This window comes from Peromyscus maniculatus, chromosome 23 (genome assembly GCF_049852395.1).
Source record: "Peromyscus maniculatus bairdii isolate BWxNUB_F1_BW_parent chromosome 23, HU_Pman_BW_mat_3.1, whole genome shotgun sequence".
Taxonomy (NCBI): Eukaryota; Metazoa; Chordata; class Mammalia; order Rodentia; family Cricetidae; genus Peromyscus; species Peromyscus maniculatus.
The window spans coordinates 29,072,398-29,213,235 of record NC_134874.1 but is presented as its reverse complement, the minus strand read 5'-3'; the positions used below and the strand labels follow the sequence as shown (position 1 = coordinate 29,213,235).

General features: G+C 51.2%; 4 protein-coding genes and 1 long non-coding RNA gene across 12 annotated transcripts in view; 3 read left to right on the top strand and 2 right to left on the bottom strand.

Moving 5' to 3' along the window:
- Positions 1-574, top strand: part of Pop7 (POP7 ribonuclease P/MRP subunit) — a 1,088-nt gene extending 514 nt beyond the window's left edge. The window contains exon 2 of the mRNA XM_006971237.4: positions 1-574. This exon is cut by the window's left edge and continues 81 nt beyond it. Coding sequence (XP_006971299.1) covers positions 1-352 — 352 coding nt within the window. The 3' untranslated portion in view covers positions 353-574.
- Positions 575-17,305: 16,731 nt separating this feature from the next.
- Epo (erythropoietin) lies at positions 17,306-21,794 on the top strand. The gene is made up of 5 exons (XM_006971238.4): positions 17,306-18,193; positions 18,756-18,898; positions 19,391-19,477; positions 19,704-19,883; positions 20,852-21,794. Exons 1-5 carry the CDS (start codon positions 18,181-18,183, stop codon positions 21,005-21,007), a joined length of 579 nt encoding a protein of 192 aa, XP_006971300.1. The 5' UTR covers positions 17,306-18,180; the 3' UTR covers positions 21,008-21,794.
- A 4,310-nt stretch (positions 21,795-26,104) lies between these two features.
- LOC121825472 (uncharacterized) lies at positions 26,105-28,776 on the bottom strand. Its single transcript, XR_006067773.2, has 3 exons — positions 28,647-28,776; positions 28,242-28,366; positions 26,105-26,219 (listed from the first exon to the last, which is right to left on the bottom strand). It is a non-coding gene; the product is annotated as an uncharacterized LOC121825472 (long non-coding RNA).
- Positions 28,777-29,345: 569 nt separating this feature from the next.
- On the top strand, positions 29,346-133,041 carry Zan (zonadhesin). 8 transcript variants are annotated; one of them, XM_076560851.1, is made up of 95 exons: positions 29,346-29,556; positions 30,825-30,877; positions 32,090-32,236; positions 32,467-32,738; positions 33,088-33,175; positions 35,125-35,277; positions 37,571-37,735; positions 38,627-38,718; positions 39,284-39,362; positions 39,469-39,615; positions 40,375-40,646; positions 41,240-41,324; positions 41,949-43,172; positions 43,839-44,023; positions 47,299-47,440; positions 47,733-47,849; positions 48,896-49,020; positions 49,253-49,398; positions 51,041-51,184; positions 52,045-52,149; positions 52,262-52,431; positions 53,870-54,072; positions 55,249-55,390; positions 59,913-60,157; positions 60,454-60,634; positions 61,321-61,432; positions 62,679-62,773; positions 64,397-64,573; positions 66,487-66,692; positions 67,388-67,529; positions 68,483-68,733; positions 68,825-68,989; positions 69,593-69,717; positions 70,890-71,188; positions 77,413-77,630; positions 77,950-78,091; positions 78,459-78,676; positions 79,158-79,296; positions 80,017-80,234; positions 81,395-81,536; positions 81,914-82,131; positions 84,182-84,326; positions 84,693-84,910; positions 85,721-85,862; positions 86,260-86,477; positions 87,543-87,684; positions 88,417-88,634; positions 89,850-89,991; positions 90,495-90,712; positions 91,673-91,814; positions 92,418-92,635; positions 93,858-93,999; positions 94,593-94,810; positions 95,705-95,846; positions 96,352-96,569; positions 97,339-97,480; positions 97,861-98,078; positions 98,523-98,664; positions 99,027-99,244; positions 100,199-100,340; positions 100,732-100,949; positions 102,101-102,242; positions 102,632-102,849; positions 103,636-103,777; positions 104,173-104,390; positions 104,733-104,874; positions 105,246-105,463; positions 106,651-106,792; positions 107,355-107,572; positions 108,467-108,608; positions 108,955-109,172; positions 110,317-110,458; positions 110,866-111,083; positions 112,374-112,515; positions 112,906-113,123; positions 113,539-113,680; positions 114,188-114,402; positions 115,675-115,816; positions 116,159-116,376; positions 117,124-117,265; positions 117,534-117,751; positions 118,673-118,814; positions 118,908-119,125; positions 121,915-122,056; positions 122,202-122,446; positions 123,300-123,429; positions 124,100-124,268; positions 124,754-124,924; positions 126,103-126,242; positions 127,770-127,969; positions 128,061-128,199; positions 129,257-129,397; positions 132,611-132,721; positions 132,824-132,862; positions 132,946-133,041. In XM_076560851.1, the coding sequence occupies exons 1-95, from the start codon at positions 29,480-29,482 to the stop codon at positions 132,981-132,983; spliced, it is 16,851 nt and encodes a 5,616-aa protein (XP_076416966.1). In that variant the 5' UTR covers positions 29,346-29,479; the 3' UTR covers positions 132,984-133,041. The 8 variants fall into 8 exon arrangements, with proteins under 8 accessions (XP_076416966.1, XP_076416959.1, XP_076416961.1 ...); XM_076560844.1 differs by having other exon boundaries at positions 132,611-132,725; positions 132,820-132,862; XM_076560846.1 differs by lacking the exons at positions 89,850-89,991; positions 90,495-90,712 and having other exon boundaries at positions 132,611-132,725; positions 132,820-132,862.
- Positions 133,042-137,344: 4,303 nt separating this feature from the next.
- Ephb4 (EPH receptor B4) overlaps positions 137,345-140,838 on the bottom strand; it is a 25,899-nt gene continuing 22,405 nt past the window's right edge. Inside the window, exons 15-17 of the mRNA XM_006971240.4 lie at positions 139,689-139,882; positions 139,346-139,501; positions 137,345-138,355 (exon numbers count right to left, since the gene is read on the bottom strand). Of these exons, the coding sequence (XP_006971302.1) occupies positions 138,226-138,355; positions 139,346-139,501; positions 139,689-139,882 (480 nt within the window). The 3' untranslated portion in view covers positions 137,345-138,225. The remainder of the gene's footprint in view (positions 138,356-139,345; positions 139,502-139,688; positions 139,883-140,838) is intronic.

Below are 140,838 nucleotides of genomic sequence, written 5' to 3'. Positions count from 1 at the left end.
ACGCCTGCCCCACCGCCTGCCCCGGAGGCCCAATGACATTTATGTCAACATGAAGACTGATTTTAAGGCCCAGCTAGCCCGCTGTCAAAAGCTGCTGGACGGAGGCAGTAGGGGGCAGAGCGCATGCACCGAGATCTACATTCATGGCTTGGGCCTGGCCATTAACCGCGCCATCAACATCGCCCTGCAGCTGCAGGCGGGCAGCTTTGGCTCCCTACAGGTGGCCGCCAATACCTCCACCGTGGAGCTGGTGGACGAGTTGGAACCAGAGACTGACTCCCGAGAGCCACTGACCAGGATCCGGAACAATTCGGCCATCCACATCCGGGTCTTCAGGGTCACGCCCAAGTAATGGAAGTGAAGCTGGCTTTCATCCACCAACTCGTTTGTGCACACACATCCAGGCTCCATGTGGCGGAGGTTTCTACTGATTCATATGGCTCTTGTTTTGGCATGGACCTCTTGTCAGAGCCTTGTAAGGAAATACATGTTACCTCAGCCTAGAGAACTGTAAATGGAGAGCCCAAGAAGGGAATCCTTGTCCTGTACAATAAAAGTATCCAGTTGTGTTGGTGCCAGGTGTCCCATGGCCTCTGCTTCCTTGTATAATGCTGTGTGTACTTGAATAGGAACGGTCAGAAACTTTACAAGTCCCTAGGCCAGGAAAAGAGCCCACATTGTACTACAGAGTTGTTGAGTGAATCACGGAGGCTCAATAGTTAGGGTGTGCTCTTGGGAAGACTAGAGAGTAGACGCTCATCTATTGAGCTAACTGCAGCTGGGGTGTATCAGGCTCCTCTCTCACGGTTCCCAGGCGTGGGAATAGAGAGGGTTTTAAGGTGAAGGAAGTGAGCTGTGGATGTAACTCAATGGGGGGACTGTACTAGTGTTACCTACAATCATAAATCCTTGAGTTTGGATACCCAGGACCCATTTCACACTGGGCACTGTAGCACTCAAATCGACTTCCCACGCTTCTGCAGTGAGATGGGCGTCACATGGGATCCTGGGCAGCTCGTGGTCTGGCCAACAAGAAGAAACCCTGTCTCAGTGAAGGTGAGGGTTGATGCCTGAAGCCCTTTGTAGCACATGTACCCATACTCACATAGAATAAGGGCATGCAAAAATTTAAAAAAAAAAAAAAAAAGATGAAGACTAGCTTTCTAAAATTAGCGTCCTTGAACTGACAGTTTTGTTTGCTGGAAGCCAAACCTAGATCCTTGGTGTTCTAAGTAAGTGTCCTGATGCAGAGCCACAGCCCAGCTCTTCAATGGTGGATTCTAGGTAACTCCTCTACTCAAGCTAGGCCCCAGCTCTTGAACACCTTTAATTCCAGTTCCTGCAGAGCCCACTTGTTTCTGGTGCATCTTTAGGCTAGAGTCAGATCAGTCAGGTTCAGCTATTTCGTGGGCAAAGGAGATCTCTCCTAAGTAATTTATTATTGGTTGTGATGGTTAATCTCCATTGCCCGTCAGCTGCAATCTAAATCCACCCGGAGACACACCCCTGGCCATATCTGTGAGGACCTTTCCTAGAGGTTTAGCTGAGGTGGGCAGATCTGCTCTGAATGTGGATGGCCCAACCTAAAGGGAGAGATTGGAGGGCCCTAATGAGATGGCTCGGGGTTAAAGGCAAGCCTGACAACCTGAATTCAGTTCCCAGAGCCCACGGGATGGGAGAGGACCAGCTCCTGAGACTGTTGGCTTGAGGGTCTACACAGTGGATCGCAGCTTTGTTTCCAAAAAAGTCAACTAGCCCAACTAGTGGGACCGCACACGCATATAATCTCAACACTTCTGAGACCGAAGCAGGAGGCTTCTGAGTTTGAGACCAACCCCCGACTACATAGCAAATTCAAGGTCAGCACAAGTGACAGAGTGAGACACTGTCTCAAAAAGCAAACAAAAACTCAGAAAAGGAAACCAGCTGGCTAAGAGAGTCAGATGAAAAGTTTTTCCAGGCATCCATCTGACAGATTAATGCCTAGAATTACAAAGATCTCCCAAATCACCCGAAGACAAATCGTGTTATCAATTAATGGGCTCATATACAGAGTAGAAAGTACTCCCAGGTGGGACTGGAGGAATGGGCTCAGTGGTTAAAAGCATCATTTGCTTTTCCAGAGGACTCTTGCTCAATCCCCAGAACCCACCTAGTTACTCCAGATCCAGGGGCTTCAGCACCATCTTCGGCCTCCCTGGACGGCATACTCATGATGCACAGACACACTTGCAGGCAAACCACAGAAAAATATAAATAATTTTAATCTGGGTACCGGGGGCGCACGCCTTTAATCCCAGCTGGGCTTCAAACAAGACAAAGTGCATTATGAAAGTGGGAAAGAGTCCCACGTGGAGGCCTGAGATTTGCTCAGCATCAGTTTCCTTGTTTATGGAAAAACGAAGATCATAGTCGGGCAGCGGTGGCGCACGTCTTCAGTCTCAGCACTCAGGAGGCAGAGCAAGTGGATCTCTGAGCTCGAGGCCAGCCTGGTCTACAGAGCCAGGGCAACACAGAGAAACCCTGTCTAGAAACACACACACACACACACACACACACACACACGATAATTATATATTATTAATAAATATATAATAACATCACATGTTTATTATGTTGTTAATAAGTATATAATTATATATAATTACTATATAATTTTATATAAAATAAATACACTCAAAGGAATAAATAGTTTGGCCAATGACTATTTGAAAAAAGCATTCAACACCCTTAGCTATCAGGAAATGGTAAACGAGATTCCATCTCACCCCAGTCAGGATGGCTGTCAAGACAAAACTCAAACACCACCAAGGATGTGGGGCAGAGGGGAATCCTCACGCGCTGTTGGCGGGAGGGTAAACTGGTGCGGCCACTAGAGGAATCGGTAAGGAGGTTTCTCAAAAAACTAAAAGTAGAACTCCCACTGCTATGTGCCCCCGCGATACCAGTCCTTGGCATCTACCCACCCAAAGGGCTCTATGTCAGCACGCACCAGAGATTCCTGCCCACCCATGTCTGTTGCTGCACGGAACACAGCACCAGCCGAGATGCCCAGCCACAATGAAAGGATCAAGAAGCTGAGGTCCAGGGCAGGTGAGGTGGAAAAGGGTCTTACCTCCCAGCCTGACAACCTGGTCTCTAGGGCCCACGTGGTAGGAGGACAGAACTGACCCGTACATTGGTCCTCTTTGCACAGAGGGTGTGAACCCACACCTGGACACACACAAAGAACAGTTTAAACATGTAATAACAAATCTCACGAGGAGGGAGAATATTATTCATATACATAATGGGATTTTACTCAGCTGTAAAGAAAAATGAAGTGATGACCTTTGCAGGAATACGGAGAGAGCAAGAGATCGTTAAGTGGGAAAAGCAAGATTCGCGGGGAAAATAGCATGGGCTTTCCCTCATACACAGAGTGCAGATTTATTTATCTATTATTGGTGTGTGTGTGTGTGTGTGTGTGTGTGTGTGTGTGTGTATGTTGCATGTATGTGTGTGTTTGTACGTGTGTGTGTGTGTGTGTGTGTGTGTGTACCAGAGGTCGACGCTGTGTGTGTGTGTGTGTGTGTGTGTGTGTGTGTGGACCGGAGGTCGAAGCTGTGTGTCTTCCATGATCACTTGTCATCTTATTTTTGAGACAGGGTCTCTCACAGAAACTGTAGCTTCTCATTTCTGGGGAGCTGGCCGTCAAGCTGCAGGGACGCCCCTGTCTCTGCTCCCTCACTCCTGGGGGTGGCATGCGGCCATTTGCAGCTTTTCAAACAGGTGGCAGGGAGCTAGGGAGGTCAAAAGACAGTGAAGGTGGTGGGAGTTTGAGTGTCATTGACTCCCATGAGCCCATAGGGAGCAGCACTATTAGGAGGTGTGGCCTTGCTGGAGGAAGTGCGTCACTGTGGGGGTGGGCTTGAGGGCTCATATATACCCAAGCCCCACCCAGCGCCTTAGTTCACTTCCTGTTGCCTGCCTATCAAGATGTGGGCTGCACCCTGCCAGCCTGCACGCCGCCACACTTCCTGCCATGATGCTAATGGACTGAACCTCTGAGCTGTAAGCCTCCACCTCAGTTAAATGTTTTCCTTTGTAAGACTTGCCGAGGTCAGCTGGGCGGTGGTGGCGCACGCCTTTAATCCCAGCACTCGGGAAGCAGAGGCAGGCGGATCTCTGTGAGTTCGAGGCCAGCCTGGTCTCCAGGAAAGGCGCAAAGCTACACAGAGAAACCCTGTCTCAACAAACCAAAAAAAAAAAAAAAAAAAAAAAAAAAAAGACTTGCCGAGGTCATTGTGTCTCTTCACAGCAATAGAAACCTTAAGACAAATGTATACATACATATATATGTGTATGAGGTGAATCTATCTATATACACACATGCACATGTATGTATATATATACACATATACACACATGTATATATACATATACATATATACATACATATATATCTGAAGTAAAGCTATTTGGTGAGAAGGAAGGGAGTCAGCAAGGAGAGAGGGAGGGAGGGCGACGGGGGAGGGCAAAGAAGAAAAAAGCACACTGTATATATATATGCATGGAGACACCGTGACGGGCTGGGGATGCAGCACAGTGCTGGAGTTCTGGTCAACCACATTCAAAGCCCTGAGTCTATCCCGGCTTCTCATAAATGGAACATGGAATCACAAACCTGTAATCGCAACACTTGGAACATGGAAGCAGAAGATCAGGAGCTAAAGACCATTCCGGGTTCCACGGTGAGTTTAAGGCCGGGCTGGGACACATGAGAATATATAGAAAATGTCACGGTGAAACCCATTTATTTGTATGCTAACAAAAAAAAGTGTTTTAAAAAGTGGAGCATGGCTGTGGGGAGGGAATGGGAGGAGAGGGGGGAGGGGAAACTGTGGTTGGTATGCAAAATAAATTAAAAAATGTAATACAAAAAGTAGCTGAGCATGGCCGGGCGGTGGTGGCGCACGCCTTTGATCCCAGCACTCGGGAGGCAGGGGCAGGAGGATCTCTGTGAGTTCAAGGCCAGCCTGGTCTACAGAGAGAGATCCAGGACAGCCAGGGCAACACAGAGAAACCCTGTCTTCAAACACCAAAGACATAAAAACCAAACTAAAGCGAACAAAAAAGTGGAGCATGGGGCATGAATCTCATGCCTGTAATTCCCGACTCAACACAGAAAGTGGAGAGGGCTGAAGGGCTGGCCGGGAGTTAGCAGTGAGTACTGTGATTGCAGAGGACTCAAGTACAGTTCTCAGCACTCAAGCTGAGCGGCTCACAGCTGCAGTGCCAGCTCCAGGGGATCTTATGCCCTCTCAGACCGTCATAGGAACTTGCACTCACCGGCACACAGGCATACATGTATTAAAACTAAAATGAATCTCCAAATAGAAATAAACCTTCCAGCTAAGGTCATCCGGAGTCTTCATCCCAGCACTCAGGATGCAGAAGCAGGCAGATCTCTGTGAGCTGGAGGCCAGCTTGGTCTACACAGTGTTCCAGACTAGCCATGACTACATAGAGGCTCTGTCTGCACACATATCCAAGTGCTGCTTTCTTAGCATTATCCTCTAAGCAACACAGCATATCTACTATTTACATAAAATTCTGTATTTTAGATGATCTAGAGACGAGGGAGTGGCCACAGCTTCCAGGAGCTCCCTGTATGGGCTCATTTGCTTACATACGTATGGATTTATGGGGAGGGGGCTGGCACACGTGTGTGCAGTGTGCATGCAATTTGATGTGTGCAGCACAAGTGTATGTCGTTGTGGAGGCCTGAGGTTGACTTTGGGCATCCTCCTTACTTGCTCTCCACTTTATCTATTAAGGCTTTGTCTCTTGACGGACCCAGAGCTTGGTAATTCCAGCTTGTGAAGACAGCCAGCTTGCCCCAGACATCCCTGGGTCTGCCTCCTGAGTGTTGGGATTGCAAGTGGACAACCACGCCTGCGTGGCGTATGTGAGTTCTGAGGCTCTAAACTCTGGTCCCCATGCTCACATAGGAAGTGATGTATCTTCTGCGCCATCTTCTCAGCCTGTCTGTTTGTTTGAGTTAAGGTCTTGTTATGTAGTCCTGGCTGGCCTGGAACTCACTATGTAGTTCCGACTAACCCCAGGCTTGGGGGAGATAATCACACATCTGTGGGCAATCCTCACACCTCTGCCTCCCGAGTGCTAGGGTTATGGGTTTATACCACCACACCTAGATTTACTGATTTATTTATTTTGTTTTTTCTGAGACAGGGTTTCTCTGTGTAGTTTTGGTGCCTGTCCTGGACCTCACTCTGTAGACCAGGCTGGCCTCGAACTCACAGAGATCCTCCTGGCTCTGCCTCCTGAGTGCTGGGATTAAAGGCGTGCACCACCACTGCCAAGCCTATTGATTGATTGATTGATTGATTGATTTTTAATTGAGTCTTGCTGCGTAGTTCAGGCTGGCTTCACATCAAGATCCTCCCGCCTTGGCCGCTTGAGTACTGGGACTACAGGGACATACCACACTTGTACAGTTTTATATCAGCAACTTGAGTGCCTGCATTTGGTATTCTCAGGGGGTAGGGTCCCCATATCCATTCCCCTCAGACACCAAGGACAGGTAGAAATACATGACTCAGGTTGGCCTGAAACTCATTAAGCAGTCCAGGCTATACAGTATATCTTTTACTATTGTTTGAGATCACAAGAGTTTAATAGTCCCTAAGAGTCAGGAACTGAATTTTACTCCAATTATCGTGGGGAGTAACTTGGTGTGGCTCTCGGGTCCTAGTGGTCCAAAACCCTTTCCCATGGCTTCTCCATATGACATAGCTCAGAATGGACAAGATGTAAGAAGTGTAAGAAGTAAAAGCTGCCATGATGTGTGATTGAGGGAATGGAAAGGTTCAGTTCTTTGTGGGGGCCAACATTTGACTCAGGTACTGAAGGATGAATAAGAGTTTGGTGGGCAGACGAAAGGAAAGAGGACCACATGTGCAGAGGTATCACGGGAGGGATTTATGACAGGCAGGGTACATTGTGGGCCAGGAGGGACACAGAGTGGCTGTGGAGACTAGGGAGACAAGGCTGACAACAAACTGTGGCACCCGTCTCCATCAACCTTGTTTTTGTTGTTCAGGGTGGCGTCTGTGTCTGTACCTATTCACGGATGTGAAGGCGCACATGAACATGCGTTTCTGTGTGTGTGAAGGCCGGAGGGTGGTATTCGACAGGACACCATCCATCTACTGTAGCTGGAAGGTTTCTCCAGTTCCGCCCTGCCCTGCAGTCCCGCAGCCGCTTATAAAATAATCATTCAGAGGCTTAATATTATTTACAAACTGTATGGCCTATGGCAGGCCTCTAATAGTTTAACTCAACTCGTAACTGTTAATCTATGTATCGCCACTTGGTCCGTGGCTTTACCTGCGTCCCATTACTTGTTGCTCCTAGGATGGCTGTCTGGTGTCTCTCCCACTCTGCCTTTCTCTTTCCTGTCTCTCTCCTTGGATTTCCCGCCTGCCTCTAAGCTGCCTTGCCATAGGCCAAAGCAGCTTATTTATTAACCAATGGGAACAACATATATTCACAGACTACAGAAAGACCATCCTCCAGCAATCTACCTTTCTTTCTTTTCTCCTTCCCTCCCTCTCCCTCCGTACCTCCCTCCCTCCCCTCTCTCCCTCCCCCCATCTCTCTTTCTTTCCTCCTCTGTCTTTCTGAGACAAGGTCTCACTAGCCCTGCTTAGCTTGAACTCTCTGTATGATCAGGCTGGCCTTGAACTCACAGAGCTGCTGTCTCTCCCTCCCAAGTGCTGGCTTGTAACAACACTCCTGGCCACTTTGCTTTTTTGAGACAGGGTCTCTTCAATTTACCTGGAACTCACTTGCCTATGTTGGCTGGCCAGCAAGCCCAGGGGGTCCCCTGTTTGAGACTCCTCAGCACTGGGATTACACACACACACACACACACACACACACACACACCGCTATGCCCAGCTTTTTTTATATGGGTACTGGCGGTAGCCCTCAGTTCCCCATACTTGGGCAGCAAGCACTTTACTGACCGAGCCATAGTCTCAGAGCTGTCCTGGATCTCGCTCTGTAGCCCAGGCTGGCCTCGAACTCACAGAGATCCGCCTGGCTCTGCCTCCCGAGTGCTGGGATTAAAGGCGTGCACCACCACCACTCCCCGGCTTCTTTAGTTCTTCTTTTCAGACAGACTTTCAGTATGTAATACAGGCTGGCTTGAAACTCATCATGCTGTCCAGGCTATCACGGAACACATGACAGTCCTCCTGCCTCAGCTTTCCAAATGCTGGAACTGCAAGCATGCACAATCACACTTGGCTTTATTATTCTTTTTTTTTCAAAAAGATTTTTTTTGGGGGGGCAGGGGTTTGACACAGGGTTTTTCTGTGTTACTCTGGCTGTTTTGAAACTGGCTCTGTAGACCAGGCTGGTCTTGAACTCAGAGATCTATCTGCTTGCCTCTGCCTCCTGAGTGCTGGGATTAAAGGCGTGCACTGCCACACTGGCTGATATTATTTTATTTTTAATTATGTGTACGTCTGTGTGGGGGTATATGAACATGAACTCAGGTGCCCTCAGAGGCCAGATGTGTTCTATCCCCCAGGGAACTGGAGTTATAGGTGGTTGTGAGCCACCTGGAGTGGATGATGCCAGCTAAACTTGGGTTTCCCTGCAAGAGCAGAGAAACCTAACTGCTGGGCCATCTTGCCATCTCTTTGTTGTTTGGAGACAAGGTTTCTCTGTTCGTTGTCCAGGATGGCTGGCCTCGATCCCCTTGCCTTCTCTTAAGTGCTAAGATCACAGGTGTGTGCCACCATGCTTGACTAGCCCTCCGTCAACCTCATCTTCAGGCCTCCCTTGCCTTGGAAGCTCCTGGGAGCCGATGGAGCCGGCAGGAGGCTGGACTGCCGATGTGTCTCCCTGCACGTCTGTGTTCTTGACTCTGCTCTCCTGGCCGGAGCCCAGGCGAGCTGGCGGCAGGCAGCCCTTTCGCATCCTTCATACGTTCGCTTGGTTTGTCTTGGCAACTCTCTCTCACACACACAGCCTCTGTTTGTTGTTTCTACTCCGTGTTTCCTCACCAAGTCGGGGCTGCCCTGGGTCACTGTCCGCGGACGTCGCCCTCCGTGATGCTACCGAAGGAAGAGCAGCCCCTGGGAGACTGACTGTTTCAGAGTTTGGCTGGAGGTGGGAGTGGAGTGGGTGACCATAGCAGGTAGAGCTCCGAGCAAGGTGTCTGCCTCTGTCGGGGTCTGTGTGGCGTATGAGGCTGGGAAGCCAGAAACTGGTGTCCTCTGCCTTCAGAGGAGCCACCTCTGCTTCTGTTTCCCACAGAGCAGCTCCCATCAGGAGAGGCCAGGAGGAGAAAGTGTATCCCAACACAGTGCCCCTTCTCCTCCTCCTATTGAACGCTCACAGAGCCCACAGTGGACACGGAATAGAGACATATCCCCAAGCCAGCCATTAGGGCTCATGCTGACAATCCCAGCTACTCAGAAGGCTGAGGCAGAAGGATTACTAGTTCAAGGCCAGCCTGGGCTATGTAATAAATTACAGGACAGCTTGAACAATTTAGAGACCCTGTCTCAAAAATTTGAAAAAAAAAATGTTGTGGCAGAGAGATAAACATGTGTTTTTCAACTAATTTATTTCTAAATGTGTCGTGTCTGTTTGAGTCTGTTCTCTCTCTTCATCATGTGGGTCCCGGGGACTAGGGGACCAAACCCAGGTTGCCAGGCTTGGCTGAAAACATGTCTACCCACCGGTCCAACGTGCCAGCCACTAGTCACCTGTTCATCACCTATAGTGTTTGTATTGACCATCTGCTTGCTGTCGGTAAGTGCATTAGGTACCGGATCTGCCAAAAGGAGTTATAACCTTGATCCTGTGACATCTAATAGGACGGAAAAGAAATTCAATTCCTGTCCTCCCCTACCCTGAAGACAGGGCCTCATGTAGCCCAGGCTAGTCCAGATGTTGCTATGTAGCTGAGGCTAACCTCTTGATCCTCTTGCCTCCACATCCTGAATGCTAGGATTGCAGGCAATCACGATCACTATGCCTGGCTTTTCACGATCACTATGCCTGGCTTTTTTTTTTTTTCTTTGTGTGTGTGTAGGGGGCAGGGGGGTATGTGCACATATGGATGGAGGGGCAGGGGGTATGTGCACATATGGATGTAGGGGCAGGGGGGTATGTGCACATATGGATGGAGGAGAGAGGTCAGCCTCGGGGTCATTCCTCAGGAACTGTCCCCGTGTGTTTTGAGAGTCTGTCGCTGCGACCCGAGTGAGGCTAGCTGGATAGTGAGCTGCCTGTATCTAGCTTCCTAATCCGGGAGCTGCAAGAACATGCTGCTGCACGTGGGTTTTTATACGCCGGGGCTCCACCTCAGGTCCTCAGACTTGTGCGGCAAGCGCTTTACCAAGGGAGCCGTCTCCCCAGCCCGTCTTTTCTTTTTGAGATAAGGTGTAGTCCAGGCTGGCCTGGAACTCACGATTCTCTCGCTTCAACCTCCCGAGTAGGTAGAATTACAGATGTGTGCCATGACCCCGGGGCTGTCAACGGACAGAAATCCCTTTTCCAGCATTCTTATTTCCTTCCGGTTCCCCCAAGGCCAAGAGTCTCCCCTCACAACACCCTCCCGGCCCCTCCCCGCCCCGCCGATTCACTTTCCAGCACAGAAGGTCTCCTAGGCCATTGGCTGGACTCCCAAGCCCAGAAGCTACGGCTTGGAAGCCGGTCAGGGGAGGCTCAGAGCACCCCCCTTCCCTCAGCCCAACTCCAGGCAGCTGGGGGCTCCGTGCGGCCTGGGGTTTGCAACAGCTCAGGGGGGTTGTAAATTTTCTTTTCTTCTTGGATGCATATGGTAGAGCTTTCCAGCCCCACGATGAATCTGATCGCTGCTGTTTCTTTAGAGCCCAGCTCTAAAAGTAATAGCCGCTCCTGAAGACGGAGATCTCAAGAGACGAGGGTGGCTAAGTGTAGTGAACTATCTCTAGGTCTCCCACCATCTCTGTCCAAGGAGCCTGGCATGGAGGGACCCTAGAAAACAACCCACAACCAAGTGGTGAGTGTCGACAGGACACTAGGTAACAGCTAGATCACTCCTGGAGCTGTGCAGGACTCCACATGCACGTATACAGCGGCCCTGATACGGCAAACACTGGCACATGCGCAGAAGTGATGACGACTTCCTGCTTGGGTGCCGGTGTGGGGGGCGGGGGAGGCTGTGTGGAGGAGACCGCTTGGGTTTGGGGTCTGAAGAAAAGAGGGAGACAGCGGAGGGCAAGCCAGGTGGAAGCGGTAAGGTTCCACAGGTTGTCTAACCAAGCTCCTGTGATGGACGGTCACAGTGTGGGGCTGGTAAGACGGCTCAGCCGGGAAGGCGTGTGCTGCTAAGGCTGATGATGGGAGTTCAATCCCCGGGTCCTACAGAGTGGAAGGAGCGATCCAACTCTTGCAAGTTGTCCTCTGACCTCCACATATATGCTGTGGCACAAGTGAGCACGCCCATGTGCGTGCACACACGCACACACAATAAATACATTTCATAAGAAGGAGAGTGTGACTGCTTACAGAGGATCTTCCTTCTGAGACCATGGGAAATCACTGCAGATTCCTGCTCAAGGGATCTGGGGATGTGACTCAGCTGGCAGAGAGAGTGCTTGCCTAGCATACACAAAGCCTTGGGTTCGATCTTTGGCATCCCATAAACGGGGCATAATGGTGCATGATTATAATGCTAGCAAGCACTTAAGAGGTGAAGGCAGGAGGAACCTCAAAATCAACCTTGGCTACATGAGTTCAAGGCTAGCCTGGGATATATGAGACTTTGTCACAAAGAACAGCAACAACATATATATATATATGCAAGTTGGGGGCTCACCGGAAGGCAGGACAATGGACCTTGGTTGGGGGAGCTACATAGAATTTTGTTTTGCCTTCTTTTATCTCTTTCTCTTTTTGAGAGAGGGTCTCATGTTGCCCAGACTAGCCTTCTGTCTACTGCATATCAGAAGATGGCCTTGAACTCTTGACCCTTCTGTGTACCACCGTACCCCAGCTGCTTTGTTGATGTTTTGAGACGGATCTTGCTGTGAAGCCCTGGCTGGCCTGGTACATGCTTTGTAACCCAGGCTGCCTTGAACTCACTGTGAGGTAGCCCTCGATCTCCAAGTCCCCAGGGGCCAGGCCACACAATCCTGGCCCCAGCAATGTAGACGCTGGTGGCCTGGCCCCTCTCCTAGGGCTCTCTGTAAAGTTACTGAGAGAGAAGGAACAGGTCCTACGGCCCAAAGGCTCCTCCTTCTGAGACTCGGGCCATGTCAGGCCATGTTGTCTCCCCTGCCCCCGTCTGCTCCTGGCCCTCTCTCCTCCGGATAGGTCAGAGCAGTGACGCAGCCGTCAGGGGCCCTGGAAAGAGCAGCCTGCTGGGAGGGGTGCGGTGGTCGGGACAAGCTCGCACGCGGACGTGTGTGGACGTGTGTTCCTGTGCATGTCCCACAGCTGGGCCACACTTGGAGAGCAGAGCTGGGTTCTGAGTGCTGAGCCTGGATGGCAGGTTCAGGAAGAAACTCTGAGAAGGCCCAAGGGGACAGGGAGACAAGGACCAGGTTGACGTGACTTCCAGTCAGCTCTCTGGAGACGCCCCGTCTTCGTCTTTCCACACCTTGTTTTGATCACGTCCTCCTCAGATCCTGTGGCTGCCTCCTTCCCCCAGCATGTCGCATTGACAGCTTGGCAACCTTGGCTGTTTATCGACAACCCCAGCTTCCCGGTGCACCTTCTCAGTCGTTCTTCTCTGTGTGTGTTCGTGTGCGTGTGCGTGAGCATGCGTGTGTGTGTGTGTGTGTGTGTGTGTGTGTGTGTGTGTGTGTGTGTATGCACGAGCGTGCACGTGCATGCTGGTGCACGCGTGGAGGCCAGAGGTTGACTTTGGGATGTCTCGCTCAGCTGCTTCTCCACTTCATTTTTGTTACATGAATTAACTAACTGGGTGTGCGTCTGTGTGTACAATCTCCACATGGCACACATCTGGAGGTCAGAGGTCAGCCCGCTGCAGCCGTTGATTCTCTACTTCTCCCATGTGGGCCTCAGGGATCAAATGCAGGTCATCAGACTTGGTGGCAAGTACTTCTTCTGCCCACGGAACCGCCATCTCCCTGGCCCTCCACCTCAGTTTTTGAGACCGGGGCTCAGTGAACCTGGGGCTTAATGATTTAGTGAGACTAGCTGTCCAGTGAGCTCCAGGGATCCTCCTGTCTCCACCCTCTCCAGCACTTGGATTCCAATCACATGCCACCATGCCCAGCTTTCAATGTGGGTGCTGGGGAATCTAAGTCATCATGAAGCAAACAATTACTGACTAAGTCATTTCCTCAGCTCCATCGCCTTATTCTTATGTATGCATATTATATAATATATTAAAGAATATTTATTAGAGATTATTTGTTTTGACTTTATATGTATGGATACTTGACCTGTGTGTCTGCACACCATGTGTGTGCAGTACCTGCGGAGTCCAGAAGAGGGCATCAGATTCCTTGGATCTGGAGTTACACATAGTTACTAGTTGCCATGGGGTTCCTAGCAACTGGACCTGGGTCCTCTGCAACAGCAGCAAGTGCTCTTAAGTGCTAGTCAGCCTCCAGCCTCCCGTACTTAGTTCTTCGTGCCATCTAAGGTCTCTGTCCATGGTCAGTCCCTCCTCACTAGAATGTCACCAGGGCAGGCATTCTTGACTGTGTCATTCATGATGCAGTCCTCAGGTCCCTTCCTAGTCAGCGTGTGTGTGTGTGTGTGTGTGTGAATATATATATTCCACAAACATTTCTTTTGTCTTTACATTTTAAAATTAGATGTGTGTGTTTTGTTTCATGTTTTCCTATGTTTTGTCTGCACATGTGGATGTGTGCCATACATGTGCCTGGTGCCACAGAGATCAAAAGAGGGCATCAGATCCCTTGGAATTGGGGTTATGGACGGTTGTGAACTGCCATCTGAATGTTGGGAGCAGAACCTGGGTCCTCTGCAAGAGTAACAGGTGCTCTTAACCCCTGAGCCATCTCTTCAATCCCTCTTTTATTATTTTATTTTAATTATTTGAATAATTTTGTTTTGTTTTTTGAGACAGGGTTTCTCTGTGTAGCCCTGGTTGTCCTGGATCTCTCTCTGTAGCCCAGGCTGGCCTCGAACTCACAGAGATCCGCCTGCCTTGCCTCCCAAGTGCTGGGATTAAAAGCGTGTGCTACCACCACTGCCCAGCTCCCTCTTTTATCTTTTGAGATAGAGTCTCAATATGTAGCCCAGGCTGGCCTCAGGAGGGTACCATCATCCCAATGTGGACATTTCCTGAAAGAATGAATGAAGTTTCCCACTCTTGAAAAAAAAATCCAAGTTATTCAGAATAGCTTTCAATACTGATCTACAACCTGAGTCCTTCCTAAGAGCATTCTGGCCTGATCTCATCCCAGCCTCCCTCCCAATACACCTGAGTCCCCTCCCACATCCCTCAGGTCACTGTCCATCCAAACTGCTCAGCCCTCAAGTCTGAGCTCATGGGGATTTCTGCCATCCAATCTGCCTTAACTTCTCCGGTTGGCTATGAGCCTGTTCACCCTCTCCTGAGCTCTTCCACCTCAGAGCCGCACACTCCAGTTCTGATATATTGCCTGCCACATAGAGACTTTGTCTTGCTCTTTACAGTCTCCAGATAGGCAGGACTTTGGTGTTAATGTATCTTTTTTATCCTGCAGAGTAAATAAGGGTCTTGCACAAGGCAGACATTAATTCTGGGGACGACTTATCTGTAGAGCAATTACCTAGAATCCCCCAGTGAGGGGGCTGGGGCATGACTCAGTGATAGAGCATCTGCCTAGAATCCCCCAGTGAGGGGCTGGGGTGTGGCTCAGTGGTGGAGCCCCTGCCTAGAATCCCCCAGTGAGGGGCTGGGGTGTAGCTCAGTGGTAGAGCCCCTGCCTAGAATCCCCCAGTGAGGGGCTGGGGTGTGGCTCAGTGGTAGAGCCCCTGCCTAGAATCCCCCAGTGAGGGGCTGGGGTGTGGCTCAGTGGTACAGCACCTGCCTAGAATCCCCTAGTGAGGGGCTGGGGGTGTGGCTCAGTGGTAGACTACTGTTGATGATCCTATCCAATGGCATGGAATTGGAATGTCAGGTTCTAAGTTATAATTTGGCAATTCAGTTCAGACTAATTTTTGGAAATTGGCAAGTGCCTTATGCCCTTTTAAACTTTGGAAAGTTAAGTGTTTACGATGGTAAGTATAATTTGTCTTTTAGGTTAAATCAAAGTCACGCCTTTGTAGCATGTGTACTATTACCATATATATTATTGAAAGGGCCTATACAATGGCACCCTAATAATTATAGTATCACTTGTGAATGTTGTACTCTCCATGTCTGTATTAATGCTAGTATGTTATTGGATGTCACTTCTGTAAGTTTATATATTCTCAGAGCAAGGCCAGCAATCGGGATCCCAGTGAAGTTGTCGAGGCCATGGCAAGACTCTCCTGTGCTGATTCCAGTCCAGAAACTCTCTGAGAGAATATTAAGAAGAGCACATCTTTCTGATTGGACTGATTACTGCTGTAGTTATGGGAGTCATTGCATTGACGGTTATTGCTGCAACAGCTGGAGTGTCCCTTCATAAAGAGATTCAAACCGCAGAACTTTGGGCTCAGCAGAATAGGATAGATAGTGAGATAATTAATGAGGTAGCTGACTTGAGGCAAGCTGTGTTACTTTTGGGAGATCAGTTAGACACTTTATTTTTTTTTTTTATTTTTATTTTTTTTTGGTTTTTCGAGACAGGGTTTCTCTGTGTTGCTTTGCGCCTTTGCTGGAACTCACTCTGTAGCCCAGGCTGGCCTTGAACTCCCAGAGATCCGCCTGCCTCTGCCTCCCGAGTGCTGGGATTAAAGGCGTGCGCCACCACCGCCCGGCCAGTTAGACACTTTAAAGGAACAAAGTAAGTTAAAATGTGATTGGAATGTTACAACTTACTGTACTACACCTTTGAAGTTCAATGAAAGCAAGTATGATTGGGAAAAAGTTAAAATGCATGTAAGTCACCCCAGTGCTTCTCAAATGATTCATGATTTACAACAAGAGATTAAGGAAACCTTTTCAGTGATTACCTGAAGTGTTTGGAACAGATGTTATGGAAAGCCTTGCAGATACCATAGCTTCATTTAATCCTCTGAATCACTTTGATAAGTTTCTTATTCTAGCAATTGTTATACTTGTTTTTTGTTATAATAATTTTACTGGCTTTCAAAAGTGTTCTGACTTATGTATGTGAGGCGGTGGGACAGCATGAGAGAGAAAAGGCTGTCTTCACTGTGTGGCTGCATAAGCTTCAACAGAGTTAAATTAGCTTAGCTTAAACACAGGGGGAAACATCAGAACTTAGCAGAAACACTGTCTGGAGTAGATATTAGGACCAACAGCTGCTTTTTAGAAGTACTTTGACCTTGAAGAATCCTTGTGGAAAACAGTGATTGTTTCCTGTGATCTGTAGAATTGTTTTGCCGAAGGGGCTTTGCAGCCAGCCAGCCCGTGACTTCGGTCACAAGACACCTCAGGCACACCTGAGGCATTGTACTATTGTGTGTCGCACCGGACACATAATACAGGCCTGGGGTCATGGCAGCATGTGATGCTCTCCTTCAGGAAGGCATGTAAATTAGACTAGGGACCTTGGGATGAGGAAATACTTTATGTAGCTTTTTAATAAATATGCCTTTGTATGGCCGTTTGGAGTTCAGTCCATCAGAAGAGGCTGGACCTTCCTCCTGCCACATAGGCCTTAAAATTTCATCTTGGGAGTGCCTTCTTTCTTCAACCAACCTGTGCTACATGGTGCACCCCGACAGGTATTAATGTGTCTTTTTTTATCCTGCAAAGTGAATAAGGACACGTGCACAAAGCAGACATTCGTTCTGGGGTCCTGACTTATCCATAGAGCAAACCTAGAAGGTCCCAGTCAGGGGATAGAGGTAGAGCACCTGCTTGGATGCCCCCAGTGAGGGGCTGGGGGTGTTGCTCAGCAGTAGAGTGCTTGCCTAGAATCCCCCAGTGAGGGGCTGGGGTGTGGCTCAGTGGTAGAGCTCCTGCCTAGAATCCCCCAATGAGGGGCTGGGGTGTGGCTCAGTGGTGGAGCCCCTGCCTAGAATCCCCCAGTGAGGGGCTGGGGTGTGGCTCAGCAGTAGAGTGCTTGCCTAGAATCCCCCAGTGAGGGCGGTGGAGCTCAGTTATAGAGCGTTTGCCTAACATACGGAAAGCCCAGGGTTCCAGCCTCAGTCCTGCAAAAACAAAAGCAGAAAACAAATATCAGCGTGTCCACGTGTCCTCAGTAATGTGCCACAGGCTTTCTGTTCTGAAAGTTACCTTTCTGGGTTTTTAGGGTCCTAGAAAATGAGGAATGGGAGGGGAGGAACCCACACTCCATTCTGGCTTGCATCTGATAACTCAACAGAGACAACTTTGGCTTTTAGAGCAAGTCCTGAGACTGGAAGGAGAAACCTGGGTTGCTTCCAGATTCCAGCCCCAGGTGTTTCTGATCTAAGTCCCTGTCCCGAGATAAGGACGCCCCCCAGAGGAGGGGATCTGCTGCTCAGCAATTCATAGATCCCGCTCCTCACCTCAGTCTAGGCTTCCCGCACATCTCATAGACGTGCACCCCACTGGGTTCCCCTCCTGGAAGTCGGAATCTGTCCACTCCTCCCCAAGGAAGAGCCCCCCTCCCCCCCGACAGCGTGCGTGCCTGGAACAGCCCGCTCCACCCCAGCAAGCTCCAGACCCAGGCGTCCTGCCCCTTGCTCTGACCCCAGGTGGCCCCCACCTCCGGCGACCCCTCACGCACACACAGCCTCACCCCCACCCCCACCCGCGCACGCACACATGCTGATAACATCCCCGACCCCCGGCCGGAGCCACAGTGTCCCCGGACCAAGCCTGGCCGGTGGCTGCGTCTCGCTGTGTTCCCGAACAGACCCTTGGCCAGGGCCACCGCGTCCCCGCTCTGCCCGCGCTCCCTGAACCACCTTCTTCCAGGCTAGTGGGGTATCCTGGTCCCACAGATCTTCCAAGGATGAAGACTAGCAGCGTGGACACTGGCCCAGCCCCGGGTCGCTAAGGGGCCCCGGCAGCCAGGCGCGGAGATGGGGGTGCCCGGTGAGTACTCACAGGCTAGGGACCTGTGACCTCCGGGGCTCCTGTTTGAGCAAGGATTTACATCTGAAGCTATTGGCCAGGAAGTGGCCGTGTTCAAGGACCTGCGACTCGCCAAGGATCAAAGAAGGGAGAGGGGGGTGGGGCAGCCTCCTCCACGTGCACGCAGGGGTTTGGGGAGCCCCCCTCCGTGAATGACAAAAAAGGGGGGAGATCCAGAACAGGGACAAAGTTTAGGATTTTAGGGAGTTGAGGCGCCGCTCGGTGGGTGAGAAGCTGCTGTGAGAATTACCTGCGTCCAGGAGTCCCGGCTTCTCAGGATCTGCCAGCCTGTGGCGCGCACCCACAGTGAAGTTTGGCCGAGGAGTGGATGCCGGTCGCTGGGGGGGTGGGGTGTGCGGCGCCGAGGCATAGAATGAAGGCCACTCAGGCAGCGCCTAAGCAGTTGCAAGGTCGGGGTCAGCAGAGACTGGAAGGGCAGAGGAGCCTCGCTCAGCAAAGCAGCCTCTGTGGTCCCGCCGCCCCCTCCCCTCCCTGGCTCACACCCAGCCTGCCTTTCTTCCAGAACGTCCCACCCTGCTCCTTTTACTGTCTGTGCTTCTGCTTCCTCTGGGCCTCCCGGTCCTCGGTGCGCCCCCACGCCTCATCTGCGACAGTCGAGTCCTGGAGAGGTACATCTTGGAGGCCAAGGAGGCAGAGAATGTCACGGTAAGCTCCCCAGCCCCACAAAGGAAAGAAACCGGGTTCTAGGGGATCTAGGAATTCCTAGCACTGCCTTTAGGGTCAAGATGAGATGTTTAGCCCTAAACTTCTCCCACCCTCCCCCTCCCCCAGAAGAATGGTAAAGCTGGACAGGGATGTGGCTCAGTTTGGTAGAGTGCCTCCTCAGCGTGCAAAAAAAGCCCTGGGTTCGATTCCCCAGTACTGCACGAACCGTTTGTGGCGGCACAGACCTACATTCCTAGTACCTGGGAGGTAGAGTAGAAAGATCAGAAATTCAAGGTGATCCTCTGCTACATAAGCCGAGGCCAGCCTCGAACTTGAAACTCTGACAGGAAACTGTCTAAAATAAGAAGGGATGGTAAAGCTGGTGGCCCCCAAACCATGCCCAGTGACGTTCAAAGACAGAGTATCTGGTGGCTTTTTGTGGACCGATACCCTCGGAGATCTCGTTGACAAGGTGCCGTGCCTTTTATTTAGATGGGCTGTGCAGAAGGTCCCAGACTGAGTGAGAATATTACAGTCCCAGATACCAAAGTCAACTTCTATGCTTGGAAAAGAATGGAGGTGAGTTCTATCCCCCCCCCCTTCCTAGAGGTGGGTGGGACTCATTCTTGATGGTGTGGGAGAAAGAATAAGAAGGACAGTGGCTGATGGGATATGCTAGCTCATTCATCTGTTCATTCAACCAACCTCACTATGTGCCTTTCGGCCCTTCCACCTAGCCGCTGGGGTGTCCGATACCCAGGGAATGACTCCGGCTGGTTCTTTCTAAGTCTTTTGCCTCCTCTAGGTGGAAGAACAGGCTGCAGAAGTTTGGCAAGGCCTGTCCCTGCTCTCAGAAGCCATCCTTCGGGGCCAGGCCCTGCTAGCCAATTCCTCCCAACCACCAGAGACGCTTCAGCTGCATATAGACAAAGCCGTCAGTGGTCTGCGCAGCCTCACCTCCCTGCTCCGGGTGCTGGGGGCCCAGGTGAGTGGGAGTGGGTGGGCCCTTTCTCCAGGATGGGCCAAGAATCGTTAAGGAATAGTGAGGGCTGAGCCTGCAAGACAGCTCAGGGGTAGAGGTGCCCGCTGCCAAGCCTGAGGACCTGAGTTCAAAACCCCTAGAAGCCACGTGGTGAGATATGGGAACTGATACCCTCAAGCGGGTCTCTCACCTCCACCCACATGCTCTGGTGCACATGCATACACCAATGAATTCACGTAATTTAAAACAAACACTACTGAGAGCTCAGGCTGGGAGATGGGCTTGTGTGTGTGTGTGTGTGTGTGTGTGTGTGTGTGTGTGTGATGCTTGCTGCACAAATGTGAGGAATGGAGTTCCATCTCCAGCACTTCTGTTTGAAAACAAACCAAACAAAAGCAAGACAAACCAAAATCGAAGTGAGAGGGAACATACATGTAGCCCCAGAGCTGGGAGACTGGAGCGTCGGGATTCCTGGGACTCACTGGCCAGCCAGTCCAGCTCAGCTGGTGAGCTCCAGGTTCCGTGAGAGATGCTGTCTCAAAAACCGAGGTGGACAGGCCGGAGTGGTGGCTCAGTGATTAAGAGCACTTGCTGCCCTTGCAGAATCCACTCCCAGCACCCATGTCAGGGTCTCTCAGCTGCCTTGAAGTCCAGCTCTAGGGGGTCTGAGGCTGGATTCTGGATTCCCTGGGCACCTGCACACACTCACATCCACAGATCCAAATAAAAATAATGTGGAGAATGACCGAAGAAGACACACCTCTTGCCTCTACGTTCACACACATTGTACACGTGCAATGTACACACACACACACACACACACACGCACGCACGCACGCACGCACACGCACGCACGCACGCACATAAATACTACTGAGGACTCTCTTCATCCCCCCCCCCCATTCTGTCCCTGGTTACATTCTCATCTGCCGCCCTCAGCACCGCGGTGACATCCCATTTTCTCTTGACAGAAGGAATCAATATCACCTCCAGACGCCACCCCACCTGCTCCACTCCGAACCCTCACGGTGGATACTTTCTGCAAACTCTTCCGGGTCTACTCCAACTTCCTCCGGGGGAAACTGAAGCTGTACACAGGGGAGGCCTGCAGGAGAGGGGACAGGTGACCCGCCACTGCCGCCACCGTGGTCTATCCACCAAGCCGCTCACCATCACTGCCTGTCACGCCAACCCTCCACCACTCCCGACCCTCATCAAAGGGCTTGCTTGTCTGACGGACACTCCAGCACCAGCAGTGATATCCTGGGGCCCAGAAGAACTTTCCAGAACTGTGTTCTGAAATCTAAACATGTCACTGGGCCAGCCTGAGGCCCCAGGGCAGGAGACACTCGGAGAACCATCTTGGATTTGTTTTGTTTTTGTTGAGACGGGAAGGTCTCACATAGCCCAGGCTGGCCTGGAACTCGCTATGGAGCTAAGGATGACTTTGGACTCCTGATCTTCCTGCTTCCATTTCCTGAGTGCTGAGATTGCAGGTGTGCACCCCCCCCCCAGTTTATGGGGTGCTGGAGGTGGAAGCTGGGGCTTCTGCATGCTAGGCAAGCACTCTACCAATTGAACTATATTCTCAGCACCCAGAAACCAGCTTATAACTCAGGGACAGAGATATCTAAACTCAATTAGTGTCCTGCCGGAACTGTGATCCCCCACAGGACAAGCTTTGGAGTTCAGTCTTTGTGGCACCTGTGAAGAATACAGGGACTGGAGAATTTAGGGGGCAAGGCATGAATTCTCCAGATTTCATGGGATTTTCCCTGACACCATGTCCCACTGGACAGTAGAGGGGGCGGAACCATGAAGAAAGAATGGCAACTGACTCTTAGCTTTCATGGGAGGGAAGGGGTTTGAAGTTTTGTGTCCTTAAAATACCACCGGCAGCAGCCGAAATCACCAGTATGACTCCTGGCTTGTCTATATTTCATGGGTGCCCCCCACCCCCGCCACCCCCGCCATTTTCCCGGCTCTACCTCCTCCCAACCTGGTAGCAAAGCATCAGATCTGGGAAACCAGAGGTGGAGGGGGTTGGGCCCTACGTGCTGCCTCGCATGGCCTGTCTGACCTCTTGACCCCACTGGGCTTGAGGCCACAATGCCTGCCCACGCTGGTCAATAAGCAGGCTCCATTCAAGGCTGTCTTAGTGGGCAGCTGCCAACCCGCTTTACAATACTAAAGGGGCCGGGGCTACCACTGAGGAAACAGGAGCCCGTACCCAGGGGCTCCCCTTCAGGCGTTGGTAGCAGCGGCCAACGCCGGTTAATGGATCAACATGTCCCTAGCACTTGTCACTTACCTCAGGATAGAAACCACCTGTGTCTTTCTGGGAGGTGACACTCGGGGGTTTCTCCCTGTAACTTGGAGGTCAATAGGTACCACGGCCGGGGGACAAGGGTGACTCCAGATTCTTCCTAGGATTCCTTAGTACTTCAGGTGGACAAGCATGCTCAGGAGAGACCCACACAACCAGTCAGAGATGACACACACTGTCCCAGGACCCCAACCCTGGCTGTTATCCTATGTGGCTGCCATTCATTCTGTTCCCAAATCAAGACCTTTAGAATAGAGTCTGAAAGCTCAGTATTCAAAAGGGAGTGTTTTTGCAGTCCATGGCAGGAAAAACTACGTGCACATTGAAGGAGTTGGGGGCTGGAGAGAATTTACTAGTGTGTGTGTGTGTGTGTGTGTGTGTGTGTGTGTGTGTGTGTGTGTGTGTGTGTGTTCCAGTGCTCTTGTGTCTGTAATGCAGGTGGGAGGAGTCGGCAAGAGGAAAGAATTTTGAGGGAGGCGAAGTTAGCTCCTGGACTACAGTGCCCTCTGCAGGCGCAGTTGGGAACTGTTGGAGCCTTCCAGGCACTCGCCTGCCTGTCTCCGCACCAGACATCCCACTGAGGCCTGGCTCCCTTGCTAGGAATGGGCAAGGGTGAAATCTGTTTTGTAGGCTGTTGGGAGTTGGAATTAATAGACTAGGGGGCGGGCTGTGTTTCTGCTTGTCTGTTTGGTTTTTGAGACCAAACAGGGGCTAAATTGCCCAGGCAGTCCTGGAACTTAGGCTTTTCCTGCCTCAGTTTCCCAAGTGCTGGGAGTGCATGCCTGGACTACTACATATGGCTTAGTTTTGTTATTTTTTTCTTTAAAAGGTTTATTTTTTATTTTTATTTATTTATTTTATTTATTTATTATTTATTTAGTGTGTGTGTGTGTGTGTGTGTGTGTGTGTGTGTGTGTGTGTAGGCCAAAAGAGGGTGTCAGATCCTCTAGAACTAGACTTAGAGCAGTTGTGAGCCACCCAGTGTAGGTCCTGGGAACTGAACTCTGGTCCTCTGGAAGAGCAGCAAGCACTTTTAACCACTGTGTTGACTGTCTAGCCATATTAGTCTTGCTTTTTTTTTTTTTTTTTCTGAGACAGGGTCTCACTCTGTAGACCAGGCTGGCCTGGAACTCACAGAGCTCTGCCTGTCTCTGCCTGGTGAGTGCTGTGTTAAAGGAGTATGCCACCATGCCCAACTTTAGTCTTGCTTGTTTTTTTTTTTAACTTTCTTTTTATTTATTCTTTGTATCTTTTACATCATGCCTCCTGATCCCACTCATCTCCCTCCTCCCACCCCAGAATAAAACAAAATAAAATATAAGAGAAAAAAGGGGAGGGGAGAGGGAGGAAGGGGAAAATCTCATCATGGAAGCTGCAGTGTGACACAGTGAGTCACGCAGTGAACCCCTTTATCGATATGTTTTTACACGCAGGCGTTCATCGCAAAGAATCGTTGGTCTGGTTTGATACCCTGGTCTCTGCTACACCATGGATGCTGGACCCTCGCTGGGACTCTTCCTGGACATCCTGTTGTTGCCCTGTGCATGAAGATCCTGCAGCCCTGGGTCCACAGGGCTGACCTGTCCCCCCCCCCCCCCCCGTGCTCCAGCAGATCACAGACGGGGTGGTGTTGGGGTGGGTCAGCACATAACCCTGGTTCTGGGCCTGGGCAGTTGCAGGGTTGGTCAGCCGGCCAGCGCTCCCCTGTCCTCACCACCAGGGGGAGCTCTCCAGCATTGTCCTGGCTGGTTCATCCATCACAGGGACCAGCAAGGGGCGGGGCCAGTTCTGCTTTCACAGCCTCAGGGCCGCCTCTCCCACACCCACACCTTCAGGGCCAGCTCCACTGTGTTGTCCTGGTGAGGTGCAGGGGCCCCTCTCCTGAGGGCTGCAGCTGGTGAGGGGGAGGGGCAGCCCTCCTGCTCTTAGGACCTCAGGGCCAGCTCTTCCTCCTGCCTCAGGCGGTGATGGGGGAGGGGGAGTCTCTTTCCTGCCCATGCCATCACATGGCAGATGAGCAAGGAGGACAGCTTGTCCATCCTCACACCACCTGGGCTGGCTCACCCACACCTCCGCCAGCAGGGTCAGCTCTGCTGTGCTGGCCAGGTGAGGGGAGGTGTAGGGTCGGTCCACTTCCCCAAGTGCTGCAGCTGGTAAGGTCAGCTCCCTCACCCACCACGGGTGGCAGGGTCAAGGGAGGGGGAGCCCATCTTGATTGAGGGGGGTATGGCCAGCCATTCCACTCCCACAGCCTCAGGGCTATCTCACCCACGCCTCTGCCTACGGGGCCTACTATGCCGCCTAGGCAGGAGCAGGGCCTGACTTGCTGAGTGCTGCGGCTGGTAAGGAGGAGGGTCTGTCACAGGCAGTAAGAGGTGAGGGGTAAGGGGGGCATCTCTCCCACACCCGCAGTCACATGACACATGAGTAGTTGGGATAGCTCCCTCATGCTCAGAACCTCCAGGCTGGCTCACCCACACCTGCCAACAGGGTGGGCTCTACTGTATCGCCCAGGTGGGGTGCAGGGCCTGCTCTCCCGAGTGTGGCAGCTGGTGGGGGTCAGGAGCAGCTTTCCCGCCCTTATGACCTCAGGTAGCCTTGCTTTTAAGGTCAAGGAGAAGCACTAACAAACAGTGGGCACCTGACCGCGAGTTTGACACGTGTCAACCCAGCGTCTTGTCCACCCTCTGTCATTGATGTAACCAAACACCTGGCAAAGTCAACTCAGAGGAGAAGGGGTTTGTTTCCACGCGCGATCCAGGGGACGGGATCCATTACGGTGAGAAGGCACAGCAGCGGGAACACGGGGTGGCTGGGCACATGGCTTCCCCAGTCAGGCAGCAGAGATGGATGCTGCAGCTTAGCTGGCTCTCTCCCCTGGACTCCAGCCCAGGGAATGATGGGCACATTCACCTCAACACACCTGACCTCGGCAATCCCTCCCAGATGTGCCCACAGGCTGGCCTCTCCCCTGGTTCTAGACTCTATTAAATTGATAATGGCACCACGTCATCTTAGCGTGGTTAGCTTTTAAGGCTCAGGTGTCTAAATCGTGACGTAAGCGGCTTTCTTTGCTCCCTGTGATTGGGGCCTCTGGCCCTATTCTTCAGCCATGTCATTGTGGGTGGTGTAAGCCTGTAATTCCAGCACTCAGGTGTCTGAGGCAGAGGACCAGGAATTCCAGCCCAGCCTGGGCTATGTAGTAAGAGCCATCCTGTTTTTATTTTTAGTAGTAGTTGAACATTGTTATGGCCAATCTTTTGTTGTTGTTGTTTCCAAGACAGGGTTTCTCTGTGTATCCCTGGCTGTCCTGGAACTCACTCTGTAGACCAGGCTGGCCTTGAACTCAGAGATCCACCTGCCTCTGCCTCCCCAGTGCTGGGATTAAAGGTGTGCGCCACCACTGCCCGGCTTGAGTGACACCTTCTGACGGCAGCCCAGGAAAAGGACACGGAAGAAGAAAACTACCTTTTGCTTGCCCTCACCATCATTGACAAATCTCTATCACCGTTGCTGTGACGCTCCTCATCAGTGTTAGAACCGATGGCTTTGGGATTCCAATGTGGACCAAAAACCAGGCCTTCAGTGCCAGATTAGGACCGCTGAGACAGCCATCCTCGTGGACTGAATGACAACTAGGTCTCCTTAGTGTGAGACTGAAGGAGGGTTAGACAGAAAAGACCAATTATTAGGTACCGATTCATTGATTTATTTGCCTACCTGGAACAGAAGGACCCGGATAAACAGCTAATACAATGGGGTCGCTGCCCTTCACAACCCAACCTGCTGACTGCATGGGTGCTTCTGTGAAACCTCACTTGCCTGCCCCACCTTGCAGCTTTAGAGTATGAAGTGAGACTGTAAACTGGGCTGTTGTCAGAGTCCTTCAGGAGCTCCGCTGGCTTTGGTCCACTGTGACATCTCCTCTCCTCCACTCTCCCTGGTGCCGGAGCGCGCACTCCAGAAGGATTACCGCAACAAGACAGCCAGTGCTGGGCTACCTGGACCTCCTCCTGGAAGCCAGTCAATAAATCCCCTTTACATATTTATATGCATATATATGTAAATGGGGGGTTATTTATTTTATTTATGTATATATACATGTGTGTGCGTATGCATATGTGTAATTATGTATATGTATGTATGTATGTATATGTATGTGTATGTGTGTATGTGTATGTATGTGTATGTGTGTATGTGTATGTATATATGTATGTATGTGTATATGTATTGTGTATATATATGTATGTATGTGTGTATGTGTGTATGCATGTGTGTATATATGTATATGTATGTATATATGTGTGTATGTGTATGTATGTGTGTATGTATATGTATGTGTGTATGTGTGTATGTATGTATATGTGTGTATGTATATATGTATATGTATGTGTGTATGTGTGTATGTATGTATGTATGTATGTATATATGTGTGTATGTGTATGTATGTGTGTATGTGTGTATTTATTCTATCAGTTCTTTTCCTTTTGAAAACGCTGACTGAAACAAGCATGGGCCCTAGGGCTCCCTCTGAGACAGCAACAAGACGCTTTTCTGGAACAGATCAGCTGGCAAAATGCAGCCTTGTCAGGACTAGAACCCAAGCTTGAACCTCCAGATCCATGTGAAAAGATGGATGTGGTGGTGCGTGCCTGTAACCCCAGTGATTCCAAGACGGGAAGTAGAGACTGGTGGGTCCTGGAGCTCACTGGCCGGCTAGCCCAGCCTACAGCAGGGCTCCAGACCAACGAGAGACCCTGTTTCAAAAAAAGGTGCAAGATTCCTGAGGAATGGCACCTGAGGTTGTCCTCTGACCTACACACAGACACAGACACAGACACAGAGACACAGGGGTGGGGGGGCGAAAAGAAACACAAAGCAAAACCAAACGATAATAAAAACCATTTTTCATTTTGAGACAAGGTCTTGTTCAGTTGCCTAAGTTGGCCTGAACCTGAGATCAATCCTGCCTCAGCCACCCGAGTGACTGGGAAGCCAGGCCTGTGTTATCAGGCCTAGCAAGGTTTTTTGGTTTTGTTTTGTTTTTGAGTACAGGCAGATGTGGACATGCGTCTGTAATCTCAGGATCCAGGGCTGAAGCAGGAAGACCTTCCAGGCCTGCCCGGGCTACATAGTGGGATCTTTCTTTTAATAAAACAAAACCACATGGCTGTGGTGGCACACGCCCGTGACCCCAGAATCCGGGAGGTTCTTGAAGGAGGATTGCTTCAAATGTGAAGCCACCAAAGGCCAAAGTTGCAAGTTCCTATCTTGAAAACCAGAACAGAAACAAGAGCTGGAAGGAGTTCGGCAGGAAGGGGCTTGCAGCCAAGCCAGACAGCCCGAGTTCAACCCCCGGGACCGACATGGCGGAAGGAGAGAACCAGCTCCTGCAGTTGTCGTCCGAACTCCACAGATGCCATGGTGTATGTGTGTGTGTGTGTGTGTGTGTGTGTGTGTGTGTGTGTGTGTGTATGAGAGAGAGAGAGAGAGAGAGAGAGTGCGCACTGACACACACAGGTGAATGTCATCTTCAAAAATCATGTATGCACACTTGAAACTTTGTCGTCGTGTTTCCACCAACACAGATTATTGTCACCGTGATTACAACTGTCCATCAACATCCCGTCCAGCTACGTCAATCATTTAACTGTTTGTCAGTATGACACATACGGATTTTCCTCCTTCTTTTTGGTTCTTTGACACAGGAGTTCTCTGTATAACAGCCCTGACTGTCCTGGAACTCACTCTGTAGCCCAGGCTGGCCTTGAACTCACAGAGATCCACCTGCCTCCCGAGTGCTGGGATTAAAGACGTGAGCCACCACTGCCTGGTGACAAAATAATAAAGTAAAATTTAAAAGTGTGGTGTGTGTGTGCACGCGCATGCGCGTGTGCTGGCATTGAACCTCTGGTCCTCACCCACACTAGCTGTACACTCTTGACTACTAAACTACCCACCCAGTCTTTTTTTTTCTTTTTCGACAGGGTCTCACTAAACTGCCCAGCATGCCTTTGACCTTGCAATCCTCTTACCTCAGTCTGCCGAGTCGCTGGGATCACAGCACTTGAGAGTCTGAGACAGGAGAATTGCCACTAGTTTGAGAGTTGGTCAGGGCTAGACGGTGAGTTCCACTCTGGGCTACAGAGTGAGACCCTGTCTGAAAAACAAAACAAAAGGCTGGGGATGTAGCGCATCGGTGTGGAGATTGCCTGGGGCTTGATTCCCAACACCACATAAACTGGCATGGTGGTACTCCAGCCTCAACTTCATAATGGCCAATGTGGGCTATGAGACTCTGTCTCAGCAAAAAACGAAATTGGGGTTGACAAGATGGCTCAACTTGCTGCCAAGCCTAACAATTAGAGTTTGATTCTCAGAACCTACACAGTGAAAGGACAGAGCCAATGCCTGCAAGTTGTGTGTACACACACACACACCCTTTCAAGCATTTCCTGGCAACTCTCATTTCTTCCTCTATGAGTATGTCCTTCAGTTCTCTGTCCCTGATTGTTGCCAGCCGTTCACGTGGCCGTCAACAGCGTCTGCCACCATCTCCAGTTGTAGAATGTTACGTTTGAATAATTTTTCCATTGGAATTCTTCAGCTAGTGTTCTGCTGCGTTTAGAATCTATGGTTGTTACCAAGGAGACCGAGGCCATGAGGATCCCTGGTCCTTAGTATGTGACCTGTTCCTTACTATCCTTTTAGATAGTTTTAAGTTCCCGACTTTCTTCTCAGCCCTGATAGTCTAAATTTCACAAAGTAGTTTCTGTGGGTCTCTGAGTTCACCGTACTAGGTACCTTTTAGTCTAGAGATTTGAGTGCTTCAGTTCTGGGATGGTTTTCCTGTGCTTTCTTAGCTGGCCTACCACAGTTATAATCCCAGATTTGGAGGTGGGAGGATCAGGAGTTCAAGGCTAGCCTTGTCTACATCATGAATCTGAGGCCAGCAAGGGCTCTGTGAGACACACTCTCTCTCTCTCCCTTCCCTTTGTTATTTCTGTTTGAACTACTTTTGTTTGATGTTAGACATCCTAGACTGGTTTCCATCCCCCTTTTCTTGTTTTCTCTCTATTTCTGTCTATAAATCTTCTATTGGGCTTCTAACTTCAACTCTGATACCTTTAAATTCCCAGGGACTTCTTGAATTCTGTGATTTTTTTTTTTAAATGGCCTCCTCAGAAGGGAGGAGGGCCGGGTGTTTATATAGTGGCCTGGGACACTCACCGTAATCCTCCTCTCTACCTGAGGGCCACCTCCGAGGTCCCCCATGGCTCCTCCAGTTTGGATTCTGATGCTGCTGGTGGGGGCTGCCTGGGGCCAGGACCAAGTAACTGCCTCTGTATGGTAAGCTGGACTGGGCACCGCAGTGACGATGGGACAGGGGTTTTCTGGGCTGCATCTGGGGATCCCAGAGGGAGCAGCAAGGTTTATAACAAAGACGCCTAGCTGAGCATGGTAGTGTATGCCTGCTATCCCAGCAGAGGTGGGCAGATCAGGAGTTCGAGGCCAGACTCGACTACATGAAGCCCTGTCTCAAAATAACAAACCAAAAAAGGAAAGGGCTGGGGATGGAGTTGGTGGAGGGCTTGCTTGACAAACACAGAGCCCTGGGTTCAAGCCCCAGCACCACAGGAACTTGGTGTGGTGACTCAGGATGTAATACTAGCACTTGGAAGGTAGAGATGGGGAGATCGGGAGTTCAAGGTCACACTTAATTATACATCAAGTTCTAGGCAAGCCTGGGCTACATGGGACCCTGCCTCAAAAATGAAAAGACAGAAGACAGGGGAGAAAGGTCAGGGCAGTGGGACTGGGGAGAAGACAGCCTACTGACCAGGATGGGGAGAGCCTCACATCTCCACCACTGAAATTGAGGTGACAATCCAGGCTGACAGGGAAAGACAAAGAATTTACACTCTCCAAAACCCCAGGGTGGGCCGAACTGATAGGCCAGAGTTCAAGTACAAGGCGGCAAGAAAATGAAAGGTAGCTTAGGTTCCTTGAACGTGGGTGCAGGGCTATGGACAAGGAGCAGTTGAATTGTGGGGAATTATGACCCAAGTTGCAGATTGAAGAGGAAGGGCTTCTTTTGGGGGTTTGTACAGTGGGGAGGCGGGCTGGATGTGGTGGCGTAAACCTGTAATCCTAGCACAAGAGATGAGGGAGGCAGGAGGATTGCAAGCTTGAGGATAGCCTGGGCTACTATCGAAAGATCTTTGCTCTAAAAGAAAAAAAAAAAGCTGGGTGTGGTGGTCAACTCCTGTAATTTCAGTACTCAGGAGGTAGAGGCAGGAGAATCATGACCTTAAGGTCATCCTCAGTTCCACAGGGAGTTTGAGGCTAGCCTGGGTTACATAAGACTCTGTGTTGAAGAAAGAAAGAAAGAAAGAAAGAAAGAAAGAAAGAAAGAAAGAAAGAAAGAAAGAAAGAAAGAAAGAAAGAAAGAAAGAAAAAAGGAGGGAGGGAAGGAGGGAGGAAGGGAGGGAGGGAGGGGGAGGGAGGGGGAGGGAAGGAGGATCAAAATATAATCATAGTAAAAAAAATCATAGTCATATGATAATTTTAGTAATGACAAAAATAATGTGTTTTGCTTTCTCCAAACCAATCCCAAGGAGACAGAACTCTCTGGACCCAAAAGCGATGGTGCACACTTCGAGGGAGAGTTGTGAGTTAGAACCAGGGCTGCGCATGCCTCCTTTCCCCCCCTCACGATCCATGCTCGAACTGTGAACTCCAGGCCCTAGCACGGGGATGGTTATGGGGTGCCACACGGGATAAACGTGCTAAGGGCAGCTCCTGAACAGCCAAGGGCCGACAGAAGAGTGGGAAACACTGTCAGGCTCCATCTGAGAGACGCCCGTTCAGATTCAATAGACAAGCCCTAGATACGGTGGCACAGGCCTGTCGCCCCAGCCCTGGGGAGGCCAAAGCAGGAGGATCCTAAGTTCAAACCCAGCCTGGGCTGCACAGTAACAAGCCCTGGTCTCAAAATAACAAAATAATTGGCTAGGTATTATAATACACACCTGTAATCCCAGCTCTCAGGAGGCTGAGGCAGGAGGACCTGGAGTTCAAAGCCACCTTGGGCTACATGGGAACATGAGACCTATCTTAAGGGGGAGGAGATGCTGGGAGGTAACTCAGCAGGTAAAGTTCAATCCCCAGTATCTACGTAAAAAACTGGATTGGGCTGGGCGGTGGTGGCACACGCCTTTAATCCCAGCACTCGGAAGGCAGAGCCAGGCAGATCTCTGTGAGTTCGAGGCCAGCCTGGTCTACAGAGTGAGTTCCAGGAAAGGTCCAAAGCTACACAGAGAAACCCTGTCTCAAAACAAACAAACAAACAAACAACTGGGCTGGCAGCACACCCTCTAGTCCCAGCACAAGAGGGACAGAGACTGGAGGATCTCTAGGGTTCCCTGGCCAGGCAGAGTAGTTGAACTGGTGAGCTCTGGGTCACAAGAGACCCTCTCTCAAAGCATAAAGGTGTATTGAAGAGGACACCTGATGCTAACCTCTAGTCTCTACATGCATGTGCAACATTCACGTGGACTCAAACACACACACACACACACACACACCAAAATAATAATAAAAGCCACAATAAAACACATGCCAAGCCAAGGCCTGTCTGACTGAATCCATCCAGACTCCAGTTTGTGCTCCTGGATTCCATCATCCACTCACTCACCTCCCCAGCTCTACATTTCTCCCCAGGAATTCTGTCTCCTTCATCTCTGCTCCGGATCTGAACTCTTAGCGGTGGCCTTCTCTAAGCTTAGTGACCCTGCTGACCCCATCTCTCGGTGGGGCTCTGTGACCTGACCCCGGCCCCTCTGCCCTTTCTGAGGCCTCACTGAGGCTCTTTTCTTCACAGCCATTGTCTCGAAGTGTGACTTTGAAGATAATTCCAGACCTTTCTGTGACTGGTCTCAAATGTCTGCAGATGATGGGGACTGGGTTCGAACTACTGGGCCCTCCAGCACGGGTACTTCTGGCCCCCCAGGGGGCTACCCCAATGGAGGTAATGCGTCCCAGGGGAAGCCTAAAGTTTGGAGGACAGTGGAGAAGAGATAAAAGCTGGGAGGGGACTGCTGGAAGCTGAGCCGAGCAGGGGTGGGAGGGGGGTGGGGTGGGGGGGTGGGGGGGGGTGGGGTGGGGGGGTGGGGGGGGTGGGGGTGGGGTGGAGGGGTCAGCCCCTGGGGACAGCAAGGTCTCAGCCCCCCACCCCACCCCCGTTCTATCTCCCTGCAGAGGGCTACTACCTGCACATGGATGCCAACAACTTCCCTCGGGGCGGGGTGGCTCGTTTGCGCAGCCCTGACATATGGGAGCAAGGTCCACTCTGCATCCGTTTCGCCTACCACATGTTTGGGCTGTCATGGGGTGCCCAGCTCAGACTGCTACTGCTCAGGGGCCGGAAGCACCCCCGGCCCAACGTGCTCTGGAAACACTTGAACACCCAGAGTCCCTCTTGGATGCCCACCGCTGTCACTGTGCCAGCAGACCGTGATATACCAAGCTGGGTGAGGTCGAGAGCAGATCTGGTAGAGAGGGGTGGGGGGTGGGGTGGGGTGGGGAGGGAGGGGCTCAGGAAGGTAGGCTGTGGCAAAGGGGGGACCTGGAGGGCAGTGATGCAGTCTTCTTGCAGCAAGCCTGAGTTCAGGTGACCCGAGTTCAATCTCCGGGACCCACTCCCCAAACATCCTCTGACTCGCACATTTCCGCCATGTGCTGTCAATATGAGTGGAATTTTTAAAAAGAGACCTGGATCCCCAGCCATCTGAATTCAGGGTGGAAATCCAGCAGCCACAGAGAAGGGAAGCCAATCACGTGACCCACAGGGTCAGGGTCTCTTTGTTCCTAATTCCACAGCTGATGTTTGAGGGCATGAGGGGAAATACCGCCTACCTGGACATCTCTCTGGATGGCCTCTCAATCCGGCGGGGTACCTGCAACCGGAGTGAGTTCCTGTCCCTCTCAGGCGCCTCTCTCCCTCTCCTTACCCCTGTCGAACTCTCCAAAGTAGGGGTGAGACAGCTCAGCAACCAGGATCCTGTGTTCTCGTGATTTGAGGTTCCTGGTTTCCAGTAGCTCCTAAAACAGTCACTCTGTAAGACTTCCCCGCCCCGAGGGAAGTTGTTGGCATCCATGTGCAGGTAGTAGCCCTCTGCAGGGAGATAGAACGGGGGCAGGGGGGGGTGAGACCTTGCTGTCCCCAGGGGCTGACCCCTCCACCCCCTGCTCGGCTCAGCTCTTTCAACATGGAGTGGCAGGGGACATCTGGTCTAGAGTGACTGACCAGGACCCATGGCCACAGGCTGGGCCTATCTTAGCACTGGACACTCTGTGTGTCAGGAAACCCTTGGTGGGATGGGAGATGTGTCTCAGTCGGTAGAGCGTGTGCCTAGCACACACAAAACCTTGAGTTCCATCCTCAGCACTGCCTACAACAGCTGTAGTGACACACGCCTTTAATCCCAGCATTCTGGAGGTAGAGGCAGGAGTATCCCAGGTTCGCGGTTATCCTGGACTACACAGCAAATATGAGACCAGCCTGGGCTGCATGCCATGCTGTCTCTAAAACAAAAGAAGTCTTTGGTCCCACCATAATCTGAACGTAAAGTCATTGAAGGTGTTAAACTACTTACAACTCTGATACATGCAGAACGGTCCTTTCAGGCTGACGGGAAAGGAAAGGAAAAATCCAGAAGCTTACGAAGGGAACTTCTCACTGAACGTGGGGCCTGGGATAGATGCTCCACAAACATAATTTAATTTACGACCTTATACAGAGATGATTCCCAGTTTAGACAGAAGCCTGAGACTGGGCAGCTTATGTAATCTGCACCAAGAGCAGAATTCACAGGCAGTAAAACAGAGGTTGTCCTCAAAGCTGGCTAAGGCTCACTATAGCCTTGAGAGTGACCCCAGAGTTCTGACCCCAAGTTCCTCCTGTGGCAGAAAGCTCATACCCTTCCTTTTGATATTGGGGTTTAACCAGGGCTTTGTATGTGTTGGGCAAATACTCTACCACTGAGCCGTGCCCCCAGCTTCTCCCTGGAGAATTCTGGACCTCACTGGCAGGTTTTAGGAGGCTGATTGATTGCTGAGCCCTGGCCTGAGCCCTGTGGCAGGCAGAGGACTTAGATGAGTGCCCTATGGCGACACCGCACTCTGACCATTTCTTCTCTTTTTAAAAATGGGCTTCTTCTAAAATACATATAATAATTTCTTATCTCATGTTCATTGGTGTTCTACCCGGAAGTATGTCTGTGTGAGGGTGTCAGAAGCCCTGGAACTGGAATTACAGACAGACGTGAGCTGCCATGTGGTTGCTGGGAACTGAACCCAGGTCGTCTGGAAGAGCAGCCAGTGCTCTCAACCCCTGAGCCACCTCTCCAGCCTCCACTATTAGCCTTTAGATGGGGGAATTCTAGGCAGGTGTTCTACTGCTAAGACCCACTTTCTCATGGAGGGATTCTAGGCAGGTGCTCTACCACTGAGCCACACCCCCAGCCCCTCACTGGAGGATTCTAGGCAGGGGCTCTACCACTGAGCCATACCCCAGCCCCTCACTGGGGGGTTCTAGGCAGGGGCTCTACCACTGAGCCACACCCCAGCCCCTCACTGGGGGATTCTAGGCAGGGGCTCTACCACTGAGCCACACCCCAGCCCCTCACTGGGGGATTCTAGGCAGGTGCTCTACCACTGAGCCACACCCCAGCCCCTCACTGGGGGATTCTAGGCAGGTGCTCTACCACTGAGCCACACCCCCAGCCCCTCACTGGGGGATTCTAGGCAGGTGCTCTACCACTGAGCCACACTCCAGCCCCTCACTGGGGGATTCTAGGCAGGGGCTCTACCACTGAGCCACACTCCAGCACCATTTCTTCTTTTCTCCCCTCTCAGTCTGCATGTCCCAGATGTGCACCTTTGATACTCTAAATGATCTCTGCGGATGGAGCTGGGTCCCAACTGCCACCGGGGCTAAGTGGACCCAGAAGAAGGGATCATCGGGGGAGTTTGGTGTGGGGCCTGATGATGACTTCTCCAGCCCTGGTAGTGAGTATTGAAGCTATCCTTCGAATCTCTGGGATCTTGTCAGCTCTATGTCCCTCTACCATAGCATCCCTAGGGCAGGCCAGGTAAAGCCCAGCACGCCCCTCCCCCAAAAGCTTCTTTCAGCTTAGGGATCATGGCAAGAAGTGTGATTTCGAGCTGGAGAGATGGCTCAGTGGTTAAGAGCTCTGGCTGCTCTTGTAGAGGACCCATGTGGCAACAACTGTCTACAACTCCAATTCCAGGGTATCCCACACCCTTACACAGACACACATGCAGGCAAAACATCAATGCACATAAAAATAAATAAATCATTTAAATAAACAATTTTAAAAAAGTAGAATGATTTCACATATTCTCCAGCTCCCCACTCCCCCACCCCACACTGCCAGTGCAGCCAGCTCATTCCCTCCTTCCCTGGCATCTTCCATCCTTCATTCATCCAGTTATTCATCTGGTATCTACTGAGTAGCTCCCCTGTACACTGTCCCAGTAACTTGAGAATCAATGTACAAAACCAGCAAGGAGCCAGGAATGATGGTATACGCCTGCAACCCCAGCCCTGGGGAGGCAGAAGCAAGAGGAGGTGAGGTTCAGAAACTGCCTAGTCTACACAGAGTTCAAGGGCAACCTGGGCTAGACCCTGTCTCAGAAACCCACGAACAATAAGGGCTGCGGATGTTGGTCAGTGGCCATGTACTTGCCTAGTACGCCCAAGGCCCTGGATTCCATTCTCAGCACCATGGAAGGAAGGGAGAGGTAGGGAAGGAGAGAGGGAGCCTTCGTAACACACGCCTGTAATCCAAGTACCTGGGAGACAAAGGCAGGAAGATTGTGAGTTCGGGTCAGCCCGGCTTAGTCAGCATGACTGACTTAACGCCACTTAGATTTCCTGCTACGAAGCCGCTGTCTGGAACAGCAAGGGCTGATGGGGACCCCTGAGGAAGATTTGCAGTTGTTTAAGCCAAAATGTTCCTTCCTAGTGATTTCATTCACGGTGATCCCTTCCCCCTCCCCCGTTCCCGTACTCTGCCTGGGCTTTCTCCGGTTTCTGCCCTCTACAGGGTGCCCCTCTCCTCTTTATCTCCACCTGGTCCCTGCATCTGCCAAGTTTTAGAGGTCAGACTTCAAGTGATGTTTGATTTCCATTTCCAGTGCATACTTGTTTTTTTTTTTTCTTTATTTTTATTTTTTATTTTGGTTTTTCGAGACAGGGTTTCTCTGTGTAGCCCTGGCTGTCCTGGAACTCACGCTGTAGACCGGGCTGGCCTTGAACTCACAGAGATCTGCCTGCCTCAGCCTCGGAGTGCTGGGGTTAATGGTGTGCGCTACCCTCCTGTTCCGGGAGGTTTGCCTTCTAGAAAGTTCTTCAACCTCTCCTTCCCTCTATTTGAAAGCCCCAGTAAATGCCCTGGGCATCTCCTCTCTTTACCTTTTAGCCTTTAACATTACATCCCAAATCAGTCTTGTTAGTAGCTGTTGGTTGGGTTTTTAATCTTTCCTGTTTTGTTTCGAGCAAGGACTCCAAGCTCAAGCTTTGAGCTCCAATCTCCTGTCTCAGGTTCCCAAGATGCTGGCTGAAACTACAGGCACCAGGCCTTCGGGCCCTTGTTTCTTCTTGCTTTCTCCTTCGCCATTTATTTACTTCCTTCCCTTCTTCCTTCTCCTGTTTTCCCGACACCTGCTTGTTTTCTGGGCTTCCTGGCCTCCCTCAGCCAAGGTTTGCAGGAGCCAATGGGTGTGGGACAGGAGTACGCATGCCTGCGCGGACCTCCGCCTCCCATCAGGGCCCTCTCCCCTCCCTCTTGGTTACTAGTTGCGTCACTAAGCGAACCTCACGCTGATTGGCTGTCTGGCTATGATTTTTTTTTTTTCTTTTTGGTTTTTTTTTCGAGACAGGGTTTCTTTGTGTAGCTTTGGTGCCTGTCCTGGAACTCACTCTGTAAACCAGGCTGGCCTCTAACTCACAGAGATCGCCTGCCTCTGCCTCCCAAGTGCTGGGATTAAAGGCGTGCGCCACCACCGCCCGGCCTGTCTGGCTATGATTAAGGGACCCAAGAGACAAGACTGTGGTGGCTGTTTCTGAGAGGATGCCTGCATTTATTATAGCGACACCGGCTCTTTACCCAGTCCCAGCACTCTGCCAGAGGTGGCTGGGTGTAACTCCCTCCGCACAGCCACATTCTAGGCGGCTGTCGGAACTCCCCATGGCCAGGTTCCCATCCTCCCAGGTTCCTATGCCTTGGTTACTGACTCCCCTCCATCCCAGCCTCTTCACTGGCCCTTTCTTTCGCAGGTGGCTACTACATGCTCCTGGACTCCGCGAACGCTAGGCCAGGACAGAAAGCCGTGCTTCTGAGTCCCCTGAGCCATTCCAGTGGCTGTCTGACCCTGTCTTTCAGCTACATCATGCGCGGCCGGTCGCCTGGCGAGGGCCTTTTCGTCTATGCTACATTCTTGGGTTAGAGGAGATCATTGACCAGGGCACATCTGGGAGGGCTGCACTGATGGAGAAATAAGGAGGAGTATCTCCTTAGGATGCATTTGTGAGACTGTTCTGTGTTTTAGAAATGGGAAGGGCGCTGGATTCTAGAAAAGTAAAGTACAGCCATGGCGGGCCGTGGCTATAATAGTAGCACTTGAGGGGTATGGGGCGGAAGATTCAAAGTTCAAGGCCAGTCTCTGCTACAAAGTGTGTTTGAAGTCAGCCTATACTGCAGGAGACTGTCTAAAATAAACAAACACACCAGCCAGGTGAATAGCTCAGTTATTAAAGCGTTTGTCACACAAGTTTGAGGACCTGACGACCATCCCCCAACACCCATGTAAACATAGTAATGCTTGTAACCCCAGCCCTGGGGAGGCAGAAAAGGATCCCTGGGGGCTCCCTGGTCAGCTAGTTTAGGCTAACTAATAAGCCCCAGGTCTGAGATACTCTGCTTCAAAAACCAAAATGAATAGCTCCTGAGGAAGGATGCCTGAAGGGAACAGATGTGCACGCACATCTGCATATGCACATCTGCATATAAACCTGCACACACGTACACTTATAGGTACGCACATGCATTCATGTGCTCTTGTGCACATAGACACCCACAAAGCAGGAGCAAAGAGTGAGAGTGCATACATGCGCATATGTGTGCACACACACAAAGCGGGAGAGAATGCACGCATGTGCACGTGTACACACACACACACACACACGCACACGCACACGCACACACACAAAGCAGGAGGTGGGGTAGGGATTGTTTGCATCTGTAGGAATATTGTCCTAGCATTCTCTGTACAGCTTGTCCTTCACTCCAAGTCCCCACAAACTTCCTTCCCTTCTGGTTTTCCTCCACTGTAGGCAACATCCGGAAACACACTCTCTTCTCAGGACACCCCGGACCCAACTGGCAGTCTGTGTCTGTCAATTATACAGGACAGGGACAGATACAGGTACAGAGGAGCAAGGTCCTCATTAGGAGTCCCTATGTATGGTAGGTTCTCTCTGCGTTGGGATGAGCTGAGGTTCTGGGCAGCAGGAGCAGGAGCTGGGTCTTCGAGTGGAATGCCAGATGAGAGGTGTCTTAGTTTCTTTCCTGTCAAGGTGACCAAACACCCTAACAAAAGCAACTTAAGGGAGAAAGAATTTATCCTGGGTGACAGGACAAGGGTACAGTCCACCACAGTGAGGAATTCATGGCACCAGGAGCTTGAAGCAACTGGTCACTCCCATCCCAGTCAGGAAGCAGAGAATGATGAGCACATACACGCTGCTGGTCAGCTCCCTTACACCGTCAACACAGCCCAGGGAATGACGCCGCCCATGGTGGGTGGGTTCGCCCACCTCAGTTAACATAAAACAATCCCCCAGTAGGCATGTCCAGAGGCCTACCTCTCGGGTGACTTTAGATTCTGTCAAGTTGATGATTAATAGCAGCCTTCAGAAGAGGACTGGAAGATTGGGGGCGGAGGGTTGACTGGCCTGGTCACTCCAGGCCTGCTCTCCGTTTCTTTTCAGTTCATGGTGGTGGGTATGTTTGGAGAGATACCAGAGCCAGCAATAGCTGTGGATGCGATCAGCATTGCTCCCTGTGGGGGTGAGAACACAGCCTTGGGAACCTCTGCTGAGAGAGGGGTTGGCGTCATGGGGCGGGGCTGGGGCACAGGCTGAGTGTCTCAAACTTCCCTCTTGGAATCTTCTAGAGAGTTTTCCTCAGTGCAGCTTTGAAGACAGAACTCATCCTTTCTGTGACTGGAACCATGTGCTTGGAGATCCTGGACACTGGAGCTGGGGAAGCAAAAGCGTACCCACCCCCATCTCAGGGCCCCCCAGAGAGTTCCCATTTGGAGGTGAGAAGACTTCTCCATGGTTATGAGTCATTGCATCAGCATCCAGCTAGGGACTTGGTGAGGATGAGGAGGGTGTAGGGAGCCACCTCCTGCAGGTGTTTATGGAGAACTCAGATCCGGAAAGTGGACTCTGCCGAGGCTGCTCAAGACAGTGGGATCATTGCAACCCAGCAGGAAACCCAGGCTTCCCCACATGGGCACAGCTTCGTTGTCGCGGTTGCCAAGAATCCTCCAGAGAGGGGCTGGCGTGTGTCTGTGTGTGGCTCAACAACAGAGCACTTGCTGAGCATGTGAAAGTCCCTAGGTTCTATTCCTAGCTTTCGGGGTGGGATGGGGAAGAGCAATTGAGGCTTTGCTCTACATTGAGCCCAAGACTTCAAAAACCCACAGTCGTATTTCTAGCCAAGACATTTGCGGCTGATGCCAATAGACTCTGGGCTGTAGAATGGGTTTCCCGTGTCTTCTGGCCTCCTTCAGTTAAGACTCCTAAGTGAGCAGAGTGCCCTTGCTGTGATGCAAACCTGTGAATGGGGAGGCTAAGGCAGGGACGTTGTAAGTTCTAGGGCAGCCTGAGCTGTATAACAAGACCCTGCCTCAGAAACTAAAGAAAAGAGCAAAGAGGAACACTACAGTGCATGTCGGGTTGTGTGCTCACCTGGGAAGCTCGACATGGCCACAGCACGTAGCTAGACTTGTCATGTCGGCAGGTGTCCGTGTGGGGAGGGGCTCACCTTTCTGGTTCCCACTTCCTTCATCCAGGGGATCATTATATTTACTTCGATTCCGTCAAGTTATCCCAGGCAGGACAGTCTGCCAAGTTGGTGAGTCCACCCTTCTGTGCCCCTGGGGACGTCTGTGTGGAGTTTGCTTACCACATGTACGGCCTTGGAGAAGGGACCACACTCAAGCTCCTGCTGGGGAGTCCTGCGGGCAGTTCGCCCGTTTCCCTGTGGAGCCGTGTTGGATCTCAGAGCACGAGCTGGGTGAACAGCTCTGTCACCATCCCGAAGGGGCATCAGCAGCCCATGCAGGTGAGACATGGAGAGTGGGCCCTGTATGTATGGGGGGGGGGCACGTAATAAGGGGTCCAGGGTCCAGGGTGGGTGATAAACTGAGGTAGAAAGGTGATATGTTAGTTTTTCTTGGGTGCTGTGACAAAATGCCTTACAGGAGCAACTTAGGCAAGGAGAGATTTGACTTAGGGTTTTGGGGTGGGGTAGAGGCCATCATGGCGGGGAAGGCATGGTGGCTGGGCTCATCCTGCATGAGCTTGCTGGGTGGCTCATAAAGACCACAAAGCAGGGAACTGTACCAAAAGTAAGGCCAGGCTACAACCATCAGATGCCCATCTCCTAACGGCCTATGTCTAAAAGTTCCTACCACCTCCAAACAGCGCCACCAGATGAGGACCAAGTATTCTAACACACAGGCCCATTTGGGGCATTTCAGATTCAGGTCGTAAGAGGAGGAAAGAGCACAGAGAGGAGGCAGACCTAAGGTTCAATGGGGTGGGGGTGTGCTGGATGATCGAGGCTCTAACGAAGGGATGCTCAGGCAGAGGACACGCACGTGCAGCAGACTTTTATTGTCCTGTTCTTCCTTCTTTGTCCCCCGTGGCCTGCAGTTGTTTCTCGAGGCCACTCGGGGTACCAGCACCGCCTTTGTCGTAGCTGTGAATTTTATCTTCATCACTCATGGACCATGTCGGGGTAAGATGAAACTCGAGGGCCCAGCCTCTCCCACCCTCAGTACCGGGAATTAGAACCCCGTGCCTCATAGCTGCTGGGCAAGCACTCGTGTGCTCTGTCACACCCCAGCCCTTCCCTAGAGGATTCTAGGCAAGTGCCCTCCTACTGCACTGTAGCCCTCGCCCCTCTTGGGGATCCTAGGAAAGTTCCCTGCTACTGAACGCTATTCCCGGGCTTGTTGTATTTTCACAGTAAGACAGGCTTTCCAAGGTAGCCCATGCGGCCTCAAACTTGTGATCCTTTTGCCTCAATGTCACTGGTGACTATGATGACAGATGGGCACACTATACCCCGCTATGACTGTGTCTTTGATGGCATGAGTTTGTGTGGCAGGATCCAGAACCTTCCTTCTCTAGTGGTACTGCAGGCAGGCCCTATCTCCTATTCAGTTTTGTGATTCCTGTACCTGGCACTAACGTGTTTTGGGAGTTCTGTCTCTTGAATAAGTGAGTGAAGGTTAGGGGATTGGGAACAGAAACAGGGGTGACAAAGTGGCCCCCATGAACCCACCCACTCCTATTTAGGTGAGTGAAAGGGAGGTGGTCTAATTTTGACTAATTAACAGGATTTTGTTTTTCTTTGTAGTATCGCAGCAGACAGAGATTCTACCTACTGGTCCTTCTGAAAACATTGTCTTTATAGTCCCTACAGAAGCAACCCCTATTTCCGTAGAAATATCTTCCACTCACACTGAAGAGACCACCACCCCTACAGAAGTGGCCACTGTAACTGTGGAGGTGACCAGTGTCCTTCAGGAGAGCATACCCACAGAAGTGACCAGCGTCTCTCCTGAAGGGACCAGTGTCCTTCAGGGGAGCATACCCACAGAAGTGACCGCTGTCCCCACAGAAGTGACCAGTGTCTCCCCTGAAGGGACCAGTGTCCTTCAGGGGAGCATACCCACAGAAGTGACCGCTGTCCCCACAGAAGTGACCAGCGTCTCTCCTGAAGGGACCAGTATCCTTCAGGAGAGCATACCCACAGAAGTGACCAGCGTCTCTCCTGAAGGGACCAGTGTCCTTCAGGAGAGCATACCCACAGAAGTGACCAGTGTCTCTCCTGAAGGGACCAGTGTCCTTCAGGAGAGCATACCCACAGAAGTGACCAGCGTCTCTCCTGAAGGGACCAGTGTCCTTCAGGAGAGCATACCCACAGAAGTGACCAGTGTCTCTCCTGAAGGGACCAGTGTCCTTCAGGAGAGCATACCCACAGAAGTGACCGCTGTCCCCACAGAAGTGACTGCTATCCCCACCATCCCTACAGAAGTGACCACTGTCTCTCCTGAAGGGTCCATCATCTCTACAGAAGTGACCACTGCCACCACAGAAGTGACCACTGCCACCACAGGAGTGACCACTGCCACCACAGGAGTGACCACCCTCTCTCCTGAAGGGACCATTATTCCTACAGAAGTGACCACTGTCTCTACTGAGGAGACCACCACCTCTACAGAAGTGACCACTGTCTCTCCTGAAGAGACTACCATCCCTACAGAAGTGACCACTGTTTCTCCTGAAGAGACTACCATCCCTACAGAAGTGACCACTGTCTCTCCTGAAGAGACTACCATCCCTACAGAAGTGACCACTGTCTCTCCTGAAGAGACCACCACCTCTACAGAAGTGACCACTGTCTCTCCTGAGGAGTCTACCACCCCTCCTGTAGGGATTACTATCTCCTCTGAAGAGACCACTGTTCTTACAGAGCAATCTACTGTCCTCATGCAAATGCCCACAACCTGTAGACCACCCTGTCCAAGCCCTTCACAGGTTCCAGGTGTCTTGACGACCAGCATGGCCACAGCTACAGGTATATCTGCCACAGGGATAAGGTGGACAGAGCATCGGCTGGAGCTCTCAGAGGAAGACAGTGAGGAGATTAGGGAAGGATGTTCCGGGAGTGAAAGGCCACAAACTGAGTCATATCCTCAGGCTCCTTTCCTCTTTTTTTCCTTCTTCTGACCTCATTCTATTTCTCTCCCTTCTCCTTTCCTTCCTGTCTTCCCACATAGCTGAGGCTAGCCTCAAATTGATGATCTTCTTGCCTTGGTCTCCAGAGTAATAGGATTACAGGCATGTACCACCACACCTAACATTGACCTGAATATTTCATACAAATGGAACCACGGAATGGGTTTATGAGCACAATGTCTTCAATAATGCAGTATTATTATAACATTGGTCAGAACTTTTTTTCGTTTTTGAGACAAGGTCCTGTTATGTAGCTCAGGCTGGCCTCGAATCCTTGGAAGTCTTCCTACCTCAGCTTCCCACGGAAGCCACCATGCCCAGCTATTTCATTCTTCTTCCTCTTTTTTTTTATGACAGAATAAATGCAGGCTTATTTAGAAAAGAACTTGAGCTCAGGGTAGGAGAGAGACAGGGAGGCTTTGGGGGCAGGATGGGGCAGGGTGGGGAGGGGTGGGGCGGGGAGCAGCTGTGTAATGAAGCCTGATGAGGCTGTGTTTTCCTTCAGAGAGCTGCCCTGCAAATGCCCACTTTGAATTGTGTGCATGCCCTGCATCCTGTGAGAGCCCCAAGCCCAACTGCCAGTCTCCCTGCAGCCCTGGCTGTGTCTGCAATCCTGGGTTTTTGTTTAGTAACAATCAATGCATCAACGAGTCAGCCTGCAATTGCTTCTACAACAACAAGTACTATCAGGTATGCCTCCCGGGTGCCCAGCTTTCCAAAGGGGAACTGATGCCAGAACACCCGGGCCCTGGTGCCCCCGATCTCTGTGAGAGAGGAGCTTAGAGAGCCCCAGGGTGTAGGCTCAAAGGACTGGATACACAATGGTAGAGCCATTCATTCAGCACTGGATTGGGTTTCAGTGCTGAGGATGGAGCCAAGGACCCCTTGCCTTCTAGGGAAGTGCTCTACTAAGGACCCACACTCGCACCTCTTCACTGGGGCATTTTGAACAGGTGCTCTACCACTGAGCAATGCCCTCAGCCCCTCACTGAGGACTGTAGGGTAGTTCTCTACCACTGAGCTGCATCCCCAGCCTAGGACTGACTGCATTTTCAGAGCTCAGTCACCAGGTATGGATGGTGACTGGCATACTAGACAGATCTAGAGTCAGGTAGCAGAGCTGGAACATGGATGCGGTATTCATTTTCTGCATGATCTTGAGAAAGTTCATCTTGTTAAATCTGTTTCTGTGGCTATAAGAATATGCATAATAAGACCTACCTTTTTATTTAGTTGGTTTTTTCATTTTTTAAATTTTAATAAATTTATTGATTTATTTTACATCCCAGTTGCAGTTTCCCCATGCTCCCCCTGCCCCCCCAGCCCCCCAGCAATCCACCGCCCCTCCATTTCTGTTTAGGAAAGGGCAGATCTCCCATGAGTATCAACACAACATGGCATATAAAGTTGCAGTAAGACTAAGCACCTCCCCATGTATTAAGGCTGGGCAAGGTGACCCGGTATGGGGAGTAGGGTCCCAAAAGTCAGTAAAAGAGTCAGAGACATCTCCTGTTCCCACTGTTAGGATTCCCACAAAAGGGCCAAGCTACACAACTGTCACATTTTTTGCTTTTTTTTTTTTTTTCTCGAGTCAGAGTTTCTCTGTGTAGTTTTTGGTGCCTGTCCTAGATCTTGCTTGTAGACCAGGCTGGCCTCAAACTCACAGAGATCCGCCTGGCTCTGGCTCTGCCTCCCGAGTGCTGGGATTAAAGGTGTGTGCCACCACTGCCTGGCTTATTTAGTTACTTTTGAGATATAGTCTCATAAGTCCCAGGTGGACCTTCAACTCCTCATGTCGCTGAGGATGACCTTGTACATTTGATTCTTCTGCCTCCACCTTCCAAGTGCTGGGCTACGGGTGTCCAGTTATGTAGCACTGAGGACTGAACTGAGGATTTTGTGCCCTCAGACAAGCCCCCTAGTCACCTAAGCCACACCCAGCCCTCCTCCTCCTCCTCCATGTTTCACTTCCAGCAAGAAGAGGGAAGGTTATGGAATATTGTTGTTGCTGTTCTGAGCGGACTCTTACTGGCTAATCTAGGCTAGCCTGGAGCCCACTTTGTAGCCCAGGCTGATCACAAACTTGAGTCAATTCTCCTGCCTCAGTCTTCCAAGCATTGGGATTACAGGTGTGCACTACCACTCTGGGCTTAAGATTTTCTCTCCTTACCTCATAGTGCATAAAGTTAGATGTGCCAGCACACACCTGTAATCTTAACACTGGAGATAGAGACAGGGGGACCAGGAGTTCAAGATCATCCTCTGCTGGTTAAGGGAATTCAAGGCTAGCCTGGGCTACATGAGATATGGTTTGAAAAATAAAAAACTAAACAGATTTTCTTTTTTTGTAAAGATGCGTTTTGGTTTCATTGTTGTTGCTCTGATAAAAGACCAGATAAAAAACAAACTTTGGGTGGGGAGGATTTATTTTAGCTCACAATTCCAAGTCACGGTCCATCATTGAGAGGAAATCAAGGTAGCAAAGGCAAAAGATAGCTGGTTTTACTTTTATTCTATCTACAGTCGAGGGCAGAGGAGCGATGCGCGCACACCTAGTGCTCAGCTGGCTTTATAGAGAGATCTCATACAGTCCAGGGCCTCAAACCAGAGAACGGTGCTGGGCACTTTCAGGCTGGGTCTTCCCACGTCAATTAAGGCAATAAGACAATTCCCCGGAATGTCTACAGACCAACTTAATTTAGACAACACCTCTAGGAGACTCTCTTCCTGGGTGACTGTAGATTGTATCAAGTTGCCAATTAAAACTGGATCCTTCTTAATAATTACTTAATTATTACTTAATAAATGCTCATTGCTGTTATGAGCAATTCATGATAAACACATGCAATCTGTTAATCAAAAATGCTGCTGGGCGTGGTGGTACATGCCTTTAATACCAGCATTTGGGAGGCAGAGACCAGCCTGGTCTACAAAGGGAGTTCCAGGACAGCCAGGGCTACATAGAGAAACAGTGTCTCACCTTAAAAAAAAAAAAAAAAAAAAAAAAAAAAAGCAAATAAATAATAAATAAATAAAAATAAAAAATGCTAAAGTGGGCTGGATGTGGTGGCACATGTCTTTCATCTCAGCACTGGTAGAGGCAGAGGCAGGCTGGGTCTCTGTAAGTTCAAGGCCAACCCGGTCTACAAGGTGACACCCTGTCTCATGAAAACAACAATAAAACCAGAACCACAACCAAACAAAAAGTGCTTTAAGCAAACGATATGTGGTGACACAAACTGTAACTCCAGCACTTGGGAGGCTGAGGCGGGAGTTACCTGAATTCCATGTCGTGAGACCCTGCTTCAGAAACAGGACAAAGCTCAAGGCTGCTGAAATGGCCCAGCAGGTAAAGGCACTCACCTCTGAGCCTTGAGCCTGAGTTCCAGCCCCAGGACCCATACAGCGGAAGGAGATGACAGATTCCCAAAGAAAGCTGTTCTCGGATCTCCAGACTTGTGCCATGGCCCATGAACACACACACACACACACACACACACACACACACACACACACACACACACACACACTCAAGAACTGTGGCTTTGTTGTGGGGGTCCCTGGACCCAAGTCCCTGTTCAGGGCATCGAGGCAAGCTTCCACCTCTTAAAAGGTTCCTATGAGGAGGAGAGAGGAGTAACAATTTTTTAGATAGAAAGATAGCAGAGAGGAGACAGACAGAAACACAGGATAGCTTTGGGAGGACCTGGATCAAAATCCACTGGCCCCTTCTGTCTCTTCAAAGGGGCTTTTTATAACAATGCCAAGGGGTGGGGCAAAAGTCCTTCCCTTGCTAGATCAAAGCACACAGCACAGCCAAGTGCAGACCCTTCCCAACACCTGGTAACCACGCCCATGGTCAAATCATCCCCTTATGCAGCCCTGCTGGGTAAAGCAAGCTCGGATCTCACTTGGAAACCTCTGAGGGTCTCCACACCTTGTGACTCTCGATCTGTTGCCCTTAGCCTGGGGAAGAATGGTTCAGTCCCAACTGCACAGAGCGGTGCCGCTGCATGCCCGGCAGCCGGATGGAGTGCCAGATCTCCCAGTGTGGGACACACACTGTCTGCCAGCTGCAGAACGGCCAGTATGAATGCCAGCCCTATGGTAAGCGCTGGCCCTCATGCTGTCATGGTGAGAAGGGGGGTGGGACACTTGGGAGTGCATTTGCTATTCCCATCACCACATCTGCATGTGTTCTGTTCTGGTCCCAGAAAGCCACCCCTCCTGTCTTTCTAAATCATTACTCTGTCAGAGTGGGTGAGAGCTTGTATCCTCCACATCTCCCTCGAGCAGTGGAGCTGGGAATATCTCTGGGTAGGAGAGGCTGGGGTGTGGGATTCAGTCAAGTCGGACACTGGAAACAGCTTCCTACATCTCCGTTCCCCTTCTCTGGCAGGTAGTGCTACCTGCCTGGTCTATGGGGACCTTCATTTTGTCACCTTTGATGAGAAGAACATTGACTTCACAGGGACATGTACCTATATCTTGACCCAAATCTGCGAGAACACCACAGGTAGGGGACTGGAGCCAGAGCTGGGGATGGGGGGTGGGGGAGGTGGGCAGGGGCTGAGATTATAGAGTAAGTGTCAGGCTCGGGGACACAGGAGGTGGTCGAACACTGGACCAAAGCCCTCTGTTAAGCGGCAGCTGGGATGTGCAGGGCACACAGAGACAAGGCTTTCGGGGGGGCCCCCTCCTGGGGAAGTGCAGCGAAGCTATCATCGTCCTGCTACTGTGGGAGGTTCCCTGGGCAGAGTGAGTTACTGGTAAAGGGACTCTTGCTGGAGGATGTGCCTCAGTCAGTAGAGTGCTTGCTTAGTGGGTATGAAGCACTGGTTTCCACCCCCAGGGCCTCAGCAGTGTGGAGTGCAAGCCTGTCCTCTCAACACTGGGCAGGTGGATCTCCAGGAGTTCAAGGTCATCTCAGCTACAGAGTTTGAGACCAGCCTGGGCTACATGAAACAGGGTGACAGGGACTCATGAATGAACAAGATTGCCTGAAGATGTCCCAGTCCATGGCGGGGAGACAGGCAACCATAACAGCAGACAGTCATGCCATGTCCCTTTCTCTTTGGGTTCTGAGACCCTTACCAAGTCTCAGGGCCATATCCCTGAACCTTCTGTCTGCCCCATAGTGCCAGGGTGGGCACCGCCACCAACAGGGTCTCAGAAAGCAGAGGATGGGGTGGTACATGTTTTTAATCCCAGCATTCTGGAGGCTGAAGCAGGAAGAGTGTCAGTTTCAGCTTGGGATACATAGTAAGACTCTGTCTGAAAACCAGTGGGGGCTGGGGGCGCGGCTCAGTTGGTTGGGTGCTTGTTCAGCATGCACAGAGCCCTAACTGGGTTTCACCCCTGGCACCACATAAACTGGATACGGTGGTACATGTCTATAATGCCAGCACCGGGGAGGCAAGAGTGGTACTCTCAGGAGTTCAAGGTCATTCTTAGCTAGCCTAAGCTATAATGAGACCCTGTCTGAAAACAAGCAACCAGCCAAACAAACAAACAAACAAACAAACAAATGTTTGTGATCTGGCCCTTCCTCTCTCCATCTAGAACCATCCTTTAAGATAACTGCAAGCACTGAGGAACGAGGAGTAGAAGGTGTATCCTCCCTAGACAAAGTCTTCATCACCCTGCCAGAGACTACCATTACCATGATCAGGGACAGATACACACTGGTGAGTCCTATCCTCCACTCACCCCCACCAGGCTACAGTCGCCCCACCTGTCCCCAAACCCTGCTAAGGATGGGCTTCAACAAATAACGATGGTGACGCTTCGAACAGCCCGGGGGAGAGAGAGAAGCTGAAGGGAAGCTGTGGGCGTGGTGCCGTTAGCCTTGGGTGTGACGTTAGGGTCTCAGGGTCCTCCCGGACCCCGATCACTCTCTCTGCCTCCTCTATCTGCCAGATTGCGGGACAGAGAGTCACCCTCCCAGTGATACCTTCAAATGGCATCTTTGTGGGTCTAAGCGGGCGATTCGTGGAGCTGAGGACGACATTTGGTTTGCGTGTGAGATGGGATGGTGACAAGCAGCTCTTTGTGACTGTGCCCAGGTAAGGGGAGGCAGCCTAGTCAGGAAGCTGACATTTCTCTCCCAGAGTGCTCCACCCCCAGCCCACCTCCTACCACTGCAGTCCCTCAGGGTTAATCGTTTATATAGGTCCTCAAAGCTGGGAAGCAGCTAACCCAGGCTCAGAAGGGAGACAGTAGGAAGTGGGGTCAGGACAGTGAGGTAACAGCAGGAGGCGCACACAGGCCTTGGGACTGTGCGGCACAGAGTCGCTCCCTCGGGGACTTCGGGGAGCTGTCAGAAGAGCTGATGCTGGACGCGTTCTTCAAGGAAGAGTGGCTCCCCAGATGAATGGAGAAGGACAAGTCAGGCTTTGTGGAAAAGTGACACAGGGACACGGGAGGTGGCTGATCTGGTAAAGAGCTAAGTTCCACCCCTGGAAAAACACACACACACACACACACACACACACACACACAAATCTAGGTACAGTAGTGTGCTTATGATACCAGTGCTAGGGAAGCAGGGGTAAAGGATTCTTGGGGCCTGCTGGCCGTCTACTCTAACTGAATGGGTCAGCTCCAGGGTCAATGAGAGACCCTTGCTCAAAAATGAAGGTGGAGGAGGCTGAGGAGGTAGTTCAGTGGGCAAGGGTTCTTCTTGCACAAGCACAGGACCTGAGCTTGAATCTTAAAAGCTGGACTTGGCTGTGTGTGCATCTGGAACTCCAGTGTTGTATGGGCCAGAGACCGGAGGATCCCTGGAATTTGATGCCTGCCAGCCTAGTTCCAGATTCAGCGAGAGACCCCGTCCCAAAGACATAAAGTGGAGAGTGATCAAGCAGGACATCCAACTTCCTTCTCTGGCCTCTGAGTGCACATGACAGTATTTAAAACACACTCACCAGGGCTGGAGAGATGGCTCAGTGGTTAAGGGATTAAGAGAACGTTCTTAAGCAGACCAGAGGACCCAGGTTAAATTCTGAGCATCTCCACAGCAGCTCACAACTGCCTGTAATTCTATCCCCAAGGGACACGATGCCCTCTTTTGACTTCTGTGGACACTGCATGTATGTAGTGCACCGATATACATGCAGGCAAAACACCCATATGCATAAAATAAAAACACATGCTGGGTGGTAGTGACACACTTCTTTAATTTGGGAGGCAGAGACAAGCAGATCTCTGAGCTCAAGGCCAGCCTGGTCTACAGAGTGAGTTCCAGGACACAAAGAAACCCTGTCTCAAAAAACCAAAAATCAACCAACCGAAAAAACAAAAAACAAATGAAAAAACACTAAAACACATATTCACACATACACACTAAAAAGAAAAAATAAGGGGGACAACACCTGAGGAAGATACCCATTGTTGACCTCTGCCCCCCCCACATGCATGCCTGTGCATATCCACATGCATGTGAGTGTATGCACACACTGAGAGAGATAGAGAGGGGGTGGGGAGAAACACATTCTTGTTTAAACCCATGAGAAGGTAGAGGGCAGCAGAGGATGTTGAGCAGCCAGGTCAGAGGAGACCCTGTACAGATGCTCAGGCTGGGGCCTGTCACAGAATCTGTTAAGAGTGGATAGTCTCAACCCCCTCCTGTCTCTTACCATCAGGGCACACAGCTCACCGTCCCCTTGCTGTGGTCTCTGATGACTTACCCCTCTCCCGGACCCGCAGTACCTACTCAGGCAAACTCTGTGGTTTCTGTGGGAACTATGACGGGGACAGCAGCAATGATTACCGGAAGCCGGATGGCACAATGACACAGGATGAGGATGAGCTGGGGAAGAGCTGGCAGGTAGAAGAGGAAGAGGACAAGAAGTGAGTGGGGCTCTCCCCTGGGGGCCAGGGGTGGTCCTCCGTTTTCAACCCTCTGACCGTGCCCATATTAAGGTCTACCAGAGCTGGGCTTAGCTGTTTGTGCCTGTCATTCCAGAAGAGGCCCAAATGTCTGGGGCTGCAGACATAGCAAGATCCAGTTTCTAAAATCCAAGAGCTGGGGAATATAGCCCAGTGGTGGAGCCCCTGCCTAGAATCCCCCAGTGAGGGGCTGGGGTGTGACTCAGTGGTAGAGCCCCTGCCTAGAGTCCCCCAGTGAGGGGCTGGGGTGTGGCTCAGTGGTAGAGCCCCTGCCTAGAATCCCCCAGTGAGGGGCTGGGGTGTGGCTCAGTGGTAGAGCCCCTGCCTAGAATCCCCCAGTGAGGGGCTGGGGTGTGGCTCAGTGGTAGAGCCCCTGCCTAGAATCCCCCAGTGAGGGGCTGGGGTGTGGCTCAGTGGTAGAGCCCCTGCCTAGAATCCCCCAGTGAGGGGCTGGGGTGTGGCTCAGTGGTAGAGCACCTGCCTAGAACCCCCAGTGAGGGGCTGGGGTGTGGCTCTTTAGTGGAGCACCTGTCTAGTATGCACCAGATGCTGGGTTTGATCCTCAGCAATGTAAAAACTGAAGCAAAAGTAATGGGGTTAGGGTCGGGGGAGTTTGGTAGTACTTGCCTGTGATCTTTACGTTTCCAGGACTATAGGAATGTCAAGGCCAAGCCTGGGCTAACATAGTGAGATTGTCTCAAAAGAACAAATTAAGCTGACTAGCATTGCCCTTTTCTCATTCTCTACCTGAAGACTCCAGCTGTTCCACCTCATTTGGGCTCTTCCAGTCTTGCTGACTGCTTGGGTTGGGTCTCTTCCAGGTGTCAGAACAAGAAGAGCCCCCCATCTTGTGATCCAGCCTTGGGGAGAACTATGTCGGGGTCCAACTTATGTGGCCAGCTTGTCGACCCAAAAGGAACCTTTGAGTATGGAGGAAGGCGGATGGGCTGTCTGGGGTTGCTAGGCACTATGGTTTCTCTGAGGTGGAGCATGGAGGCTCTGCCCTCTCCTGCCCTCTGAGTTAGCTTCTCTCCACAGGTCATGCCTGCTCTACATGAAGGCCTCATCCTTCTTGGATAACTGTGTAACAGACATGTGTAGCTTCCAGGGGCTCCAGCAGATGCTCTGTGCTCATATGTCAGCCATGACTGCCACCTGCCAAGAAGCCGGCTATGCTGTGAAGTCCTGGAGGGGACCCGAGTTCTGCCGTGAGTTAGGACCCAAAGCACTGAGGGATGATCTGGTACAGCTTCCTCTAGATACAGACATGGTACAACCTGTTGATTCCCTACTCCAGTTACATATGAGGACAGGGTAGTGAGGAAAGATGTCTGGGAAAAATCAGTAAGCTGGCCAGACAGCAGTCCTGTAATCTCAGCTACTTTGGAGGCCGAGACAGAAGGATCTAAGTTCAACACCAAGCTGGGCAACTTAGGAGGCTTGTTTCAAAACAAAAAGACAAAAAGAGGGCTAGGTGCATGGCTCAGCAGTAGAGCATATGCCTAGAATCCATTGACAGGGAGCTGGGGTTATGGGTTAGTGGTAGGGTGCTTGCCTAGAACCTGTCAGTGAGAAGTTAGGGGTGTGGCTCGGATGCAGAACACTTTCCTAATGTGCCTAAGACCCTGGATTGAATCCTCAGCGGGGGTGGCGGGTGGGGGTGGGCAGGAGAAGGAAGAAGATGAGAAGAGAAGAAATAGGAGAGGAGGAAAGGACGAGGAAGAGGAGAGGAGGGAGAGGCAGAGGAGAAGGATGAAGAGACGGCAGATCAATAACCATCCATAGTCACTTGGTTCTGTAGGGAAGAAGACAGTGTACTTTTGTGCACACCCCCCCCCCCCCCGGTTCTCATTACATTCAGTGCAGACTGAATGGGTGAGGCTGTACTGGAGCTCTGGCATGGACACCCCAGTCCTCTGGAGAAGCTGCATTAACAGATGCCCATCACCAGGACCAGGCTGTTCATGGCTTGCTGGGTACCACACTTGCTTATTGAGAATGTTGACATATCAGAGTGCCTGTATCCTCTAATTTGTAGCTCATCTGCCTTCCATGGAGGGCCTTGGTAGCACCCACGCAACAAGCTTGGTTTAGGCAGGGGCTTTTGTTTGGTTTGCTTTGGTTTGCTCTTGGAGCCAGGGTCTCATGTAGCCCAGGCTAGTCGTAAGCTCACCATAGAGCTTAAGATGGCACTGAATTCTTGATCCTCCTGCCTCCACCTCCTAGTGCTGGGACTGCAGGCATGCACCATCACAACCAGTTTATGTGGCATGGAAGCCAGGGCTTCATGCATGCATACAGGCACTCTACCAAGTGAGCTACATCCTCAGAATGCAGGCAACTCTTAGCTTCTAGCCGCAAGCCCTACCGGTCAGCTGAGCTCCTGGGCTCATCTTCTCCAAGCCATATTTCTCAATATTGGTCACAGCATCTCTAGCTGGGACCTTCTTAGCATGTTCCTTCCTTCTGTACCTGGTCTCGTCTATCTCCTTTTGAAATTACTTTCTGAGACAGGTTCTCACTCTGCGGCCCAGGCTGCCTGGAATTCTTAATCCTGCTGCCACAGCCTCCTGCCTCCTGGATTTACAGATCTGCACTACCATGTCCAATTTGCCCATTTTCTTACCTAAGCTTTTCCCTCCACAGCCTTGGACTGCCCTCAAAATAGCAGGTACTCCCTGTGTGCCAAACCATGCCCAGAAACCTGCCATCCCGGATCTGCTCTCCAGCCCTGCCCAGAACAGTGTGTGGAAGCCTGCGAGTGTGACCCTGGCTTCGTCCTCAGTGGTTTTGAGTGTGTCCCTCGATCGCAGTGTGGGTGCACCAATGTTGAGGGACGCTACTTCAAGGTGAGCAGCTGGCGTGAATCCCTCAGCCCTAGAGACAAAAGGACTTGCTCTGACTTTCTGAAGCCCTGTGTTGACGTGGGGGAGTGGAGGGGGACAGGCAAGAAAGAGGAAGCCAGAGAAAGCAAGGGTAGCTAAGGCTGGCATACTGGATTCATGCTCTGATAGCTCCCTCTTCCTCTTCCTCTCTCCTGGCTCGACTAATTTCTTTCCTTTCCTCCCTCTTTTCCTTTTTTTGATATTGCTGAAGATAGAACCCAGGGCCTTGTGCATGTTTAGCTTAACAACTGAGCCACACCCCAGTCCCTCACTGGGGGATTCTAGGCAGGTGCTCTAACACTGAGCCACACCCCAGCCCCTCACTGGGGGATTCTAGGCAGGTGCTCTACCACTGAGCCACACCTCAGCCCCTCACTGGGGGATTCTAGGCAGGTGCGCTACCACTGAGCCACACCCCAGCCCCTCACTGGGGGATTCTAGGAAGCAAGGTGTCTACCACTACCCCAAGTCCCTAACTAGGGGGTCTAAGCAAGTCTCTACCACTGAGCCATGACTCAAGCTCTCACTGGGGGATTCAAGGCAGGAGCTCTACAACCAAGTTGTACTAGTTCATGCACCAGAGCTCTAGCTTTTTACTTGTTCTTTTTTTTTTTTCCCCCTCGACAGGATTTCTCTGTGTAGCTTTGGTGCCTGTCCTGGATCTTGCTCTGTAGCCCAGGCTGACCTCGAACTCACAGGATCCGCCTACCTCTGCCTCCCAAGTGCTGGGATTAAAGGCGTGCGCCACAGCCACCCGGCTGCCATGCCAAGGCCAGAGGAGAATCTGCAGGAGTTGGCTCTCTCCTTTTAGTATGTGGGTCACTGGATCGAACTCAACTCCTCAGACTTGGCACTAGGTGTCCCCACCTACTGAGCCACCTTGCTGGCCTTCTTCTTTTTTTTTTAACATCTCATTGATTTGTATGTGTGGTATGTGTATAGTGTGGAGGCCAGGGGGGGATGCCAGGCATCCTGCTCTACCACTTTCTGCTCTGTTCCCCTGGGACAGCGTATCCCACTGCACTTGGTATACTACTGCGCCTGTTCGATACCAGCCTCCTGTACCTAAGCCCAGAGCTTCAGGAAGACCAGACAGCCGACAGGGAAGCCATCTCTTACTGCTTTCCCTCTGTACCCCAGATACAGGAGCAGTGGTTTAATCCGGACTGCAAAGAGATCTGCATTTGCGAAGGCAACAACAGTATCCGCTGCTGGCCTTGGAAGTGTAAGGCCCAGGAAGCCTGTAGCCATAAGGAAGGCATATTAGGCTGTCATGCCCAAGGTGAGCAGTCAAGTCAGCATGGAAGGTGAGCAGGGGCTTCCTTTGAGAGGATGGCGATGGTTCATACTGATTGTCAACTCGACAGGTTCTAGAAACGGGTCTTTGGTGGTGTCTGTTAGCAAGTTTCTAGATTCAGTTAACGGAAGCGAGGAGACCCACACTAGATGTAAGCCTCATCATTCATGGGCTGGTGTCCTGGACTACATAAGAAAGAGAAATCAAGTTGAGTGCCAGCATCCATCTCTCTCTGCCCCCCACTGAGGATGCCATGGGAGCTGTCTCACACCCCCTTCACCATGCTTTCCCACCATGATGGTCTTCCCTGCACACTGTAGGCCAGAACACACCATTCTTAGCTCAAGTTGCTTTTGTAAAGATTTGGTAATAGAGTAATATAGAGTCATACAGTAATAGAAAGTAACAAGGAAAGTAAAATAGAGTAATGTAGAGAGCGTCACCAAAAGCAGCTTTCCCCAAAAACGGCTCAGCTAGAGATTGTGTGTTGGTCATCTTACTGAGATTGGAACAAACATGAGAAAGACCCATTTATTTTGGTTTGTTTGAGACAGGGTTTCTCCGTGTAGTTTTGGTGCCTGTCCTGGATCTCACTCTGTAGACCAGGCTGGCCTCGAACTCACAGAGATCCGCCTGCCTCTGTCTCCCCAGTGCTGGGATTAAAGGCGTGCGCCACCACCGCCCGGCCTGAAAGACCACGTTATAAAGAGGTTATAAAGCAGGTTATAAAGCTGCTGGGGTTTTGCCTGCCTGGAATCCCAGCATTTGGGAGGTGGAGGCAAGAGGCTCGGGAGTTTGAGGTCATCCTCGGCTACATGAGCCTGTGTCAGTATTTTTTTTTTTTTTTTGATTTTTCGAGACAGGGTTTCTCTGTGTAGTTTTGCGCCTTTCCTGGGACTCACTTGGTAGCCCAGGCTGACCTCGAACTTACAGAGATCCTCCTGCCTCTGCCTCCCAGAGTGCTGGGATTAAAGGCGTGCACCACCACTGCCCGGCCTGTGTCAGTATTTAATCTTAAATTTTGTGTCTGTGTGTGTGTGTGTGTGTGTGTGTGTGTGTGAGACTGGGTGCACGTGTGAGTGTAAGGATCTGAAGAAGCCAGAGGGCGCCGCATACCCTGGATTACAGTTACAGATGGAAGCTACCGGAACTCCACATCGTAGGTGCTGGGAACTGAATTCTGGCTGCGAAAGCAGCGAGTCCTCTTAACTTACCCTGCACCGCAGAGACTCTTTAAAAAACGCAGTAATGGACGGAAGGGAGGGAGGGAGGGAGGGAGGAAAGAGAAAAAGAAAGAAAGAAAGGAAGGAAGGAAGGAAGGAAGGAAGGAAGGAAAGAAAGAAAAGGAAGGAATGAAGAAAGAAAGAGAGAAAGAGGAAGAGGAAGAAGGAGAGGAAGAAAGAGAGGAAGGAGAGGAAGAAGGAGAGGAAGGCGACCGAAGGCTTCCAGGTAAGAAGTAAATCTGCGAATCCGGGAGCTTGACAGACCACGCTGTTCTGGGCTGTGAGGAGCCAAGAGCGCAACAGGAAATTCCTTCAGGAAGAATAGGAAGAGCAGCTGCCCAGCGAGGGACTCTGGGTCTGAGAGGAGCCGTGTGAGGAACGCGGCAGGAACTTCCGGGAGGAGCGGTGTGAGGAACGCGGCAGGTACTTCCGGGAGGAGCCGCTTACTTCCGTGAGGAGCCTGTGTGAGGAACGCGGCAGGAACTTCTGGAAGGAGCGGTGTGAGGAACGCGGCAGGTACTTCCGGGAGAAGCAGCTTACTTCTGGGAGGAGCAGTGTGAGGAACGCGGCAGGTACTTCCGGGAGGAGCCGCTTACTTCCGGAAGGAGCGGCTGTGAGGAACGCGGCAGGTACTTCCGGAAGGAGCGGCTGTGAGGAACGCGGCAGGTACTTCCGGGAGGAGCCGCTTACTTCCGTGAGGAGCCGCAGCCGCACCGTGATGGGCACTTCCGGGCATCAGTTTCCGTGTGGAGCGCAGCGCTGGGGAAGATTCCTCTGAGCTCCGAGAACGCTCGGGCGGGAGGGAGAAGAGCGGAGAGGGGGTTCCGAGAAGCCGGGCCTCTGCAGGACCTGGCACTCCGCTGAAGATGCAGAGGTTCGAGCCCTCCGAGGACGCGAGCGGAGGTCTCCCCGCGTTTCCAGAAGGACAGTTCCCGAGGAACACTGGGTGTCAAGCGATAGCGTTCGAGCCTCTGCTTGGGGGAAAACTTCCGAGCTTAGAATGTGTTTCCTGCCATAGCCTTAAGCGACACGCGACCCATTGCCTTCTATTACCGCGTACGTTCTTGGTGAGGTTGTTGCGAGGTGTCTTTATTTTGTGTTGTTTTTCCAGACAGGGTTTCCCTGTGCAGCCCTGACTGGCCTGGATCTCACTCTGTAGCCCAGGCTGGCCTCGAAGTCAGAGATCCCCCTGCCTCTGCCTCCTGAGTGCTAGGATTAAAGGCGTGCACCACCGCCGCCCAGTTACGTGTCTTTATTCTTTGGAGCAGATATGGTGTACATTTTCAGAAATAAGCCAGTTTGCTGGGCGGTGGTGGCGCACACCTTGAATCCCAGCACTTGGGAGGCAGAGGCAGGCGGATTTCTGTGAGTTCGAGGCCAGCCTGGTCTACAGAGTTCCAGGACAGCCAGGGCTGTTACACAGAGAAACCCTGTCTCGAAAAACCAAAAATAAAAAGAGCAATCACCAACAACAAAATATTTAAAACCAAAAACCAGCCACAACAAACAAAAATAAGAAATAATCCATTTAATTTGTTTAAGGACTTTCGTTAGAGGAGTTTTTATTGATTTCGTGCCTTCAGAAATAAGAGGAATGTGGCAATTTGCCGTCAAAAGAATTGGGCCTCTTTTTTTAGTGGTTGATCATTCTGTGGAGAGTTCATCTTTTTTAAGGTCAAGTTGACATTTTCTTTGGCCTAAATGTCACTGATCTTTACCACCAAAGAGTTTCTTGGTTTCTGAGTTTGTGGCTGCATGATTACTACGTGTCCTATCATTTCATCCCTCAAATAACACAGGGGAGTCAATCTGCAGAACAATTTCCACCTGACACCAAGCCATAACTGGGAGCAATCGCTGCTAAGAGCAAAATTTACCTGGAAAATTCTAACTTGGCATTGTATTTTTAGACTTGACTTAAAATCTCATGAAGCAAAAGCAAGGCATTTCTCGAACATAAGTGTTCTAGTTTGTTTTCTGTGCTGTCTGTGGTAAACATCAGGGCCAAAAGCAGCTTAGGGAGGAATAGGGTGATTCCAGCATTCAGGTTAGTAGTTCTTCATTGAGGGAAGCCAAGTCACGGACCCGGAAACGGGAACTGAAATGGAAGAGTATGGAGAAACAGTGCTCCCGCTTGCTTCCAATGTCAGATTCAGCTGTCTTTCTTAAACAGCCTAGGACCACCTGCCGAGGGCTTGTACCACTCACGGTGGACTGGGCCTTCCTACATCAGCTAGGAATCATGAAAATGCCCCCCCAGATATGCCCACAGGCCAGTCTGGTGGAGGCAGGTTAGCAATTGAGGTCCCCTCCTTCTAGGTGTGTCAGATTGGTATCTGAAGCTAATGATGGCAATAAGAACCCCAAATTTAAGGCTGTCTTGTGATTTGTAATGCTCAGTTCCATTCTCCCAAATTTCTGTGGATTTGAAAATATTACTACTTGTTCATTTGGGCTTAGATAGAAGCTACTCAGGGTCCTATAAACATAGGTCTTTTTTCCCCTAGGGCCAATAAGCCAAACAATGATGGGAGGTGAGGGGAATAGTTGAGAGCAGAGGGCCAAATATCTTGAGGTCTGTTGACTAGAGTGTTAGCCCACAATCCTTTGAGGCCGTATACTTCTTTGAAGCTATTTGTGTAGTAATTGGTCTGTGTGAAAAATCAATAAATGTCTTATTATTTAATAAAAGGAGGGAGGAGGAAGAAGAGGGAGAGAAGAAAGGAGGAAGAAGGAGAAGAGGACAAGGAGGAGGGTTTCTTTGGTCTCCCAGTTTGGGAGGTTTCACTCTGTGATCATTTGATTTTGTTGATTTGGGTCCCATGATTCAGCAGTACATCTTGTTGGGAAACATGACAGAACAAAAATTGCTTACATCATGGCTGGGACATGAGGGAAAGAACCAGAAAGAAGCTAGGATCCCACAATCCCCTTTCAACAACATCCACCCACTGACCTCAAACCTGCTGCACCTAAAGTTTTCACCACTTCCCAACAATATTGAGCTGGAGAATCAAGATTTGGCACATGAGTCTTTGGGATTCCACATCTAAACTTTCAAAGTAGGGTCAGCATCTTCAAGGGCTCAGAAAGTGAAATTGAGGACGACAGTCTCCATTCTTGACCTTCCTGGGCCAAGCCAACAAGTCTTCCCAGAGGAGACTGAAGTCTAAGGATGTGTCATGGGCCCCACCTCAAAACAGCCTCCCCAGGATGGCAGCCTTGACTTAAGGCTTCTGGGGTGTGGGGCAATGAGACACCAAAGCCTGTCCTTTCCTCCCCAGGTGAAGCCATCTGCATTGCCTCCGGTGACCCCCACTACCTGACATTTGATGGAGCTTTGCATCATTTTATGGGCACCTGCACTTACGTACTGACCCGGCCTTGCTGGTCCAATTCTCTAGACAACTTTGTTGTGAGTGCCACAAATGAGATCCGTGAGGGCAACTTGGAAGTCTCCAGTATCAAAGCTGTCCATGTGCAGGTCTTTGACCTCAAAATCTCCCTGTTCAAAGGTCGAAGGGTCATGGTATGTGTCTTCTGTTGCCTCCTAGACCCCACACCACCCCCAAACCTCTTTCTCCTTCCCTTTTCTCTCAGTTAAATTGCTATTTTTGAAGTAGGGTCTCATGTGTCCACACTGGCCCAGAACTTGCTTATGTAACTGAGGATAACTTTGAACTACCAACCCCATCCTCTGCTTCCACCTCCAAGAGCTGAGCTCCAAGACACCTCTATTCTGTTGTCTGTTTTTTTAACCATGCCCCATTTGGTCTTTGTCCCAAGTTTCTGACGCTCTCTACTATATCCTGCCCATTTCTGCAGCTGAACAACCAACGGGTGGCACTACCTGTGTGGCCTTTAAAAGGACGGGTGGCCATTAGGCTGAGCGGCATCTTTGTCCTGCTCTACACGAACTTTGGGCTTCAAGTTCGATATGATGGAAAACACCTGGTGGAGGTGACAGTGCCTTCCTCGTACACTGGCTCACTCTGTGGGATGTGTGGTAAGACCCGTGGGGACATCTGCCCCCCCCCCATGTCTCCATTGGGTGTCCTCAGGACTTGTCAACCAATGAATGAGCTGAGGGCACCGGACCCAAAAGCAGGTACCTGGGAAAGCCAGAGGGAAAGAGAAAAGGGTTTCCAGATGTGATGGTACATGCCTGTAACACTGGTATTCAGGAGGTAGAGGCAGGAGGACCAGGAGTTCAAGGTCATCCTCTGCTAGGTAGTGAGTTCAAGGGCAGCCTGGGCTTCATAAAAACCTGATTCAAAACAAAGATGAAAGGTGGAATGAGAGTGGAGCTGAATTGGCGGAGCTCTTGCCCTGAACACAGGAAGTCTCGGGTTTCCTCCCAGCGCTATAAACTGGGTGGCAGTGGATACCTGTAATGCCAGGACTCAGGAGATGAAAATAAGAGGATGAAGAGTTCAAGGCCATCCTTAGCTACATAGTTAGTTCAAGGGTAGACCGGTATACATAAGACCTTGTCATTAAAAAAACAAAACAGCAACAACAAAACAGAAAAACAAAAGACAACAGGGTTAGCTTTGATGTGGCATTAGGCAATGTGTCTTCTATTGGGAAGGCAGTGGCCTCTGAGCTCTGGGTGACCATTAAAACTGCTGCTTCGTGAGTTCAAGGGCAACACTGCAGCGTACGCCACCCTATGACGGCTCTCCTCCTTAGGGAACTACAACAATAACAGTTTGGATGACAATCTGCGTCCAGACGGGAAGCCTGCAGGCAACTCACTTCTGCTGGGAACTGCTTGGAAAATACTTGAAGCCTCTGATCCTGGGTGAGCTGGGTATATAGGGGTCTGGGACTAGGTGAGTTGAGCCTGGTTGAGCTATGCTTGGGGGAGGTAGGTCTGGTGAGGGCTGAGTCTTAGGGAGCTAGGCCTAGAGGAAATGGGCATAGGGAGATGGACATGGGGATCAGAACATGGGGGAACTGGGCATCTGATGAGCTGGGCCTAGGGAAACTGGTCCCTGTGGGAAGTGTGCCAGTGGGTGTCCCTTGTGTGTATGGGCCTCCTCTGTGCTGCACACCCTACTACCAGGAATCCAGTCAATTCGGCTCTTCATCCTCTCTGAGCTTCGAGTGCTGGGGAGGGAACTCAGGGCTTTACCCATGTTAGATACACATTTAACCAGTGGCTAGAGTCACATCCCTGACCTGAGGCTGTAAACTTGAAAGGTTGTCCCAACAGGGCTGGGGGTATATCCCAGTGGGTAAAGTACTCTGCTAGCATTCATGAAGCTCTGGGTTCCATCCCCCAAACCACATAAATCAAGCATGATGGTACATAGCTGTAATTCCAACAGATGAGAGGTAGAGGCAGGGGGATCAGTATTTCAGAGTCATCTGGGCCATATGATGAATTCAAAGCTAGTTTGGGCTACATGAGACCCTGTCTCAAAAAAGGGGTTGGGAGGGTGGCTTAGCATTTAAGAGTGTTCGCTGTTTTGCAGAGGACCCAGATTTGGTTCCCAGCACCCACATGGTGGCTCACAACTACCTAGAACTACAGCCGAAGGGGATCTGATGCCCTCTTCTGGCCTCTCTAGGCACCTGCACTCATGTGCATATATTCACACACAGACATACACACACATAATTAAACAATAAGCTAAACATTAAAGAATAAATAATAAAATGTAAACAAGCCAGGCTTGGTGGCTCATGCCTTTAATCCCAGCATTTGGGAGGCAGAAGCAGGGGGATTTCTGTGAGTTGGAGGCCAGTCTTGACTACATGGTGAGTTCCAGAATAGCCAGGACTATGTAGAGACCCTGTCTCAAGAACCGTAAACAGTTAAATGAAATTGTTCTAACTCCTCAGGCCTGTGTCAGCTGACTCTTCTTCTTCTTGCCTTTGACACAGCCTTTGGGGAAGTCCTGCTGGCCTCTAGCCTTCTGCCTTCCCACTTGAGGGTGCCATTATATTGCCTTCCCATTCCCCCTCTGTGGCTTAGCTTCGGCTTGGAGGATCCTTCCTCAAACCTCACCTTTCTAACCTTTCTTCTCCTCCTCCGTATTCAGCTGCTTTGTAGCCGGGGGCAAGTCTTCCAGCTGTGAGGAGAACAACATGGACGAGAGCTGGAGTAAAAAGTGCTCCATCTTGATGAACCCTCTTGGTGAGCGGCACCTCCTCCCAGGGCCCTTTGTCCTCTCCCTGGGCAAGAGATAGCACGGGTCATGATGGCAGGAAGAGCCAGAGCAGAAGCAGATAGAAAGGCAGGAGGTCAGCAGGAGTACAGAATGGCTGGTGGTTACCTTCTGAGGAACCGTGACTGACACACCCGCTTAGCCATAGGTTCCCAGTGCGTCTGGTTTTGTCATTGCTGGGTTTTTGTTGTTTGTTTGTGTTTATTTTGAAGCAAGGTCCCATGTATCGCAGGCTAGCCTTGAACCCACTGTGTAGCCAAGGATGGCATTGAAGTTCTGATCCTCCTGCCTCTTGAATGCTTGGGGTTACAGACGTTCACCACCATATCCAATCCATGTGGTGCTGGAGATGAACCCAGGGCATGCCAGGCAAGCACAGCTGAGCTGCACTCCCAGTTCCTGTCTGTCTTTTTGAGATCAGATCTCAGTTTTAGACCAGCGTGGGCTCAGTCTCTCTATGTAGCTCAAGCTGCCCTCAAAATCATGGTGATCCTCCTGCCTCATTCTCCCAAGTGCTGGGGATACAGGCCTGTGATTCCATGCCTGAGTCCACCCAGGCTTCGGTGCAAGTGGACATAAACTAGCTGTACAAGGGCCGAGGAGATAGCTCAGTTGGGAAGTGCGTGTCTGGACAGCACAGGACCCGAGTTTGATCCCTAGCACCCAAGTGACAAACCTGGATGTGGGGCTGGGAAGACGGCTCAGAGAGTAGAGGCACTCACCATCAACCCCAAGACCTGGTTCAGTCCTGGAACCCACGGGACCAGCTCCAGAGTTGTGCTCTGCCCTCCACATGTGTACTATGGCATGATTATACCCCTGCCTCACAAAATGATAACAATAAATGAAAAAACAACAGCCCACCCAGGCATGTTGATACACATGTGTAATCCCAGTGCTGAGAGAACAGAGACAGGTGACTCCTTAACTGACTTGGTGTGTTCCAGCTGGGTCAATGAGAGACCATGTCTCAAAAAGCAAGATGGAGGACTAGAAAGATGGCTTGGAGGACACGGGTGCCTGCCATCAGACTTGATCTCTAGAGTCCACACGGTGGGAGGAGAACGGACTGCTGCGCACGCGCGCACACACACACACACACACACACACACACACACACACACACACACTAAGTGTATATGAGGTGGGGCAAGTGAGATGGCTCAGCAGGTAAAAGTTCTTGCTCTGACTTGAGTTTAATCCCCAGAATTCATGTAAATTCGGAAGGAAAGAAACTCTACAGAGTTGTTTTCTGACCTCCACATGCCATAGCACATATGCCCATACATGCATATTGTACACACACAGTAATAATAATGATAACAAATAAAAATTAAAACCCAAGGTGAATGATTCCTGAGGAATGACACCTGAGGTTGTCCTCTGGTCTGTGCATACACCTGCACCTGCATGCCCCTGCACATGCATGCCCCTGCACCTGCATGCCCCTGCACACGCATACACTTGCACATGCATGCACCTGCACACACACAGATACACATATATCCCCTAAATTATCTGTACAGAAGCGGCAAGGCCCAGCTTGCCCACTGGGCTCACGCTCCTCTCCTCCACCTTATCTTCTCCTCCAGGGCCTTTCTCCAATTGCCACGAGGCGGTGCCCCCGCAGGCCAGCTTCTCCAGTTGTGTGTATGGCCAGTGTGGGACCAAAGGGGACATCCTGGCACTGTGCCGCTCTCTGCAGGCCTACGCATCCCTGTGTGCCCAAGCTGGCCAGGTGATTACCTGGCGCAACAGCACCTTCTGCCGTGAGTGACCCCCTCCCCCAGCTCCTACAGCCCTTGGTGAATGCCGAGAACCCTGTCCTTTCCCGTCCCAAAGCTGTGTTCCTCAGCCTGCATCCACACCCACAGGAAGTTCTCTTCCCTTCCCAGTCTGCCTCTCCAGCTTGGCTCTGTCTCACAGCACCCAGAGCCTTCTTCCCTCCCCCTCTCTCTCCCCCTCCCTCTCCCTCTTTCCTGTTTTTTTTTTTTTTTTTTTTTTTGAGGCAGCATCTCAGGATCTCATGTAACCCAGGCTGACCTCCAACTTGCTGTGTAGGTGTGGAGAGCTGGGATTACAGGTGTATGCCACCAAGCCTGACTCTGATTTTTATATCATCAAAAATTTGGCCCTGTGTCTAGTTATTGCCCCCTTCTCCCAAGTTTTTTGTTTGTTTGTTTGTTTGTTTTTGTTTTTTGAAACAGGGTTTTTCTGCTGGCCTCGAACTCACAGAGATCTGCCTGGCTCTGCCTCCCAAGTGCTGGGATTAAAGGTGTATGCCCCCGCTGCCTGGCTCCCTTCTCCCAGGTTTTAACAAAACCCTTTTTTAATTAATTAACTAATTAACTAATTAATTAATTAATTAATTAATCTTGAGACAGGGTCTCACTATGTAACCCTGGCTGCCTGGAACTGGCTGTGTAGATCAGGTGCAGAGATCTACCTGCCTCTGCCTCCTGAGTGCTGGAATTAAAGGCCAGCACCATCCTCCTAGCCAGAAAGCAGTCTTTATTGTCTTAAATTTATTTTGTTTTCTGTTTGGATTTGTTGGTTTTTACTGTGTGTATATTGTGTGTGGTGTGCATGTGGGTATGCTCCCCCTTTCTTTCATGTGTATGCAAACCATGGTGTGCATGTGGAGGGCAGAGAACAACGTGCATGAGTTGGTTCCTGGGGATCAAACGCAGGTCAACAGGTTGTCAGCGAGTACATTTACCCTCTGATCTGTTACCGGCCCCTAGGTATTCATTTTTACATGTGTGGGCACACATGTATGCAGATATGTATGCCTGTGTGGGATGTGTGTGTGAAGAGCAGAGGCTGACCTCAGATGTCTCCCTTGATCTTTCCCCACTTGACTTGCGGAGGCAGGGTCTATCAATAAACCTGGAGCTTTTTTTCCATGGGCTAGTCTAGTTAGGCAGCTTGTCTCAGCCTCCTGAACTGTGGGGTTACAGGCAGACAACTTGTCCCCCCAGCTCTTAGGAGCTGCTGGGACCCCAGCTCTCGTCCTCAGTTACTGGCAAACACTCCACCTGTTGAGCCCTCTTCCCAGTCGTTTGTGCTGGTTTTGAGACAGCCTTGTTAAGTGGCTCCAACTGGCCTCGAACTCTCTTGTGCCGTCTAGCATGTTCTCAAACAACCTCTTGCCTTCTGGGATTTGAGACCTACAGTGTTCCTTTTCTCTCTTTGTAGTGCTATAAAGATCAAGATCTGTCCTGCCATGCCCAGGTCATGCTTCCTTTGGAAGCCTAGATAATAGTTCATTATAGAGCCGTGAGAGCCATGCGTGGCAGTTCATGCCTGTAACCCCAGCAATCAAGAGGCTGAATATGGACGGTTATCAGTTTGAGGCCGGCTTGAGCCTCAAAGTCCTATACTGGTTGGCCAGTTAATTGATCAATAAAATAGGGCATGGTGATACATGCTTGTAATTCTAGAGCTGGGGAGATGGAGGCAAGAGGATCAGGATTTCAAGGTCATTCTTGACTACATAGCAAGTTTAAGGCTAGCCTGGGCTACATGAGACCCTGCCTCAGAAGAAGAAAAGGCTCTAACACCTCTCACACGGATAGACCAGGGTTCCTCACTCATCAGTGAACCTTCCCAGTAACTGTCCCTCCAAAGTCAGGAGCGAGCAGTGCCATTCTGCCTTTCTTAACATTGGTGTTCTTCTCAGCTCTGAGGTGCCCACCCATGAGCAGCTACAACCCATGTGCCAACCCCTGCCCAGCCACCTGCCTCACCCTAAGCACCGCAAGAGACTGTCCAGACCTGCCCTGTGTCGAGGGCTGTGAATGCCAGAAAGGCCACATCCTGAGTGGAACCACCTGTGTGCCTCTCAGACAGTGTGGCTGCAGCGACCAGGACGGCTCCTACCACCTGGTGAGAGGCCCTATGGCAGGGGATGCTCTCCCTTTCTGGCCTCATGTGGGCATGGGGAGGTGAGAGAAAGCTGGAGGCCTCAGAGTGCAAGAAAAGGCGGGGCAGGACAGAGCTGGGGGTGAGGACGAAGGCTAGATACTGAGAAGCTGAGAAAAATAGAGATCGAGACCCAGGTATGGGGGTGCACACCTGTGATCTCAGCACTTGGAAGAGACCCAGGTGTGGGGTGCACACCTGTGATCTCAGCACTTGGAAGAGACCCAGGTGTGGGGTGCACACCTGTGATCTCAGCACTTGGAAGAGACCCAGGTGTGGGGTGCACACCTGTGATCTCAATACTTGGAAGAGACCCAGGTGTGGGGTGCACACCTGTGATCTCAATACTTGGAAGGCTGAGGCAGAAGGGTCTGAGCTCAAGGGCAGCTTGGGCTTCATAGATCCTGTCTCAAAGAAAAGATAGATGGACAGATAGAAGGAAAACAGAAGTGTGGGAGGAAGGAGGAGAAGGGAGAAAAAGAAGGAAGGGGGAGGGGAGGAAAGAGAAGGGAGAAGGGAAGGAGGGAGGGAAGGAAGGGAGAAAGATGGGGGAAGGGAAGGGACCAAATGCAGTTACCCTTCTGGGTTGGGGAGGGCTCCACCCATCTCCAGTTTCCAAGTTTCCTATTGGCTCTGCTGATGATGGCCATGCCCCACAGTTGGGGGAGAGCTGGTACACAGAGAAGACCTGCACCACCCTCTGCACATGCTCCGTCCACAGCAATGTCACCTGCAGCAGCACGGCCTGTGAGGCCAACCAAGTGTGCTTGCGCCAGGATGGGCTGCTGCGCTGTGCTGCAGGTGAGCTGGGCTCTGCTGCAAGTCACTAGGAGCAGCTTTCCTCACCCCTGATGTTCTGGAGTCCGACATAGCCTGGCTGTACCTGAAGGACTTGTGGCAGAACTCAAACTGCCATCCCCTCACCCCCACCCTAGGCTGGCCTTGAACTCCTGATCTTCCTGTGTCTACTTACCAAGTATTGGGATTACAGGCATGTACCACCATACCTAGCTTTTTCTTTAAAAAAAAAAAATACATTTATTTATTTTGTGTGGGGAAGTGGGCATGCACCTTGTGCCTATGGAGGACAGCTTATGTCAATCAGTTCTCCCACCATTGGGGGTTCTGGGACTCAAACCCAGGTTTTCAGGCTTACCTGCAAGTGTCCTTACCTTCTAGTCATCTCACTGGCCCCACACCGGCTCTCCCATGGTGTCTTAGGGTTTCCGTTGCTGTGGAGAGACACCATGACTAGGACAAGTCTTATAAAGGAAAGCATTTAATTGGTCTGGCTTACAGTTCAGAGATTTAGTCCATTAGCTTCATAGTGGGTGGCATGCAGGCAGACATGGCGCTGGAGAAGGAGCTGAGAGTTCTACATCTTGATCTGCATACAACAGGAAATGTCTGTCACACTGAACGTAGCTTGAGCAAAGGAGACCTCAAAGCCCACCCCCACAGTGATACACTTCCTCCAACAAGGCCATACCTCCTAATGGTGCCACTCCCTATGAGATTATGGGGGGGCCACTCACATTCAAACTATCACACATGACATATGATGAGCCCCTAACTGTGTGAGTCACACCCTTCCTACCTACCCTCATGCCTTATGTCAGCAGATCCTCAGATTTGATTCTTTTCTTAAATGTGGTCCTCCTCTCTCTTGGTTCTCTCTGGCCTGGACCAGGCAGAGAAGGGTGGCCTGTCCCAGGGATCTTGGAATGATCCTTCAGCCACCTCTTTCTTCACAGAGATGGCAGAGTGTCACATCTCAGAGGATTCTCAGATTGTGAGCTTTGATGGCCATAGCCATCCTATCCAAGACACATGTACTTACATCATGGTCAAAGTGTGCCACCCCAACATGAACCTGCCTTTCTTCACGATCAGTGCCAAGACTAGCAGGGACACCCACAGTAAAATCAAGACTTTCAGTGTCTATCAGCTGTACATTGACATCTTCAACTTCCGAGTCATTCTGCAGAGAGACCATTTAGTCCTGGTGAGCTGGGGACAGTGGCTGGGAAGGAGGAAGGAACCCGGAAGGAGAGGCCTCTGGTTTCATCCATTCACGGTTCTGTCTTCCTCTTCAGATCAATAACACGCCAGTCACCCTTCCTGCCACGACCCAGATCCCAGGAGTCAGCATCACGACTGAAGACGTCTATACCATTGTCACAATTAAGGACGAAGTTCAAGTCAAATTTGAGAGCAACAGTTTCTTAGATATCAAAATTCCTGCATCCTCTAATGAAAAGGTGAGAAGGAAAACACTTGGCTGTGTTGGTGGAGAGGTGATCTTTTGGGGGATAGAGTGGCACCCCATTCTACCACACCAAATAGGTCATTCCCCAGCATAGAGGAAGAAGGCGTCCCTTTTCATGTAGGGATGGCAAGTATGCATTAATGAAAAAGGCCCTGAGCTCCTGGCGTGTTGGCACTCGAGAGGCTAAGGAAGGAGGGTAGCACGTTCCATGCTACCCAGAGAGACCGTGTGTCAAAAATTAGAAGGCACAGGTTTTGCTTCTTTTGGAAGAGAGCCTATCCAGGAAGCCCTGGGTTCCATCCCTGCAGGGCATAACCTGTATGTGGTGGTACAAAGGAGTTGGAGGCAGAAAGAGCAATAATTTAAGGTCATCCTCAGCTGCTGATCAAGTTTGAGGCCAGCCTAGGCTACAGAAGACTCTGTTTCCAAAGAATAAAAATTAAAACAATGAAAAGGCAGTGAGGGCCATAGCTCAGTGGTAGAATACCTGCCCAAAGCCCTGGCTTTCATCCCCAGCACCGAAAAAGAAGAAAGAAAATATGTACCCCTCTCTGCCCCCTTAGCACTGAAAACCCACTCCCCTCTGCCTTCCCAGGTCTGCGGGGTATGCGGGAATTTCAATAGCGAAGAAGAGGATGAACTCATGACATCCAGTGATGAACTAGCTTATGAGGAGGCGGAGTTCATGGAGAGCTGGAAAGATAAGGACATCGACCCCAAGTAATGGTCCTCTAAGTCTGGCCGCCTGTTCTGCTTGCCTGCCTGCCTCTCCTTTTCCTCTTTCCTTCTCTCCTTTCTTCCATTCCCCTCTCCCTCCCTTTTCCCTTCCACTCTTTCGAGACAGGGTCTCATTGTGTAGCCCTGGCTGGCCTGGGACTTAATAGATTGACCAGCTTAGCCTTGAACTCACCAATGAGTTCATTGCATTGCCTCCTGAGTGCTGGAATTGCGAGCATGTACCACCGCACTCAGCTTCTTTCTTATGTTTTTGCAGTACAGGGGGCCTCAGACATGCTAGGCAAGGGCCCTACCCTGGAACTATATTCCAACCTTCATTTTATTTATTGTTATTGTGTATATATGGTGTGTGTGTGTGTGTGTGTGTGTGTGTGTGTGTGTGTGTGTGTGTCTTTAAGGCAGAATCTTACGTATTCCACGACAGTCTCAAACTCACCTGTAGTTCAAGATGACCTTGAACAACTAACTTTTTTTGTTTGTTTGCTTTGAGTCAGGGTTTGTTTTTGTAGCCCTGGCTGTCCTGGAATTCAATCTGTAGACCAGGATGTCTTGGGACTCACAAAGATCTGCCTGCCTCTGCCTCCCAAGTGCTGGGATCAGAGGCGGGCACCACCACAGCCCAGCAACTTTTTTTTTCCAGATTTATCTATTGTATTTCATGTGTATGAGTATTTTGCATGTATGTGTTTATATGCACCATATGCGTTCCTGGTGCCCATTGTGATCAGAAGAGGGCATTGGATCCCCTGAAACTGGAGTTATGTATGCTTGTAAACTTTCCTGTGGGTGCTAGGAACTTCTGCAAGAGCAACAAATTCTTAAGCACTGAGTCATCTCTCCAGCCTCCTTGAGCAACTTAAAACATTGTCTTTTAATTTTATGCGTTGTGTTTGTGTGTGTGCACACGCACCATGTTGCATGTGTGGAGGTCACAGGACAATGTGCATGGGTCCATTCTTTCCCTTCCCATTATGTAGGTTCCAGGGATCAAACTCGGGCTCTGAGGCTTGGTGGCAAGTGCTTCACCTGCTGAACTGCCCCACCAGCCTCACCTTTGAACTTCTGATCCTCCCACCTTCCCGTTCCAAGCCCCGGGATCACAGGTATGTACCGCCACGCCCAGCTCTTCTGAGCCCTTGCTCTTCCCATTCTAGTTGCCAGAACATGGAAGAGCAGAGCCTCCAAGTGGAGCAGCAGGAGATCATGAATGGAAAGTGCAAGGTCATTGACTTCGAGAAAGCCCTGGCATACTGCCAGGCTGCCCTCCAGAGTTCTGCCTGGGCCCAGTGTGCCGCCCGGGTACCCCTCAAGCCCTTCCTTCTGGGATGTATGAAAAACTTCTGTGAGTTCAAAGAGCTCTTCCGTGCCCTCTGTGAGGCTCTGCAGTCCTTCGAGGACGCCTGCCAGAACCACGGGCTCAAGCCGCCCATCTGGAGGAACAGCAGCTTCTGCGGTGAGTCTCCCCATAGTCAGCCCACGCTGCCCCCAACCCCGCTTCTCCCCATGTATCTCTCTGTAGCTTAGGCTGGCCTCAAACTCAGGTCCTCCTGCCTCTGCCTCCCGAACACAGGGTAATAGGTGTGTTCCACTATAACTTAAAAGTGTGTGTGTGTGTGTGTGTGTGTGTGTGTGTGTGTGTGTGTTTAGTGGCATATGCATGTGCACATGGAGACTAGAAGTCACCCTTAGGTGGTGTTCATTATAGCCATCTACCTTATTCTGTGTGTGTGTTGAGGGTGATATATGTGTATTGGATGTGTAAACATGTCTATGAAGGCCAGATTTTGACATCACGCATCTTTCTTGGTTGTTCTCTACCTTTTTAATTTTTTTTAAAGACAGAATCTTCCTATGTAGCCCTGGTTCCCAGAACTTCCTATGTAGGCCAGGCTGTCCTTGAACTCACAGAGATATGCCTGCCTCTGACTCTGCCTTCAGAGTACTGAGACTAAAGAATTCACTACCACACCTGGCTGTGCCTTATTTTTAGAAAAAAAATTATTTGTGTGTGTGTGTGTGTGTGTGTATGTGTATGCATGTATGTGCCAGTACCTTAGGTGGGTTAAGAGCCACCTGATGGGGCTGCTGAGAAGAATCTGGAAGAGCAGTAAGTGCTCTCACCCACCCACCATCTCTCTAGCCTCCCTACCTTATGTTTTGAAATAAGGTCTCTCACCTAACCTGGAGCTCAGTTACAGGCTAGAATGGCTGGCCAGCAGATCTGCCTGTCTCTGCCTCCAGCACTGAAATTATAGGTGCATGCCACCATGCCTGAGTTTTTATATGAGTGCTGGAGAAGAAACAGGGTCCTTAGGCTTGGATGGCAAACACTTTACCAACTGTGCTGTCTCTTAAGCTCCACTCTGTTTTCTGAGACAGGGTCTCTCAGTAGGATCTCTGCTACCAAGGCTAGGCTGGTTGGCGAGCCCCAGTGGTCCTCTGTCTCTGTCTCCCTGGCACTGGAGTTACAAGCACTCTCCACCATGCCTGGCTTTTCACATGGGCTCTGGGGATTGGGTTTGGGTCTTCATGCTTGTGGGAAAGTGCTTATAGACTGATAAATCTCCAGCCAGTCCAGCTAATACAAGAATTTTATAAATTAAGTTGTACTATTGGGGTGAAACCTAGGGCTTTTCTCATGATAGATAAGCAATCGATCACTGAGCTGCATCTCTAACTGCTCTCTGGTTTTCATCTCTCCTGCCAATGCTGTTCTTCCAAAGGGGAAGGCATCACTGTCCTGCCTGGTTGCTGCCTTGGCAGTTAAGGTTAAATTCTGTGCTATGACTTTAAGACCCTGAAGACTGTCTTGGCTCTGTTACCTCTGTCATCTCCATGTAGCTCACACCAAAAAAAAAAAAACCTTCATTTCCCCACACAATGTACATCTTCATATCAACCCTGGAAAGTTCTTTGCCCCTCCAGGTCAGAGTGGGTGCCTTCTTTTTATATATTGAGGAGGATGAGACAGGGTCTCTTATAGCACAGTTTAGTCCTGAACTTGCTACGTCCCAAGGATGACTTGGAACTCGTAATCCTCCTGCCTCCACCAGCAGAGTACTGGGACTACAGATGTGCACCACCATGCCTGGTTTATGATGAGCTAGGATAGAACCCAGGGCTTCACGGTCTGCCAACTGATCCACATCCCTAGACGTCTGGAGACTTCCATAGTTCTTTTCTGGTTTTTGTAGATGGATTTTTCTTTGGGCCCCCAGCTCACAATAAATGACTCAGAGACTAATTACTAATTACAGTAGCTCAGCTTATAGCTTAGCCTTGTCTCAGTAACTTATAACTTAAATTAACCCATTATATTAATCTCCATTTTTGCCTCATGGCTTTTTACCTCTCTTCCATCTTGCACCTCTTGTTTCCTCTCGGTGTCCTCCGGTGTCCTCCCACACCTAGATTCATCTCCTCCTCTTTTCTCTCTGTCTGCCAAGCCATTGGTCATTCAGCCCTTTATTAAACCAATCAGAAAGTGCCTTGGCAAAGACACCTCTTCACAGTGTACAAAAAAGATTATTCTACAACAATTTTTGCTTTTTTTTTCACTATAAGTTTTGCTTTTTGAGATTTCAGAACTTGAACTATGAAGAATTTTGAACATTTGGCTTTTTTGAGACAGGGTCTCACTGTGTAGCCCTGGCTGTCCTGGAACTCACTCTGTAGACCAGGCTGGCCTCGAACTCACAGAGATCCTCCTGGCTCTGCCTCCCCGGCACTAGGGTTAAAGATGTACACCACTATGCCTGGCATTCTTTTGTCTCTTTAAAACATGAATCTATAATTCCATCATTTTCCCATGTCCCTTTTCTCCCTTACATCCTTTCCATGTCCCGTGCCCCTGTTCCCTCAAATTTTGTGGCTTCTTTTTCTTTGTCATTGTTACAATAAAAATATAAATGCAACTTACTTAGTCCACTTAGTGCTACACACACATAAACACATACACACAGGCACGCACGCGCGCGCGTGAATTAATGGCTGACCAATTGGTATTGGATAATCAGTTAGGGGCTCATCTCTGGGGAAGACTGTTTTCCCCGCTCTCAGCACTCCTAAATTGCCTGGAGTCTTGGTCTCGGGCTGGGGCCCCGTGAGACCCCCCTTCTGTGTTAGTGTGTCTATTGGTGCTGTGTGTGCTTGTGCAGGGCTCGTTTAGGCAGCTGTTTTGTTGGAGCATCATGAGTGAAGCGTTCCTGTTCCCAGCAGATTCCTGGTCCTCTGGCTCTACAGTCCTTTGGCTCCCCCTCTTCTTCAGTGTCCCTGAGCCTTAGCTGCAGGAGTTGTGATGCAGACGGTCTCCATCTATTACAGGAGACGTTTCTTTGGTGAGGGGTGAGAGCTATGTATATCTGTGGATATAAGGATACTTATTTAGAGTGCAGTTTACAATTATTCTTCTAGTAAAGCGGTAGATTCTTTTCTGCGGGCCTGAAGTCCACACAGACAGCTCTTGGCTGTTACTGAGGTAGAAGTGCCACTGTTGCCCCCCTAGGGTCAGTGTTGTGATTCACGTTGTTTCCTTCCTTTGAAACTGTAACAGCACCTGTTGGGACAATGAAAGCTTGTCCTGGAGAGGAGGCTGTGGGACAGGATCCAGCTCAGCTCCTCAGGATCCTGGAGGACTGTATTCAGAGTGCATGGGTCTTCAACCAAAGGATTTACCTTTACCTTTGGAGGGCAACCAAGGACAGCAGCCTAGTTTTTGGGGAGTCTTTTGGATATCTCTGACCAACAACTTCAAAGGGATTTCTCACACCTGACACTGGGGTTTTGGTTAGTCTATTGCTCCTGTGGGGAGCATTGTCAGCTCAAGGGACACATTTCATTTAAACTATACATTTATACACATACACCTATATTACTATATGTAATTTTAGATAAATGAAAATAATATGACTCCTATGGCTCTTCCACACATCCTTAGTGTCGTGTCAGTTATTATTATTAATTCTTTGAGAATTTTATACACTATATTGTTATCATATTTGCCCCCTACCCCAACTCACGCAGGTCTACCTACCCACTCAACTTTATGACTTTTTTTTTAACACAATTGCGTCATTTTGTGCTCTTTATTTACTTTGGGTGTATAGGCATCCACTGGAGTGCAGTCCACCTTCCAGGAGCCACATCTGTAAAGAAAGCAGACGCTGTCTCCAGCAGATCATGGCTGCCAGTAGCTCTTCAGCTAGGGGTGGGGGTCACGCCATTTCCTTTCCCCATGCCGAGATTTTGTGGGGCTTGAACTTGTGCATGCTGAACAGCCACTGTGGTTTCATGTGTGCAAATACCCTGTTGTGTCTGGAGAGCACTGATTCCTTACAGTCGTCCACCCGGCCTGGCCGCAGACTCCCTAGGCAGCTCGCCAAGCACGGCCTTGCACTTCTGTTCCTCCTGCACCGCCAAGCCTGACTCAGCTGTGTCACTAAACAAACCAACACTAAGGCTGGAGAGATGACTTAGGAGGAGAGAATACTGTTAGAATCTTTACAGTTGTGTAACCCTCGGTGTAAATCAATAACCTGTCAATTCTTTCTTTCTTTTTTTTTTTTTTTTTGTGGTTTTTCAAGACAGGGTTTCTCTGCGTAGCTTTGCGCCTTTTATGCAAGTACTAACTGTTCTTGGTAGCCCAGGCTGGCCTCGAACTCACAGAGATCCACCTGGCTCTGCCTCCCGAGTGCTGGGATTAAAGACGTGTGCCACCACCGCCCGGCTTAAGAACCTGTCAATTCTTAAAACATGGGACTGGAAAGCTGACTCAGCAGTTCAATGCTCTTGTAGAGGACTCAAGTTCAGTCTCCAACATCTACATCAGGTGGCTCATAAACCCCTGTAACTCCATCTCCAGGGGATCCAATACCTTCTTCTGGCCTCTGTGAGCACCCTTACACACATTACACAGACACACACATACCACAAACACACATGCATACATGCAAATGGATGCCCACACACATACACCGATATCTTTTTTGTTTTGTTTTGCTTTGGTTCCAAGACAGGGTTTCTCTGTGTAACTTTGGCGCCTTTCCTGGATCTCGCTCTATAAACCAGACTGGCCTAGAACTCACAGAGATCTGCCTGGCTCTGCCTCCCAAGTGCTGGGATTAAAGTCATGTGCCACCACCACCCGGCCACAGATATCTGTAGCTAGAGTTTTCCTGCCTTGCCCACAGTCAGGGCAAATCTTTGTCACCCACCAGTCCCACAGCCGCTCAGACCCAACCAAGTAAACACAGAGACTTATATTGCATACAAACTGTATGGCCATGGCAGGTTTCTTACTAACTGTTCTTATAGCTTAAATTAATCCATTTTCATAAATCTATACCTTGCCATGTGGCTCATAGCTTACCGGCCTCTTCACATGCTGCTTGTCCTGGCGGTGGCTGGCAGTGACTCCTTCTGCCTTCCTGTTCTTTCTTTTCTCCTCACTATTAGTCCCGCCTATACTTCCTGCCTAGCCACGGGCCAATCAGTGTTTTATTTATTGACCAATCAGAGCAACACATTTGCCATACAGAACATCCCACAGCAGATATCTTAAAATGCAAAGCAAAGGATGATTAAAACTTTTTAGTATTATTAATTGTCCATATCAACAGCGTCCGTCTGATTGGATTCAAGAACCCCAAGGGTAGCAACATCTGAGAATGCTTAAGTCCCTTTCATAAAATAGCACAGAGTCTGCATAGAACCTGTGTACACCATCCAGTATACTTTCAACCCTCTCTACATGGCTCATGATATACGATATAATGTGCATGCTAAGTCAGCCAGGCCAGGAGTATAGCTCAGGGGTGGACTGATTGCCTGGAGTCTCTCAGTGAGGGGCTGGGGAAAGAGCAAGGTGATTAACCGAGGGATGACTAATGGGAACAGCACATTGCTGCCTCTCCCTACCCATGAACACAGTGTTACTACGTTTGCTCACTCTCTGTCTTGCTTTGTTTATTACGTCATTTATTCAGTGTGTGTGTGTGTGTGGTGTGTATGCACATGCACGGGCATGTGTGCATGCATGTAACAACACACATGGAGGTCAGAGGACAACTTTTGGGAGTTAATTCTCTATTTCACTGTGTGGATCCCAGAAATCCAACTCAGATCCTCAGGCTGGGTGGCACACATCTTTATTGTCTGGGAAATCTCTTCAGCCCCATCTCTCTCTGTTTTTAAACTCTCTTATGTAGTCAAGGATAGCCCTGATTCTGGATCCTCCTGCCTCTGTCCTCCAAGTGCCGATAGAACAGCTATGAGGCACAACGCATAGCTGTTTCCTTAAGGACCATTTAAAGTTCCTTGACAGTTCCTCTCCCTGCCCTGTGGCCCCGTCATACCTGGTACTCAACTCCGTGTCCTCAGCTAGTAAGTGCAGGAGGACTGAGGAGGACAAAGGTCACTTTGTTATTGCTGACTGACCTGGGTAAGTTCCCACATTGGTTTAACAGAACCCCATTTATTTACTTATTTATTTATTTATTTATTTATTTATTTATTTATTTATTCAGAGCTAAGCACACAGGCTATACTCAGTCAATGTTGAATGAATAAAGGGGGGGGCGAGTTATGTTGATGATTTAACCCACCCTGGTTTCTGCAGCCTTTGCGTCCTCGGGCCCTTCTGGCCCTCTTAACTGATGCTAATCTCCCTCTGTGCCACAGCTCTGGAATGCCCAGCTCACAGTCACTACACAAACTGCCTTCCCTCTTGTCCACCTTCCTGCTTGGACCCGGACAGCCGCTGTGAGGGCTCTGGCCATAAAGTCCCTGCCACTTGCAGGGAGGGCTGCATTTGTCAACCGGGCTACGTGCTGAACAATGACAAGTGTGTGCTCAAAACTCACTGTGGCTGCAAGGATGCCCAGGGTGTCTTCGTCCCGGTAAGTGGCATGGAGAGTGGGATGGGGCCACTTTCTCCTTGCCGTCCCGTCTCTCTGTGAAGGGCCCTGGAGCAGGAAAGTTGGTCCGGTCTGGTGCAGGCTACGCAAGTGCTCTGCCTCTGACCTGTGTCCCCAGCACTTGATGGGGACTGCACACAGGGGCTCTTCACTCAGCCTCAGATGCAATTGTTTTTTTCTGTTTTTACACCCGTGGTTTATTGACTTAGTGGACTGAAAGGACACGCCCCTCAACAGGGGGGCTGTTTCCCCAGAAGCAGTCCTCCCCGTCACTGTGTCTCTCTGCCCCTGGCTTCTGCAGGAAGGCAAGAACTGGATCTCCAGCAGCTGTACCCAGAACTGTGTCTGCATTGGAGGGGCCATCGAGTGCCAGAATTTCCAGTGTCCCTTGGGGGCTCAGTGCCAGGACAACGAGGACGGCAGCAGTAACTGTGTCAAAATCAGTAAGGGAGCCGCGGGGAAGGCGGGGAGGGTGTGCACGTGACTGGAGGGTCTCCTGGCCTAGGGGGCGGAGGACAGGACATGTCGCGGTGGAGAGGGATTCTGGGGATGCACGGCTGGGCTGTTCCTTTTCAGTTTAGATCTCTCCATGGTGAGTCTCCCACATGAGCTTGGGAGATCCATCTTCTTCTTCCCTGGGGGCTTGGCACACAGACCACACTCAGTAAATGGTTGCTAAGTGAATAATAACAAAAGAATGAAAATGCGCTCGGCTCTGTTCGTCCCAGCCCAGTCTGGTTTCTGTCGTTTCTGCTTCCTTGGGCCCCTCTGTTCCTCTCCAGTAACCCAACTCTCCTCCTCCTCCCCCAGCTCTGCAGTGCCCGGCCCACAGCCTCTACACCAACTGCCTTCCCCCCTGTCCGCCTTCCTGCTCCGACCCTGATGGCCACTGCAAGGGCAGCAGCCCCAACCTCCCCTCCGCCTGCAAAGAAGGCTGCCTCTGCCTCCCTGGCTTTGTGCTTGAAAAGGACAAGTGTGTACCCAGAATCCAGTGTGGCTGCAAAGACACCCAGGGTGCCTTCATCCCAGTGAGTGGGTGTGGAGAGTGGGCTTGGGGCCCCTTTCCTCTTCCCTCTGCTTCTTTCTCACTGCTTGGAATGTTCTGTCTGTATGGCTGGCCCTGTAATGTGTAGACCTGTGTCCTCAGGGCCTGGTATACAGTAGGCAAATGTTCCAGCATCCTACTCCTGGATTCTAGGCAAGCCTTCTGACTCTGAGCCATGCAGCACCCCCTGCTTGATGGGATTCTAGGCAAGCAATGTACTGCTCAGCCACACCCTAGACTTTCACTGGGGAAGTCTACTCAGGCTTTCTGTCTCTGGACAGAAACCTGCAGCCCCAAATGCCATTTTTAAATCAGATATTTTCTACTGGCACTTGGTTGATTGAATAGATATGGAGCTTGAATATAAGGAGAGCACAAATAAACCCTTCAGGCATGAGGCTAAACCTGGCTCTCTAGAGCATCCTCTCAGTCTCCACTTCTTTCTCATCTCCTGGCTTCTGCAGGCAGGCAAGACTTGGATGTCCACAGGCTGTACCCAGAGCTGTACCTGTATGAGAGGGGCCATCAGGTGCCGGGATTTCCAGTGTCCCTCGGGGACTCACTGCAAGGACGAGGACGGCAGCAGTGACTGTGTCAAAATCAGTAAGGGGGCACAGGGAAGGTGGGGAGGGTGCGCTCAAGGAAGGAGAAGACAGAGGGGGCGAGGAGGGTCTCGGTCCTCTGGGCATTAAAGCTCAGGGCTAAGAGCCCCCGTAGTCAGAAAAGATTCTGAGGACCTATGTTGGACTAGATCCTTTCTCAGGTTAGTTTCTAAATGGTCACTGTTATTTATAAGTGGCACTGTTTACCATGAGAGAAAAGCCACAAGGCATAACAAAACCCACTATAAGAGTTTATTAAGGGAGAGGAATAGAAGGGGTGTGCATAGGCCTATGGAATGACTGTGCAGGAAGAGAGGGGGGGAATAGGTGGAACCTGCTTTTGTAGGTCTCCCCACACACATGTGATTATGGGCTTGCTCTCTATGCCATGCATGCGCACAGGTTACGTGACCACAGTGCATGCAGATTGTGTGATCACACAGCGCACGGATTACGTAGGACGTAAGGCCCTAGGATGACTAAGCATCTTGCTTGGCTACTGGACAGCACATGTGTGGTCATGTAGCCGGGGGAGGGTCTAAGAATTCTAACCGTCACTTCCTTCCATTCTTCATACTTGCTTCTCTCAGCCTTGGCAAACAATCTGCAGTCAGTAAGTGTTTGCTGAAAGCACAATTGGGGGGAAGCCCCAAGCTCACGTGGTTTATGTATCTGTGGCCCCTCTATTCTCTCTACTCACTCCTTCTCCTCAACCCCACAGCTTTCCAGTGCCCGGCCCACAGCCAGTACACCAACTGCCTTCCCCCCTGCCCACCTTCCTGCTCGGACCCAGATGCCCACTGTGAGGGTGCCGTCACCACAGCCCCCTCTACCTGCAGGAAGGGCTGCATCTGTCAACCGGGCTATGTGTTGGATAAAGACAAGTGTGTGCTCAGAATTGAGTGTGGCTGCCAAGACACCCAGGGTGTCTTCATCCCGGTGAGTTGGTGTTGAAGGTAGGATTTGGGGTGCCAGGAGATGGCTCAGTGGGTAAATAACTTGCTGTGTAAGTGTGAGGACCTGGGTTCAAATGACCACAACCCATATGAGATGGGTGTAAATAGCCCATGTGGGTAACCCTAGTGCTTCTACTGTGAGAACAGAGACAAGACAGGAGAAGCCCCAGGTTCTTGTGTTAGTCTTGTGTGGATAGCAACTGAACAGTAACAGGAAAGAGCCTGCAGAGAGAGAGAGAGAGAGACAGAGAGAGAGAGAGAGAGAGAGAGAGAGAGAGAGAGAGAGAGAGAGAGACCGAGACCCTGTCTCAATACGAGCAGAAAGCAAGAACTAACAATAGAAATGTCTCTGACGTCTGTAGGTAAACACTTCCCAGGACCACACACAAACACACAGAAAAAAGTTTTGTTTTGTTTTGGATTTTTGAGACAGGGTTTCTCTGTGTAACAGCCCTGGATGTCCTGGAACTTGCTTTGTAGACCAGGCTGGCCTCGAACTCACAGAGATCTGCCTGCCTCTGCCTCCTGAGTGCTGGAATTAAAGATGTTCACCACCACTACCTGGCTTTTTGTTTTGTTTTTTAAGTTCGGTTGGTGGCCACTTTCTCATTCCCTCTGCTTCTCTCTGAGATTGTTCCTGCCTTATGGCTGGCTCCAGAGTGTGAAGGTTGGTCAGGGCCTGCCACAGGCTAGGCAGGCGATCTACCACCCAGCTACCCTCTCCCATTCCCTCACTAGAAGATTCTAGGCTAGTGTTTTACTGATGAGCAACATCCCATTGCTAAAATGTACTCATCTTTAATACACACCCATTGCTTTTCACCCTTACCCATTGCTAGATTTCTGATCAGGAGCTCCATTTATGAATCATGGTCCTAGTCCCCTATTAAGGAGGATTCTAGGCAGGTGCTCTAACACTGAGCCACTCCTCAGCTCCTCACTGAGGGATTCTAGGCAGACACAGTACCCCTTTACTGTATCTCTGCAGTGGTTTTTCAAATATTTCTGTGGTTGGTTGATGGAGTAGATATGGAAACTGCAGACTCTGAGAACAAATGTAAGTCCCTTTCACGGGAGGTGAGACTGTCTCCTTAGACGTGGTCTTTGGTTATCACTTCCTTCCTCTTCCTGTGGCTTCTGCAGGCAGGCAAGACCTGGACTTCTAGGGGCTGCACCCAGAGCTGTACCTGCACGGGAGGCGTTATCCACTGCCAGACTTTCCAGTGTTCCCCAGGGACCTACTGCAAGGACAGTGATGATGGCAGCAGTCACTGCGCCAAAATCAGTAAGGGGTCATGGGGAGGTGGGGAGGGTGCGCTCCTGGCCGGGGGGGGGGGGGGGGGGGGGGGGGGGGGGGGGGGGGGGGAGGAGACGCAGGGCAAGATGGAGCTTAGTTCCCTGGGGATAAAGCTCGGGCATAGGCAGGTACCACGGAGATGACAGCTTCTGGGGACCCACAGCTTGGCTGGGGCCCTGAACGCCCCATGTCCTCAGCTCACTCCTCTTTGAAGCCTCGGCACACAGCCTGTGGTCAGTAAAGGTTTGCTGAGTGAATCACGAAGGGAAGAAAAGCCCCAAGCCCTCCTGGTCGTCATGCCCAGCCTGGTCGCTATGGTCTGCCTCTGTTCTCTCCACTAACCCCGCTCTCCTTCCGTCCCCCAGCTCTGCAGTGCCCAGCCCACAGCCAGTACACCGACTGCCTGCCCTCCTGTCAGCCTTCCTGCCTGGACCCAGACGCCCACTGTGAGGGTGCCGTCACCAAAGCCCCCTCTACCTGTGAGGAGGGCTGTGTCTGCCAACATGACTATGTGCTGCATGACGACAAGTGTATACCCAGAATTGAGTGTGGCTGCCAAGACACCCAGGGCATCCTCATCCTGGTGAGTTAGTATAGAGAATAGGTTTGAGAGGGCTCAGTGGGTAACTCTCTTGCTGTGTGTATTAGTCAATGATTTACACTAAAAGTCTTACAGGCTTATGTAAGTCTAATCCAACAATGGCTGCCTATAAGTGGAAGGTCCAAGAATCCAGTAGTTGTTCAGTCTGTGAGGTTAGATGTCTCAGCTGGTCTTCAGTATACACTAGAATCCCAAAGAAGTAGGCTCTAATGCCAGTGAAGGACTGGATTTGCCAGTGAAAGCAAGCAGAGAGAGAGAGAGAGAGAGAGAGAGAGAGAGAGAGAGAGAGAGAGAGAGAGAGAGAACAAACTTCTTTTTCCCATGTCTTAATGTCTTATCTAGGCTGCCAGCAGAAGGTATAGCCTAGATTAAAGGTGGATCTTCCCACCCCAGAGATCAGATTAGAAGATCCACTTCAAATGATTTAATTAAGAAAAAAATAAATCCCTCACAGGTGTGCCCAGTCATTTGGGTTTTAGTTCATTCCAGATGTAGTCAAGCTGACAACTGAGAACAGCCACCACACTGCAAGTGTGAGAAGTGGGTTCGAATGACCACGCCCACATGCGATGCTGTCCTAGTTCTTATACGGTGCTCCTACTGGTAGATGAGAGACAGGAGAATCTTCAGAAAGTGGGAGCTAGCTAGTCTTGTGGAGAACAACAGCAGCAGAGGTGTGTGTGTGTGTGTGTGTGTGTTGGGGGCGAACTATCTCAATACAAAATAGAAGGTAGCCGGGCGGTGGTGGCGCACGCCTTTAATCCCAGCACTCGAGAGGCAGAGGCAGGCGGATCTCTGTGAGTTCGAGGCCAGCCTGGGCTACCAAGTGAGCTCCAGGAAAGGCGCAAAGCTACACAGAGAAACCCTGTCTCGAAAAAAAAAAAAAAAATAGAAGGTAAGAGTCAAAACTAGAGACTGTCCTCTGGCCTTGATGGATAAGTACTTCTCCAGTCACTCTCCCACACAAACATACACAAACACATAAAAAATATTTTTAAAAATAGGTTTGGTGGCCACTTTCCAATTTCTTCTGCCTCTCTCCACCTGGGATGTCCTTCCTTGGTTGGTCAGGGCCTGCCATAGGCTAGGCAGGCTCACTACCAAGGTGCCACACCTCTATCCCCTCACTGGAGGATTCTAGGTAGGTGCTCTACTGCTAAGCAGTACCTCAGTATTGCTGGGGGATTCTAGGCAGGGGCTCTACCACTGAGCCACACCCCAGCCCCTCACTGGGGGATTCTAGGCAGGGGCTCTACCACTGAGCCACACCCCAGCCCCTCACTGGGGATTCTAGGCAGGTGTTCTGCCTCTAGTACATGCCCCACCACCACCTCTCACCCTTGCCTGTCAGTTGGGCCTTACTCTAGTGCTCTGTGGCTGACCTACACTCCAGGCTCCCTTTGGGAGATTCTAGGCCTCAGCTCTACCATGAACCATTCCCCAGCCCTTCAGTAGGGATTATCGATAGATAGTCTAGGGATGAGCCGTACTCTAGTCCTCCACAGGAAGTCTAGGCAAGCACTGCACCCCTGAACTGTACTGCCAGTCCCAGATGCAGCATTTGCTCTTTTGTTTGTTTGTCTTAAACTTTTTTTGGTTTTTCTAGACAGGATTTATCAGTATAGCTCTGGCTGTCCTGGAACTTGCTTTGTAGACCAGGCTGGCCTCGAACTCACAGAGATCCGCCTGCCTCTGCCTCCTGAGTGCTGGGATTAAAGGCATGCGCCACAACTGCTCAGCTGTTTTTGTTTTTTGAGACAGAATCTCACTAAGTAGTCCTGGCTGTCCTTGAACTCAGACATCTGCCTGCTTCTGCTTCCCAAGTTCTTGGATTAGAGGCATTCACCACCACATCCTGACAAGATGTAGCGGTCTTCCTTTTTCTTTTTCCAAACGTTTTCCACCTGTGGTTGATAACACTGGATTCTGAATGACAGACAGGGAGGGCAGACTGAAGCCCTCCAGTGGGTGAGGCTCCCCCTTAAACCAGCCCCTCCTTTCTCACTTCTTTCTTTTCTCTTGGCTTCTTCAGGCAGGCAAGACCTGGATCTCCAGAGGCTGTTCCCGGAGCTGTACCTGCATGGGAGGGGTCATCCAGTGCCAGACTTTCCAGTGCCCCCCAGAGACCTACTGCCAGGACGGTGGCAAGGGTGACACCAGTGACTGTGTCAACATAAGTGAGGGAGCCACCATGGGGGAGGTGGAGGGGTGTGGTCCCAGACAGGGCAAGAAGGGGTGTAGTTCCCTGGGCCTTTGAGGTGAGGGGTAGAGGAGAGAGATTCTGGGGTCCCACCACTCAGCTGGGCCCCTTCTCGGCATTAGCCTCTCCATGGTTAGCCTCCCATGTTGACTTGGGAGATCCGTTTTATTACTTTGGGACTTGGCACACATCCCATGCTCAATAAATGTTGGCTGAATGAATAATACAAGAGAGGCCGAACCCCTCAAAGCTCTGTTGGTCATTCCGGCCCCTGTGGTTTCTGTAGCCCCTGCTTCTTGAGCCCTCTAATCTTTTCCACTAACTCAGCTCTCTCTCCCCATAGCTCTGCAGTGCCCCGCCCACAGCCGCTACACCAGCTGCCTACCTTCTTGTCTGCCTTCCTGCTGGGACCCAGAAGGCCTCTGTGAGGGCACCAGCACCACAGCCCCCTCCACCTGTAAGGAGGGCTGTGTCTGTCGAGATGGCTTTGTGCTGCATGAAGACAAGTGTATGCTCAGAATTCTGTGTGACTGCAAAGACGCCCAGGGCGCTCTCATCCCAGTGAGTGGGATGGGGAGGGATGGGGAGTTGGCTTAGTGTGTAAAATACATACAGAAAAAAATGAGGACCTGAGATTGAATCTCCACAACCCATGTAACCTGGCTGCCTGCGTGGCCCGTGCCTGTAATCCAGGGCTCCTACTGGGAGGTGGGAGGTAGAGACAAGAGAATCCCTAGAAACTGGAGGGCTGGCTAGTCCTGTGTGCCTAGTGGAGGAAGACAAGAGAAAAAAGAGAAAGGGAGAGGGGGAGGGGTGTTGTCTCAGTACGAAGTGGAAGGAGATTGTCCTCTGACCCCCACAGATACATGTGCCCCAGTCCCACGCACACAAATACACTCACCCACACAGAAAAAGATTGTTTTCAACCGTGGGGTTGGGGTGACTTGCTCTTTTCTTCTGTTTCGTACACCTGTCTATACACGTGGTTGCCTTGGAGTGCGGAGGCTGGGCAGGTCCTGGGACATACTAGACAAATGCTCTGTAGCTGAACCTCCAGAGCCAGACCCCTACTAGGAGACTTATGTAGTCAGAAGCTGTCTGGACTGCGCTGTGCTCCCAGGCCGTCAGGGGACGACTGGAGGACAGACGGGTACCACTGAGTTGTAAGCACTTGGATGGGGATCTGGGCAGTGCTCTGCCTGCCACACAGGTCATTCCCCTCCCCCAAATTTCCCATCAATGACTGATGGACGGACTAGATGTGAGAGCTGTAGATAGCAAGGGCAAAGGTCAGCACTTCAGAGACGAGGCTGTTGCCCTCTGACCAGCCCACCTGCCCTCACTTCGGTTTCATTCCTGGGGCTTCTGCAGGCGGACAAGACCTGGATCAACAGAGGCTGTTCACAAACCTGTACCTGTGTGGGAGGGGTCATCCACTGCAGGGAGTTCCAGTGTCCCTCGGGGACTTTCTGCAGCGACATGGAGGATGGCAACAGTAACTGCACCAAAATCAGTAAGGGAGCCGCGGGGAAGGTGGGGAGGGTGCGCGTGCCTGGAGACCAGGGGCAGGCAGGCAGGAGCTTAGTCCCTGGGCCTTGGGGTCAGGGTAAGGGCTAACAGTGAGGAGAGATTCTGGGGACTGGTACTCTGGGGTTGGGTACTTTCTCAGTCTTGGTCTCTCCATGGTTAGCACCCCACAATACCTTAGAAGATCCATTCTTCTTACTTTCTTTCCTAGGGGCTTGGTGCACAGGCTGTGGCCAGTAAGTGGTTTTGGGGGGAAAAACAAAAACAAAGAAACCTACGTTCAAGTTCTCTTGAACAGTCCATCTCCTCTGGTTCCTGCAGCCTCTGCTTCCTCAAGCTCCCCAGGGCCTCTCCACTGACCCCCCTCTCCCTCCACACGACAGCTCTGCAGTGCCCGGCCCACAGCCAGTTCACAGCCTGCCTCCCCCCCTGTCCGCCTTCCTGCTCCAACCCGGATGGCCACTGTGAGGACGTCAGCACCAAAGCCCCCTCCAGCTGCAAGGAGGGCTGTGTCTGTCATCCAGGCTTTGTGTTGAATGAGGACAAGTGTATACCCAGAATTCAGTGTGGCTGCAAAGACACTCAGGGTATCTTCATCCCGGTGAGTGGGTGTGGAGAGTGGGCTTGGGGTCCCCTTTCTCCTTCCCTCTGCTTCTCTGAGCCTGGGATGCTCATATCTGAATGGCTGGTGCTGGAGTGTGAACGTTGATCAGGGCCTGGCACTCGGTCGACTAGTACTCCGAAGTGTAAGTCACCTGTGAGGTTTCAGGAAAGCAATCTAACTCTACCACACAGCAGTCACCCATTTGAGGGTTCCAGGAAAGCAATCCACTGCGGAGCCTTGCCCTCAACTCCTCACTGGGGGGTTCTAACAGACCTTCTACCGAGGAACCACATCCACCAGCACCAAATGCAATGAACAAAAAAAAATTTTATCAATTTTATTATGTGTATATCTGAGTGTCTGTGTGAATGTGTGCCGTGTGAGTACACATGCCTGGAGAGGCTAAGAAAAGACATCAGATACCTGGGACTAGAGCTATAGATGGTTTTGAGGATCCCAGTGTGGGTGCCGGAGTCTAAACTTGAATGCTATAAAAGTGCAGAAAGCCAGGTGGTGGTGGCACACGCCTTTAATCCCAGCACTTGGGAGGCAGAGGCAGGCGGATCTTTGTGAGTTCGAGGCCAGCCTGGTCTACAGAGATCCAGGAAAGACGCAAAGCTACACAGAGAAACCCTGTCTTGAAAAACCAAAAAAAAAAAAAAAAGTACAGAAAGTGCTCTTAAATGTTCAATCATCTCAGGCTGGAAAGATGGCTCAGAGGTTAGGAACACTGACTGTTCTTCCAGAGGTCCTGAGTTCAGTTCCCAGCACCCACATGGTGGCTCACAACCATCTGTAATGAGATCTGGCGCCCTCCTCTGGCCTGCAGGGACACATGCAGGCAGAACCCTGTATACATAATAAATAAATAAATCTAAGAAAAAGGTGTTCTGTCATCTCCCCAATCCCTGAATGCGGTTTTTAAATCAGACGTCTTCCACCTGGGCATGGCTGACTCAGTAGATGGGTGGAGTGTGTGGATAATTCATCCAGGCTGTGAACTGTCTTTTCAGAACACCCTGCCAAGTCCCCACTCCCTTTCTCTTCCCACGGCTTCTGCAGGCAGGCAAGACCTGGACCTCCAGAGGCTGCACCCAGAGCTGTGCCTGCACGGGAGGGGCCATCCAGTGCCAGAATTTCCGGTGTCCCTCAGGGACCTATTGCCATGACACCAATGATGGCAACAGTAACTGCACCAAAATCAGTAAGGGGGCCGTGGGGAAGGTTGAGGAGGTGTGCTCCTGGGTAAAGGAGCCAGAGAAGGGCATTCTGAGAGTGTGGGGTACCACAGTGGGAAGGGGTTCTGGGGACCCATGGCTGGGCCACATCCTTTCTCAAGGATGCTTTCTCAGCTGTTAGTTTTCCACACAGACTTGGGAGACCTTCCTCATCCTTTTTGCTTGCCGCCTTCTTTTTAAAGGTGTATGTGTGTTTGTGAATGTGTGTGTGTGTGTATGAGTCTGTGTGTGTGAGTGTGTATGAGTGTATGTGAGACTGTGTGAGTATGTGAGTGTGTGTGTGAGTATATGTGTGAATGCACGTGCGCGTGCGCGTGCGCGTGCGCGTGCGCGTGCGCGTGCGTGTGCGTGCGTGTGTGTGTGTGTGTGTGTGTGTGTGTGTGTGCTGGATCCCCTGGAGCTGGAATTACAGCGTATTGTGAGCCACTCACCCTGGGTGCTGGGCACTGAACTCAGATGTTCTACAAGAGCAGCAAGCAGTGTTAACTACTGAGTTAAACACTCTCTCTCCAGTCCAAGACCCACTCTTCTTTCCTCGGAACGTGGTGTATCCCCCATGCCCAGTAAATGTATGCTAAAGAAATAACAAAGGGAAAGAAATTTCCCCCAGGTCTTGGGTTGTTTGGCGTAGTGGGGGTTTCCCTGCTTCCTTGCCCCATTCTCTCCCTCTCCACTAACCCACTCTCTCCATCCGAAAGCTCTGCAGTGCCCCGCCCACAGCCTACTCACCAACTGCCTACCTTCCTGCCTGCCGTCCTGCTGGGACCCAGAAGGCCTCTGTAGTGGCACCAGCCATAACGTTCCCTCCACCTGCAAAGAAGGCTGCGTCTGTCAACCTGGCTATCTGCTATATAACGACAAGTGTGTGCTCAAAATTCAGTGTGGCTGCAAAGATGCCCAGGGTGTTGTCATCTCAGTGAGTGGGCGTCTAAAGTGGGGTTGGTAGGGGATGGGAAATAGCTCAGTGTATAAAACATTTGCTCTGACAGTATGAGAACCTGAGTTTGAATCCCTACAACCCACGTAAACCTTGTTAGCCTGTCTCTAGTCCAGGGGCTCCTACTGGGATGTGGGGGGGCCAGGGACAGGAGAATTCCCAGAAACTTAAGGGCTAGCTAGTCTTGTGTGGGCAGCAGTGAACAATGAGGGAAAGAGAGAGAGAAAAAAAACCACTGTCCGGTAAAAAGTGGAAGGTGAGAACCAGTACCTGAGGTTTTTCCTCTGTCTCCACATATTCATATTCATGCACTCCTATTTACAGGCATGCCAAAGAACACACACGCACACGCACACGCACATGCACGCACACACGCGCGCACACACGCGCGCGTTCTAAAACCTGAGGTTGCACCGGGCAGATGACACACCCCTTTAGCCAAGCACTCAAGAAGCAGAGGCAGAGGCAGGCAGATCCTGTGAGTCTTGACTAACTAGATCTACAAAGTGAGTTCCAGGACAGCCAGGGCTACAGATTGAGACCGACTCAAACAAAGCAAAAACAAACAAGAAAACCAGCTGGGATTGAGGGCTACTTCCTCTTTTCCCCTGCTTTGAATGGATAAAGGTTAGGCAAGTGCTCCTCTGCTGAGCCATGCCCCTGTTCCCTCCAGGGACATTCTGGTCAGGAGACATGAGACTTGGTCACACTACCTAGCCCTCCCTTGAGGACTGGGCTGAGCTCTGCCACTGAACCACACTCCCCACACCCCACTGGGGAATCTTAGCAGATGCTCTACCATGAGCCAGACCCCTAGCCCATCACTGGAGGATTCTCGGCAAGTGCTCTACAGCTGAGCTCGGCCTTCTCCAGCCACCATCACTGAGGATCCTAGGCAGAATTTCTGTATCTGAGCCATGCTCCCAAGCCACCAGCAGAGGATTCTAGGCTTAAGCTCTAACACTGCGCCACACTGTCAGCTCCTCAGTGGAGGACTCTAGGCACAAGCCATACCACTAAGCTGTGTCCATTGTCACAGGTGCATTCCCCCAAGTCTTTTCCTTCCATGCTTAGGATAGGTTCAGATCCTGCTGATAGGGAGGCCAAGGTCAGCCCTTCAGACAGGAAGGGAGGCTCTTTCCTTCTAACCAGTCCCTCTGTCCTGACTTCCTTTCTCCCCCTTGACTTCTGCAGGCAGACAAGACCTGGATCAACAGAGGCTGCACCCAGAGCTGTACCTGCTCAGGAGGGGCCATCCAGTGCAAGGAGTTCCAGTGTCCCCCAGACACTTACTGCAAGGACATGGAGGATGGCAACAGTAACTGCACCAAAATCAGTAAGGGAGCCGCGGGGGAGGTGGGGAGGGAGTGCATGTGGCTGGAGGGATCAGAAAGGGAAGAAGGAGGGTAGTCCTCTGGGCTTTTAATTAAGGTCTGGGATGGGGGTACCACCATGGGGAGGGATTGTGAGAACCTATGGCTGGGCTGGATCCCATGGTTAGTCTTTACATTGTTAGTCTCTAAATTGACTTGGCAGATCCAAATTCTTTTTAAAGATGTCTTTAAGACATGTATAATGGTGTGCCTGTGTGTGTATTTATGCACCTGAGTGCAGTGCATGTGGAGGCCAGAAGAGATGCTGGATCCCCTGAAGGTGGAGGTACAGGAGGTATTGAGGACCTTACATGGATACTCGGATCCGAATTCAAGTTTCATATAAGAGCAGCAAGCAATTTTAAAGGCTGAGCCATCTCTCCAGCCCCCTTGTCTGGTTTCTGTAGCTTGCTCACTTGGGCCTTCTAGGTCATCTCCAGTAATTCCAGTCTCCTCCTCCCTGTAGCTCTGCAGTGCCCGGCCCACAGCTACTACACCACCTGCCTTCCCCCCTGTCCACCTTCCTGCTCCGACCCTGATGCCCACTGTGAGGGTGCCATCACCAAAGCCCCCTCTACCTGCAAGGAGGGCTGTGTCTGCCAACCTGGCTTTGTGCTATATAACGACAAGTGTATACTCAGAATTGAGTGTGGCTGCAAAGATGCCCAGGGCGTCCTCATCCCGGTGAGTGGACATCGAAAGTGGGGTTGGTGGGGGATAGGAAACAGCTCAGTGTAAAACATTTGCTGATAAGAGCTGAGAACCTGAGTTTGAATCTTGGTGGGGTGTGTCCGTAATCCCAGGGCTCCTAGTAGGAGATGGGAAAGAGGGACGTGGTCATCCCTAGACATGGTGGTCAGGAGTGAAGAGCAGCAGCAGAGACAGGGCAGAGGGCATGGGAGGAAGGGAAGAAGAGACAGCCTCAGGACGAAGTGAAAGATGAGGACCGGGGTTCAAGACTGTCCTCTGACCTCCACACACACATGTGTTCCTGCCACACACACCCCATAAATACTTTTTTTTTTTTTTTTTGTAAAAAGTGAGATTGAGGGCCACGTTTTTCATTCCTTCTGCTTTTCTCCACCTAGGATGCTTATGTTTTTATGGCTAGTCCTGTAGTATAAAGGTTGATTAGGTTCTAGAACATGCCATGGCCTCAGCCCCTCTTGGGAAATTCTAGTCAAGTACTTACTTTACAACTGAGCTGTAGTTCAGTCCTCAGTGTTGGATCCTAGACAATTGCTGTACCTCTAAGTCGTACCCCTTAACCCTCTTGGGGGATTCTAGGCGAATGTTCTACCTCTACACCCCTGCCAACTGCCTCTTTACCACTTATCACGGAGGATTCGAGGCATGGGTTCTACATCAGAACTGTGCTCCCAAACCCCCAGCTGAGGACTCTAGGGCTGACCTCTATCACTATCATAATTAGCCCCTCCTGGAGGATTCTAGGCATGCACTGTACCGCTGACCTGTGTCCACAGCCTCCAGTGCACCTTCTCCCATAGACTTTCCATCTGTAGTTGGTTAAATGAATACACACAGAACCTGCAGACAGGGAAGGCAAGGGTAAGTCCCTCAGACAGGAAGCAAGACTGTCTTTCTCTAACAGCACCCTCACTTCCTGTCCCTTGACTTCTGCAGGCGGACAAGACCTGGATCAACAGAGGCTGCACCCAGAGCTGTACCTGCATGGGAGGGGTCATCCAGTGCCAGACTTTCCAGTGTCCCTCGGAGACCTACTGCAAGGACACCGAGGATGGCAACAGTAACTGTGCCAAAATCAGTAAGGGAGCCGCGGGGGAGGCGGGGAGGGAGTGCATGTGGCTGGAGAGCCCAGAGACAGGGCAAGATGGAGCTTAGTCCCCCAGGCCTAAGAGGTCTGGGTAAGAGGTACCACAATGGGAATGGATTGTGGGGACCTGTGGCTGGGCTGGGTCCCTTCTCAGTATTAGCCTGCTAGTTCTCAGTCTCACATTATCTTGGAAGATGTATTCTTTTTAAAGATTTTATTTTTAATTCCATGTATAATGGTGTGTCTGTATGTGAGTATGTGCACCTGAGTCAGTTCATGCAGGGGCCACAGAGGACACCAGATGCTCTGGAGCCTGAGTTACATGACATTTTTTGAACAAGACCAACTTGTCTTGGGTCTACCACAAGAACAGCAAGTAGTCTTAACTGCTGAGCCATCTCTCCAGTCCCAAGAGATCCATTCTTACTTTTTTCCTTAGGCTATGGCACAAAGTTCACACTCAGTAAATGTTGGCTGAATGGATAACAAAAGACAGGGGGAGCTCCACTATCTCTTGAGCATTCTGCCTAGTCTGGTTCCTGTAGCCTGCTTTGACCCTGTGTTCCTCTCCATTAACCACACTCTCTCCCCCAGCTCTGCACTGCCCCGCCCACAGCCGCTACACCAACTGCCTACCTTCTTGTCTGGCTTCCTGCTCGGACCCAGAAGGCCAGTGTATGGGCACCAGCACCACAGCCCCCTCCACCTGTAAGGAGGGCTGTGTCTGCCAATCTGGCTTTGTGCTGCATGAAGACAAGTGTATGCTCAGAACTCAGTGTGGCTGCAAAGATGCCCAGGGTACTCTCATCCGGGTGAGTGGGCATCTAAAGTGGTATTGGTGGGGGCTGGAGAGAGAGCTCAGTGGGTAAAATATTTGCGCTCACTGGTGTGAGGGCACGAGTTTAAATGTGCACAGCCAGTGTAAGCCTTGGTGGTGTGCATCTGTAATCCCAGGGATCCTACTAGGAGATGGGAGATGGTGGTAGGATGATTCCTAGAACCATGACAGCTAGCTAGTGCTGTGGGCAGGGTGAGGGACAACAGCGAAGAGAAGAGAGAGGCGGAGGTGAGGCGAGGAGGGGAGGGAAGGGAGGGAGAGAAGAGACTGTCCCAATACAAGGCGGGAGATGAGGACCAACAGCAGGGATTATTTCTGACCTTCACATGTACGTCTGTGCTCCCCGTTCCTCCCTGAAGCTTCTTGTAAAGGTAGGATGGGGACCACTTTCTCTTTTCCTGTACTTTGCTCTTCCTCTTTGTGTGCCTGGTCCTGTAAGGTGAGGATCAGTGATGTCCTGGAACACGCTAAGCCAGTGCTCTACCGCCGAGGCACTCCCCAGCCCATCTCTGGAGTCTAGTCAGGGCTGTAACACTGCCATACACTCCTGGGCCCTCACTGAGGTTCCATGCCCAAGTGCTACTCCTGAGCCACCCTCCCCCATCTCCTCTGGATTCTTGGCAGCTGTCATATCAAGGAGTGAGGTCTTTATCTTCCTATCAGTGATTCCTAGGTAATCGGTCTACTGCTAAGCCAAAGCCTTGGCAAGTTCTTTACAACTGAGCCATACTCCCAGCCTCTCACTGGAGGATAGTAGGCAATTTTGTACTGCAGAGGCATGCTCCTAGACTCTCTTAGAGAATTCTAAGCAAATGGTCTACCTCTAAGCCACAACCTCCTCAGCCCCTCCCAGCCTCCCGGCACTCATCACTGAGGATTCTAGGCATAGGTTCTGCATCTGAGCTGTGCTTCCAGGCACCAAGGGAGAGAGAGTTCTCTGCCCTAGTTCTCCGGTGAGCCCCACCCCAGCCCCCTACTGAAAGGGTCCAGCCATGAACTATACTGTTGAGCTATGTCCACAATCCCAGAGGCATCTTTTTTTCTCCAAATATTTTCCCACCCATGATTGGCTTACTTGTTGATGTGGAACCTGTTGATAGGGAGGGCAAGGTCAGCCCTTCAGACAGGAAGGGAGGCTCTTTCCTTCTCACCAGTCCCTCTGTCCTGACTTCCTTTCTCCCCCTTGACTTCTGCAGGCAGACAAGACCTGGATCAACAGAGGCTGCACCCAGAGCTGTACCTGCTCAGGAGGGGCCATCCAGTGCAAGGAGTTCCAGTGTCCCCCAGATACTTACTGCAAGGACATGGAGGATGGCAACAGTAACTGCACCAAAATCAGTAAGGGAGCCGCATGTGGCTGGAGAGCCCAGAGGCAGGGCAAGATGGAGCTTAGTCCCCCAGGTCTCAGAGGTCAGAGATAGGAAATGCATTGGTGAGGAGGGCTTTGGAGGATCCCTGGCTCAGCTGGGTCTCTTCTCATGGTTAGTGTCTCAGTGGTTAGCCCCCCACATTAAGTTGGGATATTTGTTCGTCTTTACCTTGTTACTTTTAATTACACCTATTAATATATGTCTGTGGGTATGTCACATGAGTATACTGCGCATGGCAGCAGGAAGAGTGTGTTGGGTCCCCTGGAGCTGAAATTCCAGGAGACTGTGAGCAGCACTATCTGGGTGAGGTGAACCCAGCTCAGCTCCTCTGCAAGAACGCATGTGCTCCTGACCGCTGAGCCATCTCTCCAGCCCCAGTGATCCAGTCTTCCTTTGCTGAGGCTTGGCACTAAGTTCACAGTCACTAACTGTTTGATGAATGGATGTAGCCAAAGGAAAAGAGCCGTCTGCTCTCTAGCATGCCAATATGGTTCCTGTAGCCTCAGCTTGTGTTGGCCATTTGTGTTCCTGTCCCCTAACCAAGCTCTCTCTTCCCCATAGCTCTGCACTGCCCGGCCAACAGCTACTTCACCGCCTGCCTGCCCTCCTGCCAGCCTTCCTGCTCTAATATGAATGCCCACTGTGAGGGCCCCAGCACTAAAGCCTCCTCCACCTGCAAGGAGGGCTGCGTCTGTCAATCTGGCTATGTGCTGCAAGACGACAAGTGTGTACCCAAAAGTCATTGTGGCTGCCAAGATGCTCAGGGTGCTCTCATCCCGGTGAGTGGACATCGAAAGTGGGGTTGGTCTGGGCTGGAGAGAGAGCTCAGCAGGTAAATGTTGGTCTCTCCGCTCCACCTAGTTTGAGGACCTGAGTTTGAACTGTATCACCAATGTAAGCCTTGGTGGTATGTGTCCATATCCCGGGGCTCTTTCTAGGAGATGGGACAGAGGGAGAGGATGCTTGTGAGCTAGCTGTCCTTGTGTGAGTAGTGATGAACAGAGTCACAGCATTGGGGGCGGGGGGCGGGACGGACTGCTGAATACCATACAAAGTGGGAAGTGAGACCAACACGTGAGGTCATCCTCTGACCCCCACGCATACATGTGTCCACACCCACATGGCCACACAGATACACTCTCAGTGGCCTGGGGGGTCATTTTCTCCTTTCTTCTGCTTCTCTCCATCTGGGACACGCCTAACTCCACAGCTGGTCCTGTAGTTTGAAAGTTGGTCTTTCCTAGAACATGCAAGGCAGGTGCTCTGCTGCTGAGCCATGAGCCCCTCCTAGAGAATCCTGGTCAGAGGCTCTAAGACAGCAATGCTCCCAGTCCCACAGTGATGACTCGGTTGCTCTACTACTGAGCCATGCCCCCAGCTACTCTTAAAGGATTCTAGGTAAAAGGTTCTGCATTTGAGCTACAGTCCCAGGCTCCCATTGAAGGAGTCTAGGCCTCAGCTCTACCAGTGAGCAACAGGCCATCCCCTTGCTGACTGAGATGTGCTCACAGCCACGGTGTGTCTTCCCCCGTGAACTCCTTGCATCCGTGTTTGTTGTGGCCAGCTGGGGTAGAACGTGCTGAGAGCACACAGCACGCTCTTCTCAGGAGGCAAGGACCACCCAGAGCCAGCACCTTGCTGCCACTTGCCTTCTCTTCCCGTGCCCTCCACAGGAAGGCAAGACCTGGATCACCAGAGGCTGTGCTCAGAGTTGTGACTGCGTGGGAGGGGTCATCCAGTGCAGGACTTTCCAGTGTCCCTCGGGGACCTACTGCAAGGACAGTGAGGACGACGACAGTCGCTGCACCAAGATCAGTAAGGGAACGGGGGCGTGCTCACCATGCTGGGCTGGTCAGTACTAGTCTATCAGTGATCAGTCTCCCACATTTAACTTAAAGATACATCATCTTTAAATTAAATTAAATGTATTTCTTTTTATGTTTATTTACACATGTCTATGTGTATATATTCCATATGCATGCAGATGGGTGCTGTCAGGGGTCGGAAGAGGCTGTTAGGTCTCCTGGAGCTGGAGTTTACAGGTGGTTGTGGGTACTGGGAACGAAACTCAGGTCCTCTGCAAGACCAGCAAGTGCTCTTAACCACTGAGCCATCTCTCCAGCCCCATATCCACCTTCTGAACTTTTCTTTCTGTCCCTGACACACAGTTCATGATCAGTAAATATTTGTTGAATCAATAGCAAAAGGAAAACCAAACAGACAGACAGACAGACTGTTGGTCTTTCAGCCCAGCGTGGTTCCTGTGCCTCCTTGGACTCTTCTGGACCTCTCTACTAATTTCACTCCCCCTCTCCCCCAGCTCTGCAGTGCCCGGCCCGCAGCCGCTACACCAGCTGCCTGCCCCCCTGCCCACCCACGTGCTCGGACCCACAGGGGCTCTGTGGGGGCACCAGCCCTAAAGTCCCCTCCACCTGCAAGGAGGGCTGCGTCTGTCGAGCTGGCTTTGTGCTGCAGGATGACAAGTGTATGCTCAGAACTCTGTGTAGCTGCAGAGATGCCCAGGGCGCTCTCATCCCGGTGAGTGTGTGTGGAGACTGGGCCTGGCGGGGCTAGTGGGAGGGCTGACTGGGTAGAATATCTGCTCAGAAAGTACGAAGACCTGTGTTTTCATCCCACAACCCAAGTACACTGGCCATGTAGCCTGTGCCTCTAATCCCAGGACTCAGGAAACAGGAGGTGGAGACAGAAGAATCCCTGAAACTTGCAGCTAGTCTTGTATGGGTTAGAAGTGTTCAACACCACCAAAGAGGAGGACAGACAGACAGACAAGACTTTGTCTCAATACAAGGTGGAATGTGAGGACCGACACCTGAGATTGTACACACACACACACACACACACACACACACACCACATGTAAACACAGAACTTTTTCAAAGTGGCCTTGGGTGGGGGCCTTCTCCTTTCTGCTCCCCCCCCCAAAATGATTCTACCTGTTTGGCTGGCCTTGTAGTGAGAAGATTGATCAGGTCCTGGTGCAGACTAGGAAATAGTCTACCACTGAGCCACACCCCAAGGCCTTCACTGGGAATTCTAGACATGCCTTCCACTGTTTCTCCATGCCCTCATTACTCCACTGGTAAATTTTAAGTAGATACTATACTGCTAGGCTATAGACACAGACCCAGCTGCAATTAAATATATATTTAATCTATTGTGTTGAATCAATGGATGAGGAACCATCAGATAGAAAAGGCAGTTAAGAATCTTTAGACAGGAAGTGAGGCTGTCTCTTTAGAACTAGTCCGTGGTCCTCAGGTGTCTTCTCTTCCCATGGCATCTGCAGCCAGACAAGACCTGGACCTCCAGAGGCTGCACCCAGAGGTGTACCTGTGTAGCAGGGACAATCCACTGCAGGAATATGCAGTGTCCCTCGGGGACTTTCTGCAAGAACATGGCTGACGGCAGCAGTAACTGCACCAAGATCAGTAAGGGAGCCCCGAGAGAGCAGGGAGGGTGTGCTCACGGCTGGGGAACCCGGGGCAGGCAGGAAGGACCTTGGGCCTTAGAGGTGGGGATAGGCGCTACCACAGTGCGGAGGGCTTCTGGACACCAGTGGCTGGTCTGAGTCTCCTCTCAGTGTTAGTGGCTCTGTGGTTAGCCTCCTACATTGACTTGGGACATCCATCTTTCTTATTTCCTCATGGCTTGGCAACAGCCTAAAAATGTCTATTGACTGAGTAACAAAGGGGGAAAGGAGCCCAAACCAACCTGTAATTCAGGCTACCACAGTTTCCCTGACATGGCTTCCTAGGACCTCCCCGCCCCAGGGCCTCTCCACTGACCCCCCTCTCCCTCCACACGGCAGCTCTGCAGTGCCCGGCCCACAGCCAGTTCACAGCCTGCCTCCCCCCCTGTCCACCTTCCTGCTCCAACCCGGATGGCCACTGTGAGGACGTCAGCACCAAAGCCCCCTCCAGCTGCAAGGAGGGCTGCGTCTGCGATCACGGCTTTGTGCTCAACGAGGACAAGTGTATACCCAGAATCCAGTGTGGCTGCAAAGATACCAGGGGTGACCTCATTCCAGTGAGTGGGCATGGAGGGTGGGACTGAGGGCTGTTTTCTCCTTTGAGCTGCCTCTCTCAGCCTGGGATGCCCCATTCTCAAAGACTGGCCCTGGAGGGAGGAGACTGCTCAGGGCCCGACACCCTGTAGACCAGTGCTCTAAGAGACCCATGCAGTAGCTCCCACTAGAGGATTCCACACAGGCTCTCTACCACTTAATCAGCCTCAGCCCTGGACTCTCGTCCTTAGCAAATACTTGGGTTAGTGAGAAGGATCAGAGTGGGTGTCTAAGGACGTGGAAATCTGCCCACTCCCCAGCTCGGCAGTGTCCGGCCCGCAGCAACACACCTCCTGCCTTCCTCCTGTCCACCGTAGACGTGGACACCCTTCAGGCACGGGGCTAAGCCTGGCTCTCCAGAGCACCCTCTCAGTCTCCACTTCTTTCTCACTCCCTGGCTTCTGCAGCCAGGCAAGACCTGGACCTCCAGAGGCTGCACCCAGAGCTGTGCCTGCGTGGGAGGTGATGTCCAGTGTCAGACTTTCCAGTGTCCCCAAGGGACCTACTGCAAAGACAGTGACGATGACAGCAGTCACTGCGCCAAGATCAGTAAGGGGGCCGTCCCTGGGGATGGGGGCGGTAGCCATCATGGTTGGACAAATCAGAGACCGGACAAGTGGGAGCTTGGTGCTCTGCCCTAAGGTTGGGATTCTGGGGACCTACTGCTGGGCTGGGTCCCCCTCAGTGCTAGTCTCCCGATGGTTAGTCTCCACACTGGCTGAGACATCCAGTCTACTTACTTCTTTCCGCGGTTCTCGGCACACGGGCATGCTCCGTAAATGTTTGCTGAGTGAATGACAAAATGGGGCAGGGAGGCTCTGCGGCCAGTTCTGTCCAGCTGGGTCTTTACAGCGTCTGCTTCACTGGACCCCTCTGTTCTCTCCACTAACCTCTCCTCCTCCTCCCCGCAGCTCTGCAGTGCCCAGACCACACCCACTACACCGCCTGCCTTCCCTCCTGTCAGCCTTCCTGCTCGGACCCAGAGGGACACTGTGAGGGCACCAGCCTTAAAGTCCCCTCCACCTGTAAGGAGGGCTGCGTCTGCCAACCTGACTACGTGCTACATAATGACAAGTGTGTGCTCAGAACTCAGTGTGACTGCAGAGATGCCCGGGGTGTCCTCATCCCGGTGAGTGGGTGCCTGCCGTCCCATTGGTGAAGGCTGCAGAGATGAATCAGTGGGTAAAATGTTTGTGGTGCAAGTTGAGTTTGAATTCGCCTTCGCCACCGCCGGTCCCTGTAAACCGGGTCTCAGTGCTGGGCTCCCACTAGGAGTCCTGAATCCCCAGAAACTTGTGAGCTAGCTATTGTTCTGACAGTAGTGAACAGCATCAATGAAGAGAGGGGAGAGGGAGAGAGAAGAGATTGGGGGGGCAGGAGAGAATCAGAGACAGTGATGCAGAGGCACCCTGTCTCCATACACAGAGGAAGATGAGGATCAACACCCAAAATTGTCCTCTGATGTGGATGCTTAAGTGAGTCTGCACTCACATACAAAGAAATATGAATACACACACACACACACACACACACACACACACACACACACACACACACACACACACACACGGAGTAGGAGAATGGTTTGAAAATCAACCTGGGATTAGGAAGGTCACATTCTCATTGTTTCTTCAAATCTTGCCTGGAATACTCTGTCTATATGCCTGGAGTATGAAGGTTGATGATGTCCAGGCACAGGCTAGGCAAGTGCTCTACCACTGAACCACACCTCCAGCAAGTATACATAGGTCACATGAGCCCCTAGATCCCTGGGGATTCTGGTCAGACGCTCTACAACTGAACTGTATTCCCAGATCCCCATTATAGACTCTGGGCCAGAGTGCTCGCACTGAGCCCCTCCCACACACACCTCAGTGGGGAGTTCTAGGCAGGTCCTATTGCAGAGCTACACACACCACAGCAGAAGCATTTCCCCCAGCATCTTTGACACCGGGTAAGTGGTCTCAGTAGCTGTGACTACATACCTCTATTCAAACCCAAGTCCCTGAGACAGGAAGTGGCACTGTCTCTCTCTCACCTATCCCTCTGTCCTCACATTCTATCTCTTCCTTGGCTTCTGCAGGCAGGCAAGACATGGACCTCCACAGGCTGCACCCAGAGCTGTACCTGCATGGGAGGGGCTGTTCAGTGCCAGAATTTCCAGTGTCCCTCAGAGACTTACTGCAAGGACAATAATGACGGCACCAGTAACTGTGTTAAAATAAGTAAGAGAGCCGTGGGGAAGGTGGTGAGGGGGTATGTGCTCATGACTGGACGAGTCTGAGGCAGGGCAAGAAGGAGCTTGTGCCTCTGCCCTAAGAGGTCAAGATACTAGGTATTACAGTAGAGAGGGTTCTGGTAACCCTCAGCTCTGCTGAGACCCTTCTCGGTGGTAACCTCTCAATAGTCTCTGACACTGACTTGGGAGATCCAGTCTAACTTTCTTCTCTCAGAACTTGGCACATAGGCCATGCCCAGTAAATTTTTGCTGAATAAATAACAAAACAAAACAAAACAAAACCCAAGGTCTCTTGATCATTATGCCCAGCCTGGTTTCTGCTTCCTCAGACACCCTCTGGGCCTCTCCACTAACCCCACTCTATTTTTATCCCATAGCTCTGCAGTGCCCAACCCACAGCCTATTCACTGACTGCCTACCCCCTTGTCTACCTACCTGCTTGGACCCGGATGGCCTCTGTAAGGGAACCAGTCCCAAAGTCCCCTCCACTTGCAAGGAGGGCTGCATCTGTCAATCTGGCTATGTGCTGCAGAATGACAAGTGTATGCTCAGAACTCTGTGTGGCTGCAAAGATGCCCAGGGTGCTCTCATCCCAGTGAGTGGGCGTGGAGGGTAGGATTGGTGGGGGCTGTGGAGATAGCACCGTATAAGTGTTCATCCTGAACTGTTGGACCAAGGTCTCAATCCCCACAATCATAGGAGATGGATACAGTAGCCTATGTCTGTAACCCCAGTGCTTCCACTGGGAGATAGGAAAGGGAGACAGCAGAATCCTCAGAAACTTGAGAGCTAGCTTAGTCTTGTGTGTGCAGTGGTGACCAAAACAAAGAGGACAGGTAAAAAGACAGGCAGACACAGACCGCATTTTTCAATACAAGCTACGGCATGAGTCCAACATTTGAAATTATCCTCTGATCTTTATGTCTAAGTGTGCACACACACACACACACACAGAGAGAGAGAGAGAGAGAGAGAGAGAGAGAGAGAGAGAGAGAGAGAGAGATGTGATGACTCATGCCTTTAATCCCAGTACTTGGAGAGCAGAGACAGATGTATCTCTAAAAATTTCAAGACCAACCTGAGCTACATAACAAGTTCTAGACCAGCCAGGACTACGTAGTGAGAACCTGTTTCAAAAACAAACAAACAAACAAATGAGTGACAATAAAAACCATATAGGATTGGGAGCCATGAGCTCATTTCTTCTGCTTCTCTGCACCTGGGATGCTCCGGTCTGTATGGCTGGTGCTGGAATGTGAGGTTGTTCAGGTCCAGGCACAGGGTAGGCAAATGCTCTATCACTGAACCACTCCCCAGCCCTTCACTGGGGGATTCCAGGCAAGTATTCTACTTCAAAGCCACACAACCTCCCATTACTGAGGATTCTAGTCAGGTGCTATGCAACTGAGCCATGCTCTCCAGGCCCCTACTATAGGATTCAGGGCCAGTGTTCTACCCCTGACCCACTCCCCAGTGCCCTGACCTAGGATTCCAGGCAGAAATTCTGCTGACAGCCCATGCCCCCCGCCTCCTCACTAGGAGAGTCTAGGCAGGTTCTGTTCTGCTCAGTGATGCGTACAGCAACAGAAGGAAATATTTTTCAAATATGTTCTACCTGTTGTTGGTTGACTCAGGAGATGTGCAGTGGCAATGGGGAGGGCAAACCTGAGTCCCTTCAGACAGGTGAGGCCCTCTCTAGCCAGTCTCTCCTTCCTCACTTCCTGTCTCTTTCCATGCCTTCTGCAGGAAGGCAAGACCTTGGTCTCCAAAGGCTGTACCCAGAGCTGTGCCTGCAGGGCAGGGAGCATCCACTGCCTGGATTTCCAGTGTCCTCCAGGGACTTACTGCAAGAATGACAATGATGACAGCAGTCACTGTGCTGAAATCCGTAAGGGCCTGGGGGAAGACGGAGAAGCTGGTGGCAGGAGGGACTAGAGGCAGGGCGAGAAGACACTTAGGTCCTTGGGTTCAGGGGTGTGGGGATAGAAGGCACCACAGTAGAGAGAGTTTGTGGAGCCAAGCTTGGCTGAGTGCCTTCTCAGTCTCAATGTTTAGTCTCCTCCGCTGACTTGGGGCATCCATTTTTCTTACTTTCTCTCTCGTGGATTGACAAACAGGGCATGCTCAGTGAATGCTTGTTGAATGGATAGTAAGTGTGGTGAGGTGGGAAAGGATCTCCTGGTCATTCTGTCAAGTCTGATCTCTGCACAGAAGCCTCTGCTTCCTCGGGCCTCCTCTGGTCCTCTCCATTAACTCGGCTCTCCCTCCACTCCACAGCTCTGCAGTGTCCAGTCAACAGCAGCTTCACCGCCTGCCTGCCCTCCTGCCCACCCTCTTGCTTGGACCCAGAGGGCCACTGTGGAGGCACCGGCCTCAAAGTCCCCTCCGCCTGCAAAGAAGGCTGCCTCTGCCACTCTGGCTTTGTGCTTGATAACGACAAGTGTGTCCCCAGAATTCACTGTGGCTGCAAAGGTGCCCAGGGTGCTCTCATCCCGGTGAGTGGAAGTGGAGAATGGGAACATCATCATCATCATCATCATCATCTTCTTCTTCTTCTTCTTCTTCTTCTTCTTCTTCTTCTTCTTCTTCTTCTTCTTCCTCTTCCTCCTCCTCCTCCTTCCTTCTCCTCTTCCTCCTCCTCCTCCTCCTCTTCTTCCTCTTCCTCCTCCTCTTCCTTTCTTCTTCTTTCGTCTGCCCCTCATCTGGGATGCTCATGTCTATATGGCTGGCCTGGGAGTGTGAAGAAACATCTGTCCTGGCATTGGCTAGGCAAATGTTCTCCCCTGAGAACCATTCCCAGCCCCTTGTTGTGGGGTTCTAGGCAGTTGTTCTACCCCTGAGCCACACCCCAGCCCCTCACTGGGGGATTCTAGGCAGGGGCTCTCCCACTGAGCCACACCCCAGCCCCTCACTGGGGGATTCTAGGCAGGGGCTCTCCCACTGAGCCACACCCCAGCCCCTCACTGGGGGATTCTAGGCAGGGGCTCTACCTCTGAGCCACACCCCAGCCCCTCACCGGGGGATTCTAGGCAGGGGCACTCTGTTGAAAGAGTCGCCAGCACTTCCCTCTCAGATTTTAGTCAGGTCTCTACTGCCACGCTGAACCCCATCCCAGGTGCGATACTTGTTCAGCTGGTTTCCGTGTGCTGGTGGTTGACTCGGTAGATATGGACCTATAGAATGGGAGGGAGAATGAAAAGTCCTGCAGATAGGAGTAAGGCTGACTCCCTTGAACTAGCCCCTCTGTCCCCACTCCATTTCTCTTCCTGTGGCTTCTGCAGGCAGGCAAGACCTGGACTCCTAGAGGCTGCACCCAGAGCTGTACCTGCATGGGAGGGGCTGTTCAGTGCCGACATTTCCAGTGTCCCTCAGAGACTTACTGCAAGGACAATAGTGACGGCACCAGTGACTGTGTTAAAATAAGTAAGAGAGCCGTGGGGAAGGTGGCGAGGGTGTGTGTGCTCATGACTGGACGAGTCTGAGGCAGGACAAGAAGGAGCTTAGTCCCCACTTAAGAGGTCATCGATAGGAGGGTCCACGTAGGAATTCTGGGATTCAGTAGGAAGGATTCTGGAGACACAGGTTGTGGCTGAGTCCCTTCTCAGGGTTAGTCTCCCACACTGAGTTAAAAGAAACCATTCTTTCCATCTGTCCTCTGTGTTGAACACACAGCCCATCCTCAGTGAATATTTGCTAAATGAACACTAAGAAGAAGGAAGAAAGCCCCAAACTCTGTTGTTCTTCTGCCTAGTTTGGTATTTACAGCCTCTCCTTCCTTTTGCCCTCTCCTCTAACCCCACTCTCCTTCTGTCCCCCAGCTCTGCAGTGCCCGGCCCACAGCCTCTACACCGACTGCCTGCCCTCCTGCCAGCCTTCCTGCTCCGACCCAGATGCCCACTGTGAGGGCACCAGTCCTAAAGTCCCTTCTACCTGCAAGGAGGGCTGCGTCTGCCAACCGGGCTATGTGCTGAGTAATGACAAGTGTGTGCTCAAAACTGAATGTGACTGCAAAGACACCCAGGGTCCTCTCATTCCAGTGAGTGAACTGGGAAATCATGGTGGAGGGGGAGATAGCTGGGAGACTCAACTGATGTAAAATCTGTAGACAGTGAGGGCAAATGTAAGTACCCCAGACAGGAAGTGAGGCCATCTCCTGAGAACTAGAGGCCAGAAGCCGTGGTTAAGAGCACATGCCACTCTACCAAGAAGATTGGAATTTGGATCCTGTAACTCCAGCTTCAAGGGATTGATGTGTCTTCTGGCCATCATGGACAATCATATGCATGTACTCACATGGACACACACACACACACACACACACACAACTAAAAAAGAAGCCATCCTTGAACTTTACTTCCATTTCCTGTGGCTTCTGCAGGCAGGCAAGACCTGGATCACCAGAGGCTGCACCCAGAGCTGTACCTGCACAGGAGGCGTCATCCACTGCCAGAATTTCCGGTGTCCCCAAGGGACCTACTGCAAGGACAACAATGATGGCAGCAGTCACTGTGCTAAAATAAGTAAGGCCCTGGGGAGTGTGGAGAGGATGGGCTCCTAATTGGAGGAGGCAGAGGCAGGGCAACAAAGGAGCTTCTTCCTCCCCTGAGCCCAGAGGCGGGATGTCAATCTTACAACAGTGGGGGTGGGTGCTGGGGGCTGCAGCAGACCCCTCTCAGTGGGTGATCTCCCACTGGCCTGGCTGTGCTGCTTCTTAGTTCTCCTCTCAGGACTTGCCACAAGGGCCATGCTCAGTAAATGTTTTTAGAATGAATAATGAAAGCACAGAGGGGGGGCCCAAATCTCCTTAGTCACTGTGCCTAGCCTGGTTTCTATAGCCTTTGCTTTGGGGCCCCTCTTGTCTCCTCTAACCCTACTCTCTCTGCACCCCCAGCTCTGCAGTGCCCAGACCACAGCCACTTCACTGACTGCCTTCCCTCCTGCCCACCTTCCTGTGCCGATCTGGATGCCCACTGTGAGCACACCAGTCCCAAAGTCCCCTCTACGTGCAAGGAGGGCTGCCTCTGTCAACCTGGCTACTTCCTGAACAATGACAAGTGTGTGCTCCGAATTCACTGTGACTGCAAAGATGTCCATGGTAGCCTCATTCCGGTGAGTGGGTGTGGGAGGTGGGATTGGGGCAGCTGGGAAGAGGGCTCAGTGAATCAGGTCCAAGTGTGGGGACCTGAGCTTAAATCCCATATAAGCATGTTAAGATGGGAGTAGAATCCCCAGAAACTTGCAAGCTAGCCAGCCAAATATTTACTGTGAAGACCAATGGCAACAATAAAACCCGAGAGTTGAGATATCCTGTCTCAATCTAAAGTAGAGAAAGTGAGACCCAACACCTGAGCCTGTTCTGACTGCCTCTCCTGTACACACACACACACACACACACACACACACAGAGAGAGAGAGAGAGAGAGAGAGAGAGAGAGAGAGAGAGAGAGAGAGAGAGAACATACATATAAATACTAAAAGATTAATTTTTAAAAAGTAGAGGGCCAGAGACATGGCTGGGTAAAGACGCTTGCCTTCAAGCCTGAACACCTGAGTTCAATCACCAGGACCTACATGGTGAAAGGCAAGAACCGACTCACACAAGTTGTCCTCTGACCTCCACATGTGTACTTGTCTCTGGCTGGCTCTTGAGTTTGAAAGTTGGTCAGGGCCTGGCACTTGCTGGGCAAATGCTCTACCACTGAGCCATGCAACTGGCCTGTCAGTGAAGATTGTATGCAAGTGAGCTGTGTACCTGGGCTGTGCTCAGAGGCCCCTTTTGAGCATTCTAGGCCTGCACTCTGTCACGGAGCCTCTTGTGCTGCTTTTCACAGGGGATCCTAGGCAGGTGCTCTACACTGAGCCACACCCCAGCCCCTCACTGGGGGATTCTAGGCAGGGGCTCTACCACTGAGCCACACCCCAGCCCCTCACTGGGGGATTCTAGGCAGGGGCTCTACCACTGAGCCACACCCCAGCCCCTCACTGGGGGACTCTAGGCAGGAGCTCTACACTGAGCCACACCCCAGCCCCTCACTGGGGGATTCTAGGCAGGGGCTCTACCACTGAGTCACACCCCAGCCCCTCACTGGGGGATTCTAGGCAGGTGCTCTACCACTGAGCTAACCCAGTTGTCCTAGCTATAATTCTTGTTTCAATATTTTCTACCTCTGGTTGGTTGATTCAGTAGATGTGAAACCTGTAGACAGGGCAAGTGCATATACTTCAGACAGAAGGTCAGTCTGTCTCCCTAGGACAAGCTCTTCCACCTTCACTTCCTCTTCCTATGACTTCTGCAGGCAGGCAAGACCTGGATCTCCAAGGGCTGTACCCAGGACTGTGCCTGCACAGGAGGAGATGTCCAGTGCCAGAATTTCCAGTGTCCCTCAGGGACCTTCTGCAAGGACAGTAGTGATGGCAACAGTCACTGTGTCAAAATCAGTAAGGGGGCCACGGGGGAGGTGGGGAGGGTGTGCTCATGGCAGGAGGGACCAGAGGCAGGGCAAGGCCGAGCTTAGTCCTCTGGCCTTGGAGGTTGGGGATAGGGGTGCCCAGTGAAGAGAGTCTGGACCCAATGCCTATAGCACAAGTCTCATTGGTTAGCCTCCCATGCTGACTTGGGAGAGCCACTGTTTTTAGTCTCCCACGCTGAACTGGGAAAAAAGTACTCTTAACCTTCTTTCCCCAGACTTGGCACACAGCCCAATGCTCAGTAAAAGTTTACTGAATGAATAACAACAACAACAAAAATTAGAGCCAGGCGGTAGTGGCACATGCCTTTAATCCCAGCACTTGGGAAGCAGAGGCAGGAGGATCTCTGTGAGTTCGAGGCCAGCCTGGTCTACAGAGCGAGATCCAGGACAGGCTCCAAAACTATACAGAGAAACCCTGTCTTGGAAAAACAAATTAGACCCAAAGAGCTATTGCTTGTTTTGCCAAGCCTGGTTTCTATAACATGTGCTCCCTTGGGTCCCCTCCCTGACTCCACCCTCTCTACCCCCAGCTCTGCAGTGCCCGGCTCACAGCCATTTCACCAGCTGCCTTCCCTCCTGCCCACCTTCCTGCTCTGTTCTGGATGGCCACTGTGAGGAAAACAGCTCCAAAGTTCCCGCAACCTGTAGGGAGGGCTGCCTCTGTCAGCCTGGCTACTTGTTGAATAATGACAAGTGTGTGCTCCGAATCCAGTGTAGCTGCAAAGACGCCCACGGTGGCCTCATTCCCGTGAGTGGGTGTGGAACAAGGAGGGACTGGTGGGTGGCTGAGGAGATGGCTCACTGGGTAAAATGTTTGCCTTGCAAGTGTGAGGGCCTGAGGAATCTCCGGAACCTATGTAAGCTGGGTATGGTAGCTTCTAGCTTCTACTGGGAGAAAGGAGAACCTAGAAACTTGTAGGCTAGCTACTCTTGTGATTGCACAGGGACAGGGAGCCTCGCAATGCAAGGCAGAAGGTGAGGACTACCATCCCAGGCTGTATTCTGACCTTCACACATACATGCACAAATCTCCCACACACATGAACATACATGAAAACGCACAAAGATTTAAAATAAAAGTAGAATGAACTTTTTCCCTCTGCTCTTGTTGACCTGGGATGTGCCTGTATTTTTGTTTGTTTTGTTTTTGTTTTTTTAATTTGAGACAGGGTCTCTCTATATAGCCCTGACTGTCCTGGAACTTACATGGACAGACTGGACAGGTCTCGAACTCACAGAGATCTGCTCGACTCTGTCTCCTGAGTGCTAGGAGTGAAAGTGTTCACCACCACGTGGATGCACCTGTCTTTAGAGCTGACCATTGAGTGGGAAGGATGGGAATGGCCTGGCACAGGACAGATAAGTACTCTATCACTGAGAATTCTAGGCAGGCTGTCCATAACTGAGTCATACCTCCAACTCCTAACTACAGGATTCCAGGCAGGTGTTATGCCTCTAAGATGTGCACACATCATCCCCTAATGCAATTATTTTTTCAAATATTTTTCACCGTCGTTTGTTGACTCAATAGATGTGGAACCTGCAGACAGTGAGGGCAGACCTATGTACCCTGGAGCAGTGAGACTGTCTCCTTAGAACTCAGCCCTTCCTCTCTTTCTTTCTCTTCCCGTGACTCTTGCAGGCAGGCAAGACCTGGATCACCAAAGGCTGCACGGAGAGCTGTAACTGCATGGGAGGGACCATCCAGTGCAGGACTTTCCAGTGTTCCCCAGGGACCTACTGCAAGGACAGCAGTGACGGCAGCAGTCACTGTGTCAAAATCAGTAAGGGGCCATGGGTGTGCTCATGGCTGGAGGGGGGAGAGGCAGGGCAAAATGGAGCTTGGTCCCCTGGGCCTCAGAGGTTGGTTACTAGGTACCACAATGGGGTGGAGTCTGAGGACCTTTGGCTCTGCTGAGACCTTTCTCAGAGCAGGTCTCCCATGATTAGTCTTCCCCATCTAGTTGGGAGATTCATTCTTCTTGCTTTTCAAAGGGCTTGACACACACCCCATGCTCAGGAAATATTTTCAAAATTAATAACAATAGGGAAAAATCCTGAAGCTCTGGGGGTCATTTCTCTGCTTCCTTGAACCCCATCCCGTAACCACAGTCTCCCTCCACTCCGTAGCTCTGCAGTGTCCTGCCCACAGCCGCTACACAAACTGCCTTCCCCCATGTCTACCTTCCTGTACCGATCCGGATGCCCACTGTGAGGGCACCAGCCCCCAAGTCCCCTCCACCTGCAAGGAGGGCTGCCTCTGCCAACCTGGCTACGTGGTGAATAACGACAAGTGTGTGCTCCAAATCCACTGTGGCTGCAAAGATGCCCAGGGTGCTCTTGTTCCGGTTAGTGAGTGTGGCAATGGGATTGGGAATGCTAGCTCAATGGGTCAGTTGCTTTCTTGTGCAAGTGTGAGGACCTGAGTTTGAATCTCCACAACTCACTATAGATGGGCACAGTTACCTGTGTCTGCAATTCCATCACTCTACCGAACAATGGTGGGCAGAGACAGGAACATCCCCAGAAACCAATAGCTGAAATTGTTCTCTGACCTGTGATCATGTGGGCCAGCACTCACACACATGAATACACACACACACACACACACACACACACACACACACACACAGTACAATCTTTAAAAAGATTTATTTTTATTTGATTGTGCAAGTGACTACATGTATTCACTTGGGAACCTGGTACCCACAGAGGTCAAAAGAAGGCATTGGATCACCCTGGAATTAGAATTACAGGAGTAATAAGGTGCCATGTGGGTTCTGGGAATTGAATCTGGGTCCTCTACAAGGCAGCAAGTGCTCTTAACAGCTAAGCCATCTCTGGAGCCGTATAAAACATTTTTTTAAAAAGTTGGATTGTGGGCTATTTTCCTTTCATCTATTTCCTTCTGGAATGCTCCTGTCTGTATGTCTGGCCCTTGAGTTTGAAGGTTTGTCAGGTTCTGGCACAGGCTAGGCAAGTGCTCTACCATTAAGCCACACCTCCAGTCCATCAGTGGAGATTCTACCACTGAGCCACACCCACAAACTCCTCATTAAAGATTCTAGGCAGGTGCTCTACCACTGAGCCACACCCCAGCCCCTCACTGGGGGATTCTAGGCAGGTGCTCTACCACTGAGCCACACCCCAGCCCCTCACTGGGGGATTCTAGGCAGGTGCTCTACCACTGAGCCACACCCCCAGCCCCTCACTGGGGGAGTCTACAACACAAGTGAGTTGTATGACTGAGCTATTCTTAGAGGTCCTTACTAAGGATTTAGGACCATGATCTACCAATGAGCTGATAATCCCCCTTCCCCACATACAATTCTCTTTTCAAATCCATTCCACCTATGGTTGCTTGACTCAATAGATGTAGAACGTATAGAGAGATAGAGAGGGCAAACTGAAGCTGTTCAGAAAGGAGGTGAGGCTGTATCCCTCGAGCAGCCTGTCTAGCCTCACCCCCTTTCTCTTCCCTGGCTTCTCCAGGCAGGCGAGACCTGGGTCTCCAGTGGCTGCACCCAGAGCTGTACCTGCGTGGGAGGGGCTATCCAATGTCGAAGCTTCAACTGCCCCCCAGGGACTCAGTGCCAGGATGGCCGGGACGGCCACGTTAACTGCACCAAAATCCGTAAGAGGGGAATAGGGGAAAGCATGGAGGGTGTGTTCATGGCTGCCAGGATCAGAGGCAGGGCAAGGAGCATAGTCTCCTGGCTTTGGAGGTTGAACATAAGAAATACCACAATACAGAGGAACTTAGGAGGCCCACTGTGGACTGCATCTCTTTTCAGTACTAGTCTCTCAGTTGTTAAGTTCCCACACTAACTTGGGAGATACATTGGTTTGTTCCTCCTTAGGACTGGCACCTAGCCCAGGCTCAGTAAATGGTTGCTGAATGAATAGCAAAAGGAAAAACAGAAGCAAAAAGAGTGGAGAACACAAGTTGTGTTGGGCATTCATCCTAGCTTGGTTTCTGTAGCCTCGGTGTCTTTGGACCCCTCTCTCCCTCTCTGTTAACATTACTCTCTCTCCCCATAGCTCTGCAGTGCCCCGCCCACAGCCGCTACACCAGCTGCCTACCTTCTTGTATACCTTCCTGCTCGGACCCAGAAGGCCTCTGTGGGGGCACCAGCCCAAGAGTCCCCTCCACCTGTAAGGAGGGCTGTATCTGTCGAGCTGGCTTTGTGTTGCATAACAACAAGTGTATGCTCAGGATTCTGTGTGGTTGCAAAGATGCCCAGGGCGCTCTCATCCCGGTGAGTGCATGCCAGGTGTAAGACTGGTGCGCCTGGGCAGGTGGCTCAGTGAGTAAGGCCCTGGGTCAGCACAAGGAGAGGACATGATTGGAATCTCCACAGTCCAGTGAACTGTTTGCAGGAGGCCTTTATGTCATCCCAGGGTTTCTATGTGAGACAGGAGGCAGAGATAGGAAAAGCCACAACATTTAGGCGCTTGGTAGTCTATGCTGCCTGAATATCTGAATATGGGGTGAAAGGTAAGCACCAACACCCAAGATTTGTTCTCTGACTTCCACACATGTGTGCGCCATGATTAAATACAGAACACACACACACAAGATTAGCTTTAAAAAAAAAAAGTAGGGGGTGGAGAGATGGCTCAGTGGTTAAGAGCCCTGGCTGCTCTTGCAGAGGACCCATTCTCAGCACCCACATGGCGGCTCACAACTGTCTGTAACTCCAGTTCCTGGGGACCCAACACCCATGGCAAAACACCAATGCACATAAAAAAGGTAATTTTAAAAAACGTAGTGTGCCTGGAACATGGCTCCATAGGTGAAGGCACTTGCCTAAGGGCCAAGCCAATGTCTGGAATCCACGTGGGAGAAGGAGAGAGCTGACTCCAGCAATCTGTCTTCTGACCACACACGTGTCATGCATGTGCACATGTGTGTGGACACACAAAGATAAATGTCATTAAAGATTGTTTTCAAAGGGGGATTGACAGCCATTTCTCCTTCCCCTGCTTTTGTCTATCTGGGGTTCTTCTGTCTGTATGGCTAGCCCTGCAGCATGAAGCTTGGTCGGGCCTAGCACATGCTTTACAAGTGCTCTATCTTTTAACCAGATGTCACCCTTACATGTTCATCACTTGGGGATTCAAGACAAGTACTAGGCAGCCTTGCTCTATAACTGATCTATGCTCCTAGACCCCTACAGAAAAAATTTCAACCACAATTCTACCCCTGAGCCACACCCCAGCCGCTCACTGGAGGACTCTCTTCAGGTGCTCTACCACTGAGCCACACCCCAGCCCCTCACTGGGGGATTCTAGGTAGGCGCTCTACCATTGAGCCACATACCTATCCCTTACCTGGAGATTCTAGATAGACACACTCCCACTGAGATATACCAAAACTCCCATTTGTAATAGTTTTTCCAGTATTGTTCACTTGTGATTGGTTGGTGCTATAGAGTGAAACCTGTGAACAGGGAAGACAAATGTGAGTCCTTCAGACATGGCATAAAGCTGTCTTCCTAGAACTGCCATCTCTATCTCCTTCTTTTCTCTCTCCATGATCTCTGCAGGCAGAAAAGTCCTGGCTCTCCAAGGGCTGTACCCAGAACTGTACCTGTGTGGCAGGAAAGATTCATTGCCGGGATATCCAGTGTCCCTCGGGGACTCACTGCAAGGACGATGATGATGGCAGCAGTCACTGTGTCAAAGTTGGTAAGGAAGCTATGGGAAAAATGGAGAGGGTGTGTCTGTGGCTGGATAGATGAGAGACAGAACAAGGAGGAGCTTAGTCTCCTGGGCCTGAGAGGTCAGGATACTAGATACCACGTGGGGAGAGTTCTGGGGACCCATAGCAGGGTCTCTTCCCAGCGCTTGGCTCTCAGTGGTTTGCCTCCCACACTGACTTGGGAGACCCACTCCCCTTACTTTCTTCTCTCCGGACTTGGCACAGTTCGTGCTCACCAAGGGTTTGCGGTGTGGATAGGCCGAGGGAAAAGTCACCAGCTCTTCTTGTCATTCAGCCCAGCCTAATTTCTGTAGCCCCTACTTCCTCTGGCTCTCTCAAGCCCTATGCACTAATCCCGTATCCTTCTGACCCCGTAGCTCTGAAATGCCCACCCCACAGCTACTACACCAACTGCCTTCCTTCCTGTATCCCATCCTGCTCCAACCTGAATGAGCACTGTGAGGTCCCCAGCGTCACAGGCCCCTCTACCTGCAAAGAAGGCTGCCTCTGTCAGTCTGGCTTTGTGCTCAATAAGGACAAGTGTGTACTCAGAATTCAGTGTGGCTGCAAAGACTCCCAGGGTGCCCCCATTCCGGTGAGTGGGCACAGAATTTGGAATTGGGGCCCCTTCCTTTTTCCCTCTGTTCTGTGAGCCTAGGATGTACATGACTCTATCATTGACTCTGGAGTTTTCCAGGGCCTGGAGCAGGCTAGGAACATGCTCTATTACTGAGCCACATTCCAGCCCCTCACTGGGGGATTCTAGACAGATAATCTAAGGCAGAGACCTGCTCCCACCTTCTTCCTAGTGGAGTCTACACAGGCCCTCTACTGCTAAAAAGCTCCAGATACAGTTTTCCTGTGTTTCCCACCTGTACTTAGTTGACTTAATAGATGTGGAGCCTTCAATAAGGATGGCAAAGTAAGCCCTTCAGACAGCAGGCTAAGCCTGTCTCTTACACTTGGACCCTTTGTCCTTACTGTCTGTATCCTCCGTGTGGTTTGTGTAGGCAGGCAAGACCTGGATTGCCACAGGCTGCTCCCAGAAATGTACCTGCGAGGGCGGACTGGTTCAGTGTCACGAGTTCCAGTGCCCCTCGGGGACTCAGTGCCAGGACATCGAGGATGGCAGCAGTGACTGTGCCGAAATCAGTAAGAGAGCCATGAGCGAGGTGGAGGCAGGGCGAGAGAACGCTTAGTCCCCCCCCCACCCCCGGGCCTGGGGGTTCAGGGACTGGAGGTAGTAACATGGTGGGAGGGTTCTGGAGACCTGGCTAGGCTAGTCGTCTTCCTGGGTGACTGCAGTGTGTGGAGTTGACAGTTAAAACCGACCATCAGAATTACTGTCCCTGGTACCTTGGGAGAGCCACCTTTTCTTACACACAGCCCATGTCAGTACATGCTTGCCGAGGGGTCCTTCCCGTGCTGGTCTCTCAACGGTTAGTTTCCCAAACCGAGGTGAGAAAAACCACTCTTTCTTTCTTTCCTCAGGGCTTGGCACAGTCTGTGCTCGGTAAAGGTTTGCTGAATCAGTAACGAAAGGAGAAAAACCCTGAGTTCTGTTGGCCATTCTGCCCTGTCTCATTTCTCTCGTTCCTAATTCCTGGCCCCTCCCTCCGCTGTCCTCTCCACTAACCGTATTCTCTCTCCACCCCGTAGCTCTGCAGTGCCCCGCTCACAGTCGCTACACCGACTGCCTGCCCTCCTGCCAGCCTTCCTGCCTGGACCCTGAGGGCTTCTGCAAGGGCGTCAGCCCCAAAGCCTTCACCTGCAAGGAGGGCTGCATCTGTCAGTCTGGCTATGTGCTGAGTGGTGACAAGTGTATTCCCAAGATTCAGTGTAACTGCAAAGATCCCCACGGTGACCTCATCTTGGTGAGTGGGAATCTAAAGTGGGATTTGTGGGGGAGTTTGAAAATGACTGAGTTAACTGTTTGCTCTGAAAGTGTGAGGATCTGAGTTCTTTTTGTTGTTGTTTGGTTTTGGGAGACAAGATTTCTTTGTGTAGCTCTGGCTGTCCTGGATCTCACTCTGTAGACCAGGCTGGCCTTGAACTCACAGAGATCTGCCTGCCTCTGCCTCCCGAGTGCTGGGATTAAAGGTGTGCTACCATGTCCAGCTGAGGGTCTGAGTTCTAATCTTCACTACCCATGTAAACTGAATGGGACAGCCTGTGTCTATAATCCTAGGGCTGCTATTGGGTGAGGGGAGGGCCACAGCAGAATCGTTTGAAATGTGGGGTCCAGATAGTCTTCTGTATCTAGAGGTAAACAACAGCAGCCGTGCAGGGGGCTTGTCTGATGACAAATGTAAGGTCATACCAACACTGCGGTTGTCTTCCCACATCCGTGTGTGCACACCTGTACTCTCTCATGCACACATTCACACAAGCACTAAAAGGTTACCTACCCTCTCCAGAGAGAGAGAGAGAGAGAGAGAGAGAGAGAGAGAGAGAGAGAGAGAGAGAGAGATATTGATTGTGGATGGCCTTTTCCTTTTGTCTATTTCCCTCTATCTTGGATGCATCTGTTTGTATGGCTGGCCCTGGATTGTGAAGATCATTCAGGGCCTGGAACATGCTAGGCAAATGTTTCCCTCTGAGCATCTAGGCTGGCCCTTCATTGAGGAATTCTAGGCAGGGGCTCTACCACTGAGCCACACCCCAGCCCCTCACTGGGGGATTCTAGGCAGGTGCTCTACCACTGAGCCACACCCCAGCCCCTCACTGGGGGATTCTAGGCAGGGGCTCCACCACTGAGCCACACCCCAACCCCTCACTGGGGGATTCTAGGCAGGTGCTCTACCACTGAGCCACACCCCAGCCCCTCACTGGGGGATTCTAGGCAAGTGTGCTGCCTCTGATCCAGGTTCCCTCATCTGTAACTCAGGATTGTAGGCAGACTTTCTATGTAGAATCCCATCCCAAGCCTCTCACTGGGGATTGTAGTCAAATACCTAAGGCAGAGCCCCCCCCTCTCCACTCTTCCTGGTAGATCCTGCACAGGCATGTACCTGAACTATCCCCTAAGTCCAGATGCAGCTGTCCTCACTGTAGTTGGCTGACTCAACAGATGTGGAACCTGGAGACTGAGCTTGGCTCCTTAGTCATTCTCTCCTCACTCCCTTTCTCTTCTCTGGCTTCTGCAGGCAGGCAAGACATGGATCTCCAGTGGCTGTACCCAGAGCTGTACCTGCGTCAATGGGGCCATCGAGTGCCACACCTTCACCTGCCCCTCGGACACCCACTGCCAGCACAGTGATGATGGCAGCAGTAACTGTGCCTCCAACAGTAAGGGAGCCACTAGGGGAGGTGGTGAGGGTGCGCTCCTGACTGGAGGAACCCAGTCTCCTGGGCCTTAGAGATCAGAGGTAGGAGGACCACAAGGGGAGGGTTCTGGGGACCCACAGCGGGGCCTCTGCTCAGTGTTGGTTTCCCACATCGACTTGGGAGGCCCACTCTTCTTCTCTCAGGAATTAGCGCACAGTCCGTGCTCACTACCAGTTTGCTGAACAAATAATAAAAGGAGGAAAAAATCCACAAACAAGCTCTGTTTGTCTGGTTTCTGAAGGCTCTGCTTCCATCATCATCTCAGGCCTTCTCCACTAACACCACTCCACTTCCATTCTATAGCCCCTCCATGCCCAGCCTACAGCCACCTGACCGACTGCCTGCCCTCCTGTCTGCCTTCCTGCCTGGATCCTGATGCCCACTGTGAGGGCACCAGCCCCAAAGTCCCTGCTGTCTGCAAGACAGGCTGCCTCTGTCAACCGGGCTATGTGCTGAATAACGACAAGTGCATCCCCAGAATTGAGTGTGGCTGCAAAGATTCCCAGGGCACTCTCATTCCAGTGAGTGGGCATGGAAAATGGGATTAGTGAGGGCTACGGAGATGCTTCAGTGGGTGAAGACTTCAGTTCAAGTCCCTTAATCCAGTTAAACTGGCCACAGTAGTCTGTCTGTAATCCCAGAGCTCCTGCTGAAATATGGGAGGGGCAAACAGGACAGACAATCCTCAGAGACTTGCAGGCTAGACGTTATGGTATTCATAGTGGTGAACATCATCAAAACCAAGGTGGGGGAGAGAGAGTCCGTCTCAGTGCAAGGTGGAACCAACACCTGATGATGCACTCTGACCTTCAGGAGTATATGCCCACCTCACACATACTTAAACACAAATGTGGGCGCGCGTGCGCACGTGTGCACGTGCATTTTTTAAAAAGTGGAGTTGGGAGCCATTTTCTCCTTTTCTCTGTCTTGCTGTGTGATGCTCCTGTATATATGGCTTGCCCTGGAGTTGAAAGTTGGCACGTGCTAGACCAGTGCTCTCCAGCTGAGCCACACCCCTATTCCCTTGCTTGGGGATTCTAGACAATTGCTCTGTCACTAGGCCATATCCTCTGCTGCTCATTGGGGATTGTAGTCAAGCTAGGATAGATCCGCAGCCAGAGTTGCAGTTCTTCTCAAAGTGTTTTCCAGTAGATTGGCTCAGTAGATATGGAGCCTGCATACAAGGGAGAGCAGATGGAGTCCCTCAGACAGCCAGTAAGCCTGTCGCTGCCATCCTCACTTCCGACCTCCTCTTGTGGCTTCTACAGGAAAGCAAGACGTGGATCTCCAGTGGGTGTACCCAGAGCTGTACCTGCAGGGGAGGGGCTGTTCAGTGCCAGGACTTCAAATGCCCAGTAGGGACCCATTGCCAGCACAGTGTAGACGGCAGCAGTCACTGTGCCAGCGACGGTAAGGAAGCCGTGGAGGAAGGACGGGGGTATGTGCTCATGCATGGAAGAATCAGAGAAAAAGCAAGAAGGAAATTAGTTCTGGGTGGGGGGTGGCGGCAGGGAGGACACACAGTCCACACCCAGTCAGTATCTGCTGGATGAATAACAAAGGGCAGAGGAAGGCCCAGAGTTTCTTAGTTGTGCTGCCCACCCTGTTGAACGTGGCCTCTGCTTCCTTGGGCCCCTCTGGTTCTCTACATTAATGCCACTCTTTTTCCACCACACAGCTCTGCACTGCCCGGCCCACAGCCTCTACACCGCCTGCCTTCCGTCCTGTCTGCCTTCCTGCTCGGACCCAGAGGGCCTCTGCGATGGCTCCAGCACCAAGGTCCCCTCCTCCTGCAGGGAGGGCTGTGTCTGCCGATCTGGCTATGTGCTGCATGAAGACAAGTGTGTGCTTAGAATTCACTGTGCCTGCAAAGTCTCCCACGGTAGCCTCATCCAGGTGAGCAGGCATGGAGATGGCAGTAGGGACTGGGAGGTGGCTGGGACATGGAGTGAGCTGCTCCATGAATGTGAGAACCTGGGTTGAATTCCTACTACCCATGGATGCTGAGCATGGAAGCTGACTGTGACCTGTGACCCCAGTTTTCTACTATGACATAGGAAGGAGGTGAAGCCAGGGAAATCCCAAGAAATGTGGGTGCCGACTATGGTAGTGTACACAAGCAGTGACTAACCACTAAGACAGACAGAGATGGAATGAATCTTGTTTAATGCAAAATGGAAGGCCAGGACCAAACCTAATGTCGACCCTCAACATGGATGTATGCCCACACTTTCATATACACACTCACACCTAGATTTTTTAAATTTAGGATTAGGACTACTTTCTGCTTTTCTCTGTCTCTCTGGATGCTCTTATTCATGGTTAGTCCAGGGGTTTGAAGGTTGGTGGGGTCTTGGCATGTGCCAGGGAAATGCTCTGCCACTGAGCCACATGCCCTAGTGTTCAGTGGAGGATTCTAGTTCTCTGTTGAACCACACCTTTAACACTCATTGGGGGATTCTAAATAAGTACTGTACCTACCACTGGGCAACACCCGCCAACACCTCACTGGGGTTCTGGGCCAGTACTCTAGCTACTACTGGGTCACACCACCGGCTCCTCACTGAGGAATCCTAGGCAATTGCTCTACTGCTGAGCCATGCTCCCACCCCCTCACTGAGCATTCTAGTCAGACTCGATTATGCCCACAGTCCCAGCAATATAAAGAACGTTTTGTCATCTGTAGTTGGTTCACTCAGTAGACATGGAACCTGCAGATACAGAGGGCAAATGTCAGACTCTCGGACAGAAAGCTAAGCTTGTCTTCTAGAACAAGCTTATGTTCTCTCTTTCTTTCCCTTCCTGTGGCTTCTGTAGACCGGCCAGACATGGATCTCCACTCACTGTACCCAGATTTGTGCATGCAAGGGAGGACTCTTTCAGTGCCAAAAATTCCAGTGCCCCTCAGGGACCCAGTGCGAAAAATATGAAGACGGCAGCAGTAACTGTGTCTCCAACAGTAAGGGAGCCCGTGGGACGGGAAGGACAGAAGCAGCTCGTGGCTGGAGGGATCCGAGGCACGGCTCGAGCACTGTTCTCCTCCTCCCCCCAGCTCTGCAGTGCCCAGACAACAGCCTCTACACCACCTGCCTGCCCCCCTGTCTGCCTTCCTGCTCCAACCCAAATGGGCACTGTGAGGGCATCAGCACCAAAGTCGCCCCCACGTGCAAGGAGGGCTGCGTCTGTCGACCTGGCTACCTGCTCAACAAGGACACCTGTGTGCACAGAGACCAATGTGGCTGCAAGGATGTTAAGGGTGACCTCATCCCGGTGAGTTGGTTTGGAGAGTGAGATTGGGGATGGGCGCCCTCTGCCGTTCTCAGACTTGGATGCTTCTGTTTATATGGCTGGCCCTGGAGTGTGAAGGCTGGCAGGCTGTAGATTGAGTTTAATTTTTTTTTTTTTTTCATTTTTCAAAGACGAGGACTCATACAACTCAGGCTGGTCTCAAACACACTGCATAGCTGAAGGTGACCTTGAATTCCTGGTCTTCCTGCTTTGACTTCCTGAGTGCTGGATGGCAGGCTGCTCCACCATGCCTGGGTGATGTGGTGCTTGGGGTGGAACCCAGGCTTGTGCCTCATAGACAAGCTCTCTACCAGTTGAGCCACAATCCCAGCCCTCATTGGGAAGTGTCAGGGAATACCCACAGCTGAAACACCAAGGTAGAGGTCCAGAACAGGAAGACCCCTGTTGCTCCACTTCTCATCTGCAGATGGTCTAGAAGGCCTCCTCAGCAGTGTATTTAAGACACCAAGAACGAGCTGAGTGTGGTGTGTGGTCCACACCTCGAGTCCTACTGCCTGGGAGGTGGGAGCAGGAAGATCAGAAGTTGAAGGCTCTCCTCAGCTACATAGTGACTTTGAGACTGGCCTGAGCTACTTAAGACCTTATCTTAACTAAACAGAGCAAAAGGCCAAGAACAATGTCTTGAGCAGCAGGGATACATGGTACCAAGGTTCAAACTTCACTGTCACTGTCTTCTAGAGAAGGCTAATTGCATCTACGGTTCTTGGGCATCCACGGGAATTATGTTCTTGGTTCCAGGACACCCAGAAGATACCCAAATAACAGATGTTCAAGCCCTTACATAAAATGATGTAGTAGGCTTGGAAGTGTATCACACTGGGGAAAGGACTTGGCACACACAGAGCCCTGGGTTACATCCCCAGCACCACTTAAACCAGGACTGGTGGTGCACATCTGTCTTCCTAGCACCAGGAAGATAGAAAACTCAGAAGTTCAAAGTCCTCTTTGCCTACATAGGGAATTGGGACCAGCCTGGTCTATATGAGACTCCATTTCAAGAAATAAGAAAGAATGTGAAGGCCATCTGGCTGTGACATCGGTCTCCACCGTGATCCCCATGGTTGATTGGAATAATGTGTCTGGATAGGCAGGTTTCTCCTTCCCCCTCACCACTCCATATGTTGGCTGCCCATTTGGTTGAGGAGGACTGCTTTGGTGTTTGTTTTGTGTTTCCAAGGGTGTATAGTAGCTGGTCTTCCCTGCTAGAACCTCCAAGCAAGGACTCTGAACTGGCCGATAGCTCAGTCAGTCAGTGTTTGCCTTGTGCATGAGGATGCCAGTTTGATTCCTACAACCGCTGCAGAAAGAGCCAGGTGTGGGCCAGAGGTGGCTCAGCAGGGAAACGCACCTCCCACAAAGCCCAGTGACCTGACTTTGATCCTAGAAACCCACACAGTGGGAAGGAGAGAATGGACTCCTGAAAGAAGTGTCCTCTGCCCCCCACCCATGCTATGGCATCCAGGGCCCAAAGTAAATGTGTTTTTTCTATTTTTTAAAGTCAGACATAGTGTATTTACTTGTAACCCCAGCACTGAAGAAGTGGGACAGGCAGGCCCCTGAGGCTCACTGGCCAGCCAGCCTAGCCTACCCTGCTCCAAAGGACAGGGGGACAGTTCCTGAGGAATAAGTTTGTCCTCTGGCACTTCTCTACAAGCACATGCATATGTGTACACACACACACACACACACACATACACACACACACACACACACACACACACACACAACTCTACATGAATTCTTATGATAAGACTGTGAAGTTATACAAATAGTTCTGCTGTGTTATTTAGGGGACAGTGACATAAATGCAGATAGATTTTCTTTCTAGAACTTAGGGCCTCATTCGTGCTAGGCACTAACTCTACCACTGAGCCATGCTCTGAGCCCCTCACTGGGAGATTCTAGGCAGGGGCTCTACCGCTGAGCCACACCCCAGCCCCTCACTGGGGGATTCTAGGCAGGGGCTCTACCACTGAGTCACACCCCAGCCCCTCACTGGGGGATTCTAGGCAGGGGCTCTACCACTGAGTCACACCCCAGCCCTCACTGGGGGATTCTAGGCAGGGGCTCTACCACTGAGCCACACCCCAGCCCCTCACTGGGGGCTTCTAGGCAGGGGCTCTACCACTGAGCCACACCCCAGCCCCTCACTGGGGGATTCTAGGCAGGTGCTCTACCACTGAGCCACACCCCAGCCCCTCACTGGGGGATTCTAGGCAGGTGCTCTACCACTGAGCCACACCCCAGCCCCTCACTGGGGGATTCTAAGCAGGTGCTCTACCACTGAGTCACACCCCAGCCCCTCACTGGGGGACTCTGTGCACACACTCTACCACTGAGCCACACCCCTAGTCATAGATGCATTTTTTGAACCATGTGGTAGTTTTATTATTTTATTTTTATTTATTCTTTTCTCACACAATACCTCCCAACTGCATTCTCCCTTCCGTCCCCTCCTTCCAGTACCCCCCACCTCCCCTTTTCCCCAGATCCACTCCTCCTCCTTTTCCTTTCAGAAAAGAGCAGGCCTCCCAGGGATATCAACTAAACGCGGCATAACAAGCTACAATAAGACCAGGCACAAACCCTCATATAAAGGCTGGAGGCAATTTTTTCAAATACTCTCATCCATACTTGGTTGGCTTAGTAGATCTGGGACCTGCAAGTAGGAGAGCAAATGTAAACCATTCCCACAGGAAGCTGAGCCTTTCTCTCACCACCCGGGTCCCCACTTCCTTTCTCTCCTGCAGGCGGGCAAGGCCTGGATCTCTAGTGGCTGCACCCAGAGCTGTGCCTGCGAGAGTGGGGACATTCAGTGCCGGGACTTCAGCTGCCCGTCGGGCACCCACTGCCAGCACAATGAAGACGGCAGCAGCAGCTGTGCAGCCAACAGTAGGGAGCCGTGGGGAAGGGGAGTGGAGAGGGTGCCCTGGTGGCTGAGGGAATCGGGCAGGGCCCCTGGCCTAGGGGAGGGGAGGGATTCTGGGAGACCAGTAACTGGACTGAGGTCCTTTTCGGTATTCACACTTCTTGACAGAATTGGAAAAGTGTACCATCTTTGGGGACCCCTATTACCACACTTTTGATGGCTTGAGCTACCGCTTCCTGGGCCGGATGAACTACTACCTCATCAAGACAGTGGACAAGCTCCCAGAGGGGGTGGAGCACCTGGTCATAGAGGGGCGCAACAAAGTGACCTCCACAGAGAGTCCGACTTTGCACGAAGTGACCACCATCGTCTATGGCTATAAAATCCAGCTCCAAGAAGGGCTTCTAGTTTTGGTGAGTAAGGGGCAGGACCAGACCTGAAGGAGCCACCTGGAGGGGCAAAGCCAGAGCGCCCCATTGTCGGGAAGTTTCCAGGGGTGCAGACTGCTCTTAGAAGTCCGAGTTGGTGTCACTTCATGGAGAAAGGTTGGCACAGGGCAGTGGCTGAACAAAGGCTGAGAGGGGTGAAGGGAAGCGAGGGGTGGTGATGCACACGTGAGCATGGAGCTGAAGCAGCCACAGTTCTGGTTTAAAAAACAGCTTCCTTTTACACGTCTTTAATTTTTAATATTTGTTTACTTAAATATTCATTTATTATTTACTTATATACTTGCGTGTGTGTTAGATAAGTATATCTCACATATGTATGAGTACCCACAGAGGTCAGAAGGTGTCATGGACCCTGGAGCTAGAGTTATAGGTAGTTGTGAGCAGTCCAGCAAGGATGCTGGAAACCAAATGCAGGTCCTCTGGAGGAGCAATGACCACTGTCAACCAATGGGCCATCTCTCTCTCACTTACTTATTTACTGTATATGCACATGCATGGGCATGCATTGCCGTGGTGCATGTGTGGAGGTCAGAAGACAACTTAGAAGAGTCTCCGTTCACCATGTGGGTCCTCAAAATGGAACTCAGGTCCTCCAAATTAGTGGCAAGTGCCTCTGCCCACTGAGCCATCTCTCTCTCTGAGTTCTGCAAGGAAGGAACAGGGATATAAAGGGAGGTCTCTGACAGCGGGGGTAGTGAAGACTCGGGAAGAATATCATGGGGGGTGGGGAGTTGGGCAAAGCCAGGCACAGACAACAGCAACAGCAACAGCAACAGCCCACTCGGCATGCTGTGCAGCTGCAGCCTTCCGTTTCAAGGTCAACAATCAGAAGGTGTCGGTCCCCTACAATCCAAACAACCACCTGCAGATCATCTTGCGGGCACAGCGGCTGTTTCTCATCACTGACTTTGAAATGGTGGTGGACTTTGACGGAGAACACAATGCAGGTAACTGAGACGGGGACACAGGCAGCAGAAGATCCGTCTCTGAGCCAGGGATGCTAGCTCACACGTTAGTCCCAACCCTTAGGAGCCAGAGGCAGGAGGATCTTCGATGAGTTTGGGACCAACTTGGTCTACATGGTGAATTCCAGGCTATCCAGGGCTTATAGTGAGATACTGTCAAAGAAACCCAATCAAGCCAGGAGGTGGTGGCACACGCCTTTAATCCCAGTAGTCAGGAGGCAGAGGAAGGTGGATCTCCATGAGTTCCAGGACAGCCAGTGTTGTTAAACAGAGAAACCTTGTCTCAAAAAAACAAAACAAAACAAAACAAAATAACAAGGAAAAGAAAGAAACCCAATCAAACCCAAACACTGTAATCTTAGCAGTTGGAAAGCAGATGTAAGAGGATCAGGAATTTGAAGCTAGCCTCACCTACATAGCCGGTTTGAGTCCAGCTTCTCAAAAATGAAAACAGAACAATAAAACCAATAACCACAGAAAATAGGAACCCCGTTTCCAGGATCGAAGATGGAAAGGCACGGCTCAAACAGGCAGCTTGTGGGAAGATGAGTTATACCTGGGAACAGAGCCCCCAGCCTGAGGAGGGGACTTAGATTGTGGTGGGGAGACTTGAGTTTGTGGCTCACCACAGGGCACATGTTTTGTCCTGCAGTGATCTCCCTGCCTACCATGTACCATGGGCTGGTACGGGGCCTGTGTGGAAACTATGACAAGAACCGAGACAACGATTTCATGTTGCCCAATGACATGCTCACCTCAAACCTCAATACCTTTGGCGACAGTTGGGAGGTGAAGGTGGATACCCCCTTCCGATTGCCAAGGTGAGGGCTGGGAATTAGGAAGATGGCTAAGAGTCTATTTCATTGGAGGGGTAGAGGATTGAACCTACAACCTCATGCATGTAATCTGAGCCACACCCCAGCCCCTCACTAGGGGATTCTAGGCAGGTGCTCTACCACTGAGTCACACCCCAGCCCCTCACTGGGGGATTCTAGGCAGGTGCTCTACCACTGAGCCACACCCCAGCCCCTCACTGGGGGATTCTAGGCAGGGGCTCTACCACTGAGCCACACCCCCAGCCCCTCACTGGGGGACTCTCTTCAGGTGCTGTCCCTCTGAGCTGGATATCTCCTATCCAGCAAGTCTCTTTTCCAAGGCCTTCACCTTCTTTCACTCGGTCTCTCACTGCTAGCTGCTCATTGGAAATCCCCATGGTGCCCTTGCTTCGCCTTTCTACAGACTTGTTTTTTTCTCAAGTTCACCTCCCTCCTGAGCCTCACACAACCCCTTACCATCCCTACTTCAGGGCCCTGCCAGAAGAAGACGAAGGAGAGGAAAATCCTGACCTTCTGCTCTCAGAGTGCAGCCCAGAGCAGACAGCGCTCATCAGCAGCACCCAGGCCTGCAGAGTGCTGGTGGACCCCCAGGGCCCGTTTGCTGCCTGCCACCAGATCATAGCCCCAGAGCCCTTCGAGCAGTGAGTCGCAGGCCCATGACTTACAGGAATGCTCCTGATTCCTGCTGTGGTTTTCCTCTGACCCTCCCGCTCTGTGGGCTTGGTTCTCCTCCCTTGTGACTCTGTTTCCTGCTGACCCCCCAGTCTACATCCTGTCTTCCTGCAACCAGTGCCTTATCCCCAAGCTATCCCTCCAGCCTGCCGAATTTCTGTGTGGGGTTCCGGCCCCCTTTCACTAGTTTATTTTTAATCTGTTTTCTTCTGTATTTATTTAGGTCTCGTGTAGCCCAGGCTAATATATACCTAAGGATGACCTTGAATTTCTGATCCTTCTGCCTCCACCTCCCAAGCGCTGGGATTATAGGCATGGACCACACAATGCCTTGCTTCTGTGGTACATGAATACTGAGCAAACACTACCAACTAGGCTGCACCCTTAGCTTTTGTTTATTCATTTGTTTGGGGGGATTTGTAGGGGAGATGGTATATATATATGTTTGTTCAATGTACATTCCACGTATAGGTCAGAGGTCAACTTCAAGCGTCCTTCAGGAGCCATCCACTTTGGTTTTTATCTTTTTTCCTTTCTTTCCTTTTGCGTGAGCATGGATGTGGGTATGTGTTGCTGTGGCACCAGAGTTGAAAATCAGCGGTTCTCTCTCTCTCTCTCTCTCTCTCTCTCTCTCTCTCTCTCTCTCTCTCTCTCTCTCTCTCTCTCTCTCTCTTTCTTCTTCTTCTACTTCTTCTTCTTCCTCCTTCCTCCTTCCTCCTTCCTCCTTCCTCTTCCTCTTCCTTCGAGGCAGGGTCTCACACCGAACCTGCAGCTCACTAGTTTTTGGCTAACCTCACACCTGAACATCTCCCCAGCTTCCTTCCGCCTTGTTTCCTGAGACAAGGTTTCTAACTTGAACCCAAGACTTACTGATTAGGCTAAGCTGGCTGGCCAGTAAGCCTCAGGGACCGTCCTGTCTCCCCTCACCAGCCCTGGGATTACAAACCCATCACCACACCCTGCTTGTTTTTAACATGGACCCCGGGAAGCAAACAGGTCCTCATTCTTGCAAGGCAAGCACGCTGTCAGCTGAGCCACGTCCCCAGCTCCCAGCCCCTCGCCCGCCCGCCTGGGGCCCATTCCAGCAAGGCTGGGTCCCTCCTCCTCCTCTCTAGCAGCACACCTACTCTCCCTTCCCTCCTACCAGGCACTGTATGTCTGACATGTGCGCTGGATGGAAAACCAAAGAAGAGGAGGAGCTTCGCTGCCGGGTCCTCAGTGGATATGCCATCATTTGCCAGGAGGCCGGTGCCAACATGACTGGCTGGCGGGACCAGACACACTGTGGTGAGGCTCTGCTCCTGCCCAGTGGCTGCTGCTGACTCCTCAGGCATTCTGCCCTCTGCTCAGCTCTGCTGCCGCCACCCCTCACCGTGGCCTCTCAGCCTTGGTTCTTCTAAGTTCAAGGCAGCAAGGGATTCCAGACTGACCCCTCCCCCGCCCACTCCTCCACTGTCCAAGCCCGTCCCCCTCCCCCCTGCCTGTATTTTTTATTGTTGTATTTTCTCTTTCTTTCTTTTTTCTTTTTTTGTATGTGTATATGTGTGTGTCCATGTGTGTTTGGGTGCATGCATGCATATGTGTGGAGACCAGAGACCAGAAGTCATTTATTTACCTTGTTCTTTTGTTTGTTGGGGGGGGGCAGTTACATTTATTTATTGTGTATGTGGGGGTGCACATGTTCCACAGCCTACATGTGGAGGTCAGAAGACAACTTTAGGAGTTGGTTCTCTCCGTCCACCATGTGGGAGGGATCCAGTTCAGGTCATCTTCACCCACTAAGCCGTCTGTCTCACCAGCCCCCACCTTGCTTATTTGAGACAGGGTCTCTTTCTCCTCGGGACCCAAAGCCTGGTAATTAGGTTAGGCTGGCTGCCTAGCAAGCCCCAAGTGTCCTCAGGTCCCCACCTCCTCAGGACTGGGATAACAGGCGCGTGCCACCACACCTGGCTGAGAAGCGACCTCGGGTCCTCATGCTGGAGCAGAAGCACTTTACCTGCCCCAGCTCTCCGTCGGCCAGCACTCCAGGCTTATGTTGTGGGGTGGGGTTTTGGTTGGTTGGTTGGTTGGTTGGTTGGTTGGTTGGTTTCTTTTGGGGTTTTTTGTTTTGTTTTTTTGTTTGTTTGTTTTTGAGACAGGGTCTCTCTGTGTAGCTTTAGAGACTGTCCTGGTATACGAGGCTGGACTCGAACTCACAGAGATCCACCTGGCTCTGCCTCCCAAGTGCTGGAATTAAAGGCGTGAGCCACCACCACCGCCCAGCGTTTTTTTTTTTTTTAGATTTTACTTATTTTTAGTTGATGTATGTGTATGAGTGCTTAGCCTGCATGCGTTCTGTGCATCATGTGCATCCTGGTGCTCACAGAGGCTAGAAGAGGCTGTCAGACCCCCAGATTGGGAGTTAAAGATGGCTGTACACAGTCATGTGGGAGCTAGGAGCAGAGCCAGGGCCCTCTGCAAGTGCCCTAACTGCTGAGCCGTCTCTCCAGCCCCTGAGACAAAATCTTACTCTGTAGCCCAAGCTGGCCTCAAACTCATGGTGATCCTTCTGCCTCAGCTCTTGAGTGCTGGGATTACAAGTTTGTGCTACTATACCCACCCTAGCACTGTTCATTTGTTTTCATCAAACGTCTCGTGTGCCAGACAAAAGTCTTCAGGCAGAACTGGCCTGCTCGCCCTGGCTTCCCTGTCTACAGGGAGCTCTGTGCTCTATTGAATAACCTTATACCCTGCTTTCTGTTTCTCCACCACTAGTCCCTTTATTTGTCTGGCCCCAAGGCCAGCCAGCTCCTAACTATGCTTTTATCCCCTCAGCCATGACATGCCCTGCCAACACTGTGTACCAGCGCTGTATGACGCCCTGCCCAGCATCCTGTGCCAAATTTGTGACCCCCAAGGTCTGTGAAGGCCCCTGTGTGGAGGGCTGTGCCAGTATCCCAGGCTACATCTACAGTGACACCCAGAGCCTCCCTGTGGCACACTGCGGCTGCACTGCCAGTGGCATCTATTACAAGGTCTGGGTGCCGGGGCGGCTGGGATCGGGGTTAGAGAATGAGCTCTAGGATGAGTCTAGACTGTCTCCTGTCTTCGCTTCCTCCCTTCCAGCTGGGTGACAGCTTTGTAACTGACGACTGCTCCCAGCAGTGCACCTGTGCAAGCCAGGGGACCCTGCTGTGTGAGCCCTACGGCTGCAGAGCCCCAGAGTCCTGCACCGTGGCCAACTTCACTCGAGGCTGCTTCCGGGGTGAGCAGGGATCCCCTCGCTCCCTGTCCTCCGCCTGAGTCGGCTTCCTGCTTGCTCTCAGGAAGCCTGCACCCTCCTTGCAAGAGGGCTGAAGGAAAAGGACGATCTCTCTCCCAGCGCTTACTCCAGCCGTGCAGAGCTCTGCCCCAGGGGAGACCAGGATCCTTGTCCATTGGAAAGCACGGCACCCCACTTTATGAGCAATGAACATAGGGTTCCGGCCAAGCATGGAATCCCAGCCACTGGGGAGACAGAGATAGGGGGGCCTCTGTGAGTGTGAGGCCAGCCTGGTCTACATACTAAGTTCCAGGCCAGCCAGGACTACATAGTGAGACCAACACTCTCTGTCTGTCTGTCCGTCTCCCTTTCTGTCTCTCTCTGTGTCTCTGTCTCTCTCTCTCTCTCAAGGGAGGGGTTCCAGGACTGGAAAGACAGCTCAGTTTGTAAAGCACTTCCTGCACAAACCTGAGCTGGATCTCTAAAGCCCATGTTTGAAAAGCCAAGCACAGGTAGAGAGATGGCTTAGTGGGTAAGTGTACTAACTGTTTCTGCAGAGGACCCAGGTTCAGTTCCCAGTACCCACACGGCAGCTCCCAACTGCCTGTAACTCCAGTCTGGCCTCTGAGGGCAGCAGAGACACATGTGGTACACATCCATGCAGCAGGCACTCACGCATACACATAAAATGGATCTCTGCGGCTGTCCGGCTTTCAGCCTAGACTAAGCACTCAGCTCCGGCCTTATAGGAGACCCTGTCTCTAAAAAGAATGAAGTAGATGGCACCTGAGGAAAGACCCTTGGCGTTGACCTCTGGACCTTCACACACGCATGCACACACATGCAAACACACACACACACGAAGAAAGCAAATGGGGTTCTGGGGGGCTAAACACATTCCCTAAGCCCAGGGTAGCAGGCTTGAAGCTTAGATTGCTGAGTGGACCCAGGTCAGGCTCGGTGTCTGCTGCTTTCTCCCCTGGGGCCTGTCCCACAGCCAGGCATCCCCTGCACTGTGAATGTCCTCTGGGGACCCACTCGCAGCCTTCTGCCCTTGCAGATAGCCCGTGTCTACAGAACCCCTGTCACAACGATGGCCGGTGTCAGGAGCAGGGGGCCACCTTCATCTGCCACTGTGACCCTGGTTATGGAGGAGCACTGTGCACGGAACCTCGGGATATCCCACCCAGAAAAAAGCTAGGTAACAGCCACATCCCAGGCCTGTCCTACTGGCCATTGCTGCAGAATTACTCTGTTTTTAATTTTCATATACATTATATTATCTATTATATATCACAGATATGTGATAAGGGTGACATTGATAGTTATACTATACAATACTATTAATCTATTACAAGATATTATATATAGTCTAAGTAGTATATCATAGGCAATATTGTGCATTATATACTATAGATTATATATAAAATACACAGTTATATATCACATATATAGTTTATGGTTCTATATAAATATTTTGGTTGCACTGTATAATATGTTAATATATGTTAAATGTATAATATATAAATTATGTTATATATTTTAGATAACATCAGTTATATACTATCAAATAATATAATTTATATAATATTATAGTATATATATTTGAGGGGTTATATTTATTTGTTGTGGTGGGGTGAATGTGTGGGTATCAGAGGACAACTCAAGGGAGTCATCTATCTCCTTTTGCTGTGTGAAACCCTGGAATCCAACTCAGGTCTTCCAGGCCTGGTGCCAGGCACCTTAACCTACCCAGATGTCTTTTTTTTTTTTTTTTTTGGTTTTTTTTTCGAGACAGGGTTTCTCTGCGTAGCTTTGCGCCTTTCCTGGAGCTCACTTGGTAGCCCAGGCTGGCCTCGAACTCACAGAGATCCACCTGGCTCTGCCTCCCGAGTGCTGGGATTAAAGGCGTGCGCCACCACTGCCCGGCCATACCCAGATGTCTTGCCAGTTCATGTGCACGATATTCAGGCATGGTGGCACAGGCCTGCAATTCCAGCATGTTGGAAGTAAAGACAAGAAGATCAGGAGTTCAAGGTCATCCTCAGCTATATAGTGAGTTTGAGGCCAGCCTGGTTATATAAAACCCTATCTCAGCCAAAAAAAAAAAAAAAAAAAACACTAAAATATGTATTACATAACAACATAGTGTATCACTATGTGATCCCCAGGAATCAGCCAGACAATAGTCCTGAACCTGTCTTTTTGCTCGTCTCCTAGTGGACTACACTGGGATCTTCTCTCTAAATCGCAGCACTCGTGTGTGTGTGTGTGTGTGTGTGTGTGTGTGTGTGTGTGTGTGTGTGTGGTGTGCAGGAGCAGATGCCTATTCGTGTGTTTATACATATATGTGGAAGCCAAAGGACACCCCCTGCTGGTGTGTGTGTGTGTGTGTGTGTGTGTGTGTGTGGTGTGCAGGAGCAGATGCCTATTCATGTGTTTATAATATATGTGGAAGCCAAAGGACACCCCCTGCTGGTGTGTGTGCGTGTGCGTGTGTGTGTGTGTGTGTGTGTGTGTGTGTGTGTGTGTGTGTGTGTGTCGTGTGCAGGAGCAGATGCCTATTCATGTGTTTATAATATATGTGGAAGCCAAAGGACACCCCCTGCTGGTGTGTGTGCGTGTGCGTGTGCGTGTGTGTGTGTGTGTGTGTGTGTGTGTGTGTGTGTGTGGTGTGCAGGAGCAGATGCCTATTCATGTGTTTATAATATATGTGGAAGCCAAAGGACACCCCCTGCTGGTATTCTTCAAGCACAACCACTTTTTGTTTTTGAGGCAGGGTCTCACTGCCCTGAAGCCTCCACAGGGAGTAGGAGGATGGCCAGTGAGCCCCAAACCTGCCTTCTCCTCTTCCCCAGCTCTGGGATTGCAAGTGCACACCCCGATTTTCATGTGGGTTCTGGGACTCAAACTCAGGTCCTTGTTCTTTCAAGACAAGCACACTGCCAGCTGAGTTATCTCCCCAGCCCCGCCCCTCTTGCTCATTTGCTTGTTTTTATTGTTTGCAGTAAGGTGTCGCCCCGACTGGCCTTGAACTCATTATTTTGCTGAAAATGACCTTGAACCTTCTCTAACCCTCCCCCTTCCACTTCCCATGTACTAGGATTATCCTGGCTGAATTTCCACCCTCCCCCTGTTTGCTGCACTCCGTGCTGTTCCTGCTCAGTACCTCCACACCTTCTGTTTTTCCCTACTCCAAACTGGAATTCTGTTGTACCTCTGGGCCATCATTTTTCCAAATCTGCGCTTGGGAGGCGTGACTTATTTAACATGTACATACCAGAATTCCCAAGAGGATCAGGTTTGGCGGGCATAGACATCTGCTTCCCTAACAAGCTTCTAGGTTGGAGGTGTTTGGGGCTGAGAAATAGTGACAGAGGACTGGAGTCTGTAGCTTGGTTGCTTACCTGCCACACACGAAGTCCCGGGTTCAATCCCCAGCATGGCATACACTGGCCATGATGGTGCATGTCTGTAGTCATAGCACTTCAAGAAGATGAGGCAGGGGAATTGAGAGTTTCAGGCCAGCCTGGATTACACCGACTGTGTTATAGAAAAAAAAGGGGGGGGGGGTAATAAGGCAAGAGGATCACCTTGAGTTCAAGGCTGGTCTGCCTGGGCTACATAGTGAGTTCCAGGACAGCTAGGCTAAAGTGAGACCCTATCTCAAAAGATCAAGAGGGCAGGTAGGGAGAGAGATCCAGATGAAACCTGGCATGAACAAGCCCTATAGAGTCTTATGGGACTTGTGAATACAAATAGTAAGGTCTATAGGGTAAGGGCATTAAAATCTTCAAGTCCCTGAACCTTCTGGAGGGAAAACTAGACACCAAGAGATCTAGGATAAGATGCCTTAAGCTGACAGCTGAGGGCCAAAAGGAAGTGTTGGCTCCCGTATCCCTCAGCCTCCCACCCTTTCACCTCTCCCTGGGGTGTGAGTATACACAAGCACAGTGTGCATGTGGAGGCCAGAGGACAACCTTGGGTGTGGTGTTCAGATGTCTTCTACCTCTTATTTAAGACAGAGGCTCTTGGGCCTGGTGAGATGGCTCAGTGGGTAACCGTGGCTGCTTCCAATTTGCCTCCTGAATTTGATCCCTGGGATTTACATAGTAGGAGAGAACTAACTCCTACAGGTTAGCCTCTGACCTACACACACACACACACACACACACACACACACACACACACACACACACACACACACAGAGTCTCACTGGCCTGAAACTTTACAGGGGTCCAGGGATCCACTTGTCTTCACCTTCTAGGGTTAAAGTTAGGGTTAGGGCTCTTGCTGGGATAACAGGCATGCGCCACCACATCTGACTTCTTACAGGGGTTCTGGGGGTCTGGGCTTGTAAGGCAGGCACTGAGCCCACTCCCAGCACCATTTCTGTTTCCTTTCTGCACTCAGAATCCTCCACCTTGCTGGCCATCCTGCCAGGCGTGTTTGCGATGGTGTTGGCCCCTTTCTTACTGCCCAGGATGTATGTTTACATGACCACGAGAACTGCCACAGCGAGGAGTGGGTGAGTCCCCGTGCAGGGAGTGAGGGGGCCGTCGGTGGGGGGGGCCTATCGCACACAAAAGCCGCGCTCCTCATCTGTTCCCCACTACCTCTAGGGAGAAGTGTTGAGACGAAATAGACACAGGCTGGAGGACACAGGTGAGAATCAGCCCTGGGGGCGTGCAGTTCCTGGCCAAGAGGTGAGTCCTTCTCCAACGTGGGTTTCCTTGCTCTTCCCTCAGATGTTCCAGAGCCTGCCTTCAAAACCACCGAGTTCTGACTTATCCTCAAACAAACAGATAAAAATAATTTATTTTTTTAAATACTTTTTTTTTAAACATTTGTTGTTGTGTGTTATGTGTGTGCGAATGTGGGTGGGTGTGCGCACACCTGCCAATTGCATGTCTTGAAGTCAAGAGAAATTTGTGGAAGTCATCTCTCTCCTTTTGCTTTGTGGGACATGGGCATGGAACTCAGGTCATCAGGCTTCACAGCAGACACCTTCTCCGCTGAGCTACCTTGCTAGTCCCGCGCTCAATGCTTTTAGATAGGGATTTCCCTTGATTGTGGTGGAGGCAGTTAGTCAGGGAGACAGACACGTGTGGATCCCTGAAGGCTGGGTGCTGTGCAGGGGGAGGGAATGTCCACATGGAGAGAGCCTTAGGTCTCAGGAAGGAGAGTGTCACTCACTGAAAGCCAGTCAGCAGGCCCGTTCAGTCCTGGTAAGTTCCAGCAGTGGAAGATAGAAGGGGCAGGGAGGAAACTTCCAGAAGGAAGAATGAACTCTATAGCCCCAGACCCCCGCTGCAAGACAGGAGAAAAGACTTCCTGTGCACATGCTTTATTTTTTTTTTTCTAGGACAAGTTGTTGTGTGACCAAGGATGACTTTGAACTCCTGATCCTCCCGCCTCTACCTGTTGAGATCACAGGCATGTCACCACACCTAGTTTATGCTGGGGCTGGAGCTGGGGTTTTGTAAATGCTAGGCAAGCACTTGGCCGTCTGAGCCATTCTCCAGTGCCAATCATGTATTTTCTTTACCCCAGAAACTCCCATTTTAAAAAAACGTGTGTGTGTGTGTGTGTGTGTGTGTGTGTGTGTGTGTGTGTGTTGTGTGTGTGTGTGTGCGCGCGCGCGCATGTGCCCATGTGTGTACAGGTGCTGCTGTGCCACCGTTACTGCGAAGACATGAGTGGACATCTGCTCACCCCAGATAGGGAACCAATGGTGGACCAAAGTGGCGACACCACTGAAGTCCAGCTTGGTGAACTGATGGGTTTATTGGGGTTACTTCCGGGGGTGTGGGAGAGTTCACTTCCAGCGGCAGAAGTGACTCCAAGGGAGCGGTGATGGCTCATGAGAACTGGAGACCTGGTGCTCCCGGCACAACTTGGAGGCAGCTCGACAGACTGGAGGGTTTCTCTTCTCAGCTTGTCTGGGAGTGGTCTTAGCAGTCCTTGCCGCTGAGGTAGGCTTGGGAAGGAGAGGCCTAGTGCTTTGGTGGACGTCCTGAATTGTTGACTTCCATAGCTCCAGGAGCTCCCCTTTAGAACAGTCAGGACTTGGTTTTATTGATTTTATGCGCGCGTGTGTGTGTGTGTGTGTGTGTGTGTGTGTGTGTGTGTGTGTGTGTGTGTGTAAGAATGTCTGCCCTGTGTGCAGATGCTCATAAAAGCCAGAAGAGAACACTGAGCTCCTTGGAACTGGAGTCACAGGCCACTGTAAGCCAGCTGATGTGGGTGCTGGGAACCAAACTCAGGTCCTGTGGGAGAGCAGCAGGTGCTCTTAAGCATGGAGCCATCTCTTCCGCCCAACATCCTGAGCCCTAACAAGGTCCCCTCCAAAACAGGGTGTACCAACTAGGAGGAGGCTCTTGTACAGCCGGTGCACACTCCCTGCGTGCACTGGTGATGTAGTGGGCAGAGGACAACCTCAGGCCCCTTCCACCTTTTGACTGAGACTTTGACAAGTAGCTAGGCTAGCTGGCCAGCCAGCTTCCATGTATCCACCTCTCCCTCCCTCCCACATCTCCACCACTGTTTTACAGTGGACACCACCACATCCCGCCACGAGGCTGAACCTCAGGAAGTCACTTGTGCAACAAGCACTTTACCAACTGAGCCTTCGCTCCAGCACACCCAGGGGTTTTATTGTTACTAATGCACACACACACACACACACACACACACACACACAAACACACACACGGGTCAGAAGACATCTAGAGGGAGTCAGTTCTCTCTTTACCATCAGGTTTGGCAGCAAGCATCTTTCCTGGCTGAGCCCACACCCCGAGTTATTTTTAAGGTGGTTTCAAACTTGCTACATAACCCTACTGGCCTTGCACTCACTGAGCTCAGTCTTCCTACTTCAGTCCTGAGTCTGGGGACTCCAGGGGTCTGAGAGCCAAGGCTCATCAGGACTCTTAGTTCCTCCACTAGGGGGAAGCAAGGCTATTCTGGGTTTTGTTTCTAATTGGCCTTCTCCCAGAGGGTGTCGGCCCCTCTTCATTCCTCCATTTCTCCAAAGAGCCCGGCACTTGGTTACTATGGAAACTGTGAGTGGAGTCACAGGCTTTGGGAGCCATTCTGACAACCCAGGTAGAAATGACCACCTAGCCCAGCAGAGGAGGCCAAGGTGTGTATTTTGTACCCTGGGAGTCTGTGTCTCCTTCTAGGTTACTCCTTGCTTGCTTGGGTGAAATCTAGGCTCTAATGAGGAGCAGACAACCAGGTGATGGACTAGAGACTGTTAGACCTCAAGAAACAGGGGGACTTAACCTGAGAGCATTGAGGCAGGTTGGCAAGTGCCTTGGGGAGATATTAATCTGTCTTGTGAGACAACCAGACCTTTGGAGACCTTTCCTGAAGCCAGCAAAAGCCAATATTAAAGTATTGAAAGGGCTGGGAGAGGAGGAGGGCCCTGCGTGGTTGTGTGAACCCCTACCCAGGAAGGCACAGTGCACCTCTGCAGGGCAGCCTCCGGCCTTGAGCCCAGTTTCTGCACCTGGCCTCCACCGTTGTAGTGCTCTGATCCTTTGGCCTTCGCCTCCATTCTTCCCCACGGCAGCTCTGAAGGTCGCTATCTAGCCAGGATGTCTGTTTGGCTGGAAAAGCTGCTGGCTGGACCAGTGCCCCTGGGACACTCCCCTTCCTTGTAGTATTGAGCCCTTCCCACCCTCCAGGGATATTAAATGTCACCCAGGGAGAGGGGACAAAGGAGTTAGTGTGATTCTGTGCCTATAACCCCAGCACCCCAGAGGCTGAGGCAGGAGGATAGTGAGTTCCAAGCTGGCCTGGACTATACCACAAGCCCTGATTTACAAAATATGGGGGAGGGCTGGTTCACTCAGTAGGCGAGCACTAGGATCAGGAGTCTGTCTGCAGTGGAGGAGGGGCCCAGCAACAGCAGTGGTGGTATGGGCTTACGATTCCAGAGCTGTGGGGGGAGAGACTGAGTTCCTAACCCTGCTGTCCAGCCAGCCTAGTCCACCTGGCCAGTGAGAGACCCTGTCTGTCTTTCTCTGTCCCTGTCACACACACACACACACACACACACACACACACACACGGACTAGAGATGCGGCTCAGTGGTTAAGAGCACTTGCTGCTCTTACAAACGACCAGAATTCAGTTCCTAACACCCACGTCAGCTCACAACAGCCTGAAACTCCAGCTCCAGACCTGGCATACTCTTCTGGCCTCTGTGGGAACCTTCATTCAACATGGACATAACCCCCCACACACAAATGAACACACACACACACACACACACACACACACACACACACACACACACACACGACTCCACAAAGGCCTGCAGCATGGGAAATCATGGGCAGGAACAGGGCTTTGGGATCGCTGTGCTGAGGCTCTGCATCCCTCCACAACTGGGAGCCGCTGTGGAAAAGGCTACAGCTCAGTCAGACTCGCCATGTCGCGACCTGCCCTTGCAGGTGTCCCAGGGGGAAGGCTTCCCCAGGAGAAGGGCAGCTGAGAACACACTACAGGGGGAGGTGTGGAGGCTGCAGTGGGGTATGGACCTCATCCTCCTCCGGTCTGGGAGGGGAAGTTAGCAGCAGACACACTAGAGCGGCTCCCCCTCCCCTCCCCGGGAGGCCAGGAAAACCTGCCTGGGCAGCATCCTGAATGGGGAATTGTCCTGAGAGCTCCCTGGCATCTGTACACACATGTGAGGCCCCCTTTCAGCCACTCCCCATCCTCCCCTCCCCCACAGCGCTCCCGGGACCACTAAAACAGCTCCAGCTGTGGACATCTGGCCTGAGTCTGTGGACACCTCGCTGGACCTCCCACTGTCCCCTGTGACCCTCTTCCCTTTGAAGGAGCTCTAGGGTAGAACCCCTGCCAGGGCTGAGGAGACAGGAGGGGCAGGAGGTGGCAGCCCTACCCCGGAGGTGCCTGAGGCTCTTGGCAGGGGCAGCTGGAGCAGTTAGCACCAGCTGCCAATGACTCACCTCCCACCAACCCAAACAGAACACCCTGGGGCTGGGAGCCAACACCCAGCACCTCCCCACACCTCAGTCCCACCACCTCACCTGACCCTCCAAATCCAGACCCCTAGGGATCCCCTGTTCTCAGACATCTAGCCTATCCCAGCTGCCAAACACCCTCAGTACTGGGACATATCCCATTTTCTTTTATTTATACAAAAAAAGTTTCTTTTTAAATATAATTTAAGAACCCCCTTCCAAGCACCGACGTCTGCCTCTGTTGAATGCCACCACCCCCCTGCCCTTTTATAACCTCACCCCCCTCCCCTCCACTTATGGACACAGCTTGGGGTCACTTGGGGGGAGGGAAGGGAAAGGAACTGTCTGGGGCTGTGGCATTCCAAGGCACTGTTCTAGAACATATCAATGGGTCCTTGTTCCCAACAGGAGAGAGTGGAAACAGGTACCCTTCAACACACAAAATCTGGACAAGGGGGCAAAAAGGGAGGAAAAAAAATAACAAAATAAAAACAGTAAAAATCTAGAACCTTCAATATGAAGGCAGATGAGGGGAGGGGCATTTACAAGGGGAAAATGATTGCCTTTGGTGGTGACAGCAGCAAGTTGGGACATCAGAATCCAATGATTACATCACTGGGTCTTGACAGCCCCTTCCTGCCTCCTGGGACATTCTCCACTCCCAAGTTGGCAGGCCGGTCACCCTTTCTCTTTGGTCTGTAGGGACATGCCCACTGAGGTGGAAGGCGCCTGGGGAGTGAGCCCTCTGGGAAGATGGGAGATTAGGGATGTTTCTTTGCCCAGGCTTGAGGGAAAGACTCACTCTGAGTTCAGGGTTCCCGCCTGGAGGGCACAGATATGATTCTTACCATCCCATATGGCACAGCTCCCCAAATCCTGGGTCTCAAAGATTACCAACTCCCGACACCCTCAGTTCAAAGTGCAATCCAATGGGAGGCTGAGATGGGGGGAGGGGCATCTCCGTGAGTCCCCACCCAACCCTGCCCCGGAAAGAAGGAGAGGCCATGTCTCTGCAGGGTGAGTCCTTGGAGGTCAGAACTGCTGGGCTGGTCCTCCTGTCCCACCAGGGGCTCCTGGCTTAGCTTGGGACTTCATATGCTGCACACTGGCCAAGATTTTCTTCTGGTGTCCTGCCAGAGTGACTCCAATGCGGAGCAGGTCCCTGTGGAAAAACAGAAGGCTGGATGAGTTCAGGGACCAGTCAATCCGGAAGCCCATAGGATGATGATGTCAGGGGCTGCGAGGCAAAATTTAGGCACCAAGCCTCTACTGCGTGGCTGTAGTAGAGGACAGAAAGAGGGAGGCCTCAAGAGAAGTTGAAATATGAAAAGGAGCCAACAGAAAAAGAAGTAGGGCGTAAGGGGCCTTTGGATCAAGGAAGATGTTAAGGAGGGACCAGGGGACCCGCCTGGTCAGGCATCTTCTCAAGGATTCTTTTTTTAATTATTAGATTTGGTTATTTGAGACAGGGTATTGATATGTAGCCCATACTAGCCTCAAGTGAAAAATCCTCCTGCCTCAGCCTCCCAAGAGCTGGGAGAACAGTGGTATACCACCACAGCTACCTCCTGCCTACATAAGTCTATGCCTTTTCCCCCTACGTTCAAAGCCGGGGTAAGTTAAGGCCTTGAGAGAGAACCCGAGAACAGAGGAAGGCTGTGTAAGTGCAGACAGGCAAGAGAACGGTTACTTGGGGGTTGATAGAATCATAAAACCATTTAACATCAAAGCTGGGCAGGGATTTCCAAATCTCAGTCCCGTCTTCTCCTTTTATGGGTGGGAAAAGAGAACCAGAGTTGACACATTAATGTGAGAGCCGGTTTGGAATGTAGATAGAAACACAAAGATAGATACAGGCTGAAAATGGGAAGAGAGATGACCCAGGGTGGAGAAGGCTCCAGAATGGGCACCAGCAGGGCACTGCCTTTCTGGGAGAATCCAGAGTCTTCCTCAGTCATGATTTGTTTGCTGTGCAGCCCTGGGCATGGTGCTGGGCAATGTCCTTACTGCTGGACTGCCAATATAACAATCAGCCCTTGAGGCTATACCCAGAGGCCCCTCCTGAACCCGAGGGTCTGACTCAGCCTCCTGTGCCCAGTGTTCCCAGGCACCATCTGGGTGCTGTGCCCTCACTGTGGCCCTTTCCACTTACTCTGCAGAGATCTGGCTGACCACCTCAAAGGAGCCGAACCCAGCTGCTGCAAAACTTTCCTCGTATCTTCCCATCTTGATGGCTCGAAGCCACTCACCCACAGAGCCAAAAGCAGAGTAGTGAGGCTGCCGTTGGTCCAGGAGTGGATGTGAGGCCCTGGGGGGCGGGGCAGATAAAGACGGAAGTGCTAAGTTGGACAGCTACGGTATCAGAGGGCTTTGGGAAGACCAACACAGACCAATCCATATACCATCAAAGGGATGGATACTCCAGGGCCACTCAGAAGGGCTCTTGGGTGGTGGCAGAGTCAGGGATGGAGGGGGTGGTTCTCTGGGATCCTCACCCGCCATTCTCCCTGGCCACGATTTTGAGGCTAGCAGGATTCCGGATCATCTTGTCCAGAGCGCTGACCACCTGGGGGAAGCGGGGCCGGGCATTCCGGTCCTTCTGCCAGCAGTCCAGCATGAGCTGGTGGAGGGAGGTGGGGCAGTCTGGGGGAGGGGGCAGCCGGTAGTCCTGTTCAATGGCATTGATCACCTACAGTGACAAGAAGGACTAGGTGAAGCTGGTCGGAGAGTACCATCTGCCTAAAGCCCCATGTGATGTTGGGATGGGAACCACAGCCACCCAATAGCACACCCGTGAGTCCTAGGTAGGTGGAAGTTGGCTGTGGCTAGCAAAAGCACCATCCCCACTGGTAGGTTGGGCTTCAGTCTAGAGTTTAACCTCCCAACCCTGCTCACCATCCATCCCCGAACCCAGCAATGCTAAGCCCAACTCTGTGTGTCTGTTCTTTCATTCACATGCACGTGGAGGCCAAAGGTCAGTCAGTATAGGGTATCCTCCTCTATTGCTCTACACCTTATTTTATTCTTAAATTGCATTTATTTATTTATTAACTTGTGGGAAAAGGTGTGTGTGTGTGTGTGTGTGTGTGTGTGTGTGTGTGTACACGCTCAATAACAAATGTAGAGGTTAGAGGACAATTTGAAGGAATCGGTTCTTTCCTTCCACTGTGTTGGTCCTGGGGATTGAACTCAAGTCATCAGGCTTGGCAGCAGATGCCTTTGCCCACTGAGCCATCTTCCAGCTCTCCACTTCCCTTTATCTGCATATGTGTTTGTGTAAAAGCCAGACATTAAAATCAACTCTCTTCCTTATATATTGAGGCAGGGTCTCTCCCCTGAACCCAGAGCTTATTGATTCCCGGTCTAGCTTGATCCAGGCTCTCCTGTCCTTATCTTCCAAGTGCTGGAATTACGGCAAGCTCCCACGCCCACCTGACGCTCACCTGAGTGCTGGGATCTCATTCTGGTCCTCATGCTCGCATCACAAGCATTTACCTGCTCAGTCATCTTCCCAGCCCCTCTACCTTATTTTTTGAGACAGTGTCTCTCACTGAACCTGGAGTTGGCTATGCTGGTGGGCCAGTAAGTCCCCCAGTCTGCCTGTCCCCCACAATGGGGTTATGGATGATCACCGTGTGTGTGGGT

Excerpts from the sequence above, each read along its gene's own strand:
- Epo (XM_006971238.4), top strand. Across the intron at positions 18,899-19,390 it reads AGGAGGCAGAGAATGTCACG|ATGGGCTGTGCAGAAGGTCC; the intron begins GTAAGCTCCCCA and ends CCTTTTATTTAG. Across the intron at positions 19,884-20,851 it reads TCCGGGTGCTGGGGGCCCAG|AAGGAATCAATATCACCTCC; the intron begins GTGAGTGGGAGT and ends TTCTCTTGACAG.
- Zan (XM_076560851.1), top strand. The coding sequence starts at position 29,480 with ATGGCTCCTCCAGTTTGGATTCTGATGCTGCTGGTGGGGGCTGCCTGG. Across the intron at positions 66,693-67,387 it reads AGGACGGCTCCTACCACCTG|TTGGGGGAGAGCTGGTACAC; the intron begins GTGAGAGGCCCT and ends CATGCCCCACAG. Across the intron at positions 68,734-68,824 it reads AGAGAGACCATTTAGTCCTG|ATCAATAACACGCCAGTCAC; the intron begins GTGAGCTGGGGA and ends CTTCCTCTTCAG.